Source organism: Dendropsophus ebraccatus, chromosome 10, assembly GCF_027789765.1.
Source record: "Dendropsophus ebraccatus isolate aDenEbr1 chromosome 10, aDenEbr1.pat, whole genome shotgun sequence".
Taxonomy (NCBI): Eukaryota; Metazoa; Chordata; class Amphibia; order Anura; family Hylidae; genus Dendropsophus; species Dendropsophus ebraccatus.
Window position 1 is genome coordinate 68,673,654 of NC_091463.1, and position 139,175 is coordinate 68,812,828.

Consider the following 139,175-nt stretch of genomic DNA (forward strand, 5'->3'; position numbering starts at 1 on the left):
TACATGGGGTACATGGAACATAACTACCTACCAGGGGCAAAATAGAGGGGACCTGTCTACTAAATGTATACACAAGCAGTCTGCTGCAGTCATAGCATACACACACACACACACACACACAGCCTGCTGCAGCCATAACACATACAGCCTGCTGCAACCATAGCACATACACACACAGCTTGCTGCAGCCATAGCACACAAACACACAAACACACACAGCCTGCTGCAGCCATACCACACACACAACCTGCTGAATCCATAGCAGACGCACACAGCCTGCTGCAGCCATAGCACACATACACACACACACACACACACACACACATAGCCTGCTGCAGCCATAACACAAACACAACCTGCTGCATCCATAGCAGATGCACACAGCCTGCTGCAGCCATAGCGCGCACGCACGCGCGCACACACACGCACACACACAGCCTGCTGCATCTATAGCAGACGCACATAGCCTTTTGCAGCCATAGCACACACACACGCACACAGCCTGCTGCAGTCATAGCATACACACACACACACGCACACACACAGCCTGCTGCATCCATAGCAGACGCACACAGCCTGCTGCAGCCATAGCACACACATACAGCCTTTTGCAGCCATAGCACACACACACACACAGCCTGCTGCAGCCATAACACATACAGCCTGCTGCAACCATAGCACACACACACACAGCTTGCTGCAGCCATAGCACACAAACACACACACACACAGCCTGCTGCAGCCATAGCACACACACAACCTGCTGAATCCATAGCAGACGCACACAGCCTGCTGCATCCATAGCACGCACACAGCTTGCTGCAGACATAGCATATACACACACACACACAGACATAGCCTGCTGCAGCCATAACACAAACACAGCCTGCTGCATCCATAGCAGACGCACACAGCCTGCTGCAGCCATAGTACGCGCACACACACACACAGCCTGCTGCATCTATAGCAGACGCACACAGCCTGCTGCATCCATAGCAGACGCACACAGCCTGCTTCAGCCATAGTACGCGCACACACACACACACAGCCTGCTGCATCTATAGCAGACGCACACAGCCTGCTGCAGCCATAGCACACACATACAGCCTGTGTCAGCCATAGCACACACACAGCCTGCTGCATCTATAGCAGACGCACACAGCCTGCTGCAGCCATAGCACACACATACAGCCTGCTGCAGTCATAGCACACACACAAACACACACAGCCTGCTGCAGCCATAACACTCACACACAACCTGCTGAATCCATAGCAGACGCACACAGCCTGCTGCATCCATAGCACACGCAGCTTGCTGCAGCCATAGCACACACACACACACACACACACACAGCCTGCTGCAGCCATAACACACACACACAGCCTGCTGCATCCATAGCAGATGCACACAGCCTGCTGCAGCCATAGCACACACACATACAGCCTGCTGCAGCCATAGCACACACAGCCTGCTGCATCCATAGCAGACGCACAGACACACACACACACGCACACACACATACAGCCTGCTGCAGCCATAGCATGCACACACAGCCTACTGCAGCCATAGCGCACACACACACACACACACACACACAGCCTGCTGCAGCCACAGCATGCACACACACACACACACACACACAGCCTACTGCAGCCATAGCACACACACACAGCCTGCTGCACTCGAAGCACACACAAGGGTTTTTTCCCTTTTCGATACAAAGGATTCCTACATGGGGTACATGGAACATAACTACCTACCAGGGGCAAAATAGAGGGGACCTGTCTACTAAATGTATACACAAGCAGTCTGCTGCAGTCATAGCATACACACACACACACACACACACACAGCCTGCTGCAGCCATAACACATACAGCCTGCTGCAACCATAGCACATACACACAGCTTGCTGCAGCCATAGCACACAAACACACACACACAGCCTGCTGCAGCCATACCACACACACAACCTGCTGAATCCATAGCAGATGCACACAGCCTGCTGCTCCCATAGCACACACAGCTTGCTGCAGCCATAGCATACACACACACACACACACACACACACATAGCCTGCTGCAGCCATAACACACACACACACACACACAGCCTGCTGCATCCATAGCAGACGCACACAGCCTGCTGTATCCATAGCAGACGCACACAGCCTGCTGCAGCCATAGCACACACATACAGCCCGCTGCAGCCATAGCACACACACAGTCTGCTGAAGCCATAGCACGCACACACAGCCTGCTGCCATCATAGCAAACACACATAGCCTGCTGCAGCCATAGCACACACACAGCCTGCTGCAGCCATAGCATACACACACACACAGCCTGCTGCAGCCATAGCACACACACGCACACACACACACACAGCCTACTGCAGCCATAGCACACACACGCACACACAGACACACACACAGCCTGCTGCAGCCGTAGCATACACACTCACAGCCTGCTGCAGCCATAGCATGTGTACAGACAGCCTACTGCAGCCATAGCACACACACGCAGCCTGTTGCAGTCGAAGCACACACAAGGGTTTTTTTCAATGCGGTAGGAAAAGGGGGGGGGGATTCCTACAGGGTGTGTAACATAGGGGAAGACTACCAGTAACATAACTACCCATCGGGGGCAAAATATAGGGGGTCTGTCTACTAAATGTATACATAGAGGCAGGGCTGTAGAAAAATGTACCAGCTAAACTACAACAAAAAAACCCCCCAAAAAATAGACATCCATATTCACCCAGCTTCTCCCACGCGTCTTCTCTTCTCTGCTTTGTAAGCAGCGCTCGAGTGGTCGAGTGTCATGGCCGCAGCGGCAGCCCGTGCTCCGGGCCGCCGCCGCAACCTCCCCATGCAGCCGCAGGGGTCCATGTGCAGGGACCCAGCGCTGCTACTAATTCGGCCCCGGGGGGCGCCTTACCTCGCCCCGCTCCTGTCACCCGCTGTGCCGGCCGGCGTGCGCCCCCCTCCTAGGGTGCGCGCGCCGGCTGTCTCAGATTTAAAGGGCCAGTCCGCCCCTAATTGGAGGTTTGCACCAATCACTCCTATAAATCCCAGCATGCCCTGTCCCTCGTGTTGGAGCCTCTACATGCTTCCCATAGCGTTTGGCTCAGCTCCCTGTTGTTCCTGTCCTCAGTTCCCCATAGTGCCCGCTCCACACCCCCTCCCCGCCCCCCCGGCGCACTCGTCGTGAAGTGCCGATATGCGAATATTTTATTCGCAAATCGCCCATTTGCGAATAAAATCATTCACATATCGGCACTTTACGCCGAAAATCATCAGTACGCCGGATGATGCATGTCCCCTATGTTTATGACTGATTTTTTTTTACCAGCACCATCACTTTCAGTGAGATTACATACTTGCAGAGAAATTTTCATCCCACTGCGAGTATGTAAAACGCAGCCCCCTTAACCCTCCGCAGCCTTTCACCAGGTTTTCTTTAATGTAGGCGGACATGGATGTACAGAGGGTACACCCTACCACGAAGAGGAGTCGCACCAGGAAGGAGATCTATAGGACTGTCGTAGGGGTGATGAGGTGGCAGCGTGGCAGCCTCTTTAGCAGAAAACACGTCTGCCAGGTCTTGGTATTCAGACGGAAGGCTAGGTAGCGGCATGAAGGAGTCAGGCTGGGAAGAATGGAGCCAGATCTGAGGTGTCTTCAGACAGCGGACAGGGCATTCCGGTCCCCACTGCAAGACCTCCCTGATCCTCCAGTCCAGGCTGGGGGCATGAAGCTGTAACCAAGAAAGATAGATAAGATAGATGAAGAAGAGCACAGCAAAACGTAAAAAAAACATCTTCTCGGAATACATCGCTCCCACCAGAAGGGTCACTGGTTAGGTCTGGAACCGGATGACATCACTAAGCGACTCGCCAGTGACCAAAGAGATAGTCAAAGATCTGGCAAGCGGTACCAGAGGTAGTTGCCACTCCTTCACCAGAGACTTCTTTTAAATATAATACCGCGAGAGCCATACAATATGTTTATAACTAAATTAAAAGTAAATTTGTGCAACAGTTTTAAAGTACAATGTGTGAACCCGGCTTAATTCACATCTTAGCATTATCAGTTTGTTCTCCAGATTTGCCAGATCTTCCATAAAGTTTGCATCCATACATTTATTTTCTCTTTTAGGCTTTTTTTTTGTTTTTTTTTTCCACTCAAAACAAGGGGTTTTTTTTAGAACACATAAACTGTGCAAATGATATTTTGCCATTTCATTTCCACTGTTGGATTATGTTGCAAAAAGACTGACCAAAGGACTGATGGAAGTACCGTGTGTGAACATAGCCTGTGTTCCGCCTATTTCATAGGATTCCAAACAACGGACGATGTTTTATAACAAGTGACCAAAATAATTTTTGTAATTATTTTTGATGTGCGCCAGCTATCTGGGGACAATGGGGGTTGTAGTCATGTAATACACCAACTGTCAGGGAGATGATGGGGGTTGTAGTTATGTAACTCTTCAGCTATCTGGGGTTGATGGGGATTGTAGTCATGTAACATTTCAGCTATCAGGGGGATGATGATGGGGATTGTAGTCATGTAACACTTCCGCTCTCGGGGATGATGGGCATTGTAGTCATGTAATACACTTCAGCTATTCGGGGGGGGGGGGGGGGGGTGATGGGGATTGTAGTCATGTAATACACTTCAGCTACCAGGGGTATCAGAGGAATGATGTGAGTTGCAGTCAGATAACACACAACAGCTATCAGGGGATGATAGGGGTTGTAGTCATGTAACACACACTTCAGCTATCGGAGATGATGGGGATTGTAGTCATGTAATACACTTCAGCTATCAGGGGGATTATGGGGATTGTAGTCATGTAATACACTTCAGCTATCAGGGGGGTGATGGGGATTTAAGGATTATAGTCATTTATTGCAACACCTCAGCTATCAAGGGGGTTGTAGTCATGTATCTGGGGTTGATGGGGGTTGTAGTCATGTAACACTTCAGCTATCAGGGGGATGATGGGGATTCTAGTCATGTAACACCTCAGCTATCAGGGTAGGATGGGGGTTGTAGTCAAGTAACACTTCAGCTATCAGGGGGATGATGGGGATTGTAGTCATGTTACACACACCAGCTATCAGTGGGGTTGATGGGGGTTGTAGTCATGTAACACACATCAGCTATCAGGGGGATGATGGGGATTGTAGTCATGTAACACACCAGCTATCAGGGGGATAATGGAAATTGTAGTCATGTAACACACACCAGCTATCAAGGGAATGATGGGGATTGTAGTCATGCAATACACTTCAGCTATCAGGGGGGTGATGGGGATTGTAGTCATGTAACACACACCAGCTATCAGGGGGATGATGGTGATTGTAGTCATGTAACACACACCAGCTATCAGGGGGATGATAGGGATTGAAGTCATGTAACACACACCAGCTATCAGGGGGATGATGGGGATTGTAGTCATGTTATACACTTCAGCTATCAAGGGGATGATGGGGTTGTAGTCATGTAACACACACTTCAGCTATTGGGATGATGGGGATTGTAGTTGCACTATTCCTACTTTCAGAGCATGGTGACCTGGATTTGGGTGGCAGGGTAATCTGCAGGTTACAGCCCCTCCCCCTCTTCCCAGTCAGAACCAGGCTGACGCCCTGTTCACCCCCCACTGATGTCTTCACCAGGAGTTTCCTGAGGGCCCCGGCCTGCAGCCCCTCCTCACAGTCCTGCCGCCCCCACCTCACGGTGCTGCCAGATCTAGTGGCCGCATCGCCTCCTGCCTCCCCCACCTCCAGCCTTCTTCTCTGTCCTCCTCACCCGGACGGCGCCGCTTTCCCTCTCCAGCTGCCATCCCTGTTCTGCCCTTTGGAAGGCCCTGAGCTATGCAATGCTATGGTATTGATTATTGCATTGCATAGATCAGTAAAATCAGTGCTCTGCTAGTAATGCCGCTGTCAGTTGTGACATAGTTGTTACATAGAAATCACAGATGCACCACCTCGTATGGGCGTGCAATAACCACGGTCCAATTACGTGTATATTATATTTCATTTCCCAGAATCACGTATAAAATTTAACTTTTATTAGATATGCATTAAAAGTAAAAAATGTATTAAAACAAGTGTTCTACACATACGCGTTTCACCCAGATATGTCCCTGGGATCTTCAGGAGACCTTCACAAAACACAATGGTTGCTGTTTAGAGATTGTATAGAATAGTTGTGTTTAAATAAATAGAAAAATCAGATGAATATAGAGTTGGGTAGGAGACAAGTGGGAATATGTAGTGTGTATACTCTGTGTGTGCGTCGGGTGTTAACCCCGGCCCGGCCTCCGATAAGCACTTGGAGCGACAGGTCAGGACAACCCTAAGACACAGACAAACCACACAATCAAGAGTACACTTTTATGGCTGCAGTCTTACACGTCAGAAACTGTATGTATGACCAATAGGGATAGCAATGTCCCTCAGAGACAGTCCTTGGGGGTTCAAGTTGGATACCAGTCTCCTATGATGTCACAAGCCACATGCAGATATGATAACATGCATAACCTCTACGATAATCTATGGCAACCATGCATATACTAGCTATGTCTGCCGAGTACTAGAGGAACATCCAATCCTTGAAGATGAAAAGTGTCTCATACAGCAGGTACAATCACAGAAACTGGCAAGTTCATGAATCATATATACTGACAGTGACAGCCAAGACAGCCATCATGATAAAAAGTCACAGTGCCCAGCACCCAGCACCAGAATCACCATCCTGGGCACGCTGAGGGTAGTGAGTAATCCCTGTGGGGATGAGTGCACCATATTTGCACTGTGACTTTTTATCATGATGGCTGTCTTGTCATCTTTCTCATGCGATTATCTGCTCTGCTACATTACTGGCTTGCCTCTGCTGTCTCATGTGGGTATCGTCACTGCTACATCACTGGCTCGGCACTGCTGTGTCATGCAGTTATCAGCTCTGCTATATCACTGGCGCAGCTCTGCTGTGTCATGCGTGTATCGGCTTTGCTACATGACTGGCTCAGCTCTGCTATGTCATGCGGGTATCAGCTCTGCTACATCACTAGCTCAGCTCTACTGTGTCATGCTGGTATCGGCTCTGCTGTGTCATGCGGGTATCGGCTCTGCTACATCACTGGCTCGGCTCTGCTGTGCCATGCGCGTATCAGTCCTGCTACATCACTGGCTCAGCTCTGCTGTGTCATGCTGTTATTGGCTCTGCTACATCACCGGTTCTGCTGTGCCAAGCGGGTATCGGCTCTGCTACATCACTGGCTCGGCTCTACTGTGTCATTCTGGTATCAGATCTGCTACATCACTGGCTAAGCTCTACTGTGTCATGCGGGTATCGGCTCTGCTACATCACTAGCTCGGCTCTGCTGCGTCATGCCGGTATCTGCTCTGCTAGATCACTGGCTCAGCTCTGCTGCGTCATGTGGGTATCGGCTCTGCTAGAGCACTGGCTCAGCTCTACTGTGTCATGCGGGTATTGGCTCTGCTAGATCACTGGCTCAGCTCTGCTGCGTCATGCAGGTATCGTCTCTGCTGCATCACTAACTCAGCTCTGCTGTTTCATACAGGTATTGGCTCTCCTAGATCACTGGCTTAGCTCTGCTGTGTCATTCGGATATCAGCTTTGCTATATCACTGGCTCAGCTCTGCTGTGTCATGCGGTTATCGGCTCTGCTACATCACTGGCTCAGCTCTGCTGTGTCATGCTGGTATCGGCTCTGCTACATCACTGCTTCTGCTGTGTCATGCAGGTATCGGCTCTGCTACATCACTGGCTCAGCTTTGCTGTGTCATGCGGTTATCGGCTCTGCTAGATCACTAGCTCATGTCTGCTGTGTCATGCGGATATCGGCTCTGCTAAATCACTGGCTCAGCTGTGTCATGCGGGTATTAGCTCTGCTACATTACTAGCTCCGCTCTGCTGTGCCATGCGGGTATCGGCTCTAATACATTGGCTCTGTTGTGTCATTCGGGTATCGGGTCTGCTAGATCACTGGCTCAGGAACCATGGGCAGGAACAACGGAGAGGTGGGACCACACACTAAGGGAAGAATACAGAGGTTATCAGGACAGGTGCTTTTTTTATAGGGCAGGTGATTGGTGCCTTCAACCAATTAGAGACGCACTGGCCCTTTAAACCTATGAGAGCCGACATGCTCGCGCCCTAGGAAGCGGGGACACTCCCGCCATCCAGGACAGCGGGGAGCAGGACCGTGGAGCATTAAGGCGCCCCCAGGAGCCAAAGCAGCAGACGCCGGCCCCCTGCACAAGGGCTCCGGCGTATGCAGAAGAGGGAGAGCGAGAGGGAGAGCGGGTGTGGTGGCAGCCTGGAAGGAGAAATGTACAGATGATGCTCTCTGGGCACCATGTCTTTACATGGTAACATCTGCCAGTCTGCAGCCGCCAGACTTAAGTAAACTGTTAATACCAACCATATTATCTTTGCAAAAAATCTATAGAATTTTTGAATGCTTTTATACATTTATAACTCACTGTATATATTAACTAAAAGACTAAAGTAAATAGCTTAAAGTAATTAACCCCTTCCTGCCTTTTGACACAGAGTACATCATAAAGCCAGGAAGGCAGTATAGAGCAGCCTCAGGACCTAAGACCACTCCATACACAGTAGGTGCCAGTTGTAGTGGACTTCTATCTGTGGCTGGGATCAGAAATAACTTTGATCTTAACCATTTAACTCCCTAGATGCCGCAGTCAGAAGCGACCGAAGTATCTAGATGGTTACTCAGATGGTGGCCCTCTGTTCTATGATGGATGGGACATTTTGATTTGATTTCTTGATTTTGATGTCTTATTGATTTCTTAGGAGACCACTCCTAAAAAAATTTTGGAGTGTTACAGGACACATAATCCTGCTGAAAGAAAATGGGAATGAAGACAGAGGGTTCCCCGGATCTTCATGCTATGTACAATAGTATTAAACAGAAACTTATCATTGTCTATGAAGATCCAAAATTATTAAAACTTAACTTTTAATTTATATTTGTAAAAATGTGCGATATTGTGATATTAAAATCGTGTATGGTGTAAATATAGCGCTCTTTATTAAAGATCCAAGATGTAGTAACCCTGTTAAGTAATTTTAACCTTGAGTAACTTTCTCAGGTGTGTCGGTATAATATCTATAGATTGTATGTCCCCTTGATAAAGCCACAATCTAGTGGTGAAACGTTGGGGTGGTGGTGGGTTGCATGTGATTTTTAGTCTAAGTGTTATGGTGTAATAGCGCAAATAATTACAACAATAGTGGCGTATTGATAGGCTACATACCCGGCATCGGCGGCCGCGTTGCCGGCAGTAGCTGCTATCGCCAATACTATTGTAGTAACCTTTTGATTCAATAAGCTATTGGACATCCAATCTACTTTAGACGAACTGATGAAATATTATCAGGTCGTGTACTGATTGTATCTATATGCTGGTACACTCAGCTGGCTAGCTGGGACCAGTAGTTCTCAGTACAAGCGTCTAGGCTTTTATACATCAGTCCTTTCTGACGCTGATCCCGGCTCGGCAATCTATTTAGATGGTCTGCTTCAGACCATTATAATAGAGCAATGATCTAATGGATCATTGCTCTATTATATACACAGCATTGATCTCAATGGGAGATCAGTGCTGTGTATATAGAAGTCCCCCAGGGGGCTTCTAAGTACTGTTACTAAAAATAAAATAGTGTTTTTATTAATAAAAAAATCCCCTCCCCTAATAAAAATTTGAATCACCCCCCTTTTCCCATTTTATAAATAAAAATAAATAAACAAACATGTTTGGTGTCGCCGTGTGCGTAATTGCCCGAACTATTAATTTCTCCCATTTCTGATCTTGTACGGTAAACGGCGTAAGCGCAAAAAAAACACAAAGTGCAAAATTGCGCATTTTTGGTTGCATCAAATCCAGTAAAATTGTAATAAAAAGCGATCAAAAAGTCGCATATGCACAATCAAGGTACCGATAGAAAGAACACATTATGGCACAAAAAATGACACCTCACACAGCCCCATAGACCAAAGGATAAAAGCGCTATAAGCCTGGGAACATCTATTTGTTAACAATGGTTTGAATTTTTTTAAGCCATCAAATAATATAAAAGTTATACATGTTACATATCATTTGAGGAACATATATAACATGTCAGTTTTTCCATAGGACACACAGTGTAAAAACGGTTTCGCAGCATATTTTATGGAAAAATTCAGCCTGTCATTGCAAAGTACAATTAGTGACTTGTGGCTCATGTGGGTCTGTAGGTGTAAAAATGCAAGTGCTATGGCCTTTTAAGCACAAGGAGGAAAAAACAAAAACGCAAAAACGAAAATTAGCCCGGTCCTTAAGGGGTTAATAGAAGATACAGGCAAAGTGCAGATGCCATTCACCCAGAGTGTCCTATACAAAAAATACTTGACTATAGGTGGGCAAGAAAACAGCAGCCACACCTACTCTGGGACACTTCATGTACATGTCAAAATAACATCTTCATGAATACCAGAACTATAAACAGTTTGTGGGAGCATCCGTAATTTGCGGACGTTACGGAAGTATCATCCGTAACATCTGTAAAATACGGATTCGTAATTCTGATGTTATAGGTGTAACTTCTCCTGGCAGGCATTTTAACAACCGACTTCCCACTTATATGGATCTGCAGAAAATATGGATGCATTATGATGTATTTTTTGCGGATTATGGACATAATATACGGTTCTGAAAAATTCAGGAACATTTGAACGTGGCCTTACTTATCTCTTTCCTAGGAAATCCAACACATATGCACCCAGACATCTACATGATGTAAAAGAAAGTGTGATTGATCATAGAAGGTCACATTCCCACTGTAGGCACCTTTGGTACTTTTGGACGCCTTTTCAAATATGAGAGAGGATTGAAAAATAACACAAGGATGCACAAACATGATTATATTTTATTGAAAACAACACAGCCCAAAACACCCAAAATATGGTGTCATCATGATCCCCGACCACCCCCATAAGAGTTAAGGTCCAAACCCCATGACGCTTTATAGGGATAGATTATCTGACTACCATTTAGGAAGAGAAAAGATGAAGATCATAAGCAATTACAACAGTTAGTGAATAGTACTAATAACATGAATTAAGGAACACATGTAAAGGATGTAATGTGGCATCTAATCACCTAAATGGTCACTGTTGTTTATAAACTTCCTTCCATTTTAAAGTGATTTTTACTGACTGAATCAATAGCAAAAATGCTGGTGTCTCCCATCCTAGCAAACAGCCATCCACTGCTTGTTGGTAGGGGAATTCTGTCTCTAGCAGCAGAGAGAGTGTGACTATTATATAAAAACACAGGAAGTGAAGTGCGGGACTTAAGGTGGCCATATGCCTCAAATAACTGTCGACAAAACAACACTGCTTTGTAGGAAGCGGTTAGCTGCTGCCAGACTGCGCTGGCTTCGGCTTATCTGTCTGAGAACAAAGGGGTCGGACAGTGATTATTCATAACACCCAAGCCCTATCTCCACTGTTATCATCTGTCAGTGGAGTCCTGGGACAGCCCCATATGTCTTAGGGCCATGTTCACACAACGTATGTTTAGCATAAATCACAGCTGTTGTTGCAAGTAACTGCCGTTACTGATGATCTTCAAGTCACAGAACGGCCGGTGTTATATGCAATGTGAACATGGCTTAGGGCTGTAAAACACAGCTTGATGAGCAGTGTAAGCGAGCGCCAATCTGCTAGATCGGCCATCACTTACTGAGCCTATTAGATGGCTCGACGATCGCGTAGCAGCCTTTGCTATTACTTAGAAAATAATAAAATGTATACTTACCCAGGCTCCCTTGGTGTCCTAGTGCATTTTCTCTGTGTTTCCTGCTCCCTGCAGCTGCCTTTGACACTTCTGGCCCGACTCTTTAGTGACAAGCCGCTCAGCAAATCACTTAACAAGACGGGACAGCCCTACAGCCAGTAATTGGCTGAGAGGCCTCAGTACAGATACAGGGGGCAGAAGTGTCAGTGGTGGCTGCGGGGAGCAGAGAAAGCGGAGTAAAGGCTGCAGGACATCAGGGGAATCTGGACACGAAAGTGTGGTGATTAATATCCCCTGCAGGCTCAACATTATGAACAGAGGTCACTCACCCAGCCCCTCTAGCATTCCTGATTCCTAAGGTGATGATTATCTAGTGTCCAGACGTGAGACCAGGAATTAAGTGGGTCATAAACACCAGGACCCAAAAAACTTGTTTACAGAAACAATCCACATCCTAGTCTGTGACAAATCAGAGACCCAGAGAGGTTAGGTAAGGGACACCGGAGGTCACCTATAGACCATTCTGGCATCTGACCCCTCCAGGAATATGCAATTCACACATTTTCTAGAGGTATGCTTCTGCAGAGGTACACAGGACACTGATACAAACCTACAGTATCAAAAGTGGCCTTATCGTCCCATGGGAACAGGAAGCTTTTGGGTAACTCCCACTGTATTGCGCCGACTGTCGCCATGTTTGGTATGTACGCGTGCGGAAGGTGATGACAGAGGGAATGGTATAACTGAGATGTTGCTAGGATAAACACCGGCAGAAATATTGTAATATGAACCCAGGGTTGTAAAAGGCCATTACCATATTCCCTGGCCTCCTCTGACATCAGGGAAAGGAGGGTGGGGAGAGGGTCTCTCACAGTCCTTTTAAGACAGAAATGGCTGATAGGAAATTGTCATTCTTTGGGGATCCCTTGTTGGATGGACTGACCTATATTCTGCTTCCCCAGGCAACTGGACTAAAGCGTTGCATAACGTATTAAGTTCTGTTTTTGCTCCCTTTTATTTTAAGAACTGTATTTCACTGTATATATTTATATATGTCTGTGTATTTTATCATGTATTTCTTTCTATGTCTATTTGTGTTCTAATGATCCTATGACCCTAGGAAGAGTGTTACCAAGGGTGAGTTGTTAATCTGTTAAGGCTATAGCATATAGTCTGTTGTAATTGTGTTAGGTGGGTTTAAGGTGAGGTGTCACGTCAGCCTTATATAATGTGTGGTGGCAGCGACAAGATTTGAGGAGGTTCTGGTTGGGCAGCTGACAGAGGGGGGTCCAGCGTGACCCTGTAGGCCATCCAGAACCTAAGTCACAGGGATCGTGACAGTAAGTATAAACTTTATTAAAATGCGACATGGAGAGAAGGGAACTACTGCACATCACACCTATGGCTGACACCAATGCCACTCGGCTAATTTTAAAAACAAACACCAGGATGTCGGTATATAATTTGATCAAACCATACTGCCCCATGTACCACGTGCCGATCTCTTGGATCACATGGGTACCTACACTAACTCCACACTGTGTCGGTCAGCGACTGCCAACCCCGCAGGCCATGGAATGGCCCTGCAACCCCAATGTCACAGGACCAAACCCAAAATGCCCCACCAATTCCCAACTGGCACCACCGGCGGAGAAGGCTGCCCCAAAACAACACAAGTATGAATATGGTATTACACTCACCACCACTGCTGCAGACAGAATGGGAAAAACATGGAGGTACTGACATGTGAGCACAGGTATATCCTGCTAATTTGGGTCACATGGGTCTTATAAAGGGGAGTGCAGCCGCTCAGAAAAGGGAGAAAAACATAAAATGCGACATGGAGAGAAGGGAGCTACTGCACATCACACCTATGGCTGACACCAATGCCACTCGGCTAATTTTAACTACCAGGATGTCGGTATATAATTTGATCAAACCATACTGCCCCTTGTACCACGTGCAGGTCTCCTGGTTCACACGGGTATGGTTTGATCACAGTATGGTTTGATCAAATTATATACCAACCGTTTTTAAAATCAGCCGAGCGGCATTAGTATCAGCCATAGGTGTAATGTGCAGTAGCTCCCTTCTCTCCATGTTGCATACACTTTATTAGTTTCCTAACAGTGTCAATAGCCATCGCCATGCATCGATATTACATGTAGGCATGTGCAGTCGGCGGCCAATGATTTTAAGATTTGCTAAGAGGTAACAATCTGCTGATCATTGTCTTTATTACACAAAGCAATAATCTGCCGAATCAGACAATTTTCACCCCATGCAATAGGGCCCTTACACTGATGGCTGGACCTGCCACTTGCTGACAGAAGTATAAAGTATACAGGAACCTTTATATGCACGAGAGAGCTTGTATTGAGCTAGATGGTAGTCTCCAGGGTGTCCAGCCCTGTCCAATAGGTAAATCAAAGGCTTCCCTTACCACCCATGTAGTTCTAGGTAACAGTCCCTTGTAAAAGTGAAAGTCAAGGGTTCATTGTTCAACTTCAGCCAACAGAGGAATAGATAAACATGTTCTGCTATTAACACAGTTAATGCAACGTCTTAGGGTATGTGCACACTACAGAATCGCGATGGAAAACCCGTCACGGATTCCACAGCTTGCACCCGCTTGCGGACTCTGGCAGCCATGCACATTTCCACCTGTGCCATAGACTCCATTCTGTGCACAGGCGGATTCTGCCATCCATCCAAAGAATGAACAGGAGGGGATGAGTAGATCTATCTACTATGTCCTGGTCAGTGGCGGATTAAATGTACCCTGGGCCCTGGGCTGTCCACCCAACCTGGCCCCCCCCCAGTCAATCTGCCCACATTATGATCCGCTATTGCCCCCCCCCCCCACGCTGTCCCCAAAAAACACTGCCTGCCTCCCCTCCCTGCTGACCCCAATAAACATAGTGTTTGGTCCCTTGCTGCTACCCCCAGTAAGCATTGCCCACCCCACTTCCGCTCCCCCCAATAAACATATTGCCAACTCACCCTGATGTTGCGCCCCCCCCCCCCCAAGGTCACAGCAGCACAGAGGATGTCAGGAGAGGAGGGGGCTGATCTTATAGGGGAGGTCAAAGCAGCACAGAGGAGTTCAGGAGAGGAGGGTGCTGATCTTATAGGGGAGGTCACAGCAGCACAGAGGATGTCAGGAGAGGAGGGTGCTGATCTTATAGGAAAGGTCACAGCAGCACAGCAGCACAGAGGATGTCAGGAGAGGAGGGTGCTGATCTATAGGGGAGTTCCCAGCAGCACAGAGGATGTCAGGAGAGGAGGCTGCTGGTCTTATAGGGGAGGTCACAACAGCACAGAGGGTGTCAGGAGAGGAGGGTGCTGATCTATAGGGGAGGTCACAGCAGCACAGAGGATTTCAGGAGAGGAGGGTGCTGGTCTATAGGGGAGGTCACAGCACCACAGAGGATGTCAGGAGAGGAGGGGGCTGATCTTATAGGAGAGGTCACAGCAGCACAGAGGATGTCAGGAGAGGAGGGGGCTGATCTTATAGGGGAGGACACAGCAGCACAGAGGATGTCAGGAGAGGAGGGTGCTAATCCTATAGGAGATGGTCCCCCTTTCCCCCCCTTATAGATGACCCCCCTCTTTCCCCTTTATAGATGGTCCCCCTCTTTCCCCCTTATAGATGGTCCCACTCTTTCCCCCTTATAGATGGCCCCCCTCTTTCCCCCTTTATAGATGGTCCCTCTTTTTCCCTTCATAGATGGTCCCCCTCTCTCCCCCCTTATAGATGGTCCCCCTCTCTCCCCCTTTATAAATAGTCCCCCTCTTTTTCCCTCTATAGATGGTCCCCCTCTTTTCCCCTTTATAGATGGTCCCCCTCTTTCCCCCCTTATAGATGGTCCCCCTCTTTCTTCCCGTTATAGATGGTCCCCCTCTTTCCCTCTCTATAGATGGTCCCCCTCTTTCCCCCCTTTATAGATTGTCCCCCTCTTTCCCTCTCTATAGATGGTCCCCCTCTTTCCCCCCTTATAGATGGTCCCCCTCTTTCCCCCCTTTATAGATGGTCCCCCTCTTTCCCTCTCTATAGATGGTCCCCCTCTTTCCCCCCTTTATAGATGGTCCCCCTCTCTTTCCCCCCTTTATAGATGGTCCCCCTCTTTCCCTCTCTATAGATGGTCCCCCTCTTTCCCCCCTTATAGATGGTCCCCCTCTTTCCCCCCTTTATAGATGGTCCCCCTCTTTCCCCCCTTTATAGATGGTCCACCTCTTTCCCCCCCTTTATAGATGGTCCCCCTCTTTCCCCCCTTTATAGATGGTCCCCCTCTTTCCCCCCTTTATAGATGGTCCCCCTCTTTCCCCCCTTTATAGATGGTCCCCCTCTTTCCCCCCTTTATAGATGGTCCCCCTCTTTCCCCCTTTATAGATGGTCCCCCTCTTTCCCCCCTTTATAGATGGTCCCCCTCTTTTTCCCTTTATAGATGGTCCTCCTCTTTTTCCCTTTATAGATGGTCCCCCTCTCTATAGATGGTCCCCCTCTTTTCCCCTTTATAGATGGTCCCCCTCTTTTTTCCCCTTTATAGATGGTCCCCCTCTGCTCCCCCCCCTTATAGATGGCCCCCCTCTGCTCCCCCCCCTTATAGATGGTCCCCCTCTGCCCCCCCTTATAGATGGCCCCCCTCTGCTCCCCCCCTTATAGATGGTCCCCCTCTGCTCCCCCCCTTATAGATGGCCCCCCCTCTGCTCCCCCCCTATAGATGGTCCCCCTCTGCCCCCCCTTATAGATGGCCCCCCTCTGCTCCCCCCCCTTATAGATGGCCCCCCTCTGCTCCCCCCCCTTATAGATGGTCCCCCTCTGCTCCCCCCCTTATAGATGGTCCCCCTCTGCTTTCCCCCCCTTATAGATGGTCCCCCTCTGCTCCCCCCCCTTATAGATGGCCCCCCTCTGCTCCCCCCCTTATAGATGGTCCCCCTCTGCTTCCCCCCCTTATAGATGGTCCCCCTCTGCTCCCCCCCCTTATAGATGGTCCCCCTCTGCTCCCCCCCCTTATAGATGGCCCCCCTCTGCTCCCCCCCCCTTATAGATGGTCCCCCTCTGCTCCCCCCCCCTTATAGATGGTCCCCCTCTGCTTTCCCCCCTTATAGATGGTCCCCCTCTGCTCCCCCCCCCTTATAGATGGTCCCCCTCTGCTTCCCCCCCCCCCCTTATAGATGGTCCCCCTCTGCTCCCCCCCTTGCACAGCAGTCAGTAAATAAAAAAACAAAACACAACTCACCTGCCATCCATCTCGTCCTCTCCCCGGCAGCGCGCACATCACACAGCTCACTGTGCCGCCTGGGCCCTGACTTCCGGTACAGGGCGTCTCTAACGTGCGCTCTTAATACCGGAAGTCAGGGCTTAGGTGGCACAGTGAGCTGTGTGATGCGCGCTCTGCCGGGGAGAGGACAAGACATCCCCGGCAGCCGCACATCAGCCGGAGGCAGCCGGGGACTCCTGTGACCGCAAGCGAAATAATGCTTGCGGTCACAAGAGTGCAGTGGCGGGCCGGGCCGCAGCGGCGTGGGCGGATTATAAAGTGGGCGGCGCGGCATGGGCCCCCCCGGAGCCTCGGGCCCCGGGCGGCCGCCCAAACCGCCCACATTATAATCCGCCACTGGTCCTGGTCATCATCTTTACCTGATTCATCCTCCTACTGCTAACGCTATGTAATGCTTTTTATACTTGGGCTCCTAAGAGCCTCTGCAGGAATTCTCAGCTAGTCTATATGACTGACAGAATACATAGACAAGAGTGACCATCATCACTGTACTGTATAAGCTGCAATGCTGGATGCAGTCACACATTATGGAGGTACCACAAAGAGGAGGAGGTGGGGGTATCAGGTGCTGTCCTCCTCCCTACAAGTAATCTAGTGGGTATATTGCTGACAAACTGCTGAGAGGCAGGCATACCCCCTGGAGTGGAGCAGAACCCCACACTTACCCATTTCATATTAATTTGGAGAACTGTTTACTCCCTGCTTATTATATGCACAAGATTATACACACTTCAATGGTTTTCTCTGCATTGCAGATGTAGCTGAAAGTCATTCTGTAGAATTACAAAAGGTTCGGTGTGGCCCAGGCTAAAGGCTATGTCCCCACCTTTCTAATTTACATTCAACACGTATGATGGGACATCTCCCTGCTGTATGCATCTGTGAGCCTTGTATATAAATGAACTGCACGTAGACTTCCATTTAAAAGAAAAGAGAAACCACTATATGGCCAAGTTCACACTATGTAAGACACTGGCCGTTCTGTGACTCAGCCGTGTCACAGAATGGCCGGTGCCAGTGAAGTTTATCCCGTCCGGTACTGCAGCACCGGCCAGATAAACTTCAATTCTATTGAGTTGGGATGCGAGCGCATCCGTGGGCGCCCGCATCCCAATTCACCAATACCGGAGCTGCACTCTCCATTGTGTGAGCTGTCAGTGTTGTGCGGCCGCTATTCAATGAAAAGCGGCTTCACAAAACTGACATGTCATTTTTTCGTGCGGCCACTAGGGATCCTTGCCGATTTGCAAGAATGGCCATGAATAATACAAAACTTACGTTGTGTGAACATAGCCTTTGTTTGTAGCATGCCATGTTACTTACCTGTTGAGAAGTGTAGTCCAATTGGGGCAGAAGTGTTTCTGACACATAAGCCAAACGTAAAATAAGAACACTATGTGAGCATAGCCTTATTTTTACTAAGGATTACAAATCTCCAAAATGAAAACATACAGCATTCCATGTACAGTAGTTCTTTTCTTTTGTGATACCTAAACACAAACCTATATCTATAAATCATTGTCTGACTCTCCCACTATTCATATATACAGTTAGTTGCACACACTGATACATTAGAGTCCAATGTAATATACACAATAGCATTTAAGAAATGGGATCATATTTTTTTCTTTATGACATGTAAAAGGTTTGTGCAAACAATAGATAAACTTTACATTAAAGAATCCTCTAGTTATGTACAGTCGTATAAGGATTTGTTATTCATTGCTGCCTCTGAAGAGTGTATGCTAGCTTTAATAAAACATTACAATCTTAAAAGGGATATTCTGGGAGTACATTTCTTAGCTAGCAGTTAATTAAAAAAAAATCCTTATACTCACCCCCTTTTTTTTTACAGAGACCCAATCTCGCTGTGCAGCTGTTCCAGGTATTTAGTCAGCATGTGGAATTGCTTGCTCCTCCGATCAGTGGATTAAAGGGGTTATCCAGCGCTACAAAAACATGGCCACTTTTCCCCCTACTGTTGTCTCCAGTTCAGGTTTGCAATTAAGCTCCATTTACTTCAATGGAACTGAGTTTTCAAAACCCCACCCAAACTGGAGACAACAGTAGGGGGAAAGTGGCCATGTTTTTGTAGCGCTGGATAACCCCTTTAAGCAGGTACCCCCTGTGGCTACTTGTTGTTGAGTGGGTGATTCCATGTGCCAACACTGAACCTAAAAGCACTGTGCAGTGGGCCTGGGGCTCCCTGAGAGGGCAGAGGTGGGGGAGGAAGGAGGATGAGTATAGGGTTTCTTCTATTTCATACAAATCTGAAAACAGTTATTTAATAATTTACTCTATAAAATACTTCCTAAGGGTGCATTCACACATACAGGATCCGCAGCAGATCCACAGCAGATTTGATGGTGCAGATTTAATGCTGTGTTCAGTTATTTAGATCAAATCTGCTATGGATCTGCAGCATAAAATCCTCTGCGATACGGTGTGTGTGCAGGTCCGTCTTACCCATTGGGCATGGTAGGCGGCTGCCCGGGGGCCCTTGTGTCCTGGGGGAGCCCTGCCCACTGTGACATATTCCCTATCCCCGATCCCCAAGCAAGCTCCCTTGTAGGTATTGTGCCTGTGCTGCCGTCAGCCGCTCCCCCCTCCCCACCGGCCGACGTGACATCTTCCTTGTCCCTGGCCTGTGCACGGCACAAGCTCCCCCTTGCAGGTGCTGTGCAGTGTCGGTGCTCTGAGTCCTGCCGTCAGCTGCGATTAACCCCCCCCTCCCCCACTGAGTAACTGAGTAACTGAGGAGGACGACGTCAGGTCTCAGCCCATGAGGATGGCCGGCGGAGTACTGTGCAGTGAACAGGGAAACGTGGTGAATATATTACATGCCCCAGATACAATATATTAGACATGTTGCTGTCCCTCTGCATATAAGCCCTAATGTCTCCCTGTATACTGTATAATACAATATACAGGGAAACAACATGGCTTATATATAGAAAAGGGCAAAACAACATACCTCATATAGACAGAGGGGCAACAACATGACTATTATATTATATATGAACCATGTTGTTTCCCTGTATACTGTATACAGGGAAACTACACGGTTCTCATATATAATAGTCATGTTGTTGCCCCTCTGTTTATATGAGACATGTTGTTTTGCCCTTCTCTATATATAAGCCGTGTTGTTTCCCTGTATATTGTATTATACTGTATACAGGGAAACAACATGGTTCTCATATATGTTAGTCATGTTGTTGCCCCTCTGTATATATGAGACATGTTGTTTTGCCCTTCTCTATAAATAAGCCATGTTGTTTCCCTGTATACTGTATAATACAGTATACACAGACTCCCTGTATTATACAGTATTCACGGAGACAACATGGCGTATATGCAGAGGGACAGCAACATGTCTCATATATAGAGAGTGGCACCAATATATATTAATTAGCCTTTTACCCATCACCTGTATACCTGTGTACTGGCTAGGGGCGGGGTTGCAAAGATGGGTTTTTTTTTATGATGACGGCCAGATATATACGTAGTGTGAACATAGCCTTAAAGTGTAACTGTCATTTTTTTTTTTTTACAGAAATCAGTAGTATAAGCGATTTTAAGAAACTCTATATCAGGGTTTATTAGGCAAAAAAAGCCTCTTTCTGTACTCAAAAAGCAATCTGCCAGCCTTCCCCCTTACTTCTTATCTGTGTCTTATCACGCAAATCCATCTTCATTATAGAGAAGCAAGTAAAGACAGGTTCTGCTGTGTCCATTATATCCTATGGAGGGGGAGGGGCCGAGGGAGATGAGTAAGCAGGAAGAAGAAACATAAAGGTCAACTGTTTGGAGACTGTCTGGGCACCTAAAACGCTGGATTCAGAGGTCAGAAAGGTCAGTGCTTATCAAGAAACTTGCTGACAGAAGATTGCAGGGTGTTGTGCTGTGCAGGACTGCTCCGTGCTCACTCACTCCTCTCAGCCCCTCTCAGAGCATTATGGACACACTAATCCTGCTTCTTTTGAAGTGAGGGGAGCTAAGAAAACAGCTTTTTCAGTACAGAAGGAAACGCTTTTGCTAAATAAAACCTATTACAGAGTTTCTTAAAATCGCTTGTACTATAGATATTTATTGTTTTAAGAAAAATTACATTGAAATGACGGCTACATTTAATATATTTGATTTATTTAATACTTTTATGACTTTACAGAAACCACAGGATCTATCACCATGACTAATAAATGGCAGTTCTTCTTTAGATCAGTTACACGCATATGAAATACGGGTATATTTTTACCAACGTATTTTGACGGCAAGTTTGGCACAGACATCAGGTCTGATGACATAAATGAAAACAACATCAATTACTATGATATTTTCATTTTAAATCAATAAACCCATAGATTGAGCAACACTTGCGGTTACAACATGGATACAAAGATCCGGCCTTACTATAAGTGTCTGAAATGGCTTTATGCAGATTTACATTCCTAACCCCTATATTGCTGCACAACTAGGTAGATATCAAGAATCTTGGAAAAACTTGACTACAACTTATACGGAAGCAGATGTCATTATCCTGTTATCCAATTTAGTCAATTACTTCTATTTAAAAACCTTAAGACTTCCAGTACTTATCAGCAGCTGTATGTCCTGAAGGAAGTGGTGTTTTCTTTCCAGTCTGGCTCAATGTTCTCTGCTGCCACCTCTGTCCATGACAGGAACTATCCAGAGTAGTTGCAAATCCCCATAGAAAACCTCTCCTGTTCTGGACAGGTGGCAGCAGAGAGCACTGTGTCAGACTGGAAAGAATGCACCACTTCCTGCAGGGCATACAGCAGCTAATAAGTACTGTAATACTTCAGATTTGTAAATAGAAGTAATTTGCAAATCTATATAACCTTTTGACACCAATTGATTTAAAAACTATTTTTTTTTACAGTCTTGTTCAGACGGCCATAATGCAACCACAGATCCATGCCCCAATGCCGGTCTGATGACTGAAAGATCCCCACGATGACGGTAACTCTCCCTAACAGTGCTAGAAATGTGTCACTCATAATGTTTTAAAGACTGTCGCTGTCTCTCTTCATTTCATAAGCTCCCAGTAAACCAATGCTAATCTCCGACATGGGGATGTTGCCCTTGATGGCAGTAATTGCTGTGTTAGTGCTGTGGGTCGGGCTTGGTTGGGATGGCGGCGGATGTGTCTTGCAGCAATACACCTGTTTTTTAAAATGCTGCCTAAAACTTCTGCTCAGCCAATATAGGGCAAATGGATTGACACAGGAATTGCTAAAAGCGAGAATTCGGGCAAAAATAGTAGCAGAAAGATGGAGCATGGAGGAATTCACTGCTGAGTGGTAGGTGAAGGATCGGTACAGGTAAAGGATATGGTTTGGCAGCCAGCAAAAGGCAAAGAGACCAACCAATACCAACACTGTTTTAGCGACTCTTTTACGGGATTCAATCTGCAAAACAAAACAAGAAAGATGAGTTATTCTAAATGCATTCTATGCAGTCACTATCTCTAGAGACCAGCAATCTAATAAATGGAGTGGGTGGGCAGATGCAATTGACACCATTTACATAAGTCTTCCCTGGGGTGCACTTAGGAGGTTTCCTCAGTACCAGGAAATCTCAAATTCAGCTCTTCAGGATTAGACATTGAGTTAAATGATACAATTATAGCACATGTCAGTAGGCAGAATGTGCACCTTAGTTGCTTACATACAGTTCAGTCCACCAAACTGCCCACCCATACCCTTGACCACCACTATATTAAATGTCTATAGAAGATACTAAAGCACTGTATTAGGCTATCTTCTGCATTTCCGTAGACAATGAACAAAGTAGTGGTCGGGTACGCACACGGCCACTCCATTCAGCCAGGAGCTCTGAAAGTCCTGTTTCAAAATTTGAGGGGGTCCTAGCAGTCAGAATTCCAACACTCAGACGCCACCTACACCTTGGATAGAGGATACATTACAAAATGATTATGGTTGCAAAGGTTTAGCTGTTAGGGTCTTGGCACCCAGACCACCACCAGTTCAAACTTCTAACATGTCACGCTAACATTTCAAATAAATTTGAAAATTCCATTATAAATAGCGTTTCCAATGATGAAACCTATTTTCAGCTGTTCTTTAAATAATAATAAATACGTTTTTTTTTACTACCTTTCTATAGTCTTTCATGCTTTGTTTCTGCTCTATTTTTAGTAACCCAACTTCAGTCTGGTGTGCATCATGACTTCTTCCTGGCTGGAGTGTACAGCAAGAACAGGAAGGTTGTTACAGTATGTACACCAGACAGGAAGTTGGACAATTTGCAACACAAACAGAAAGAAAGTATAAAGGACTACAAAAAGGTAGAAAAATAACAACTTATTTAGGTTGAGTTGTATTCTTAAAGAGTCACTGTCATTATAAAAAACTTTTTAAATGTCACCAGATATTGAAAAGGTATTGATTGTAGCAGGTGTCACTGCTGAGAAATGCTGCAATATGGAGAAACAGCCTGAGACAGAGTGTGCCAGAGAGTGCGTCAGTGCCCTCCACTCCCTGGCCAGATAAAGATTTTGACACTTTTACTTCATGAGAGTCAGCAGTGAGACCTGCTGGGATCTGTAACTTTTAACATGTCGGATGACAGGTCAAAAGTTTTATTTTTATAATGACAGTAGCTCTTTAACCTCGGTTACACTCAAAATTTTCCTCACTACATTGCGAGAAAGAACGTGTGGACTCACAAGAGGTCCCACAAGTGTGGACCCAAAGATTGTACATTTACCACCTACCATGTTGGAAAAGCACTTTTATTGGTCACGTGACTTCAGCTCAAAATTTTATTGTCATATAACATACAAATGGGAAGTAACATATAGGCCCTGATCCTCTAGCCCTAAGTTTCTGATGACTAACCAAAATGGTGTCTCTGTAACTCCTTCAACTTAAAGGGGTACTCCGTGCCAGGGGTTATTTTGGTGGATCACCGGGGAGGGGGTGGAAATTGAAGCCAAAGGTCACTTACCTCCCCCGTTCCAGCGCCGATGCCCGGATCGCGGTTGCTTCCTGGTCAGAGCTGCCGCATGAGAAGTGACGTCTGCCAATCAGCGGCCGTAGCGGAGTCCCGCCTCGGGACTCTAGAGCCCAGCCTCGGCTGCTGAATGGCAGAGCTGCCTTGAGACGTCACGTCTCATGCGGCAGCTCTGACCAGGAAGCGGCCGCAAGATGGGAGTACCAGGCGGCGTGATCCAGGCACCGGCGCTGGAACGGGGGCGGTAAGTGACCTCCATCTTCAATTTCCACCCCCTCCCCTGGCAATCCTCCAAAATACCCCCTGGCCCGGAGTACCCCTTTAAGGCTCTATTACACAACATGATTATCGGTCTTATTTGGCCGATAATCGTTTTGTGTATGACCGCATGTTGAAAGGCAACAATGTTGGCTGATCGTGGTTCTTTTGCTGAAAGATTCCAATCATAACAGCGACCGTCTGCTGCTCGTCGCTCCGTGTAACAGGATCATTCAGGCAGCCCCTCCCACTGCTCCCTGCTCGCTGTCTGTGCATGTAAAAGTAAAGACAGTGAGCTGGGAACGAGGGGAAAGTAAGCGATGAACTGACAGGTTGGCATTTGCTCTCCAAGAAAATCAAGCCGTGTAATAAAGCCTTTAGACTTAGATGACAACATGATTTACAAAGAGAAGGGATAATTTATTTCTGAGCAACAAAGGATAAGTGGGTGCAGTGTCCCAGAACCCTGCTTATTGTTACTGCTGTATGTGTACGTGTATGTGTAGGGCGCCACTGTGCTAGTCTCTATTATAGGTTAACCATATTCTGTGGAAGAAAGATGTAAATGTTGTGTTTTCCGCTGTATTCTATTTACTGTCAACAAACACAAAGGGTTAACCGTGTATGTGACTGTCTACACATTTCCTTCTCTACAACCTGCTTGAGGAGGTAATCTGTCAGCATCCTCCCTTACCTCTGGGTCTATCAGAGCCCAACCAAAAGTCTCCCTATCTGTCCTAACCAATCCACTTTCGAGTTATCTCAGGCCTCTCTTCATTAATGGGAGCCCTCTTCCTGTAGTATAAAAAGGTGGCCAGCGCCATGTGCTGGGGTTAGTCAGTTAGGGCCCTATTACACGGAGTGATAATTGTCCGAATCGGTCCAATTTGGATGATTATCACTCCATGTAATAGAGACAACGATCATTTTATCATTTTTGCCGAGTCCTATCAGCCAATGGTTGAAGGTCAACTTCTACCAGTGTTCCTCCTGGTGGGGAATATTCCTGGATGTGCCACTGCACATACTCATCACAGCTGTAAAAAAAAACTGTTTAGTAAAGTTTATTGTTTTGCAACTACTCCTAAACCCTCTGTGTTTGGGTACTATAACACGGAACGATAATCTGCTGAATCGGCCCTATCTGGCCGATTATTGTTCCGTGTAATAAAGACAACGATCAGCCGATGATCATTGTCATCCGTTGATCGTTGATTTAGGTTCTGACCTATAATCATTGGGCGACAACCGCGGATCGCTACGTGTAATAGCTGTGCACGGCCGATGCTGACGATATGCAAAGAGGAATACATACCTATCGAGGTTGCGGGGCTCCTCTTCTTCTGAGCTTCTCCCTGGGTCCCATGCGCTCCAGCTTCACAGCGGCCTGTCTCAGCTGACAGGCCGCTCAGCCAATCACTGGCCGCAGCGGATAGGTATACAGTTTAAACAAAGGCTGCAAGGACATTGGTAACGATGTCCATGCAGCCCTTGTTAAACGATTATCGGCCTGTGTAATAGGCCCAGTAAACAAAAGCCTATCTAGCAGATCGGAGCTTGTTTACAGGTATTATCGGGCCCCCATAGGCCCGTGTAATACCACCCTTTGAGTCTCGCCATCACACCAAAGGAAGGAGTACTAGGAACTCTTTACAGAGTGTGTTGGTACCTGAGGAGAGCTAGCTACTACTCAGGTCCTGTTACAAGTGCCGCAGCAGTACCGTAACAAATCTAGGTCACCACATGGGGGTGCTAAGCGCTTGGATTGATAGTTTCGATACAATATAAGATTTGATTTAGTCTTATTGTGTAAAATTAAAACTGTTTAAATGCTGCAAAAAAAATCACAGAAAAATCACAGTATATAGTCACCCAGGAATAGCTTTCAATCACTCTGTGCTGGTGGGGACTTTTAGGCTTTTGCTATGATTCTGTGTTAATTTAAACATCTTTTTACGTCCAGAATTACAAATTAAATTATAGAAAACTATAGATCGGTGATTTCAGCAGAGTGTCGGACTGGGGTATATGGGGCCCACCAGAGGAAACTATCCTGGGGCCTACCAATGAAGAACCAGTGAGAAACGACATGTCAGTCGGTGTTTGTGCAGGTTCTAAAGCTGGGGGCCCACCGGAGGATTCCCCGCTTCTCTGATGGGCCACTCCGACACTGGTTCAACATCTCCCCTTTTGCCCTATGTTACCCTCAGATAGGAGACCTTACTTGGTTCAACTGTGTGACATAATCATGGATCAGGTCCACATTTTAAATAAGCAGTGCTTTTATATATTACATTTATTGTTCTACATTAGATTTATTTTAATCCATGTGAATGCTGATGAAGACATTCTGCGCTCGCGTATGTTCATATTTTCTACCTCATCCATATCCATATGTTACCGAAGTACAGCGCACAGTCATAGCATATTTTAGGGAATTTGTTTATTAACAATGTATAGGCAGTAAAATAGGAACCTATTCTGTTGTCATGGATGGACCCACATTTTATCATATAGGAAATATTCCAAGAACAGATGAGATTTCTATGCTACATAATAATAATTTTGGAAGTAGATCTGAGATACAAAATAACAATTCCCCTATTAATGCAAGAAATCTCTGCAGACAACGTACAAACCTTCTAATTAGTCTGCAAGGAAGAGCGGCAGAAATTGTTAGACTCTTAATAATTCATTAGGCTGATGCAAACTAGGAATATTTGGTTCCATCCTAACAGACTTGGTGGGAAAGAACAATATTCGTCACTGAGATTTTTTTTTAGAAAATCAAAAGTTTTAGTACATTATTATGAGGGTTTCCACCTTTCCTGAGTTGGTGTTAACAGCATTAAAGAGGTACCCCGGCTAGGACAACTTTTTTATCAATGCCTGGGGAAGGGGTGGCTGGAAGTGTCAATTTACAATGAGACATTCCTTTTTTATTCTCTTAGGGCAGCTTCACACAGGACGGATCGCAGCGGAAATCTCGCTGCGAGTTTTGCAGCAAGATCCACTACGATCTAGGGTCCTGGCAGTTCCTTGTGAATACATACTCGCAGCGGATTTTTCAGACCGGATGGAAATCACCCGCCTCCCCCCTTAACAGCTTAACTGATTGCCGCTGTATAAATTACCTGTCTTCAATCTGACTTGCTGTACAGGGTTCCGGCTTCCTGCTCTCCCGCCCAGCCAATCAGTATCTGCGGCTAGGCAATGGACTGATTGGCTGGGCTGGAGACTGAGATTTTTTTTTTCAATTACTTTTGGTCTCACAAAAACTCTCATGTGGTTTTGTATATGAAGGCTTTTAGAAGGTGATAAGTTATAAACATGCCAAAAATCACAGACTGACTAGTCTAGATATAACTGAATAGTCTATTGATGATATATAAATGCATAGAGCTTTGTGTAAATAACACAATTCAAGTAACTGTTACCCCTAAAATGTGGATTTGCATACAGTTATTGGGGAAACTATGTCACAAAGCATAGACACATTTAGTACATGATTCAACAAAAGTTGGATAAATAAATAAGTAATAAATAAACAAGAAATGAATAAACAATAAATAAACAAGAAAGAAATTTATGTTTTCTTTCTTGCTCTTGGCAAGGACCTGGCATTGTTGGTGCCTATTGTCTGCAAAGAATGTGATTCTTCATTTCAGTCTGTGAATCCTCAAAGGGTTGGTCACCATTGCCCTCACTGGGTGTGATGGTGGTAGAGAACATCCAGCCCCCACTCTAAGCTTATTGGGTGCAAAACTAGCAGTACTAGATAATAAATGGGGGCGATGAAAAAAAAAAGAACCCAACTCTATGGAACAGCAGCTCCACATGGATGGTGACATCACAGGCTTTTAGAGAGGCAGCGGGTCCTCTTTAAGTTGGTTTAAGTTAACCCCTTAGTGAACGCTAATAGGGGTTTTTACGGCGGTCACTAATGGGCTTTATTCTGCTGCCATCAGCTTTTTACGGCAATGGCATAGAATAATGCAGCGGCGCCGGTATCGGGCATTGCCGGCGAGGGGAGATAAAAAAATATCCCCCCCAGATTAACCCTCTAGTGGCCGGTAACTAAGCCCGGGTGGCCATCCATCACATCCAAGATGGCCACCGCCATCACTGTGAGCAGATTATGTCTGTTCATAGTAATGGAGGAGAAAAAATAATCAAACCCCATTCTCTCCACCACTGGAAGTGGCGGAGAGCATGGGGCAGTGATCGGGGACCACACTTTGTGGTCCCGGTACAAGAAATCAGTGGTATATACTATATACCGCTGATTGCTTGTTCCCACTGCAGGACTGCATTTTTTATCCCGTCACCATAAATTATTAGTGATAGAGGATAAAAAGTGAAGTGTGCCCCCCGCCAGTCGCCCCTCCATTCCCCTAATCACCCCCCTACCCCTGGAGGATATCTATTTACCAGATCCAGGGAGGTCCTTCCTCAGTTGGCTTCTGAAGTGCACATGCGCTTCAGAAGCAGTAAACTCAGAAAATTTTAAGTCACAGGGACCAATTTGCACCCTGTCACTAAACTATGATTACTGTGATACAACATATCAAAGTGATCATAGTAATATAGTAAAAAACACACTTTCATTATAGTAATAATTGCAGTTTACACCCAGATTACCCATGACCCCCCCAGATTACACTTAACCCGCAGATTGCCCATAACCACCGCACGTTTCGCGTAACCACCCCACATTGCCGTCAACCGCCGAACGTTACCCGTAACCACCCCACATTGCCCGTAATCACTGCACGTTGCCTGTAACCACTGCACGTTGCACGAAACCACCTCAAATTGCCAGTAACCCCCTCCAGATTGTCCGTAATCGCCCCATATTGCCTGTTATCACTCCAGATTGCCGTAACTACCCCAAATTACACATACCCACCCCCAGATTGTCAGTAACCACTCCAGGTTGTTAGTAACCACCCCACATTGCCGTCAACCGCCGAACGTTACCCGTAACCACCCCACATTGCCCGTAATCACTGCACGTTGCCTGTAACCACTGCACGTTGCACGAAACCACCTCAAATTGCCAGTAACCCCCTCCAGATTGTCCGTAATCGCCCCATATTGCCTGTTATCACTCCAGATTGCCGTAACTACCCCAAATTACACATACCCACCCCCAGATTGTCAGTAACCACTCCAGGTTGTTAGTAACCACCCCAGATTGTCCGTAACTACTCCAGATTGTCTGTAACCACCCCAAATTGTCTGTAATTACCCTTCGATTGTCTGTAGCAATCCCAGATTGTCCATAGCCACCCCAGATTGTCCGTAACCACCCCAGATTGTCCGTAACCACCTCAGGTTGCCCGGAAGCGCCGTAAGTTGCCTGTAACCACCACAGGTTGCCCAAAACCACCCCAGATTACCCGTAACCACCCCAGATTACTCATAAGCACTCCAGTTTACGCGTAACCACCCTTAGATAGCCTGTAACCACCGTAGGTTGCCCCTAACCACCCCAGATAGCCCCTAACCACCCCAGGTTGCCCATAACCACCTCCAAATTGCCTGTAAACACCCCTAGATTGCCCCTAACCACCTCCAGATTATCTGTAATGTCAATTTTTTTTTTCTAGCAACTGCGCTTAACAGTTAATAGCTGCGGTTTTGCTCCAGCAAAATGACGCTCCTTCTCTTCTGAGCCCTGCTGTGTGCCCATACAGTGGTTTATGCCCACATATGGGGTACCGTTCTACTCAGGAGAACCTGCATTACAGATTTTGAAAATGAGAAACTTTGATCTAAATGGATATATTATTGGGAAATTTAAATTTCCCATATTTTTATGGCTTGAAGGTGAATACTTTCCTTAAGCCCCTGTAGGGTCAAAATGCTCATTATACCCCATGATTAATTCATTAAGGTCTGTAGTTTTCAAACTACTTATGGGAGTTTCTAGTATACAAGCCTCCTATATACATTTAAAAAATAAAGTGGTCCCTTCAGTTTTGGAAGTTTCATGAAAATTTGATAATTTGCTGATAAATGTCTAAGCCCTGTAACACCCTAAAAAAATGTTTACTAAACTATGCCAGAATAAAGAAGACATATTGTTCATGTGACTTAGTAACTAATGACGCTAGCATACATTAGAGCATCACTGAGTGTATGCCAGGGAGAAGGCAAGAATCTATGCCTTCTCCCTGGCGTACAGCAGAGGCGCATCATTTTGGTGGAGCGCTCTGCAGCGGAATCTCGCCTACCTCAGTGTCACACAGTGTCTCTATGGAATGGCTTGCACGCCTCCGCTCCCACAGCTCTCCACGCAAAGAATTGACATTTCCACTCAAAGAATTGATCAATTCTTTGAGCGGGGAGCCACAGAAGCAGAGGTGCACAAGCCATTCCATAGAGACACTGTGTGACACTGAGGTAGGCGGGATTCCGCTGCAGAGTGCTCCACCACGGAATTCCGCTGATTTTGCTCAGTGTGAACATACCCTAACAAGGTGAATCATGAGATACAGAGCTATTGTTTTCCTGCCAATTAAAGGATATTTCTAGACGCTTTCTTTTGAGGTTTTTCAATTTAGTTTTAATTCTTTTGTGTTCTAGAATGTTGAATACATATAGCCAAAATAATATTATGATGCTGATAATAGAATCTATCAATGATGCGCCTCTGCTGTACGCCAGGGAGAAGGCATAGATTCTTGCCTTCTCCCTGGCATACGCCAGCCATAATCGCCGCTCTTCTGATTGCACGTCAAGGTGGAGAGAAGATGTGGCCACCTCCTGCACCTGATTTATCATGATTTACTCCCACACACAGGCGTAAATCTAGATACATATCTATACCTGCTCCCAAGCAGGTGTAGATTGCTTCTGCAATGACTGCGCAGGGCCAGCTGGCTTTACTAAGAGATGTGCGCCTCTTAGTAAATCTGTCCGGATAAAAAGGAAACAGGGCTTTATTTAAGACTGGCGTATGAATATGCTAGTCTTAGCAAATGTCCACCATGTATATATATTAACCTCAATTAGGCTATGTTCACACTACGTATATTTCAGTCAGTATATTTCAGTCAGTATTGCAACCAAAACCAGGAGTGGATTAAAAACACAGAAAGGCTCTGTTCACACAATGTTGAAATTGAGTGGATGGCCGCCATATAACAGTAAATAACGGCCATTATTTCAATATAACAGCCGTTGTTCTAAAATAACAGCAAATATTTGCCATTAAATGGCGGCCATCCACTCAATTTCAACATTGTGTGAACAGATCCTTTCTGTGTTTTTAATCCACTCCTGGTTTTGGTTGCAATATACTGACTGAAATATACATATACTGACTGAAATATACATATACTGACTGAAATATACGTAGTGTGAACCCAGCCTTACAGTGTATGTGAATCCCTAAACCCTCTACCACTACACACACATTTGTTCCAAAGAGCAGCCCTATGAAAATCAGTTTTTTGGACAAGCGTGCTGAACAACATTTGCCATATGCATCCAGAAGGAATGAAGCCAAGTCCAGCCGTCTGAGAGAACACTGTCACTTTGTGATATAGCATGCTCACAGAAGGAGAATGCATTTATAGAGGACAGTATTTCTGCCAACTGGCTGCACATTTGCTTCTTCAGATTTTTGGGACAAAAAGCAGTTTCCTTAACAAAATCTATAATGGAATTATTGGGGAATTTTGACTTTTCTATTTTAGTCAGTTGGGAAACCCCACATTATATCTGTAGAATGTGAATGCTGCAAATTCGGCATCATACAGCAGGTTAAAGGGGTTATCCAGCGAAAATCTTTTTCTTTCAAATCAACTGATATCAGAAAGTTTTATAGATTTGTAATTTACTTCTATTAAAAGATCTCAAGTCTTCCAGTACTTATCAGCTGCTTTTTGTCCTGCAGGAAGTAGCGTATTCTTTCCAGTGTGACACAGTGTTTATGTCATGCAGGAATTGTTGTTTTATTTTCAGTCTGACTCAGTGCTCTCTGCTGACATCTCTGGCTGAGGCAGAAACTCTGTCTCGATTTTCTATGAATCCCCATAGAAAACCTCTCCTGCTCTGGACAGTTCCAGTCTCGGCCAGAGATGTCAGCAAAGAGCACTGTGTCAGACTGAAAATAAAACATTTCCTGCATGACATACAGCAGCTAATAAGTATGGAAAGACTTGAGATTTTTTAATAAAAGTAAATTACAAATCTATATAACTTTCTGATATCAGTTGATTTGAAAGAAAAAGATTTTCGCTGGACAACCCCTTCACGTTCTGCCCGAATTCTACATCGACATTTAATGCAGCATGTGGTTGAGATTTCTTAAAATCTTAACCACTTTGATGGTACTGTAATATGCTGTGGATTTGCTTCATGTGAATCTTATAGTTAATCATCAGTTTGCACAGTAAGGCCCGTTCACACTGAGCAAGTACGTCGGAATTCCGCGGCAGAGCTCTCCGCCGCAGAATCCCGCCATGCTCGGTGTGCTGCTTTGAGTGAATGAGAGGGCCCACTGCTGCCGCTCTCCGCTCAAAGAAGTGACATGTCATTTCTTTGAGCAGAGAGGTGAGAAAGCGGACGTGTGTGGCCTCTCATTTGCTCAAAGCAGCACACTGAGCACGACGGGATTCTGCATCATAGAGCTCCGCTGCGGAATTCCGACGTTCCTACTCAGTGTGAACGGGGCCTTTGCTTGAAAAAAAACATGTCCATTAAGTTAAAGCATGGGAGGGATTAACTAAAGGAGGGGATTATCCAAGGGAGGGGATCAACCAAGGGAGAGGATAATCCATGGTAGAGGATAAACCAAGGAAAGGGATTATCCGATGGAAGGGATCAATCAAGGGAGAGGATAATCCAATGTAGAGGATAAACCAAGGAAAGGGATTATCCGATGGAAGGGATCAATCAAGGGAGGGGATTATCCTAGGGAGGGGATCAACTATGAGAGGAGATTATCCAAGGTAGGGGATAAACCAAGGGAGGGAATCAACCAAGAGAGGGGATTATCCAAGGTAGAAGATTAACCAAGGGAGGAGATTATCCAAAGGAAAGAATTAACCAAGGGTGGGAATTAGGCAAGGGAGGGGATCAAGTAAAGAAATAACCAAAGGAAGAGATCAACCAAAGGATGGGATTAATCAAGGGAAGGGATGAACCAAGTGGGGGCCTTATTAAAGTAGGTGATCAACTAAGGGAGAGGGTTAATCAAGGGAAGGGAGTTTCTTTATTTCTTTTCACTTTTTAAAAAATGGGCATGGCAATAATATGAAAATGGCAGTATCTCGGTATTTAAAGGGGTTATCCAGCGCTACAAAAACATGGCCACTTTCCCCCTACTGTTGTCTCCAGATTGGGTGGGGTTTTGAAACTCAGTTCCATTAAAGTAAATGGAGCTTAATTGCAAACCACAGCTGAACTGGAGACAACAGTAGGGGGAAAAGTGGCCATGTTTTTGTAGATTTTGTGGATAACCCCTTTAACTACTTAAAACACATGACAGTCTCTTACAGGAACATTAGTGGTCAGGACTGGAGATAACTCAGATCCTGGCCATTTAACCACTTTCTACCAAAGCAGCTAAGCAATTAGACAAGATGGGCTCCTCTGTCACCCCCCACCAATAATGTTGATTTAGGGCAGTGCTTCTCAATTCCAGTCCCCAGGCCTCACCAACAGGCCATGTTTTGAGGATTTCCCATACAAAGAACACCTGTGATAATACCTAATGCACTGAGGATAATGATATCACCTGTGCAATACTAAGGAAATCCTCAAAACATGACCTGTTGGTGAGGCCTGAGGACTGGAATTGAGAAGCACTGATTTAGGGTATGGTTTGATTGTCAGGGCAGCTGGGGAAATAGTGAAAGGGTGTAATAAGAGGGCAGTAATTTGACAATAACCAGCAATATACTGTAATACAAAGAATAGATATAGCTCATATCCCCTAAAAGGATTAAGTTAGTAAAACAAAGTGAAATAAAAATTTTTTTAAATATTCAAGGTAAACGGTGCAAATGTGCAAAGCCAGAACTGCTGTTTTTTTTCCCCTCAAACATGAAAATGTGACTTCCACTAAATATGTTGTGAATAAGAACTATAGCAGAATATGATACAAAGGTTATTGTTTTGTGTTCTTTTATATCAAGCAAGTTGTAGGTCAGTCAATAATTAAATTGTATACAACTATAAAGCGTATTTGTGTATATATATAATTTACAAATCTGTATAACTTCCTGACACCAGTTGATATGAAAAAAAAAAAATCACCAAAGTTCCCCTTTAAGATAGCATATTAAAAAGATGTCTTCCCTCTGGTCATGGTCACCCACCTGTTTGCGGGCATGCGTGTGCTCTTCAGCCGGCATATTGAAGGTGCTTTTGTAGAGCGTTTTTGCAATAAGAAAATAATATGCAGAAATGATTGACAGCGGCACAATGTAAAACACCAGGAAACACATGAGAGAATGAGCCTCCTGTAAGATTTTCTCCGAGACTGGGTAAGGAGCGCAGGCTGTAAAAGACATGTTTTTGTCAGGGGTGCTGAATTCATAGAGATCTGAAAACACCGCTTCTGGGGCTGCAAGCAACATGGCAACTATCCAGACACAAACAGCTTTTCCACAGGTCTTTAAAACGGCATCAGAGGTTTGCAGCTCCAGGGGCTTCACAATGGCTCTATATCTGCACAATAGAACAAGATATGGGATTTGTTACTGCTTAAGCATCCAGCAAGTATATGTGATATTATGAGTATTCCTAAGAATTTGTGAGAGTCCATGCCAGTCATATTAATGTGCTTAAACTCTATCGGGACCAATGGGTGATATCTATACGTCAGAATCCCCAACACATTTCTATCGAACATCACAGCGCTATTGAAGTCAATGGCAGGGTCAGATTCATGCTGCGCACTGAGATTTTGAGTTCCATAAATATTTAACTAAGCATTACCCAGCAAAACTGTATTCCCCTCTAAGCAGAGCACATTGGTAGCTGGGATTTTTAACCCTATGTAGTTTTATTACAAACCCAATTCTGTGTAGTATATTAGTATGACTTACTGCTATTCTTAAATATCATTACAGGTTACTAGGCTGTGATAGTCTCTTGAGTTAATAGCTAAACATTTAAAGAGATCTCACAAAATGCCCCATTCTCTATGACCTATTAGGCCATGTGGACATCATGGGAGTAGAGGTCTCCAAGGGAGCCCATTGATGTTGATGGCCCTCAGGTCATACTACATTGCACCTGTATTGTGAGACATGACACCTATCGAAAGTTCCTCTGCATCTTCTTATGTGGAATATAAGTATTATATTATATATAAGTATCATATTATAAAGTATTGTTTTACTCAAGGCTTGGAAAAGTCCAAAGACTCGGAGACACAGAATAGGAAGAAATAAGACAGTAACACTTTCTTACCTGTCAGCACTGAGCACAGTCAAGGTAAATACGGAGACACCTACAGAAGTGAGCTGAATGAAGGATATCAGCTTGCAGCCAATTCTCCCGAATAGCCATGTGTCCACCATATAGCGAGAGGCATCCACCGGGACGCACGTCAGGAGAAGAAGCAAATCTCCAAAAGCAAGACTGGTGATGAAAATGTTGGGTACAGTCTGCATGGACTTAATCTTAAAAAATACTTTAATAAGTATTGTGTTCCCTAGGAGACCAATGGAAATGATAAGAGCATATGTTATGGAAATCGTGGCAAGTACTTCCAAACCAGGGGAGACATCATCAGTATCTTCTCCATCCAAAGTGCCACTTCCATTCCGGGATCTCACCGGGGCCATGCTGTTTGTGGCAGATGACAATGTCTGGTTAAGTGATGGAAAATTTCCAGGCATGTTTTTTTCCAAGATTATATAAGGTTTCTTCCAGATTTCCTCCCGTACAATGTGGAAATGATGAGCTGCATAACTGGTGACACTATCGCAGACTTGCTATGTACACGCTCCCACTGACTCAAGACTTGTCTTCCCAACAGCCATCAGTCGGACTGGTTACAATAGCACTGAGCAGTGTGGGAGGTGCTGGAAATTAATACTGAATTTTCATACCGGAATCCTGCAAAGTGGCTTCTGCTCGTGTTGTCTCTTTTCCTACAAGTGTTCGCTATTGAAGATGTCAGATGATAAATACATTCCTACTGGTACGGCTTCACCTACTATACTGTGAAATGTAAATTGGAGCTCCTGGCTTAAAACAACCGTACTAAACAGGCAACGTGCTGTCATTTTTATGCATTATTGATAGGATTTTGTGCGCTTAATTTAAATTTAGGCTTTCATGCTTGGCGAAGTATGAAGGTTAATGAAGAGATAAAAGCAAAGGAGAGATGACACCAGTATACAGGTTCTTTCCACTAAGTTCACTTATTTACTAGGAAGTCCATAAGTTGTGATATATAGTGTTCTCTGGAGCCTCTTCTCATCTGCACAGCTAAAGGGGATGTCCCCTTGTTTCACAGTCACATGTCTGCAATTCCCATCTGTGGGTTAAAGCCTCATTTAACTCATTTAGAAATCATAATTAGAAATGAGAGAATCTCACATCTAAACGAAGCCGCTCATCAAGCCGCCAGCTTTTCAGTGCTGCTCTGCTCCCCATCGTACCACCTTCGGTGCAGGGGGAAAGCTGGATCCAATCCTGGGAAACTGGGAGAAGTTTCCCAGGATTGGATCCAGCTTTTCCCAGCATCCTGGGAGGAGTGTGCGGGAGTGGAGCAGCGCTGTAAGGCCGGCGGCTTGATGAGCAGAGTTCCGAACAAAGCGTTTGGCTTTGTTTAGATGAGACATTCACTCATCTCTAATCATAATACATAGCTTCTTGTTCTGTTGGTGTTAGGCTAGGTTCACACACGCATTTTACCCTCCTCCTTCTCCTCTTCCTCCTCAATTCCATTTATCTTTACCGTTTTGCCAACAGAGAAACATAAATTAGCAGACCAATCTAACTCCCCATTTATTTCAATTGGTTCTTATTGTGCTCCATTTGCACTAGTTGTACTCCATTTTTATTAAAGGGGTAATTCACCCCCCAAAAAAATTCTTTCAAATCAACTGGTACGAGAAAGTGCCGGAGATTTTTATTTTACTTCTATAAAAAATCTGAAGTCTTCCGGTAGTTATCAGCTGCTGTATGTCTTACAGGAAGTGGTGTATTCTTTACAGTCTGGAGAGCAGAAGAGGTTTTTTGTGGGGCTTTGCAGTTCCTGATATGGACAGAGGTGGCAGCAGAGAGCACTTTCACCACGTCCTGCAGGACATATAGCAACCGATAACTACTGGAAGTAAATTACAAATCTCTGGCACCAGGTGATTTGAAAGAAACATTTTTTTTTTGTAAATAACCCCTTTAAATCCAGCAGTGTTGGCATTTTAATAACCAGGCATAAACATAGCGCATACACAAATTTTTTGTCCGTTCAAAAAAATGTATCACAAACAGAAGGAACACATCCGTGTTTTTTTTTTACATTATAGTAAACAATGGTGACGAATCTAAATGTAAGGTATTTCTATTCATGTCTGTTTGCATGTTGTCCGTGACCATCAGTTATTTTCACTGAGCGTGTGCAGAAGAGCCGAGAAACCAATAAACCAAGAATATAAACTGATATGTACAGGGGCGTAGCTAGGATTCATGGGGCCCCATAGCAAAAAACTGTATGGGGCCCCCCTTCCCTGTGCACAACACAAAGTGCTGTATATACAGGCCCGTATCTGCCATGAGGCGAGGTGAAGTGTTCGCCTCAGGTGGCAGATAACACAGCCCTTGAGGGGGGCGGCATCAGCGTCCTGTGTCCTTATCATTACAACTAGTTATGGCTCAGTGCTCAGACGTGTTTCCTGTCAGTTGCCTCATGAGAAGCGCTGCGGAGGCACTGGAAGCCTCGCACTCACAGGTATTCACATCACATAAGACATATATATAGTGTCTCCTGCTGTTAACCCTTTCAATAATGCAGAGTTATTATACTCTGCATCACTTACACACTGTAGAAAAGAAAAAGTTAACAGCAGCGGGGAGGCTATATTATGTCATCTCTGCACTGCCGACCTCCGAGGTGACCTCAGCATAGTGCAAGAGCAGGAGAAGAGGCATAAAAGTAATGGTCTGCTCTGCTGTTAACTCTTTCTGTATTGCAGAATGTAAGTGATGCACAGTAATACTCTACACTCTGCAGTACTGAAAGAGTTAACAGAGCAGGTCAGCAGTTGTAGATTGTAGTTTGTTTTGAAGCTCCCAGGGGGCCCATAGTGGCTCAAACAGCTAAAAAATCTAGTCACCGCACGGCGCACACTGTTATCTATAGTGCCTTCTGCTTAACCCCTTATGTACTGCAGTGTGTAAGTGACCCAGTGTTTTCTTACATGTTGCAACACAAAAAAGAGCTCTGGAGAACAGAGGTCAGGGGTTATCAATGCAGTGATGCAGAGCTCCACTTGTCTTCTGCTTATTAAGCCTTTTTCATGTTACAGCATGTAAGAGAACATTGAGTCACTTACACACTGCAGTATATAAGGGGTTAAGCAAAAGGACACAGTACTCTTATCTTCCCTGTGCATCCCCGGGCCCCCTTCTGCAGGGGCCCCATAGCAGTTTCCTGCCCTGCCTCTATGGTAGCGACGCCACTGGATATGCAAATGGATGCTAAATAATAATTTTGCAATCAGTTTGCAGTCCGTTTGTGCTTATTTATTAATTTCATGAATGGAGACATACACAGATGTGAACCCAATCTTACCCATCCAATGGGGGTATCCAGTTTAGAAATCCCATTTTTATACACTTGGGGGGACATTTATTAAATGCACCGGACTTAAAAATGTCCCCGCAGCTCCGGCACTACGGAGATTTATGTGAAGGCCGGACTGCCTCTACATAAGTCCTGTGCGCGCCGGTGCGCACGGCAGGAAACCTACGCCAGCTGAGAGCTGGAGTAAGTTTCCTGACTATATTTCCACCCAAAAAATGCTGAATAGCGCGGACTCTGAGTTTTATTTCTATTAAAAAAAAAAATCTCCAGTCTTCCAGTACTTATCAGCTGCTGTATTTCCTGCATATCTATATCTATGTCTATGACATAAAGCAACTGAGAAGTACTAGAAGACTGGAGATTTTTTTTATAGATGTAAATTACAAATCTCTGGTACTTTCTGACACCAGTTGATTTGAAAGTAAAAAGCCCCTCTATGATACAGCTCCATTGATTCTAATGGAGCAGTGTCATAGAGGGGTGGAGGTTTCCTCCCACTGGAAGTGGGTCAGCCCGCCTTCAGTGCTTCAGCCCAGGCCTGATGATACAGCCCCTTTAATATGTTTTTATGGATTGAAGTCACGTCATTTTTTTTGTTTTCCTGTGTAGAAAAATGTATGTTTTTTTCTGTATAGAAAACTACAGTATGATGATTCCTCGCAGTTTTCATGTGAATTACACATGAATAAAGACTCCATGTGAGCATACCCTAATCCATCTACATCTGTCCCTCTCTCATTGTATGACATGATGCTGAGATAAAGCCAGTAAAGTCATGTAAAAGCCACTATAAGAATGTATTTCACATCCTCCCCAGACTCTGATAACATTTAAGCACAAAGCAAATTACACATATTCATACTAAGTGACAAGAATAACAATGTAACATTTGGAACACGCATAATACACTGCAATAGAAGGAGGAACAATATATGTCTCTTAATAGCTTGAAATGTCACATTACAAATGCATAAAAATCTTTTTTTTCTTTATTCAAAAGTTTTATTAACATATATCAGGGATACAGAAAAAACGGAAGGGAAATGGGGGCAGCATTCCATCATCAGTAATACAGAGGTACGCGAGTACAGGGTATTTTGGCAACAATAGCAAATCTCTAACCTATATGAGGTGGATTATAAATGACTGACAATAGTATTACAGCAACATGGTAAAGGCATCTTCTTACAGCTTAGGTAAAGCACAAATACCACTAAAATAGGGAGAGGAGTAGGGAAAGAACAGATAAAGGGGAGAAAGGGGATGCCAAGGTGATCCTCAAAGAAAAGAAGATGACGTTAAATATCCACAAGCAAAGGGCTCACTAATGTACAACTAGATGTTAAAGTGTCACTGTCATTTCACAAAACATAGAGACATGTCAAACGTTTTGATCTGTCTGGGTCTGAGTGTTCTCTATGTCTCTATGACATGTCAAAAGTTTTTGTAAAACGACAGTGACACTTTAAAAGTGCAATATTCTGGTGTCTGCAGGAACTCGGACCACAGGCTCCACGGTTTTGCCACTAGAACAAATATACTATTAGGCTATGTTCACACTACGTATGAGACCGGCCGTTCCGTGACCCCGGCCGGGTCACGGAACGGCCGGTCTCTGGCCGGATCATCTGATGTTTCCGGCCGCGGAGCTCTGATGCGGGCGCATCAGCGTGTTCCCGCATCAGAGCTTACCATAGCACACAGTGAAGCAAGCGGACGGAGCTGCTCGCTTCACTGTGTGAACTGACAGGTCTTTCTGTGGCCAGAATTCACTGAATTCCGGACGCAGAAAACTGACCTGTCAGTTTTGTTCCGGCGCCATATGGGCTCCCGGCCGGATGTGTGTACGATGTGTGTACGATGTGTGTACGCTCCAGCCGGGATCCCATTGCACATAAGCAATTGCTCCACAACGCAAAACTACGGCCATAGGACGTAGTTTTACGTTGTGTGAACATAGCCCTAAATTCAGCCCTTAGTTCCTCCATTCTGCTTAAAACTAGTCATTCCCTACACCAGTCTGTCATAGTGGGATTTTGCACCCCGCACCCTGTCTGCTCCCACATCCCTGCACTCTGTCTGCCCCAACATCCCTGATCCCTGCACCCTGTCTGCGCCCACATCCCTGCACCCTGTCTGCCCCCACATCCATGCACCCTGTCTGCGCCCACATCCCTGCACCCTGTCTGCCCCCACATCCTTGCACCCTGTCTGCCCCCACATCCCTGCACCCTGTCTGCCCCCACATCCCTGCACCCTGTCTGCCCCCACATCCTTGCACCCTGTCTGCCCCCACATCCTTGCACCCTGTCTGCCTCCACATCCCTGCTCCCTGTCTGCCCCCACATCCCTGCTCCCTGCACCCTGTCTGCGCCCACATCCCTGCACCCTGTCTGCCCCCACATCCCTGCACCCTGTCTGCCCCAACATCCCTGATCCCTGCACCCTGTCTGCCCCCACATCCCTGAACCCTGTCTGCCCCCACATCAATGCACCCTGTCTGCCCCAACATCCCTGATCTCTGCACCCTGTCTGCCCCAACATCCCTGCTCCCTGCACCCTGTCTGCCCCCACATCCCTGCACCCTGTCTGCCCCAACATCCCTGTGGCTATAGTGGCTTTAAGATCAGCTAGACAAAGCTTGTCTGATAGGAGGGATTTGTTCAGTTTCCACATAAAAGTCCAGGGAGCATCTACTGGAAACAAAACAGTGCAATGTAGCGGAGCATGGTCTGAGCGGACAACACTACCTATGGACAAGGCAGTAAATTATGGCTAGTAAAAATTTAGTCTATACGACTGTACAAATTATGGACATGAGAGTAAAATGAACAGTCCCTTTCATTCAAACGAAGCAGTCTCCACGCATCACACAACTGGATGGTATGCAAAGACTGGCAGATTTTATTTATTTTATTGTATAGATAAGAGGAGTGCCCAGAGGAGGTGGCAATCTGTGGATTTAGAGGCACATTCAAGGCACCACATAGGAGAATTCCTCCCTGGGCAATTTGTGAACAATTGACCCATTATGGAACAACACACAAACAGATACCTTGCCTCCGGGTCTTCCTCTGTCACCAACACTGTACAGGGCAAGGACTTGTGGATAAAAATAGCAACTCCCTTTGTTTTTCCTAGAGAGTTACTACTATGGTATCAGGTAGGGAAATATCTATTTTTTAAGCCCGAAACCTTAGATTTCGGAAAATGAGTTTTCTGCACACACAATATTTTGGAGCCCATTTTGTGCATAGTGTACACGGTCTGTGATCTCTTTTCAGGAATGTTGAAATCAGTATGCGCAAAATGATTTTACTTAAATGCAAAGGAAAAGAAAGAAGGAGGACCACATTGACAAAGGTGTTAGAGAAAAACAAACAGGCTAGCCAGGCAAGAAAAATAGCTATCCCTAAGTGTAGGTAGCACATAAATTACATTGCTGAGTTCCCTATACGAGAATGCCCTGTGCTCTTCTCCTGCCATTGATTTTCATGGGCTTATGTATGGACATTTATAGCATAGACATAATCACAGTCCATAAATACATAAGAGATTTGGTCAGGTAAGTACATTGTCCCCTATGCTCTTTCTTGGTGACAAAGAAATACGTTCTGTAACTGGTGGATTATCTCTATCACACCAAGAACAATAGAGTAATTTACCTGCCATTTCATTGTGTTCCAGTACTAGACACATGAGAGGAAATATGAATCGTATTTTTCCCAATATATTTTATTGCAGGTATATTGTAAGCATCAGACAATGGATAAAATGTTAATGCTTTTTAATTAAAAGTATTGTCTGAACATATTATTCTAAGAAATGCAAATCAGTGTAGAAGCAGACGTATCTTGGCAATGCTTAGATCCATATGTTTTGTTTCCGGCATTCACTCCTTCATTAAAGAGTTATCCAGCTATGACAACCCCCTTTCTGGAACACATCAGTCCGTTTAAGACCAGCTGAGGCACAGACGCATTTTGTCAGATTAACTCTTCAGAGTGGTGACAAGGTTATCTTACTGCTCTAACTGCTATTATTAGGCTTTCATACATAGTGCACAGCTATTTTTCATTTTCTCCGTTTTAAGGGGTGGTATTAGAGCTGGACTGTTTGCCTATAGTACACACACACACACACACACACACACACAAACACTGCTTTTCTCTTTTTTGGCCAATCACAACATAACACCTATTCCTTACTACTACAGTATACCATAGTGCTGGTGAATTGGACTAAACAGGATAGCACTGCACCACTGTTCTGGGGGGATGATTTAACGTTTACTACTATAGATTGTATGTGAAGGGAACAGGGATTACTGATGCACTGGCTTTGCAAGAACTATTGAACAGAGATAAAAAAAAAAGGTGCACAGAAAAGAAGGGGTTACACTAAGCACTAAATTGCTGTTGCTGGTGATGACAAATAGGAGGGGAAAATTACTTATACTGTAGTAGTAGGAGCACAAAATACAAGGGTCAGATACAAAAAATGTATGGACAGTCATAGATGAGAGGGAAGCCTTAATTTACCTTTCAGGGACAAATTGGATCTGGATGCACACAGATTGTAGGTACACAGCCCAGGCTTGCTCCCTCTTTCTCTCTTCTGCACATAGATGTAGCTAAGCCTGCCCCATACTTTATCTTTCTGGAGACTAACTGAGCTATACAAGAGGCCACGAACAGCAGAAATAATATTAGGAATCACATAGACTACAGAATGGAGGAAAGGAGTTTCAAATGACAGTGACCATAAAAGAGTTATGCAACACATATGAATACTCAACCAGAGCTAAGCATCAATCCATTATCCTCACATGCCATTTTAGACATATTAAAATGGACCTGTAGGCAACCCCCCAAAATGAGATTTACTATCAATAAATAGCTTTGGTTGTCCTGATTACACATTATTTTTGTGCAGTTTCTTGTTATACTTCTTATTTCAGAGGTACACGAGTTTATAATTTGGCTCACAATCTAGTTAATAGTCAGATGGGTGTTACCTTAATTTTAATAATGGGAGTGACTATCAGGTGATGGGCAAGATTATACATTTAGGAGGTGTGAATGTTTTGCAGGGATGCTTATGTCTAATACACACCTTGAGTAGATAATCATTCCCATGACAAGATATTTACTCCTGTAATTAAAATTAAGTTCAAGTCCATCTGACTATTTACTGACTTCAATGTGCAAACAAGTCTGCAAAGCCTCAGTTACGAGTCTCAAAACATGGGACTAGTCAGATATCTCTCCAGAGAAATACCTAGCAAAGGGATGGCTCCTGTATGGAGCCCACCAAAACCACCATATTAAGTGTCCCCTTTCAGTCAATATCCAACTCAATTATGAGTCTAATGATATGGCCAGGAAAATACCAAGGCCCGGTATGAATCTACAGACAGTTGTTTCAGGGTGTTGTCCCTCATCAGTGTGGAGCAGGATTCTGGCTAGGTGTGAGCAATGCCTAGTAGACCAATAAGGCAAACAGATCACTAATCTCAGGTAGTCCTGCCAAAGAAGACACTGTCAGCTGCTGGTTAAAGCACTCAGTACAGTAAAATCCTAGGTGCATTGCCCCCTGGGAATATTGGTCTATTAGGCATTGCTTCCACCTAGCCAGAATCCTGCTCCACACTGATGAGGGGCAACACCCCGAAAGAGCTGTCTGTGGATAGATACCTGGCCTTGGTATTTCCCTGGTTATATTATTAGACTCAGAATGATGTCACATATTGACTGAAAGGAGCTACTTAATATGGTGGTTTTGGTGGTCTCCTGACAGGAGCCATCCCTTTGCTAGGCCTTTCCCTGGAGGGATATTTGGCTAGTCCTGTATTTTAACACTCGTAACTGAGGTTTTTTGCATATTGATATTTCCTGTGGTCAATGCACCTAGGAAGTCACTGTATTGTGCACTTTAATCAGCAGCCAACAGCTTCTTCTTTGGCTGGTCTCCCTGAGATCAGTGATATGTTTGCCGTATTTACTGACTTGTCAGTTAAATTATGAATCCACATATCTTGGGAACAGGAGGGCAAATCAAGAAACCTTGTAATAAGTGACCAGAAACTATTTAATGGTAGTAATGTTCAAATTTTTTTTGAATTGGTTAGAGGTCCTTATTAATTAAGGTACTGTAAACTGAACATTCCTTCGTGGACAACCTTAAAGCGGCTCCAGCACAGTGTGGCGGGCAGTCAAACTGGCGTGGCCTAGAGCATTAGTGCCCCAGGCCTGCGGCGCCTCTCTCCCCACCTCCGTCCAGCCAAGGGGAATGCTGAAAGTGAAGGGAGGTGGGGAGAATGATGCCGCAGGCAAGCCAGGTCATGCCAGTTTGACCCATCACCTCGCTTAACTGATAAAAGTAATTTTTCTTCTAAATACTGACACCAAGAGACAGGCCAACCTCCAAACCGGGCATGGTGCCGGCGGTTTGGGGGGAGGCAAGTTAAAGGGGTACTCCTGGGAGGGGGTTGAAATAGAAGTCGGCGATGACTTACCTCCCCGGTTCCAACAGCGGCTCCCAAATCGCGCCTCCCCATACCCCTGTCCTGCGGTCGCTTCCTGGTTATAGCTGCAGCTTGAGACCCAACGTCTCAAGGCAGCTCTGTCATTCAGCGGTCTTAGCGGAGTCCCACCTCGGCCGCTGAATGGCTGAGTTGCCTTGAGACACCACATCTCATGCCGCAGCTCTAACAAGGAAGCGGCTGCGGGACGGGGGTATGGGGCGGCGCGATCCGGGAGCCGCCGCTGGAACCGGGGAGGCAAGTCACCGCCGGCTTCTATTTCAACCCCCTCCCCGGCCGTACACAGATTATACTGCAGGGCCAGAGTACCCCTTTAATAGTACGTAGTCGCTTTAAAGGAGATGTCCAGTTTAGAAAACTCATTTCAAATACCATAGCAGCAATAGCTTTTTTCTATGTTACTCATGCCTGCCATATTGACCAACTTGCCATGTCAGAGTCCAGTCTATTTTTTCAGAAATTGATTTAAACATTTCACTCAGAACATTAGAACAGAAACATATTACACCCCTATTTGTTCAGAAAATGGCTCCAATTGATAATGACATTTGGAACGTAGTTGTGTTGTTATCCTAGTTTAATCATCCCCCTTGATCAGATGTCCTCAGAAGAATTGGCACAATGACAGCAGCTTCGGGTATAGCAACAAGCAAATGTTACTTTTACTGATGCAAGATTAGAAATTGGATCTATTGCCATGACAACATAACTTGAGAAGACTTCTGTCACAAAATCTATTATGGAATTTACTTGTAGCTTTTAAGACATTATGCCAAATAAGAGAAAATCTGGCAAAGTTCTTACAGACCTAGAATTTGTGCCAAACATTTTGCTGCCAGTTAGATCTGTAAGGCTCTGAAGTGTAAATACTAAGGGCTCGTCGGCATCCAAAAGACGCAGCATGATGGTACTTTACAGCCTGACATTTCCTGAATAAATTAGATTTTCAATATTTTATAAAGTATATAAAGCAACCAAACTCATCTTAAAGGAAAAGTCATGGCAATACAGAATATCAGGGGAATTGGTAGTATTGAGATGTTATCTAGTATCCATTTGGAACTATGTGTCAGTGCCTTTGGAATTAAACTCAATATTTCATAAATATCTGATAGGTGGGGGTTCTATTTGTCAGGGCTCAGCTTCCAATGCCAATCCTTGACTTCTGCAGCCTTTGTATCACCAACTGTTTTGGTGGGCTCTTCCCTTTAAAAAGGCTTCCTGGTTCAGATCATCCAGTTTGTGATAGCCTTTAAAGAACTTCATGTATAATCCAGAGTAGGGGAGGGCAGATACAGAGAGTATCTCTCCCTTTGGAGGACCCTGAATGTCCATGCATTATATATTTTTCCTATTACAGTAAAATTCTAAAATATTGCAGTGCAGAAGTAAGTCCAAGTATTATTTTCTATAAGCCTTGTGTAGCAGGGTTTGTACAGTCTAGAAGCAAAACCGGCAATAGATGTTATTTAGTAAAACGACTCCTTCACTATAATTGGTTTTATATATAAATTAAGGTATACTTTAATGTGGACCTGTCAACCAGTTTTTAGGGTATAAAGGGCACGGCTGTATCGGGCCTTTAACCCTGAATCTATACACATATCTCTTTAGTTAATTGACCCCTTCAGCACTGAAATATCAGAGTTTATAAAGATATGCAATTTAGGCATTAAAGTCTGCTGGGCGTTTAATTGACTCCACAAATGTGATGCTCCAGAAACACAATCTGCTCAAAGGAAGGTCAGTTTTGTAGCTTCTGTAACGAGCTAGACTGTTTTCAGATGTGTGAACATGATTGCACAAGGGTTTTCTAATCATCAATTAGCCTTCTGAGCCAATGAGCAAACACATTGTACCATTAGAACACTGGAGTGATAGTTGCTGGAAATGGGCCTCTATACACATATGTAGATATTGCAGAAAAAACAGACATTTGCAGCTAGAATAGTCATTTACCACATTAGCAATGTATAGAGTGTATTTGTTTAAAGTTAGGACTAGTTTAAAGTTATCTACATTGAAAAGTACTGTGCTTTTCCTTCAAAAATAAGGACATTTCAATGTGACCCCAAACTTTTGAACGGTAGTGTATGTAAGGGTTAGGGGTCAAAATCCTTATACTCTACATATATGTTGGCAAATTCGCTTTAATTTCCCCTGTGGTGGCACTGCACAGATCAAAGCTGATTGCTGGGAGTCCCATCACCATGATGTCTTGATATCTGCTATCTACTCCGGTCAATCCATTTATCTGTCTGAAATTATTTACTACAATGTATAATATACACATTACATAATTATTTAGCTATCTTTCCTTATAAAGAAGATCAGAAAATGTGACCACAGATTATATTTTTTTTTCCCCAAAGGGGATGTGCCATCAGAAAATGAATGAATGTATAAAACAAGTTTTTACACTGAATGTAATGAAAATAAATTGTTTTTAATTTTTTATATCATTGCCCACAATAAAATAAAACCTTGTAATCTTTCAATTTCCACTCTGGCCACTAAGCCTTATAACTAGGAGGACACTTCCTGTTAAGTAGAAATCACTTTTTATCAGTCATCTCAGAATTACAGTGAAACATAAAAGTTCTATTATAAAGCTGGAGGCAGATGCCACAGGATATATTGTTTACTAGGTGCGATAGTCCTAGCTTAACTCCTCCCCCTCCATGCACATTGACTTTTGCACAGGTCATAGAGTCATCTGCATTCTAAAGTTCCATATGGTTTATGTGACTGATGTAAATAAATTTATAAAAGCTGATAACAGCATCTCAGGCGAGATGGCTAACTTCATAGCTATGTACAGAATAGAATAAAAAAAAATGGAAAAAACAGGATATGTGGTTTTAATTAGTATTTGTAAAAAATATATATAGAGGTGATACATTGTCTTTAAAGCTGTAGAAAAAAAATTCAGTCAAGGAACATTAATTTTCTCCTGTTGTTGGGGTACTCAGTAGCGTGATGTAAAGGTGCTGTGGGAGCTGAGCTCATGAATATTCCTCCTCCTACACAAAGAAAGCAAAAGATCCCATTATTCAGGATGTTTATCGCACTTGTGGCAGTATAAGAACTAAAAAAATACACTTCTATAAAGCAAATCAGGATCGCCAAACTAGTTACTTAAAGTGTCACTGTCGTGAAATTTTTTTTGTAGCAATCAATAGTCCAGGCGATTTTAAGAAACTTTATCATTGGGTTTATCAGCCGAAAAATGCATTTTTATCATGAAAAAGCAGTTTGAAGCTCTCCCCCCTGTCTTGATTGTTCTCCTATGGAGAGAGCTAAAACAGGGCAACAAAGAGTTAATCTAAAAATACCTCACCCTGTATCTCCTCTGACCATCAGCACTGACCTCTCTGAGCTCGGATTACAGCTGTGACCCAGCTCTGTGCCTGTAATCCTCTGTTATCTGCTTTCTGCTGTCGGCTAACTCCCTCCTCCCTCCTCCCTCTCTCCTCTCTATAGGAACGGACAGAGTGTGACTCATGCAACAAGTCACAATTTTCAGATTTTTTGCAGTGGATGGAAAAGAGGAGAGGAGGGGGGGACCTGGGAAAGGGCTTTTTAAATGCAGATAATGGCATATTTGGCTAATAAACCCAATTACAAAGTTTCTTTAAATCGCCTGGACTATTGGTTTCTGCAAAAAAAAAAAACTCGACAGTGACTCTTTAAACAGGACCTGTCATTACAATGACTGGAAAGCAGAAGACTCACCTATCTGCTTCTGTCTCTTGGTTTCCAGCAATGCTTAAAGCAACCCTGTACCTACAGTCTGCCCAATCCCCCCCCCCCCCCCCCCATCCCTTTCCTAACGCTTGTCCCATCAGATAGATGCTTTTAATTCGAGATCTATCCTGGGGTCCATTCAGCAAGTGTACAGTTATTGTCCTAAGAAACAGCTGTTAAACTTGAAGCCCTGTGTCAAATTAGCGTGGCCTAGAGTGTCTGTGCCCTAGACCTTTACCACCTCTCCTCCCTTCCCTCTTCATCATTAGGAATTTCTCCTATTCATCACCTGTCTGAGCATTGCACATGTGCTGGATCGTTAGGTACATGTGCAGCGTTCAGACAAGTGATGATTAGGAGAAATCCTGCCAGTGGCATTCCTAATGGTGAAGAGGGCGGGGAGGAGGGACGGTAAAGGTCTAGGGCACAGACACTCTAGGCCACGCCAATTTGACACAGAGCTGACACTATTCTGCAAAAGCATAAGAAATCTGTATAAATTTTCCTGATGTGTAAAGAGCCTAATAGTTAGGTAGACCTATATACTACACACATTTTATTTCTAATACGCCAGTCGCATCTGTGGAGCTTCTCATGGGTGAATTCAACACAGATGCTAATATTGTCACCAACTCACCATTTCCATAGCTGTTCCCATAATATGCATCTCTAGAAAGGCTCGATAGACTGGACGTATTAGTAGATGCCGTATTGTTAGACCTTGTTGACTGGTAGGAATCAGATGGTAAGTGTATACGTCCGCTGTACTTGGCATCCGCATTGCTCAGTCTGCTCCAATCTAAAATGGAAAAGTAAAATGAGAAAGTAAGTAACTTTGCTAAAAGCTTTCCTTTTTTATTTCTGTAAAGGCCAAATAGCTCTATTCCATAAAATCAGAAAAACGCATTTCTATTCTAATAACGGGTTACCTAGGTTTACCAGAAACATCGTATTCCATTAGAATAGCCTCACAAAATGGGATCTTTTTTGTTAGCCTATGGTCACAATGATGTTTTTTCCTTTTCGTTTAGTATTTTTTAAAATGATGTCCGTCATTTCGCGTTTTTGACGTCCATCATTACAATGACTGCTGTTGGTACATTATTCTAGTTTAGGTGAACTAATTGGCCTTTGGATGTGTCTTTAATTGAAAAGTCCCTTGAATTTAATAGTAAAGATGGTGAAAGGACGGTGAAAAAAGAAAAACTGAGTGTGAACAACTAAAAATAACATCCGTTGTTTGCAAAAGACATCCAAAAATAATTCCCGCAAACAACGTCCGTCATTTTATACACTGTGTGTATTGGATGTTGGTTATTCCATTGACTTCAATGCAATCCATTGAGGTCAATTAAAATGCGGTAATAACGGATGTAATTAAAAAATGAAAAGGCGGGCACCTTTTCTCTTTTTTTTTTACTTAGTGTAAACATAGCAGTATAGTGTACACATACTCTACAAAGCAATCTTAAAGGGATAGATCATCATTCTACCACTGAGTGCCCCAACCAATCCCTAATGCATAGAGTGTGCAGGGCTAGGACACCCGACAGATCAAGAAAGATCAGACTATCATAGTAGGTGCTTCAAGTATTTAGGCTTTACTTTTTAATGTTTATTTTTTAGAGATTGCACCTGTTAGAATATATGGATAATACAGAACAGAAATTTACAATCTATAGGGCCACAATGTCAGACTGTGTTACTTAAGGGGCCACAATAACACTTCAGTTTATAGACCAGTAGGATAGTTTGTGCAAAGACTACCACTACTCCAGATGGCACACCACAACTTGTGCCTCAGAGGCAAGGATATGTTAACATGGCATGCCAATATATGGCTATGTGCACACAGCATCCTTTTTTAGAAAATAACAGAAGCTAATTGCAATGGAATCAGCGTCCGTTCTTTTCTGCAGGGGCGGCATTGCATTTAATTAAATTAGAAATTTAGAAATGAAAATAAAGAACATGCCCATTATTTCCGGACGCTGTCCGACAAACAGTGTCTGGAAACGATAGCTATTCACACAATGTAAAGTACAGCCAATGGCCGTACTTTACATTGGAGTCAATGGTTAATTGATTTTCGGGCACACAATTGTAAAAAAATAATGTTCCTGCAGCCGATATACTGTAGCAGTATCGGCTGCAGGAACGCCGCCCAGCGGCTGGCAGTTTAATGCTGTCCATTGCTGTGCAATGGACAGTGTTATGCATTGTGTGGACATATCCTATCTTTGCACGAATTAGCAGGTGCCCTATTCATTTCAATGGCCCAGGGATAGTCAACTAGTAGTGACCATTTTCTGGTTATTTTTTAAGTTTTGGTTAAGTGTGGTTTAATAGCCATAATCTGTAAAGGGTAGAGCTGAGCGAACCGGGTTTGGGTTCGAGTCTATCAGAACCGGAACATTCGGTATTTGATTAGCGGTGGCTTCTGAACTTGGATAAAGCTCTAACAGTGTCTGGAAAACATGGATACAGCCAATGACCATATCCATGTTTTCCACGTAGCCTTAGGGCTTTATCCAAGTTCAGCAGACACCGCTAATCAAATGCCGAAAGTTCGGGTTCGGATCGACTCGAGCATGTTCCAGGTTCGCTCATCTCTAGTAAAGGGTTCTGTTAAGAGAATCTATAGAGAATAATATGCAGCTAATGACTTCTGTGTCCAACATAACAGATGGAAGATAAAGTTGAGCTGGCAATGTACCACCACACTACATCACTGGAGAGCCAGAAAAATAGTGACATATTTTCCGTATAGTAATTATACCAAGTTTCATGCAGTTTGCTGTGTTTGCAGTGTATCTGTCCTTTGCCAGGCTGATTTGTCATCACCAGTAACATTAAATGATTATATCCTTGTCCCACTGAGAGAGCGCCCTATCGCCAACTCCTTCCGACTGACGCCACACACACCGCCATCACAAGTCCCTGAAGTCCCTATACATATATTCTTAGCTCAGACCATCCTATTTCATAGTATTTTATGCTATCAAGTGCTATAGTTTATTGGATTTGAGAAGAAGGTATAACTGGCATCATAGCAGTGAGTATGCACACAGTGATGTTTCATTAAAGGGGTAGTGCGGCGGTAAACAATTATTCACAGAATAACACACATTACAAAGTTATACAACTTTGTAATGTATGTTATGCCTGTGAATGGCCCCCTTCCCCGTGTCCCACCACCCCCACCCATGTACCCGGAAGTGTGGTGCGCTATACATACCTGTCACGTGCCGACTCGTCTTCGATCTTCAGTTTGCGATGTCGTCTTCGGACGGCCCGGCCGAATACCTCCGAGTCCTGAGTGCCGGTCGCCCTCTGCCGCATCATCGGCTGCTCAGCCGCGATTGGCTGAGCATAACTGTGGTGACGCTGAAGAGGGCGGCCGGCACTCAGGACGCTCAGAGGGATTCAGCCGGGCCATGCGAAGACGACATCGCAGACTGAAGATCGAAGACGAGTCGGCACGTGACAGGTATGTATAGCGCACCACACTTCCAAGTACACGGGTGGGGGTGGTGGGACACGGGGAAGGGGGCCATTCACAGACATAACATACATTACAAAGTTGTATAACTTTGTAATGTGTGTTATTCTGTGAATAATTGTTTACCGCCGCACTACCCCTTTAACCCCTTAACGACATTGGGCGTAAATTTACGCCCTCGCGCCCTGGTACTTAACGCATCAGGGCGTAAATTTACGCCCGATGTTTCCCCGATCGCTGTGTGTTCGCACACAGCGATCGGGGAAGATGGCCTACTATAAATCATAGCAGGCCATCTTAGCTTCTTGGCACGGGGGGTGGTTAACACTCCCCGTGCTTACGATCGCCGCTATTGGCTGATCAATTCAGATCAGCCAATAGCGGCGATCGGAACCTTTCCGGATCATCGGTGACCCGATGACCCAGAAAAAATGGCGGTCGGTGCTGTCCGAGGACGGCACCGACCGCCATTACTGTAAATAGTAATGGTGGTCACAGTGCCACCGGCCCGATCACTGTGAACGGCGATCGGGCCGTGGCACGGCGATCAGAGTCCACAAAAATAGTAAATACCTGCTCTGGACCCCTCAGCTAGGTAGCTGAGGGGTCCAGAGCAGGTATTTGTACATTACTCACCTGTCCCAGGGTCCTGATCGGCGTCTTACGGGTTCGCGGCGTCCTCCGTCTTTCCATCAGGTCTTCGGCTATTTCTGGCGGTCCCCATCGGCTTTTTTCGGCTCCAGCCTCGTCTTTTTCCGGATTTTGCGCTCTGCTGCCCCCTAGCGGCTGATATGTGTAATACACTTATCAGCAGCTACAGGGATGTTCAGAATGTAGAAAAAGTTTTTGGTTTTTTTCCCAAATTTTTTTTTTTCTATTTTCCGCACCCTATCACCGCTGAGTGTTGATCAGCATCGCACGAAAGTGCGCTGCTAATCAGCAACTCCTCCTTTTTGGTGTACAGTGTTTTTTTTCTATATTCTACTGCCACGGTCTGCTGATAAGTGCCGCACATAAGTGCGGCATTTATCAGCAACTCCTTTGTTGGCGTAGGTTTTTTTTTTTATACTTACTGTAAAAAAACACGTAAAAACACTACATTACACCACACTACATTGAATAAAGTTTGACACTACACCACTACATACCCCATATACCAATCCCCATATAAAGATAGCCCCCAGGGTGTTTTCGGCGTCAGAGGGATACGTTATTATTGCCTCCGACACCGAAACAGCCAGTGAGGATGAATAGGGGGGATCCTTCTTTCCTCCATTCATCCTCATCATCATCATCCAGTGACGTGTCTGGGGGTAGCGTAGCGTACGCTCCCCGCCAGACACGTCTTTTCCGCCAGTACCGTCCCAATAAGAGATGGCGGTATGGCATGAAATTCTACAAACTCTGTGAGAGTACCTCAGGGTACACTTACAGATTTAGGCTGGGTTCACACTATGTATATTTGAGGCTGTATTTGTGAGGCTGTATAGCAACCAAAACCAGGAGTGGATTGAAAACACAGAAAGGATCTGTTCACATAATGTTGTAATTGAGTGGATGGCCGCCATTTAATGGCAAATATTTGCTGTTATTTTAAAACAACGGCTGTGGTATTGAAATAATGGCCGTTATTTACTGTTATATGGCGGCCATCCACTCAATTTCAACATTGTGTGAACAGATCCTTTCTGTGTTTTCAATCCACTCCTGGTTTTGGTTGCTATGAGGACCTGACATGAGGACCAAATACAGCCTCAAATATACATAGTGTGAACCCAGCCTTAGGGTACGTGCACACTGCGGAATGGCGAAGGATAACCCTTTGTGCATTCCGCAGCTGGCACCCGCCGGCAGACTAATGCGGGCGCGTGTCTCCACCCGTGTCATAGACTCCAATCTATGCATGGGCGGATTCCATCGTCCATCCAAAGAATGAACACATTGGACGGAGAGCGGAATCCGCTTGTGCATAGAATGGAGTCTATGACACAGATGGAGACGTGCGCCTGCATCAGTCCGCCGGTGGGTGCCAGCTGCGGAATGCACAAAGGGTAATCCTTCGCCATTCCGCAGTGTGCACGTACCCTTAGAGTGTATGTAGGAAGGGACACCCGAATCCAGCCCCCTGATGCCCCCAGATGCCCCCTCCCCCCCATCCTCGGAACAAGTGGTAAGATCGTTAGGGAACTGATCTTCCCACTGCTGGATAAAGGTTACCACCCGTACGGGGATAACTTTTATACCAGAGCCCCCCTCTTCCGGTCCCTCGCTGCCTGAGCTACTGTAGCTTGCAGCACGATCCGAACATATCAGAAGCAGTAATAGCGCCCTAATATTTAGCAGCCATTGAGCGGACCCAGCGCTTCTGGATATGAAGGACCCTGTATCGCACCAGGACAACATTTTCCAGGTGACGTCCCCCACACTGGAGAACAGGAGACCCCAGAAGAAGTGCAGAGTGTGGCGTAACAGGGAGATCAGGAAGGACACCATTTTCCAGTGTGCCACCTGTCCTGATCACCCCGGCCTCTGCATACAGGATCGCTTCAAGGCGCACCACACGTCATCGGAGTTCTACATTATCTAATTATTGTCCCTTATTCCTATTTCAGGGGTCACGTTGATCCAGGGATTATTCTGATCGCCATTATGGAGTCGGGAAGGAATTTTTCCCCTGTGATGAGGCTACTGTCGTCTGCCTTACGAGGGTTTTTTGCCTTCCTCTGGATCAACACAGATTGAGTTTGATGGACACCTGTCATTTTCAACCTTATAAACCAATAATTGGCCTAATACCCCCAAATAAATTAGAATGGTCCCTTTTCCCCAGCTAAATAGGTATGGCCGCCATTCCCATTAGAGACTTGCCATGATGCAATTACAAAGCCTCTGTGCGGCCAGGACAGTAGAAACCCCCCACAAGCGACCCCATTCTGGAAATTTCCCCCCTATAAGGAATCTAACAAGGGGGGCAGCGGGGATATGGCCCCCTGGTGACGGCCACATTTGGGACGTGAAAATGAAAAAAATTGTATTTTTTATTTTCTCGGCACATGTTCTACGTAAGTGCCCGTCACCAGTGGGGTCCATATGCTCACTGCACCCCTTGTTAGATTCCTTATGGGGTGTAGTTTCCAGAATGGGGTCACTTGTCAGGGGTTTCTACTGTCCTGGCAGCACAGGAGCTTTGTAATTGCGACATGGCCTCCATCCTCCATTCCAGCCTCTAAATGGCGCTCTGTCCCTTTGGTGGCTTGCCCTGTGCCCATATGGCACATTATGCCCACATGTGGAGTATTTTCGTACTTAGGGGAAACTACCCTACACGTTTTGTGTTCATTTTCTTTTTTAACCCCTTGTGGAAATGGAAAAAATCAAGGCTAGACAAACATTTAGTGTAATTTTTGTAAAATTTTTACTCTAAATCATTAATCTTGTCATGATTTTTTCATTTTCACAAGGGGCTAAAAGATAAAAAAAACACTTAATGTGTAGCGCAATTTCCCCTGAGTACGGAAATACCCCACATGTGGACATAAAGCGCCATGCGGGTGCAGGGTAAGCCTCCGAAGGGAAGGAGCGCCATTTGGTTTTTGAAGGCTGGATTTGGATGGAATGGATTTCGAGGGGCCATGTTGCATTCAAAAGGCCCCTGTGTTTCCAAGACAGTTGAAACCCACGATAAGTGACCCCATTATGGAAACTACACCCCTCAAGGAATGTAACAAGGGGTGTAGTAAGCATATGGACCCCACTGGTGATGGGCACAAATGTGGAAAAATGTGGCGTGAAAATGAAATATTACATTTTTTACACTATAATGTTGGTTTAGCCTTGAATTTATCATTTTCACAAGGGGTTAAAAGAGGGGAAAACTAATTGTGTAGAGCAATTCCCCCTGAGTCCGTAAATACCCCACATGTGGACATAAAGCGCCATGTGGGCGCAGGGCAAGTCTCCGAAGGGAAGGAGCGCCATTTGGATTTTGGAGGTTGGATTTGGCTAGAATGGATGATGAACGCCATGTCGCATTTACAGAGCCCTCGTGCTGCCAAAACACTGGAAACCCCCACAAGTGACCCCATTCTGGAAACTGCACCCCTCAAGGAATCTAACAAGGGGGGCAGTGAGGATATTGACCCCTTGATGACGGGCACATTTGTGCCATATGCTCACTGATCCCCTTGTTAGATTCCTTGAGGGGTGTAGTTTCCAGAATGGGGTCACTTGTGGGGGTTTCCAGTGTCTTGGCAGCACGAGGGGTCTGTAAATGCGACATGGCCCTTGAAATCCTTTCCAGTGAAATTCAGCTTCCAAAAGCCAATTGGCGCTTCTTCCCTTTGGAGGCTCGTCCTGCGCCCCCTTGGCACTTTATGTCCACATGTGGGGTATTTCCGTACTCGGGAGAAACTGCGCTACACATTTTGTGTCTTTTTTTTCCTCTTATCCCTTTAAGAAAATGAAAAATTGAAGGCTAGAACGTTTTAGTGTAAAAAATAAATTTTTCTTTTTTCACGCCATATTGTTCGGAAAATCTGTGAAGCACCTGTGGGGTCCAGATGCTCACCGCACCCCTTGTTACATTCCTTGAGGGGTGCAGTTTTCTAAATGGTGTCCCTTTAGGGGTGTTTTTTAGGTTTTGGCACCCCAGAGCCTCTGCCAAGCTGAAGTGGTACAGTCAGAAATGACCAAATATAACGGAGGCGTTGAAATTCACTAGGTGCTCCTTTATATCTGAGGCTTGTGGTTGCATCAAATAGCGCAATAGGGCCACATATGGGGTATTTCTATAAACTGCAGAAACGAAGCAATCAATATTGGGGTGCATTTCTCTGGTAATAGGTTTAAAATTATGAAAAATATTGGATTACAATAAAATCTCTGCACAGAAATTTAAAATTTTCAAATTTCTTACACACTTAGCTTTTATTTCTGTGACTCCCCTAAAGGGTTAAAAAACTTTCTGGATATGCTTTTTCAGAGTGTGGGGGGTGCAGTTTCTGAAATGGGGTGCTTTGTGAGGCTTTCTAACATACAGGCCCCTCAAATACACTTTAAGGCCAGGTTCAGACTATGTAACTGTGCGGCTGTATTTGCGGCTGTAATTGTGCGGCGGTATTATTGGTGGTTCATGCGTACGCTGGAAAGTATAGGATATACGGCTGCACAGTGCACACTATGTCTGAATCTACGGCCCGATCGTAAACGGACCCGTAAAAAATGAACAAGACCATTGTTTGCGGCTGGAAACATGGCCGTGGATTGACAGGCGGTCCGGAGTACTTCAAAAATAGCCGGCAATGATGCCGAATGCCGATGCCTCTAATAGTTAATATATTAAATTAATAAAACACATTTTCTTTGTAAGAAAGTCCCTTTCATTGGTCAATAATTTAATTCTAACGAATCCATCATTTTGCAATTAAATATACTGTTAAAATAAATATATATATAAATAAATGTATATTTATATAAATATTTATTTTTTGACAGTATATTTAATTGCACAATGATGGATTCGTTAGAATTAAATTATTGAACAACGAAACTGAATTTATTTCATCGAAAATGTGTTTTATTAATTAAATATTAATTAGTACAGGAAGCTCCATAAGCCGTTAATTCATATTCCCGGCAATAGAGCATTCTGTACTAATCATCACTTTACTTTAATGAAAACATCAAATGTTTCTTCTAATTATGTTATCACAATAGCATTATTAGAAGAAACATTTAGAATTATATGTGCGCTCAGCTGATTGGCTGATTGGCTGAGCGCACATATAATTAGCGGGTCCGCAGCACAGTGACTTCATTGTGCTGCGGACCAGCGAAGAGACAACATTGGGGTGAGTATAGAGCTCTCCCCACCCCCTCCCCAGCACTGCACCCCTCCCAGCAAGGAAGGGGGGGTCAGTTAACCCCTTCCTTGCTGGGATGGGTGCAGTCTGACATCAGTCTGGCCCCCAAGGGGTTAAGGGGGATGCAATACATCCTCCCTTAACCCCTTGGGGGCCAGACTGTAAGCAGCGATCTGTAAAGATGCTGCATACTGTAAGGGCTCGTTCCCACTGAGCAAAAGCAGCTGAATTTCTGCGCTGAATCAGCGCTGAAATTTCAGCCGTTAAAATAGGTGCAGAGCTAATTTCCATTGTGTTGAATGGAAATTCTGCTCTGCAGTTCACACAGTGGAATTTCCGCACTGAACTAATCCGCTTTCCGCCAGAAGAATGAACATGTTCATTCTTCCGCTAGCGGAAGCCTATACAAATCAATGGGGCTCTGATTTTCTGTTTCAGCGAGGAATACTCGCGGAATCAGCGCGGAATACAAGCGTAATACAAGCGGAAATTACTCGCTGAATCAGCGCGGAAATGGGGAAAAGGGGGGGAGGAGGATTCTAGTATATGTTCTGGTATAGTCTAGTTTACTCACCAAATACTCGCTGAATTTCAGCGCTGAATGCATGCGGATTCAGCGCGGATTCCTCGAGTATTCCGCGCTGAATTTGTCAAGAGCTGATTACGAGCTGAACACTTTCCTAGCAGAATACGCAGGGATTCTGCTTACATTCTGCTTATATTCTGCTCGGAATTCAGCGTCAGTTGATTTCAGGCGGAAATATTTCCTTGCGTAATCCGCTCCTTTTGCTCTGTGTGAACGTAGCCTAAGGTGCACAACACCGCTCACAATGATGGGTGTTGTGCTCCTGTTTGTGTGTTTTTTGTGTGTTTCTCCCTTTTTGTTTTTCAGATATCGGTATCCTGTGGATTACGTCGGATTCCGTGGACTACGTCGATGACCAGCGTTTTTTTATTTTTATTTTTAATAAAATGGTCAATGAGGAGTGTGGGGGTGTTTTTATTTGAATAAAAAATTTTTTTTACTTGTGTCTTGTCTTTATTTATTTACTTTATAGACTTAGTAGTGGAAGCCGTCTAATAGACGGAATCCATTACTAAGTTGGGGCCTAGTGTTAGCCGGTATAAAATGGCTAACACTAACCCCCTATTATTACCCCAGTACCCAATGCCACCAGGGGTACTGGAAAGAGCCGGGTGCCAGTGGTCCCAGAGCATCAAAATTGGCGCTCCTGGACCGGGCGGCAGCAGGCTGTTAAGATTTAGGCTGGGGAGGGCCTAAACCAATGGCTCTTCCTACCCTGGTGTTACCAGGCTGCTGTCGTTTGGTTTTTAACCCGGCTGGTTATAAAAATAGGGGGGACCCTATGCGGGTTTTTTTAATTATTTATTAATTTAAAAAAAAAACGCATAGGGTCCCCCCTATTTTTATAACCAGCCGGGTTAAAAACCAAACGACAGCAGCCTGGTAACACCAGGGTGGGAAGAGCCATTGGTTTAGGCCCTCCCCAGCCTAAATCTTACCAGCCTGCTGCCACCCGGTCCAGGAGCGCCAATTTTGACGCTCCGGGACCACTGGCACCCGGCTCTTCCCAGTACCCCTGGTGGCATTGGGTACTGGGGTAATAATAGGGGGTTAGTGTTAGCCATTTTATACCGGCTAACACTAGGCCCCAACTTAGTAATGGATTCCGTCTATTAGACGGCTTCCACTACTAAGTCTATAAAGTAAAGAAATAAAGACAAGACACAAGTAAAAAAATTTTTTTATTCAAATAAAAACACCCCCACACCCCTCATTGACCATTTTATTAAAAAAAAACAAAACAAAAAAAAAAAACGCTGGTCATCGACGTAGTCCACGGAATCCGACGTAATCCCCAGGATACCGATATCTGAAAAACAAAAGGGGAGAAACACACAAAAAACACACAAACAGGAGCACAACACCCATCATTATGAGCGGTGTTGTGCACCTTACAGTATGCAGCATCTTTACAGATCTCTGCTTACAGTCTGGCCCCCAAGGGGTTAAGGGAGGATGTATTGCATGGCCTTGGGGGCCAGACTGATGTCAGACTGCACCCATCCCAGCAAGGAAGGGGTTAACTGACCCCCCCTTCCTTGCTGGGAGGGGTGCAGTGCTGGGGAGGGGGTGGGGAGAGCTCTATACTCACCCCAATGTTGTCTCTTCGCTGGTCCGCAGCACAATGAAGTCACTGTGCTGCGGACCCGCTAATTATATGTGCGCTCAGCCAATCAGCCAATCAGCTGAGCGCACATATAATTCTAAATGTTTCTTCTAATAATGCTATTGTGATAACATAATTAGAAGAAACATTTGATGTTTTCATTAAAGTAAAGTGATGATTAGTACAGAATGCTCTATTGCCGGCAATATGAATTAACGGCTTATGGAGCTTCCTGTACTAATTAATATTTAATTAATAAAACACATTTTCGATAAAATAAATTCAGTTTCGTTGTTCAATAATTTAATTCTATTGAATCCATCATTGTGCAATTAAATATACTGTCAAAAAATAAATATATATATAAATATACATTTATTTATATATATATTTATTTTAACAGTATATTTAATTGCAAAATGATGGATTAGTTTAAATTTAACTATTGAACAACGAAAGGCACTTTATTACAACGAAAATGTGTTTTATTATTTTAATAGATTAACCATGAGAGACATCGGCATTAGTGCAGAGGATCGCAAACCCCGGTAATAGCGATTCATGTAAACTGTGTTCCCTGCTTTCCCAGATGCATCCAGAGGTGTTTGCATCAATTTCTTAAGATTTTATTTGTTATTTTTAGTTGAACCAGATTTCCAAGTAAATGACCGTATGTTTTGAGCGGCATGTCTATTTTTTCCCACGGCCGTAGTTTCACCTGCACATTTACAGCCGCATAAAAAATACAGCCGCACAGTTACATAGTGTGAACCTAGCCCCCACCTGAACAGGTCCCTAAAAATATCTGATTTTGAAATTTTACAGAAAATTTGGAAATTTGCTGCTAATGTTTTAAGCATCCTATTGTCTAAAAAAAATGAAAGATCGTTTAATAAATGCCGCCAACATAAAGTAGACATGTTGCTAATGCTATTTAATATATAATTTATGTGGTATAACCACTTTCTGTATAAGCAAAAAAGTTTCAAATTTGGAAAAATGCATTTTTTCACATTTTTTCCATTATTTGGGGTTTTTTCATAAAGATTTGTTATGAGTATCGACTCCAATTTTCCAGAAATGTAAAGTACAATATGTCACGAGAAAACAATCTCAGAATCAGCCGGATAGGTAAAAGCATCCCGAAGTTATTAATGAATAAATTGACACAGGTCATATTCATAAAATTTGTCTCTGTCATTAAGCCCATTTCAGGCTCTGTCCTTAAGGGGTTAGATGGCCATGGCACACAGTAGTGTTAGATCAGTGAGAATGCAATGAACACACTAAGGACTCATTACATGGCATGACTCACAGTAATGTTAGATCAGTGATAATGCACACAGTAAGGCTCATTACATGGCCATGGCACACAGTTGTGTTAGAGCTGTGAGAATGCACACACGCACAGTGATGTTTCATTAAATGGCCATAGCACACAGTAGTGTCAGAGCAGTGGGAATGCACAAAGTGATGTCATAGCACAGGGGTAATTCAATTAGTGCACACAGTTATGTCACACTACAGGAGTAATACTCCCAGTGATGTCAAAGAATAAAATTATGCACATAATGATTCCTCAGCACAGAAATAATGCACACAGTACTGTCACAGAACAGGAATAATGCACATAGTGATGTCACAGCACAGGGATAATGCACACAGTGATGTCACAACACAGGGATAATGCACACAGTGATGTCACAGCACAGGAATAATGCACACAGTGATGTCACAGCACAGGAATAATGCACACAGTGATGTCACAGAACAGGAATAATGCACACAGTGATGTCACAGCACAGGAATAATACACAGTGATGTCACAACACAGGGATAATACACACAGTGATGTCACAGCACAGGAATAATGCACAAAGTGATGTCACTGAACAGGAATAATGCACACAGTATGTCACAGCATAGGAATAATGCACACAGTGATGTCACAGCACAGGGAGAATGCACACAGTGATGTCACTGCAGATCAATCATGCACACAGTGTAGCCATAGTGCAGGGATAATGCACCTGACATCACTGTACAGGGGGGAATTACAGTACAAGAATATGAATTCAGATTTCTATTTTCACCTTCAATTCTCCAGTCTTCACCATCTGTGGAGGTAGGGGCCCCCATTACTAACTGGGCCCTATAGCAGCTCTTATGCATGCTACTATAGTAGATATTTCTATGTTTCAAATCATGGTCTAGGAACCCACTGTTATTACTAGCTAATTTCTACTATGTTCAGAAGTTCAGAAATATGGAGCTTCACCTTAATGGTTATTAGAGATGAGCGAACCGGGTTCGGATTCGAGTCGATCCACACGTTCGGTATTTGATTAGCTGGGGCTGCTGAACTTGGATAAAGCTCTAAGGTTGTCTGGAAAACATGGATACAGCCAATGACTATATCCATGTTTTCCACATAGCCTTAGGGCTATATCCAACTTCAGCAGCCACCGCTAATCAAATGCCGAACGTTCGGGTTTGGATGGACTCGAGCATGCTCCAGGTTCGCTCATCTCTAATGGGTATGTATTTAGAAAAGTAAAAAAAAGTCTATCAAAGGGTATTTTTATTTTAGTGTTCAAATAACCTGAACCCTTGAATCAATAAATCCAGGATATTACAGCACAAAGTAATCTCACCTGAATAATTGTCAAGCCGACATCTCCCACAGCACAGATACATCTTCCAGTGCCGTCTTACATTCTCTTTAATTAGACAATGGAACACAAAAATAAAAAATCCTAATGTGAGAGAAGAGCAGAAAAAAATGAGTATGCATAGAATTCCAACCTCATTATTTTTATATGTAAAGTGCACCTGTCGCTACAAAGGTGATCTCATTATAGCAGTGTCTACATGATGACACTAAAGTGTTAATCTGGCATGCAGCTAGAACACCTACACTACAGCTCCTGGAGTATGAATGTGCTCTAAGCTTCTCTATAGCTACAGTAGATGGCAGGGTGTCTCTATCTGGTGAAGGTGGGACACCAGTACAGCTGATCAATGGCTGAGCGTGACTGCTACTTCCCATCTATGATCCTGGACGCAGTTGTACAACAAACAGGGGAGTGGCATAGTACGGGCAGCAATATGGGAGTCAGGGAGGTAAGTATATATTTTTTTGCATTTACCCCCTCCCTGGGCATAATACTTCAAAGGTTACTCCAGAGGAAAAGAAAATGTTTTCAAATCAACTGCTGTCAGAAACTTATACAGATTTGTTAATTACTACTATTTAGAAATCTCCAGTCTTCCAGTACTTATCAGCTGCTGTATGTCCTACAGGAAGTGGTGTATTTTTTCCAGTCTAACAAAGTGTTCTCTGGTGCCAATTCTGTCTGTAACATCAACTGTTCAGAGCAGGAGCAAATCCCTATAGAAAACTTCTCCTGCTCTGAACAGTTCCTGTCATCACAGACAGAGGTGGCAGCAGAGAGCACCGTGTCAGATTGGAAAGAATACATCACTTCCTGCAGGACATACAGCAACTGATAAGTGATGGAAGACTTGAGTAATTTACAATTTTCTATAACTTTACAACACCAGTCGATATGAATAAATATATATATGTTTTTCACCAGAATACCCCTTTAAAGGGGTCCTGGTCGGACAACAACTTTAAAGTGACACTGTCACCCCCTTTGTGCACCATGACTTCTCTACACTTATTTTATATCATACGTCATGGTGCTTGTTCCAGTTAAAAGTGATCTTTTATCATCAGTGGATTATGCCACCTGGGCGGAGCTTCTCGACCAAAGCGCCACTTAGCCCTGCCCATAATGGTGTCTTAGAACCCCACCCTCTGTGATGTCATAGCTGTCTAGGCCCTGCCCCTCAACGGCCATTGGAACGGGCTGGCCTAAATGTCTAGGCCCCACCCCCTCTAGGTCGGCCCATACCAATGGCCGTCAGGAGGCGGAGCCTATGATGCCACATGGGCGGAGCATACTGTGGTAATATGGGTGGGGCTTAGTGGTGCTGCGCCCGAGAAGCCCCGCCCAGGTAACACAATCCGCAGATGATAAAAGATCACTTTTTACTGTAACAAGCACCATGATGTATGATATAAAATAAGGTATGAAAACTGCTAAATTTATTATTACTCCTGTGTAGAGAAGTCAGAATACCAAAAGGGGGTGACAGTGTCACTTTAAATTCCCAATACTCAGGATGCCAATCAAGCATGGGTGGCTGGGAGGAGGGTAAAGGCAGTGTAACTACATATCATTGTACATAAATACGGCACTAAGCAGCATGTCACCACAGTTTTCAGGCCTCATATTGTCCTCACCAAGTCCACAATGTGTCAACCTAGCCTCACTATACAACTATAAAATTATAACTATAATTTATAGCTCAGTAACTCATACTTCTTCATAATGACTTTATAATTTATAGATACACAATAAACATGGGGCCTTTAGATTTCTATATTAGTACCTGCTTACCTTGTAATGTATTAAAAACAGCAAATAGATATAAAAAGGCAATTCGCACAGGTCCCCAAGCAAAGAAGGCGAAACCCCAGGTTAATCCGAGTAAGAAGGCCAGGCTGAGAGTGTTCTTTATGTCATGCAGGAAAAGGGCCTTCCAGTCCTTTATCCTTGAGGACTTCAGGGACTGGATTTGCAGAAGTACAACGATGAACATGGAAATGTTGATAAGAAAAACTGCTCCAAAGTAAGACACCACTGCCACATAGAATACAATGTCATTCTGGATCCAGCAGCTGGTAAAGAGAAGTGAGATTATTAGAATAAAGCTTCACATATAGTCCGACTTGCTGTTAAATAGAGTAAAGGATAAGGCCAATATAACCTACTCCTATGGAAACGTAAAGGGATTATAAACATTAAGGCATCATTTGCTTCCTAACAATTTCCTTTTGTTAGTAGGGCATCAGATCCTCAGATATTACATCCTGTGGCAAGTAAGCAATTCTTCTGCAGCGCCTCCATAGGAAAAAGTATTACACAGGTCTATTTGAAATCAAAGGGGTTGTCCAGAAAAAATCTTGTTCTTTCAAATCAACTGGTCTCGGAAAGTAATATAGATTTTTTTTTTTAAATTTACTTATATTTAAAAATCTCAAGTTCTCCCATACTTATCAGCTGCTGTATGCCCTGCAGAAACTGGTGTTTTCTTTTCAGTCCGACACAGTGCTCTCTGCTGCCACCTCTGTCCGAAACAGAGCACTATCATATCTCCATAGAAAACTTCTTCTGCTCTGGACAGTTCCTTTCTCAGACAGAGGTGGCAGCAGAGAGCAGTGTGTCAGACTGAAAGTAAACACCACTTCCTACAGGGCATACAGCAGTTAATAAGTACTGGAAGGCTTGAAATTTTACAATAGAAGTAAATAACAAATCTATATAACTTTCTGAAACCAGTTGGTTTGAAAGAAAAATATTTTTGCTGGATAACCCCTTTAGGCTATGTTCACACTGCGTATGAGACCGGCCGTTCCGTGACTCCGGCCGGGTCACGGAACGGCCGGTCTCAGCCCGGATCATCACGGCTGGTACTTAAGTACCGGCCGGATGATCTTTCCTCCGTGGAGCTCTGATGCTTAACCACACCTGAACTGGAGACAACAGAGGGGGAAAAGTGGCCATGTTTTTGTAGCGCTGGATAACCCCTTTAATTAATCTCCCCTATTATATCTATTTTTCTAGCATGGAAACAATAAAAAATAGCAATAATTATAATGGTGCCATAAGCCAGTATACAGTGTACGGCAACAATATTAAAGGTTTCAAATTTACCCATAAAGTAACAGAAACATCTTACCATACAGTGCACAAAATTTATTAAAACTTATTCGCCAAATTTTACTAACTGAAATGTTATACAGAGTAAAGTGGTTCATTACTCACAACAAAGTGCCGCTGTCTCCAGAGACCTCATTCTGCTTGTAATCAGATTCGCTTCCATAAAAATTAACATTAACACAAAGTACGGCAACAACTACAACGAGAGGGATTCCTGTATCAGAAACATAATAATAGTCAATTATTCAGTCATGTAAACAGAAAATACTTTGTTATTTCTCTGGGGCTTCATGGCAGAAGATCTGTATCCTTCAGGTTTTCTTTTTATTGGATGACATGAGATGGCAGTAAATCGCTTGAAGTAAAGAATCAGAATCAACATATGCTGTGCTAGTACAAAGCCCGTCCCAGGATGGAGACAGTAATAGAAAATGCATCCTCTTAAAGTGGTACTCCAGAGAAAAAAAAATTTTATTAACTGGTGTTAGAATGTTAAATAGATTTGTAAATTAACTCTATTCCAAAAACTCAAGCCTTCCAGTACTTGTCAGCTGCTGTATGTCCTGCAGCAAGTGGTGTATTCTTTCCAGTCTGACATGTTGCTCTCTGCTGCCACCTCTGTCCGTGACAGGAACTGTCCAGAGCAGGGAAGGTTTTCTATGGGAATTTGCTAATGCTCTGGACAGTTCCTGTCACAGACAGAGGTGGCAGCAGAGAGCACTGTGTCATGGACTGGAATGAATACGTCACTTCCTGTAGTGTATACAGTAGCTGATGGTTTGGCACCATCCATATTATGCTGTATATTCCTTTACAGCACTCCTGTGGGGGCTTACTGTGAGTGTAGCGGAGGCCACTCTAGACTACACTGGTAACACTACATACTGGTTTAGACAATAGGGGAAAAAAATATTTCACACTAATTAATGTTCCCCGTTGGTTTAAAGCAGTGTTTCTCAACTCCAGTCCTCAAGACCCACCGACAGGTCATGTCCCATACAACCAACAGCTGTGGCAGTTACTGGTGCACTGACCATAATTATATCACCTGTGAAATACTCAAAACATGACCTGTTGGTGGGTCTATTCAGAGGTCAGAGAGGTCAGTGCTGACTTAAGAGAAGATAGCTCAGTGATGTAGCTGTAAATTAACTCTTTGTTGTCCTATTTTGGTGCCTCATCCCCCTCCACCACTCCCCTCTCCATAGAGAACAATCAAGACGGGGAGAGGTTCAAACTGCTTTATCATGATAAAAATGCATTTTTTGGCTAATAAACCCATTACAAAGTTTCTTAAAATTGCCTGAACTATTGATTTCTGCAAAAAAAAAAAAAAAAAGAATGGTCAGTAATCTTATTTTTTAATGATAAAGACATTCTCATGCTGTGATTTCCCCATACTGCTCTATAATGCACCATTTGTAATTTATTTTCGACACATTCACATGTAGCGAGTCTATCGGGTTGTACACAGCAGGTTTGCTGCAGGAAATCTGCTGTAAATTGTGCTACACATTAACTTCAATGTGTCCATTGATGCATGGGAGCGATTTTATGTGACTGCAGCAGTTTGAGTCACAACACAACCAGGTTCACTTGTATGAAGGATGGAGTTGGGCGACCAGGCAGCATGTCTGGAAATCTGCATGTAGCCCTAGACTATTCATGGACTTTGGAACTGCAAGTAAATGGCTCTTAGCTGCAGTACCAAACACAGCCCATTCGTAAATTTCTATTTAATCTGTGACTTATTTGAAACTTAAATGTAAACTAATATCTAACCTACTGATATCTTCCTAATGTGCACAGGGCACTGAGGATGAAGGTAAGTGTCTTCTTTCCAGGCTATCAAGGGTTTAATCCTTATACTAATTAGGTGTTTTGTTACACAGGGGCAGGGCTACCGATCCACTCCGGCTGCCCAACCCTTCCTAAAGAATATTAGTGGAGCGTGTCGGCAGGGGGGCAGATCTGTGCACTGGGGGCAGTAGTCCCACCTCCTGTGCACCAGAACTACTAATTAGCATGGTAGTTAAAGTGTCACTGTTGTTATAACTTTCAAAATCTAAATTAACAGTAGATGTGATATATAGAAAGTTTGCCATATACATTCATTATTTTTTTTGTTGTTATCATGCTGTAAAACAAAGCTGTACTCACCAGAAATCCAGGTCCAGTCTCCTGAAGGCAGATTTTCTGACTTGTGCTGGTTGAAAAAAAGAGACTAAACCCAGAATTCCGGCCAGTACAGAGAGTCACGGCTAAATGTGTCTGTCAATCACATGACTGCCTTCTCTCTGTGAGCGCACAGATAACCTGGGATATACAGGACTTCCTGTTTTCTGACTGTTTCCTGTTTTTTGAGGAAAAAAACTGTCAGAAAACAGGAAGTGCCGTGTTTTCAATGATAACTAAAAAAATAAAATAATGAATGTAAATTGCAGACTTGCTTTATATCAAATCTACTGTTGATTTAGATTTTGAAAGTTATAACAACAGTGACACTTCAAACTAATATCAAAGAAACAGCCTCAGAGGATGGAGGTAAGACACGCACCTTCATTCTCAGTGCCCTGTGCACTATAGGGAGATATCAGCAGGTAAGATGCTTCTAACCTATTAATAGTTTCCCTATAAATATATGATTTTTTTCTCCAATATATTGGGTTTGTGATGCCGATATTCATGTCATACATCAACAAAACTGGAAGATAAAAGCAACACATTCAGCAAATATTTCAGTATTACAGAGTGAAGGAAATGACTGGAGCCAATACTCACCCCAGCCAGCGATACATAACTTTAATATGTATTTATGGATGTATGAGTTAAAGACTTTGACAAATGCAAAATACATATGGACAGCTTCCAGGGCCATCCATGTGAACGATGTCAGCAGGAAGTAATGCAGGAGAGCTGCAATCGAGATACACAAGCCTTGACTTCTCAACGATGACAACCAGTTGTTGACCAAAAATAGCAGATTAAGCATCAAGAGCGAAAATGAAAGATTCATCAATATTTTTGAAGGGTAATCTCTTCTCAGCTGTCTGAAAGGACAAGAAAGGCAGCAGTGTGAAGGCTTAGTATACAATGGGAAAATACATGCTGTGTCTGCTTTTTAAAAGGGTTGTCAAGGATTAGAAAATACACAGCTACTTTCTAAAAACAGCACCACCCCTATCCTCAGGTTGTGTGTGGTATTACAATTCAGCTCCATTCCATTCACTTCAATGGAACTGAGCTGCAAAACCCATAACCAAACTGAGGACAGGAGAGGTGTTGTTTCTGGAAGAAGACAGCTATGTTTTTCTAACAAACCATGTAGAAGTATTTGTTAGTCTAATACATGCTAGCATCAGACCAGACATTACACTTAGGGAAGCTATCTGTGTCAGTAGTGCTGCACCCACCTTGTAGCACAGCAAGCTCGAAAAACTGTCATTCACTGATTGCTCTGCTACAGGCACTACTAACACAGCCAGCTTCTATATACATATGTATATATTATGTATTGTAAAACTTCAGTGTTAGGCTACGTTCACACAACGTATATTTTCATAAAATTCTGGCCATTGTACATTCACATGGGATACGGTCTGGCCGGAATCCCTAATGGCACCGCAAACCACTGACATGTCAGTTTCCTGCGGACGCTATTCAGTGGATAGCGGCCGCAGAAATCCCTGCCAGTGCACACTATAGAGCAAGCGGCTCCAGCTGCTCGCTCCATAATGTGCTGTGAGGAGTCCTGATGCAGGCCCGCACGGATGCACAAGTGTCAGAACCCTGCAGCTTAAAAGATCATCCGGCCGGTACTGCAGTACTGGCTGGGATGATCTTTTCAGAGACCGGCCGTTCCGTACCGGCCGGGTCACGGAACGGCAGGTCTCTTACGCAGTATGAACATAGCCTTAGTCTGAACTCATGAGGAGACTTAAAGTGACTCTGTACCCACAATCTGACCCCCCCCCCCCCCACAAACCACTTGTACCTTCAGATAGCTGCTTTTAATACAAGATCTGTCCTGGGGTCCGTTTGGCAAGGGATGCAGTTATTGTCCTAAATAACAACTTTTAAACTTGCAGCCCCGTGCCCAACGGCCGGGGTTTAGAGTATCTGTGCCCTAACTTTGCACCACCCCTCCGTCCCTCCTCCCCACCCTCTTCATCATTAGGAATGCCACTGGAACATTTTCTCCTGTCTGAACATTGCACAGGTGCCTTAACGATCCAGCCCATGTTCAGTATTCACACAGCTGAGGAATAGGAGACAATCTGCCTGGTGCATTCCTAATGATGAGGAGGGCGGGGAGGAGGGACAGAGAGGGTGTGCCAGCTTAATGCATACACAATCTAGGCCACGACCGTTGGGCACGGGACTGCCAGTTTAAGGGTAGCTTCACACACACCGTATCGCAGCGTATTTTCTGCTGTGATACGCAGCAGATAAGCAGCAGATTAGATCTAAATAACTGAACACAGCATCAAATCTGCACCATCAAATCTGCTGCAGATCTGCTGCTTATACAGTGTGTGTGTTTGTACCCTAAAAGTTGTTTTTAGGACAATAACTGCATCACCTGCCAAACGGACCCCAGGATAGATCTTGGATTAAAAGCAGCTATCCGAAGGTACAAGTGGTTTGGGGGGGGGGGTCAGATTGTGGGTACAGAGTCGCTTTAATTCCTGGAAACTAATTAGTCTAATAATTTATTTTATTAGCCTCATATACCGCACATTTCCATGTCACAAACTTACCGGAACATCCCATATGTTACAAGAGATATCCCAAGAAATAGAGCGGCAATGCCGCATCCCACATAAGTCAGGAGGCTTAGTATGTGCTCATCTAGAGGGTTGATTGTAGTCCTAGCAATATCCTGACAAAAAGGAAAATACCAGGTTAATTTGTCCTCATAAGAATATGCATGAGAAGTTCTTCATTCCTCAAGTTTGACCTTAAACCAAGTTCATATTTTACATGTTGCAATGTTCATATCATCCAAGCACATGATTGTCCACTAAGACATTATATTAGATCTTGCATTGTTTATGAGGTTGAAAAAAAAGATTAGAGTTCATCAAGTTCACTGTATAACCCTACTTTGTTGATCCAGAGGAAGGAGGAAAATCTTTTTGAGGCACATGCTAATGGCAGCATACCAGGAATAAATTTCCTTCCAACACCAAATATGAGAACTAGAATAAATCCTTGAATCAACGTCCTATCACCAGATATCTAGTAACCATAACCTGTAACCTCTGAACTTGTGTAATGTGTCAGCCATTACAACATCATGTGGCAGCGAGTTCTATAAGTCTCGCAGCTTTTATAAGAATCCCTATGTGTAATAATGGTGAAACCTTCTTTCAGCTTGTCAAAAGAGGATGGCATCTTTTTTCTAAACTAAATATCCCCAAGCTTGATACCCAACCAAAAACAAACCAATTTATATCTATTTTGGCCTAGTCCCAGCATCCTCTTTCATGTTTCAGATTGTTATGATTACATTCTATTCATACCATGCAGCATTGTATATTAATCATATTCTATAGCACTTCAATTAGCCAATCTTTTGAATGTCCTTGATTATGGTCCATTGCACATGGCCACATTAAAGCTCCCCTTAGAGATGGCACCATGTCCTGCTATATAGGTTTAGTACATTAGGCTTTGAGACCACAGCAATGCATGTTTGATGCATAAATATTTTGTATTGCTCATTAAATGGGCTGTCCAGTGAAAATCTTTTTCTTTCAAATCAACTGCATTAAGAAAGTTTAATAGATTTGTAATTTACTTTTATTTCAAAATCTCAAGTCTTTCCATACTTATGAGCTGCTGTATGTCCTGCAGGAAGGGGTGTATTCTATCCAGTCTGACACAGTGCTCTCTGCTGCCACCTCTGTCCGTGTCAGGAACTGTCCAGAGCAGTAGCTAATCCCCATAGAAAATCTCTCCTACTCTGGACAGTTCCTGTCTCAACCAGAGATGTCAGCGGAGAGCACTGTGTCAGACTGAAAAGAAAACACCACTTCCTGCAGGACATACAGCAGCTGATAAGCACGGGAAGACTTGAGATTTTTACATAGAAGTTAATTAAAAATCTATATAACTTTCTAAAACCAGTCGATTTGAAAGAAAAAGATTTTCACTGGATAACCCCATTAATGAGTGTATTGCACACAGTAATTCAGTAATTTGATGCTATGTATTTCCATAAATATGTACCAGTATATGCCTTAATAAAATAAAATTTTATATATATATATATATATATATATATATATATGAAATTATAAATGGATACGGCATGAATTGGCATGATTATTAAGCAGGAAACAATAAGTGATAGCTGAGGAGACATCACTATTATGTATAAGACATACAGTAGCTACAAGACTGATATTTTCAAGCAATAATAATGGAAAGTAATTATGACAGGAATGAATGATGAATAGAATAATGATAAATATATTGTTCAATTACCAGTCAATTTTCACATTTATAGCTTCCTTTCACAACATTTATTGGATGTCATTGTGATTCTATGTGATATGTCTATTACTTTATTGCTTTCTATTTATTCTGAATCTATATAATTGTGTTTTCCCAACTAGAAGTCTTGTTCATTATTGTCTTCTACCCATCATTCATCCATACTATGCCTCTGTCTGCGCTTGCACTCGGTAGGTTATTGTCTTTCTTTTCTACACCGTTCCATTCTTCCCTGTTGTACATCATTATTTTGTACTGCATGAAGTGGAACAGATTTAATGTTATGGCTTATAATGTATCTACAATATATATGTGTATCCAGGTGTATGCATAGAAAAGACAGGACTCGTAAGCAAAAGTCAGAATTGAATGTGCCCAAATGAAAAAAAAACCAAGACTGTTGTCAGTAACGTTGTAAGTTACTGTATTAAGAACCAAAGGGAGAGCCATAAAGACGTGGGTAGAGTAGAGCTAACGCGGACCAGGTCAGCCAAACAGAAAAGAACCTCCTTGTATGAAGCACAGGTGGTATGCAGGGGCGTACCTAGAAATATTATGTAAACTTTTTGGATCATTACTAGTAAACTTGCCATAGCCATAGGCTGTATCCTTGTTTTCCTGGCAGCCCTAGGGCGGCGTACAACTTCTGCAGCCGCTGGGAGTAAAATGCAGAGCGTTTGGGTTCAGAGAATGCTGACAAACCTGAACAGTCTGCTCAACAGTAATTATTAGAGATTAGCGCAGCAGATTCATAGGAAGTGAAACCATCAGTTTTTGATTTCCACTTGCGTGGAGAAGGTGGATACATGCCAAGGACCACCTTGAAAACATGGGTACAGTCTATGGTGTATGGCTGTATCCATGTTTTCAAGGCGGAGCAGGCAGACAGTGGGTTTCAAAAGCCGATGGTTTGGCTTCATACAAAGCTTAACGAAACCCGCTGCGCTTATCTCTACTAATTATACCTAACATTGTAATATTATCATAAGACAGACCCATAGAAGGCTCTACAATACAACACAGTACTTACTAGGAGAACTCCAAAGTGAGTAAGATGGTTACAGGAACATGAAGTGTATTCCTTGTTTGTAAAAGTCACTGAACAACCAGATGTGTTCCAACCACCCAAATTATCTGTGCCGCGAAACAGAACACAAGATTTAGGATTTTTATGAACATAAACCAATCGCTTACAAAAAATGGTATAACTTGAACACAAAAACAAACAAGAAACAATGTGTGCAGAACTGAATATCTATTGGTTTGTAGAACTGGTGGCGTAATAGGCCAACCTGGTGCATACTGTAAATCTGACATCATATGCACGTCATATTAGTGTAACGATACAATGTGTTTCCCTATCCCATATATAACAACTAATAATTAAGTCAAAATACATTGATCAGTGCTCATAGCCATAACCACTGTAGCTCATAGAGAGGCATTTGTGAGTGTTAGAGGGTCATCGATGGCTAGTGTTTTTTCTAAATCTACTATGGGTATCCCCCAATGCAGAAATAGAGCAAGTAGCATATTTGTCAGATAAACTTAGTAAAATAGTATCACTTACTGTTTTTAGAAAAGTCCCAAAAAGCACACTTCACCGGATAATCATCCTAAGAGAAAAGAGAAATTATAACTTGGAGCAGAAATGTTGCGTGTATCATAAACATAAACTTTCTTTAGGGCATGTTCACACTTAAGGCCCTATTACACTAAGCGATTATCATCTGTCATAAAAGACAACAATCAGCCGACATGCATGATGTCGGCTGATTGCTGTCTTTCAACATGTTGAAACGGGAACAATAAGGATAGCAGCGATATGGAGCAATAGGAGTGGCGGCAGCAGACCACTGCTATGCTCTATAGGCTGCCTGGACGATCTAGAAATCACCTGGGCGGCCCCTCCACAGCTCCCCGCGCCCCCACCCGCTTTCACCCGCTCACTACCGAAGCATGTAATAGCGCTGGCAGCGAGCGGGGAACGAGGAGCAAGTGAGCGCTGACCTGACAGGTTGGCGCTCATTTGCTCCTCTTAATCGCCCAGTGTAATATGGGCTTTACTTGACTCTGGATTTGACTTTATTTTTAATCGTTAAATCCCCAGCTTCAAATCTACAATGTTGTCGACTAATTATAATGGGCCAGGTCTAGGCACTGTATTTCTATGGGATTTATAGGCTTTCTCTAAGGTATAAACATCTTTTCTCAGGAGAATGTGTTGTAGGTGTAAAGAAGCTTCCCCTCACCATCCACTGTTCTTGACATGTCATAATTGGTCCTTGTTTACCTGTCCTCTATCACATAATTTTAATTTTCATGGAGACAAGTAAAGAGAAGACAATTAATGAAACTTACCACATTTACATTAAAGTGCTGCAGTGTTATATCTATCGGCTCCCTCAGATTCTCAACGTCTGTGCCCTCAAAACTGGCACTTATGATGTACGTGTTTAGTTCCAGATGTCTGGATTCATAGTCCTATAAAAGACGATGGTTAAATTATTCTATGATAATGGTCTATCTTTATTATTACCTTGCACACTTAAATATTCTGTTATAATTATAGATTCTAGCACAACAGCAAATAGTATATTTAAGTAGCCTCATGTGACTTTCTGTATCGCACAGCTTAAAGGGGGTTTTTAGGGGTGTGGTTAAATAATAAAAAAAATCCCATACTTACCTTGCTCCCTTTCCCATTAACACAGCTGTGTTGTCACCCCAAACAGTTAACTGTGTCAGGGTTGGCACAGTGGTGGCCACTGACTGGCTAAGAAGAAAGGTCTTTGAGCTGAGACAGACACAGGAAAGTGCTTTGCAGCAGAAACCAGTTGGGAAGCAAGTAAGGTAAGTATAGGATTTTTTTTTCTATTTAAAGGAACATTCAGTGTTTAATCACTTGTACCCTATCCATAGGATATGCGATAAGTGTCAGATAATGGTGATAACAACCACTGGGATCCCTCCATAATCTCTGGTACCTGAGAGTTATTTCAAATTGAGCATATGTGCACCGCTACTCCATTCATTGTCTATAGAGCTGCTGAAGTAACACTATTAGAAGCCTCTTCCCAGCCCATCAGAACCCACATGATTAGAGATGAGTGAACCTGGAGCATGCTCGAGTCCATCCGAACCCGAACTTTATGCATTTGATTAGCGGTGGCTGCTGAAGTTGGATAAAGCCCTAAGGCTATGTGGAAAACATGGATATAGTCATTGGCTGTATCCATGTTTTCCAGACAACCTTAGAGCTTTATCCAAGTTTAGCAGCCCCCGCTAATCAAATGCTGAACGTTCGGGTTCGGATGGACTCGAACCCGAACCCGAACCCGGTTCGCTCATCTCTACACATGATACTAATGAGGTGCAAGAACCCAGAAAGAGCTGTCTACTGATGTGTCCTCTCCTCTTATGATGATTTTTCAAGGCTCTTTAATGGGTTAAACGTCGACAGCTTTCTATCTTTTATTAGGGTGCTAATTTGCATACTTTTTTCCATGGCGCATTACCTTGCATTTAAAATTCCTTACACCAGCTGGCAGTCTATGAAAAGGGAAAGACTACAACCTAGGAATTTCAGAATTTAAATTACCCCTCTCCTGGTATATGTCCGGTGGGGTCCTATTCCCTCTTTCCTGCTTTCCAGGCACTCATATTCCCCATGGTGCTGCCAGCTCTGGTCTCCACTCCAGTGCTAATTCACACACCAGAAGTAACTTTCCCTATGTAAGTCTATGAGATACTCAAAGACTTTGGTTGGCAATGTTCTTGCACAGTATTTTGGTCAGTATTGCTTCAGCCAAAACCAGGACTGGGTTAAAATCACAGAACCTGTACAATTCTTTCCATTGTAATTTTTTTCGGGTTGTTCCATTCGTGATTTTGGCTACAAATACTGCCCAAAACACAGACAAACTGACCAAAATACCATGTGTAAACATAGCCATACACTGCCATGTTGATTTCATCAGATTTTCACACCGATTCCAATGTTGAATTCACATTATAATCTGAAGCTCTACGTGACTTGAGTTTAAGAATTTTGAAAAGCTTTGTAAAATGTCGCATTATATTGCAAGTTTTGTTTTTTTTTTTTATCCCAGAACATTACAAAGTGATTTCACAGAGCACATTTTTAAATTCATTTGTTTTTTTTTTCTTGCCTTGAATGGTAATAAACTTCCAATAAAGTTGAATTGGACTTTGGTTGATGATATTCCAGCTTGGTCTTGGATTGATTTGGGTAAATGTATGAAGGCTACAGCCTTGTCAGGACGAGACTGCTGTAATGCTATCTGCAAAGGAAAACAAAAAAATTTTTTAAAATGTATTTCGGCAGACATGTAGATTCCCCACCAAATCCCTATATAGATGAAAATAGAGATCAAAAGACTGAGTGGGAATATGGCCTAAAAGGGGTTGCTGATCTTCAAGGAGACAACACATTTAAAGTGAATCTGTCACCCCCTGACCGCTTAGCAAGCTAGTGGCACTGCTTGACAGATATCAGTTATTCATAACATACCTTTGTTGACTGGTTTTATTTTCTAAAAAAAAATCTTTATTTTTCATGTGAATAGTGTTAAAAAGGCGGAGCCTATATTTCCCTGGGTCCCAGCACTGATACACCTTGTTATTCTGTATGCACAGTGGATGTTGCTAATTAAGCATGGGTCTGGCATACAGCACAGGGAATAGTAGGGGTACTAGGGCCCAGAAAATAATAGGCTCCACCTCTTTGACACCATTAACAGCTCAAATCAATTATTTTTTTATGAAGATAAAAACAAAGATACAGGCAACGGAGCGGGCAGACAGCGGGAATATAAAGCCGAGAGTTCAGGTTCATACGAACCTGAACCTCGGGCGGTTCGCTAATCTCTACTATTTACCCAGGATCAGAGGCTGGATCTAGCAGCTGATCCCAGCAACAAGCTTAGCTGAGCAGATCTAGCAGTGAAGTAACCCCCGCATTGCTGGAAGTTTGACAGGCAAGGTGGGTGTGGCTGGCAAATAAAGACACAATTCAGACAGACACAGTAGCAAAAAACACAGACAGAATTTCTGTGACTTCTGAAAGTCACATTCTAAACAGAGAGAATGATAAAGTTAATGCCATCATGTACACAACACACCATACCTCCACATTCCCTTTCAAATATTCCGTAACAGTGAAGTAAATTTCTTTAAATTCCTTTGATACTAGTAATGCCATGGAATTAGTTGTCACATTTGCTGTTTCACTGGTAAAATTCATCTTGAATCCAACTTCTTCCATAAGGTTAAGTATCCTTGATTACAAAAAAATATATATAAATTCTTGGTAAATTTTTATATAAATTTTTTCATAATTATATTTACCCAGTCATTTTAACTACATACACAATGATTCTCAAGATGATGAGTAGATAAGTAGTGTTCCACAGGATCCAAAACAAAATTGTTGGTTAAGTATTTTATATGGTTAGGGTTTAGGCCCACATACTTTCTACACTATAGTAAACCTCTAGAGGGAAGCTGGAATGTAAGCTCAGCCTTCTCTTCGTGGTGGAAGGTAATATGGACTTTATATCAGGTACTTTGCTCATCTTTAAAGCGACTCTATAACCACAATCTGAACCCCCCAAAACTGCTTGTACCTTCGGATAGCTGCTTTTAATCCAAGATCTGTCCTGGAGTCCGTTCGGCAGGTGATGCAGTTATTGTCCTAAAAAACAACTTTTAAAGTTGCTGTCTTGTGTCAAATTGGCGTGGCCTAGAGTGTGTATGCCCTAGGCTTGCACTGCCTCTCCATCCCTCCTCCCCACCCTCTTCACCATAAGGAATGCTCCCAGGCAGGATTTTAGTGTGTGAACACTGCACATGTGCTGGATTGTGGCAGTATTCAGGCAGGTGATGATTTGGAAAAATCCTGCCCAGGGGCATTCCTAATGGTGAAGAGGGCGGGGAGGAGGGGCAGAGAGGCGGTGCAAGCCTAGGGCATACACACTCTAGGCCACGCAATTTGACACAGAGCTGCAAGTTTAAAAATTGTTTTTTAGGACAATAACTGCATCACCTGCTAGTCGTATGATGATTGTGAAAGTCGCCAAGGCTGAATACTCACTTGTTAGTAAATAGGCGCACTGACGTGTCAGCTTTTTCCAGAACAAAGTTTATCACATCCACATGAACCTTTGCAGTTTCAAGATCAACTTCACCCAGTGCAATTATTTCGGAAACTTTGTTTAGAATGATTCTTATATCATTCTCTGGCAAAGAAGCGGCTTGCTTTGTCATGTTTAAAATTTGCATTGACAAATAGTTAGCGTTTTCTATAGAAAGAGAAGAAGAAAAGTAAGCAGTAAGTGGGAGAAGTTACATCATGTTTGCTTTATATATCTAGACCGTAGGTGTCAAACTCACAGCCCTCCAGTTGTTGCAAAACTACAGTTCCCATCAGGGGCGGATTAACTTTACCATAGGCCCCGGGCTGTTTACCAAGCCTGGGCCCCCCACCCCACTGTAACTATGGCAGCACTAGCCTGGCGTTCATAGTACAGGAGAGATAATGTCACAACGCCCTGATTTGTGCAAAATTGATGTAGAAAAGCAGAAATTTTGTTTGCAAATCATGACATAACTGTAACCATGAGATAATAAAGGGTCCTATTCCACGGGCCGAGCAAGGCTCGATCAACGTTGTAAAAGAGCGCTCGTCTACTGGGCCTATTCCACGGCCCGACAATCGTTAGCGAGGGCTGCAGGGACATCGTTACCGATGTCCTTGCAGCCCTTGTTTCATACCTCCTTCTCTCTGTCCCGCGACGCAGCAGCTTCAGAGCGTCCTGTCTGAACTGACAGACCGCTCAGCCAATCACTGGCCGCGGCGGTACCAGCCAGTGATTGGCTGAGCGGTCTGTCAGCTAAGACAGGACGCTCCGAAGCTGCTGCGGCGCGGGACCGGTAGAAGGAGAAGACCTGCGCCTGCACAGGTAATGTATGATGTTTTAAAATCGTCGGTTGCCCGCCGCGCCTGCTATTCCACGTAGCGATGCGCGGATGGCGACCGGTTATTTTAGGTTTGAACCTAATTGAACGATCAGCCGATGACACAATCATCGGTTGATCGTTCTCTTTATTCCACGGAGCGATAATCGGCCGAATCGGGCCGAATAGGTCCCTTAGTCTGTTTGGGTGGCCATGGGCCCCCTGGAGCTCTGGGCCCCGGGCGACCGTCCGAAACGGACCTGTTTTAATTCACTACTGGTTCTCATAAGGCCTGAGCAGCTAAAGACAGGCATGATGGGAATTCTAGCTTTGCAACAGCTGGATGGCCGTAAGTTTAACACCCATGATCTAGACCAGTGCTTCTCAATTCTAGTCCTCATGCTTTGATAATTTCCTTAGTATTTTCAGGTGACATAGTTATACTCAGTGCATCAGGTATTATAACAGGTGTTCTTTGTGTGGGATATCCTTAAAGGTGTAGTTCACCCAAAATTGTTTTGTTTTTTGTTTTTTGAAATCAATTGGTGCAAGAAAGTGCCAGAGATTCGTAATTTACTTCTATTAAAAAATCTCCAGTCTTCCAGTACATATTAGCTGCTGTATGTCCTGCAGGAAGCGGTGTTTTCTTTGCAGTCTGACACAGTGCTCTCTGCTGCCACTTCTGTCCATGACAGGAACTGTTCAGAGCATTAGGACCTGTCACTTGTAACTAAAAATTGATCTGATATTGTAAGTATGAGATACATGACTACAACACAACTTGGATCAGAATCCAGACAGCCTCAACTAGGGATCATTGAAACCACAAAGTTTTTGCGCACGGGGGTACTTTTCGCACATATGGCTGTCTGACAGATTAAAATCCCAGCCTTTGACTGGAGGCGTAGTGTCCCTATTACCTGCCATGGCCCTACCAAAAGGGGGCATGTCAAGCAATATCCCTTACTTATTGTCTGTTACTAGGCCTACGTTATGTGAGGGGAGTTATACATACCCGGTGTTACTGTGAAGTTTTCGAGATCTTCAAATGAACTAGGAACACATCTGCTATAGTTTGGCTCTCCCCATTCTGTTTGTAATGTGGTGACATTAATATAGCTAAAACATATAAACAGTAATAAATTAACAAGAAGGTAAACTTATCTATCCATAATTAACAAGCATTTCCTTATTGTAGTACATACTGTATGACTCTCTTCTATTGCACATACAATCATTGATTCTGCTTTGTGTAAATCCTTGCTGACACACACCTCTCCCCAGTTTATGATTAATACTATTAGTCTTACCATTCTCGTGTAGCCATATTATTCCGTTTTGTATGGCAATGTAGACTGGCTTTCTCCGTTGCGCTTGTCTCTGGCCAGTCATATGTAAAGTCATTGTACTTTGTGGAATCACGCCTACAATATTCTGCAGCTGAAGGTAAAAAAGAACTTAGATAGTGATATAAACATTATAACATAATTAAACATACAGTCTGTGCATAGAAAAATCACAGTTCTTTTGAATCCTTATGTGCCTTTCCTTTACGGGGTCTTCTCATTTGTCGTATTCAGCTCAGCATCGCTATGGGGGAGTGAGGATGGGACGGGAAGCAGTGATGCTGCGCTGAATCAGCTCGGCATCCCTGTCTCTCCCACTGAGATCACAGACAGCTCCAGGGACAATCCATAAGTCCTGGAGCCATCTATGATCTGAGAGGGAGACAAAGGGGCACATTTATTAAATATGCCCCCCTGGCATACGCCACAGAAAAGGTGCAAATTTTTTGGTGGCATTCACCAGGGGTAATCCTCACCTGCTCACCTGATGGGTAGGCAGGGGGGCTCAGCAAGTTATGAGGGTTTATGCCTGGAAACAGGTGCTAACCAGGCAGAAATCTATCCCTTACGTCTTCTTTGATGCAGTTGTAGATTTCTGTGCAAGTACTGCAACCGGCGAAGGTCCCTCCACCATGCACCTCTTAGAAAATCTTACCGGGTAAATGGGAGAGGGTGTTTATTTAGGGCTGTCCATAAGTCACCAGCTCCTAAGGTCCTGGCCACCAAGGTTGTCAGCAGCCTGGCCACCACTCAGAGCGGAGAGCAGTGCTCGGTAACCTAGGCAACAAGCTGTCAACTATAGGGAGAGAGAACCTTCACTGCTGCAAAAGCAATTTTGCTAATGAATAGAATTTCCAAAATTGCTTACATTTGCATTATCTGTTAAAAGGAAATTTAGTTGATGAGAAAGCCTCTGTAAAAGCCCTGCTGTTTGTGAACGTTCAAAAGAAGTTATCATTAATTTCCAGATTTTAGATGGATATGTGCTAAAGCTCTGTGATCACTAGACTTAAATGGTCTCTGTCCTTCCAAACAACTTCCTTCCTTTAGCCTATTTGATTCCTAACATAATCTCAGCAGCTCACTGCCTGTTTTCAGATCCAATATGTCTCTAGTAATAGAAAGACCAGGATGGAACACAGAAAGAGGGGGTGGGGCTCACCAAGTACTATGTGCAGGAGAGGGAAAGAGAGGGCGGCAAGTCCGTACTGCTGGATGTACACAGTTTTTCCTTCTGAATGCCCCCTCCTTTCAATTTGTCATCATTATCATGATCATCAACAGTAGTAGTTCAGTGCTTAGTGTAACCCTTTCTTGCTGTGCAGTTGCTGTTTTTTTTTTCCATTTGTGCTCACACAGGACCTTGCAAAGTCCTCCACATGCTATCTATCGTACTGTACTGTAAATCATTCCCTTGCGCTATTCAGTCTAGTTTACTTTCACTAGCGAAGGTAAGTAGCTGCTGTGCTGCGATAGGCCAGACGAGTAAGGGAAAGGAAGTGCCTGTGAGTGCACTACTTGTAAGCAGCCCAGCTATGAAATGAAAATGAATGAGTAATAGAAAGGGCTGTACACCATATAGAGGGCTGCCAGGGTACACCATATTGAGGGCTGTCAGGGCTCAACAACAAAACCGTATAACATGCAGATTAAAAAAAATTCTAAGACTACAGGTATGCTTTACCCAACTAGAAAGTTTCCTCTACAGGAAGGCAGACATCTTGCAATCCTACCTGGATTACATACAAGATATTATAGCTTGCATTATTTATCTCTATCCATTTATCTGTCTGCCTTTCAGTATGGGCTTAAGCAATGCAAGTACAGAATATAAGAGTGTCTTAGTACAGTAGGGCTAGCTGCTGCATATTAAACACAGACTAATTGTCATAGGACTCTCCAGGTAGAGTATACAAACATTCCCTGATTCTTGCTCACATAACAGTAGTCTATATTATGCATTCTGGATGAAATCTAAGAAACCATTGCTTTGGGTGGGGGAGCATTATCCTGTAAAAGATGCCAGTTAGTAGCCCTGCCAGGCAACATATGTGACTGCAGGATTTCCTGAACATATTACTGAGCTGTTAGTGTTCCTTGTATCACTACTAGGGGAGACCGACTGTCCCAATCATTGTTGTCTCTCAAACAGAACCTGGACTTGTCAAAAAAGATAACATGGTTCAAGTCTGTAACATTCTAGGTTTTTTTCATTCATGACACCACTGCAAACAAAGGCAACAGGGGCTGACACCAAATTTCCTTTTGCTTAATGCCGGGAATTGTCTGGGCATAGGTGGAGGTGTGTAATTAAGGTGCCACCTGTGTCTGGATGGTAGAAAAGGAGCTGCTCGTACATGGCGGATCAAACAATCCACTCTACTGGTCCATGCCATCTGTAGCCTACATGTAATAATAAGAAACTCCAGACAGATCAAACAGTTCTCTTTGCCAATAACTTCTTTGTTAAATAGTGGGTAATGAATAGGCTTGATCAAACAGCGGAAAAAGCTAGGTTCGATCGAACTCGAACCTAGTCGGACCTTCCGAATTTGATTGCTGAAGCCTTCCCGGTCCGTGCGGAAGGAGAAGACATCCCGGGGACCGCCTGGAAACTCCGGGATACAGCCTATTACCTAGGCTGAATCCCGGAATTCCAGGTGGTCCCCAGGATGTCTCCTCCTTTTGCACGGACCGGGAAGGCTTCAGCAATCAAATGCGGAAGGTCCCGCTAGGTTTGAGTTCCATCAAACCTAGCTTTTTCCGCTGTTCGATCAAGCCTAGTAATGAATTACAACAAAAAGTAAAACAATAACATCACCGCAGTGCCAACAATGATAGGAGTCCGGTCTTAACGCCAGAGTAGCGGCGCTCATCAGCTCCTCTTGTCCATTGGAGACCCACTCTCAGTGGACTGGACTAGGACGTGTTACGTCGCAATGTTTCAGGGATCGCCCTGAGAGTGAGAGTCTCCAATGGACAAGGGGAGCTGATGAGCAGCACTGCTCTGGCATAAAGACCGGACTCCTATCATTGTTGGCACTGTGGTGATGTTATTGTTTTACTATGTGTTGTAATTCATTACTACTATTTAACAAAGAATTTATTGGCAAAGAGAACTGTTTGGTCTGGAATTTTTTATTATTACATGTGGATTATACAGCCGAGGTGGGTGACCGGGTTTCATCTGGACTTATATCACACAGTGTGAATTGTGGCACAAACATTGTTGCTTTCCATCTGTAGCCTATTTACCATGTGTGTCCGCACATAATCACTGCTTCCAACAATTCCTAACAGCTTGGACAGAATGGTCTAAATAGCGGGCAACTTGTCAACATGACCATCCTGCTTCTCTCATTCAACTGGGCACTTGAAGTGCATCATAGAGGCATGAATAGCAGTTAAAAATCTTCCACCAACAGGTACACTATCCAAAATTAGCCTCTGAGAGCAGCATGCAGCAGGGTATTCACTCCTATGGCCTCTTTTGGCTAAACCCATTGTTTGCCCACACCACAGCTGTAATTGCTTAAAGGGGTTGTCCGGCGCTAAAAAATTATTCACAGAATAACACACATTACAAAGTTATACAACTTTGTAATGTATGTTATGTCTGTGAATGGCCCCCTTCCCCGTGTCCCACCACCCTCACCCGTGTACCCGGAAGTGTGGTGCGCTATACATACCTGTCACGTGCCGACCACGGTCTCCGATCCTCAGCAGTGACGTCTTCTTCGGGCGGCCGGCGGATCTTCCCGAGTGCCGGCCGCCCTCTGCAGCGTCATCCGAAGCTCAGCCGCGATTGGCTGAGCATAACTGTGCTCAGCCAATCGCGGCTGAGCGGCTGATGACGGGGAAGGGGGCCATTCACTGGGACACGGGGAAGGGGGCCATTCACAGACATAACACACATTACAAAGTTGTATAACTTTGTAATGTGTGTTATTCTGTGAATAATTTTTTAGCGCCGGACAACCCCTTTAAGTATCTGCCTGAAACATAACTTTAGGACCAGTTTAGAAGCAATCCAACATTTCTATCTGGATACATAATTTTTTGTTAACAAGTGTATACATTGTTGTCTGTAACTGTTGTGCGTGTAGTGCATCATAAGTGAGCGGGGAGCAAAGTGTTGGTCTTATTAGTGAGGGCATTATCACTGAATTCTACACTTATTGGGGTGCCATACTATGCAGAGATGAGTTGCAGTTAGAAATTACCACAGCGCTCTTAGTAAGATGGAGAAGAAAAGAGAAAGACAACGACTCCAATCAAAGAAGACATCATCTGTGAGTCACTGGATATAACTGTAATTACTTATAGGGTTTGTACAGCTCTTATACAATATGAGTATGTACCATTGTATGGCCACTGTATTGGAGGAATATTAGGTTAGGTTAATGATTATATTGTTCCTCGCAGTAGAGACAGTGCGAGGAACAAGGTCGCTATTTCAAAACAATAGCCGTTGTTTTAACATTACAGCTGTTATTTGGGTGCGAAATGGCGGCCGTCCAAAAAAAAGGGCCATCAAACGGCCAAAAAAAGAAGTTGAGGTAAGAAGATAGTCTCTACAAGTCCTGCTGCATAAACTAAATTAAGGCTGTGTTCACACTACGTAAAATAACAGCTGTTGTCCGTGCTGCAAAACTACGACCATTGTTTTGATGTTCCCTATAATGACTGCAATGCAATGTAACTACGGCTGTTGAATTCACACTACGTATCAGATAACGGCCATTGTTTATGCAGCCCCGTGAAAAATTAACATATCAATTATTTCCGGACGGTAATACTGCAACAACGGCCATGGACTTCAATGTGGCCGCGAACGTAAAACTTATATCTGTCGAATTAAACTTGATTTTAATGTAAAAAAATTTCTCGGGCTGGGCGCAGTATTTAAAGTAAATGACCTGTTTCATCCCGTTTATAAACATGCTAGGAATCAAAATTAAACAACAGCCGTAGTTTCACAAATAGCTCGTACGATCGTAATTCTACAGCCGCAGTTTTGGTCGCAAAAATCCGGCCGGTGAAAACAACGGCCGTTATTTTACGTAGTGTGAACATAGCCTACAGCTTTAGGCACTTGGGGTAGGGGGCTTTAGGCACTTGGGGCCGGTAGAATTCCAGGATAGCGTGTAATAATTGAAATATCTGAGACCAGAAGGGTTTTATCAGATCACATTCCCACCATATATATATATATATATATATATACCATCCCGCTTACACCCCAAACATTTATCTGAGGTTTCTGGGTATGATAAGGGAAAACGTTGAGGGGTCACACACCATCTGTAAAGGAGTTTTTCGAGATGTCTCTAGGTGATTGATACAGTGAGATGTACGTGGGCTGAGCTTAAAAATAGTATTCCATTGAGAATCCCTGATCTGTTCTCCTAGATCTTTTTCCCATCTCTCTATAAAGAAGGGCTAATGTATCTATGGGAACGGGTTTCAGAATAAAGTAATATCCAGGGGGAGAATACTGATGAGAAGGTGTCTACACCTGTGTTTTACAAGTTGTTTTAGAGAGAATATAATATGTGACTTATTCTTCAGAAACTCATAAAGTACTTTACAGCTACTGTATATATAAAATCCATTAAGATCCTCTTCCTAAAGGCCCTATTACACGAAGCGATTATCGGCCATATTTAGCAATGAGCGGGGAACGAGAAGGACCTGATAAGTTGGTGACACTTGCTCCCTCCCGCTCATCGTCTCGTGTAATAGAGTCTTAACTTGATGGGGGGGGTTACCTTACAACAGTAAACACTTCAATTACTCCATAAGAACATTGTATAAAATAAAGACCATTACCTATTACACCTGTGTTCACACTCTGTACAACAAGGCCATTCAGTTTTGCGTCTGTAAATCCCTCCACCAGAAGACTTTGCAGTTCATCAGATAGTACTTCCGTGTTTTGTGAAGAATTTGCACGGACAATGGATTTGGCTATATACCCTGAAGGACTGAAAAAAGGGATTGCATGTATACCACAAATGTTTTATCAAATGAAACATGATAGATACTAGAGTGACATATGATAGTTATACTAACTTGGATTCAACATCCACATCCTCATCGGTCCCCCTTTTCTGGCAGCAAAATCAAGAAAGAAAATCAATTAAAAAAAAAAAAATGGGGGGGGGATTTGTTTAAAATTAAAAGTTATAAAAAGAGGGGAAATAGTTTTTTAAGCAAGTGAGGGAGGAAGATAGAACAGCCATGATCCAAAATCAAGACTGTTACAGTGAAGGGGCAAATAGATCACTTGCATCCACCAGGAGAATCAATCTAAGCCAGATGCAGGAGGTACACATAGTATCTGAGAATACCGAGCTGTGGGTATTCACTTATGCTTTATAAGTAACAGGATTACGTGACTTTATCCCTTATAAGCATGGCATATAAGAGGAAAAACTTTGTCCAATGAAACAGGCTATGATTTTCTTCTAAATTATATAGTAACCAATCGGTAACTTTTCTGCATAGCTGTGTATGAAACTGGAAGCACAAAGAGGAGGTTGTACTTAGTTGTAATATACCATGTTCATAATACTTGGCACATGTTATTAGGAAGAAAAGTCAGAGTTCTTCCATGTCATCCTCCAAAGTTAAACAATTGGTCATTTTCATATGACACAAGTCCAATTTTAGCACTCTGGAATTAAGGGTGTTTTATAAATAAATAATAATAATAATGTTAAACTTATTTTTAAGAATTTTGTTGTCTTTTTCTAAATTTCAATTTGACTTTTTATATTTTAAAATATATTTATATATATTATATAATATATTTTTAAAATAATCTTGAAATTTTGCATGCTGACCACTAGGCCTAAAGTTAGGCTGAGACTTCCTGTTCTGTCTGTGGTGATAAGTAGTAGGCACCCATTTACATCACTAGATAGAAAAGACAATAAATAAAGCTCACAGCTCAGCCTCCCCCTCTCTGTTGAATGATCTCTTTAAGGCTGTGTTCACACTACGTATATTTCAGTCAGTATTGTGGCCCTCATATTGTAACCAAAACCAGGAGTGGATTAAAAACACAGAAAGGGTCTGTTCACACAATGTTGAAATTGAGTGGATGGCCGCCATATAACAGTAAATAACTGCCATTATTTCAATATAACAGCCGTTGTTTTAAAATAACAGCAAATATTTGCCAATATTTTAAATGGCGGCCATCCACTCAATTTCAACATTGTGTGAACAGATCCTTTCTGTGTTTTTAATCCACTCCTTGTTTTGGTTGCAATATGAGGACCACAATACTGACTGAAATATAGGTAGTGTGAACCCAGCCTAATAAGGTGTCATCTAACCTGCTGATATGTCCCTATAGGGCACAGGGCACTGAGATAAAGATAAGTTTCTTACCTTCCTCCTCAGCGCCATTTTCAGGATATGAGCAGTTTATTTAATATGTTAATGAGGCGTTTTGATGCAGGGGTGCAGGAGTAACAAGGATTTATTAGAAGGGGTGGGCCAGCCAGGGTGGTGTGGTGTGCTAAGGCCAGTAATCTTGCCACCAGTGCCCCGAAACATCTAATAAATATATTAAATAAATGTCCCCATAATTTATTAATTAACATTCATTATCGTAATAACATAATTTTCCTTCAGTATAAATTTGTTCAGTGTTTTAATGTGGCCATATCACTTTTATATCTCACTGGACATATTGGGATTTTCAAACCACAGCTCTGGCTGTTTGCTTTTTATATTTGTTAGATTGCCTTAACAATTCATCCTGGTGGGTGCGTTGTAATAGAAATGAAACTTTGAGCCTTTTACCTTTTTATTGTTATTTTGTGTAGAGACATTCCCAGGATCACTACTGCAGCAAATATTAAAATTATAGAATGAGTTACAATATTGATTATAATGAATCATCAGAAGTATATCTGGGATTTGGAAACACAGGATTACTCGAAAATGAAATGTTGTATAGACAGAATCATTAGACAATAATAATCATTAGTTTACAGTATTAGGCCAGTTTCTCACTATGTAAAAAACAACGGACAAATTTCATAACAACGGCTGTTATATGTGAAATAACAGCTGTGGTTTGCACAACAATGGAAGTTGTTATGAAATACGGTCATTGATTTTACATAGTGTGAACCTAGCCCTAAATTGTTTGTTCCTAAGTGCCATATCACATACAGATTGGTATAAGAAAGAGAATAGCGTCACAAGATACATTGATGGTATCCAGAATTCTACATAAAACGTCTACTAAAAATACATTTACAAATTCTAACACAGAATGCTCACAAACCTATGCTCAATGCACCCCCCCCCCCCCCCCCCCCCCCCCCCCTTGTTTGTAATACATGAAACGTGTCTGGAACACCATTTAACACTATATATACTATGTCTATCAGTATCTAAGTTGCTGTTATGTCCCTATTGCGCCCAGGGCCCTGAGGATGAAGGTAAGTTTCTTAATACTTGATCCTCAGTGCTATTTTTGCCAACTTTGTAGTTTTATTTTATATGTTAATTAGTTGGTTTGGTGCACTGTGGGGGGGACTACCACCTTCAGTACACCAACCTGCCTTAGTCGGCCTGCCCTTCTAATGAACATTCATCCGGGGCTCTGCAGTGACGTTACTCCATCCACTTATCACTGCAGAGCAATAGATAACTAATCATTGGGCACTAGATTGGTGCATTGAGATCGGTTGTCCCGCCCCCAGTGCACCAAACTGTCTCATTTCCATATCTAATAAACTGAAATGTTCCTGAAAGCAAAGCTTAGGATCAAAGTAAGAAAATTACCTTCCTGCTCAGCACTCCGTGCCCTAAAGGGACATGTAATTAGGTTAGATACGTCTAACCTGCAGATAGTTTCCCTTTAAAGGGGTAGTCCACCCAAAAAAAATTTCTTTCAAATCAACTGGTGCCATAAAGTGCCAGAGATTTGTAATTCACTTCTATTAAAAAATCTTAAGTCTTCCAGTACTTATCAGCTGCTGTGTGTCCAGCAGGAAGTGGTGTTTTCTTTCCAGTCTGACACAGTGCTCTCTGCTGCCACCTCTGTCCATGTCAGGAACTGTCCAGAGCAGGAGCAAATCCCCATAGAAAACCTCTCCTGCTCTCTAGACTGGAAATAATACAACTTCCTGTTGGGCATACAGCAGCTGATAAGTACTGGAAGGCTTGAGATTTTTTAATAGAAGTAAATTACAAATCTCTGGCACTTCATGGCAGCAGTTGATTTGAAAGAAAAAATTTTTGGTGGACTACCCCTTTAAATCATCATAAAACATTTAGTATATACGTTACATAACTTATTTTGTACTGATCCTGATTTAGAGTCTTTATTGTTCACATGGAGCTCCATCTGGTGAATTTGCATTTGAAAGTGATTTTTTTTTTTTAAACCAGGTAGTGTGAGTAATCTGATATAGGAAAAACTGTTCCATTGTATTATAGCAGCTCAGCTGTTAGGGATGAGTATAGGGGACACGTTTCTGAAACTTTGAAATGTGAATGCTGCTCTGGACAGGCTGTAACTCAGGTTTAGTAAGTCAAGTATTTAAAAGATACAGATTTTTTTTATTATATTCATGCATAAATTATAACATTATGTTGAAAGGTAAGCGTACAGGTAAGCTAGGGCTCCATAGTGACATTGTATCGCCTGGTAGTATCCTGCCTCAGTGTATCCCTCTGGGGGAACCTGCATAACTATATCATCAATTCTTGCATGTTACCTGTATCTTTCTTTACATACTGGTCTCATGCAAGTCTCAGCAATGATGTTATTTTACTATGAGCCCTGGCCTTAAAATTATATAGTTTAGAAATGACAGAAAATTTTACTCTTTTTTAAATGTAGATTTAAAATGGTAATGTTTCTTCATGAGGAAACAGTCTCTACACATCTTTATGATGCTTTCCGCAAGAAAAAACCTTACCCCTATTGGTCCCTCAACAGTAAGCCTCTCTTCAGCTGTAAATAACCCCTAATGGGTAACCTCTCCTAGAGAGTTCTCTGCCCTGCCCAAAATCCGCACTGATGTTTTAAAGGAGAACTTACACAAATCTACCCTGCTGATAGCTCCCTATTGCACAGGGGTGCTGAGGATGAAGGCGAGTCTCCTACCTTCATCCTTAAGAGCTGTTTCCATGCTGTTTGCAGTGTAATCCTGTGCCTGGTAGGCCATTGGGTGCACTGGGGGCAAGCCTACCACCTCTCAGAACACCGATTTGGCCCGTCCTGGGCCAACTAGCTCCACTTATAATCATTAGAAGGGGAAGGTCAGCTAGGAGCAGATGGACACTCTGGGGGTGGTATCCCCACCCCTAGTGCTTCAAACGGCCTAACCAATCCTAGCATTACACTACAAATAGCATGGAAATGGCATAGAGGATGAAGGTAAGAGACTTACCTTCATCCTCAGCTCCCTGTGTGCAATAAGGAGCTATAAGTAGGTTACATTCGTCTCACCTGCTGATACTTTCCCTTTAAGGCTTTTAATCAAACACTGACTTGAAGGGAAAGCCACCTCCCCCAAGGGGCATAAGAGAGCCGCTTAGAATAGTTTTATACCTACCTCCTTGCAGATACAATAAACTGGACTGCAACAAATTCTGTGTTGTTAAGAATCTGGTTCATCTGAGAAACATAAAAAACACACATGGGGATTATAGTGTCAAAGTTTATGATTCTACCTAGGAAGTTATGTTAGGGCTAAATTAGGGCTTTGGTCCTGGCATATGCCATCTTTACTACAGTGGCTTCTTCCTTGTGTGCTGACTTCTTGCATATGAAAAGGACATTTTAGTATATCTCAAGGACTGCTGGTTGGCTGCTAATATATACCTTGTTACAAACAGAGAAGGGTAGCATCCAGGACTGTGACAGGGCCAACATTTAATTGACCCTCTGAATGGTTTGGTTACTGAGTACTGGGTACTGAGGGTTGCATAGTTATGGGCACACTTGGTGGTAGACTGTCATGAATGCACTAGGAGGGGATGTTACTTGCACAATTATCGGGGAACATTGTCATAGATAGGGATGTATTTCTGATGAAAGCCATCTACTTGTGTTTTCTCTTCTTGTATTTTCTTACCATATTTTGTATAATGGAAGAAGCCATATCTTGATCCATCTCATCTGTGCTTTGGATGGTGATTATTTCAACAATGTAGAAAGTTACTAAAAAGGAATGATATGGAAAGAGGGAAATTAGAAATGTCTGTTACATAGTTCAAGAAGTACCTTGAGTATTAATGGTTATCATTAGAGATGAGCAAACTTTTCAAAAGTTCGTTCCGACCGGACTTCCGGATTTTTTCGGAAAGTTCGGTTTGACCGAATTTCGGATGTCTTCGGGTAGTGTATTTGGTTGAATTTAGGGCTCTACATGTCAGTAACATCGTTATCTTTTCAATATCTCAAAGTCATTTTTTTTTTTAGATTTCAATATTCACCATTACTGGGTCTATGCAGGAAATTCACCATTACAGGGTCTATGCAGGAAATTCACCATTACAGGGTCTATGCAGGAAAAAGGTCACAATTGCAGTGAAGGAGCAGCAGTAGTCATTGGAGGCCAGTGGAGGTCCAGCAATAGTCATTTGAGGCCAGTACAGAAGCAGCAGTAGTCAACATGGAGGCCAGGCAGGAGCAGCAGTAGCCAACATGGAGGGCAGGCAGGATCAGCAGTAGCCAACATGGAGGCCAGGCAGGATCAGCAGTAGCCAACATGGAGGCCAGGCAGGAGCAACAGTAGCCAACATGAAGGCCAAGCAGGAGCAGCTGTAGCCAACATGGAGGCCAGGCAGGATCAGCAGTAGCCAACATGGAGGCCAGGCAGGAGCAACAGTAGTCAACATGTAGGGCAGGCCGGATCAGCAGTAGCCAACATGGAGGCCAGAAGGGTCCAAGTATAGAAATTGTCTATAGATAGATAGATAGATAGATAGATAGCACTTTTTTAAAGATATTATGCTATACACCTGCACCAGGTATTTTTGTCTCTCAGGATAAGATGGATGTGATATACACACTGAAGTGAGAAGTCAGAAGTATAGGACTTGTATATCTGTACAGCACGTTTTTGTTCCGTGCACCCTATGCTGTCCCATGCCTAATTTATCTATCTTTCGCCCTCCCTATATTTCTCTCTCAATCACTAGATGTTTCTCCTCTCCGCTTTCCTAATCTTTCCTATCCTTTGCTAAAATATCTTCTCAGTAGTCTGCAGTACACAACAGCAGCAGCAGCAGCGTTTTGATAATCACGAGCTGTTTGCACTGCAGCCAATAACAACCTCCTTCCTCTCTCTGTGCAGACTGCGTGGTGCGGTCATGTGTCCGCTCCTCTTAAAGCAATACCGACATCACACAGGGGATGGGCTAGTGCAAGATCCCTGGTGATTGGCTGTGTTCCAGGAATCATGGGAAAGCGCTTTTACCGCCCGGAACACGTCCTGCTTTCTAGAATGGCGGCTGCCAATTTAGAAAGCAAGGGGAAAAAAATAGGAGCGGATTTCCAAAAATCCGAATTCGATCGGGCTTGGATTTTTGGAAAAATCTGAACCGGATCCCATACCGGCTGAACCGGTTCGCTCATCTCTAGTTATCATCGCTGTATGGCATCTTTAGGTTTGGTATAATTTGGTGGCAGCATGTTGTACTTGTAGGTATTACTCTGTGAGGGTATGTGCACACTGAGCAATTCTCTCTGATTCTGCAAGAAACTAAAGAGGAAAGATTTCTGCTTGAAATTCCTCTCCTTTTCTACTCTAGTAGAATAGGAGCGTAATTCAAGCAGAATTTAAGTAGATTTTAAGCCCCATTGACTTCTATAGGATTCCTTTAGCGGAATCCACCCCAAAAATTGACATGTCAATTCTTTGGGCAGAACCCAAAATGCGGACGGATTTCCACATGGGAACTTCTGCCGTGTGCAGTAATGCACGGAAATACAATAGAAAACAATCGGAGCCAAGACTGCTAATTTATTACCGGCAGAATTTCCATGCGCATTTTGACGTGGAATTAGCTAGAAATTTCATTGCTCAGCGAGCACATACCCTGGTAGTGGAGAACGGCGGTGAGAAAAATGTGTCTGGTTTTTGTCTCAGACAAATAGTAACTAATCAGCGCTTATGTGAGAAATAAAAGATGAGCTGTGATTGGTTGGTTTGGCTTAGACAAATAAAATTTTCTTGTTTATGAAATATTCCAAATTGTCATTTTTTTTATTTAACCAAATCACACCAACCTCAGTTTATTATAAGCCGAAAAATAGACTAAAAATACATCCTAAAGCGAGTTAGTTATGGTTATCAGTTAAGAACTAGTGATCAGCCTACAGATGAGCTGATTGTGACGAATACAGGCATATAAATCAATGTTTGTTGGCATTTCCCCATGTACACAGGATGTGCTGCCAAGATAATAAGAGACTGGCCACATGAACAATCCAGTAACCGCTTGTGCAGCCGGTCATTCTCATCAATTTTGGCGGTGCAATTGGTCTTTCCCCCCATTTACTGGAGTGAATAGGAGGTGAGTAACAAATCATGGTTAGAAAGAAGTGACATGTCAATTCTTTCAGCGGAATGCGGAATCCGCCCGTGCATAGAATAGTGTCTATGGCACGGGCGGAGATGCGCGCTGCCGCGTGCGGGTACGAGCGACGTAATACGCCGCGGGTCATACGTGGGATTTCCGCAGTGTGCACGCACCCAAAGGCTATGTTCACACTACGGAACAGACCGGCCGTTCCGTGACCCCGGCCGGGTCACGGAACGGCCGGTCTGTGCCCGGATCATCGTTGCCGGTACTTAAGTACCGGCCGGATGATCCGTTCGGCCGCAGAGCCCTAATGCGGGCGCATGAGCGCGCGCCCGCATCAGAGCTTCCCATAGCCCACAGTGAAGCAAGCGGCCGGAGCCGCTTGCTTCACTGTGTGAACTGACAGGGCTTTCCGCGGCCGGAATTCACTGAATTCCGGCCACAGAAAACTGACCTGTCAGTTTTTTCTGGCGCCGCATGGGATCCCGGCCGGAGCGTATACAATGTGTGTACGCTCCGGCCGGGATCCCATTGAAAGTAAGTTTATGTTTCGCCACTCAAAACTACGGCCGTAGTTCTGCGGTGAGTTTTACGTAGTGTGAACAAGGGCACGTGGTTAAAGGGATGTATGTTTTCCCAATGAATTTACTAATGAAAGAGGATAATTTCTGGCACCATTTTGTGGCTCAATCTACACAAGAAAGGCAGAGAGATACATTACTGTGCATTTTGTATCTAGACAGGGATTTACCAGCCAACGTGTAGCAGCCAACAGTAAATAATACAAAAAAATGCAACTTGTACAATGCAGTCGGCATGTCAGATGCTCAGCAGATAATAGTAAATTCCCCCTTTTAAGTATGGAGCCAAGGCTTCTGACTTGCTTCCGCTCATCCTAACAGCGGAACAAGAAGTAGTTGAATATCCTGTGGGTAGGCTATTTATTAAATGTGACTGCACACCCTTTTAACTTTATTCTCTGGTTATAAATATGTGAGCACTGTCCTCACAAATTAGAAATTATCCTTCTAGAACTTACCTTTGTTTGCTTGCAATGGTTCCATACTGGATGAGGAAGAAATGTATGTGGTTTTTGAATGTGAAACTGGTGACTCTGTCACTTTACTTGGGGTAATATGTGTAGTAGTAGATAAAATATTCATGGGTGTGGTTATATTAGTAACAGCTGATGGCGTTGTAGACTTGGTTGTTGGAGATGTAGTCGCAGTCTGGAGGCTTGTTCCATTAGTAACAGCTGATGGTGTTGGAGACTTGGTTGTTGGAGATGTAGTCGCAGTCTGGAGGGTTGTTACATTAGTAACGGCTGATGGTGTTATGGACTTGGTTGTTGGAGACATAGTCCCAGTCTGGAGGGTTGTTACATTAGTAATAGCTGATGGTGTTATGGACTTGGTTGTTGGAGACGTAGTCCCAGTCTGGAGGGTTGTTACATTAGTAAGGGCTGATGGTGTTGTAGACTTGGTTGTTGGAGACGTAGTCACAGTCTGGAATGTTGTTTCGTTTATGAACTTAGACGTTATATCAGGTTGTGTGGAGATGTTTGGAGTTCTTGTACTTAAAACCTGAAGATCTGCAAATAACACATCATCATTGAAAATAATTTGGACATTTTAGGTAGAACAAATGATTTTACTATTATATAATTTAACAATCAAGAATGTTAGCTAATCTGATCATTTCTCCACTGACTTCAAGCTTATCAAGATAGATAGATAGATAGATAGATAGATAGATAGATAGATAGATAGATAGATCTAATGGTACAGTGTATGTTCACTATAATTAAACATACAGTATACTACCATACTTCAATAGCAACTCCTTAACATAGTGTAAAAAATCCAAATGAGCTTAAGCACCAGGAATATCGTTTTGGGGGTTTTTTTGGCACATTTTACGCCCATTCTCTGTTACAGGAACACCCCTGCATTGTAGCTTTCTATGAACTGTGGTCAGCACAGGTGTCAAGATGCCCTTAAATCGGTTGTATGGTTTGGAAATACTCATTTAGGCTATGTTCACATTGTGTATAACACCGGCCGTTCTGTGACCCGGCCGGGTCACAGAACGTCTTGTGTTACTGAAGATCATCTCGACAAGTACTACAGTACCGGCCGAATGATCTTAATTTATGGTAAAATCGGACCCATGTGCGCCCGCATCCCAATTCACCACTGCACACAATGGCTTCGGCCTACGGATGAAATCCCGGCCAGAGCGTATTCCAATCATTCAAATGCAACTTATGTTTAGCATAAATCACATCCGTTATTGCAAATTGCATCAAGATTTATGCTAAACATACAATTTGTGTACATGGCCTTAAAGAGTCTTTTCAGCCAAAAACTATTGGAGGCCTATACACAGGATAAGCCATTATTAGCTAATTGGTGGGATGCGGACACCCAGAACCCCTGTCACTGGCACTGGTGATGAACATTATCAGGGAGCCAGAAGCCCATTTAAGCTAATCTCCCATTTAAGTGGATATTTTTGGCTGGAAAAATCCCTTTAAATTATTAAATTAGTTGGCACATGATGCTTTTATTGGGTATGATGTAATGCTTTATTTCTCCTGTGGTGGCGCTGAAAGGAAGCTCATCACTTTAGCATCTACTGCTATAAGGAGTGCTCCAGTAGCATCAAAGCATCACCTATATTCTAAATAGGTAATAACTGATATACAGAAATTGGTCTCACCACTGGGTTCTGTAACCTGAGTGGTGGTCAAGCATGTAGGTATGTTGTTGCCTTATTCAAAGTTTAATGGAATGAAGGAGGTACAGCCTTAACCGACTTGACTGGTAACTTGACTTGTCGGCAACCTTAAAAGGCTGTGGAATGAGGGGGAACAGAGTAACCAAATGATGGGATACTACCTGGCGTACTCTTGCCATCCGTTGACTGTTGCTGTATAGTGGTGCTGTTGTTCCGAGATGTAATTGGCATAGCAGAAGTTGTTCCCAGGCCTGGTGGACTTTGATATGTTGAGGATATATTACCAGTTGTAGATACATTATTGCCAGTTGGTAAATTAATACTGGAATTAGTTAGTAGGTCATCACCGGATAAGGACTCTGTGGTAGAGGCCTTAGTAGAGAATGTAGGTTTCGTTGATGGGCTTGTCAGTAGAGTTTCGGGCAGCTGACTAGATGTCAAGCTGTCACTGGAGTTGCTGCTAGCTGTCCCTGTCAGAGTTACTGATGTAGAGAATATTCCAGGAGTAGATGTCACAGTAGTCAGACTTTCAGTAGTGGTAGGTAAGGTCTCAGTGGGTGTTGGTGCTGGTGTTGGTGCCCTGGTACTAGTAGTTGTGCCTAGATACAAAACACAATTTTGAACTAATATTGTCTTATATTTACACTACCAGTCATTGCATTGGATTACAATATGTCATAATGTTAGCATATATAGAAGGTAATGCAACATAATTACGAAAGTAACATACCCAAGATTGGCAGGTATGGGCATGGGAATAGTAAGTATTTGGGTATATTGGTAAACTATAGTTCTTTAAAGGGGTATTCTAATTTTAACATGTTAACATGCTGATCTGCAGGGAGACCGCCACTCATGTGCAGCCAGTGTTCCATCCATTCTATACAGTGCTGGGCTGTGTATAGGGGGTGCTCTGATGAGAATACCCCTTAAAAGGGGTTGTCCAGCAGTCGGCCTTTTTAATATATTGCTGTTGGTGCATATAAAACAATAAACATATTATCCTTACATCTCTGCACTCCCCCAATGTCCTCTTCTGGTGTCACCATGTCACCCACTGACTGCAGACCTTCTACTCATTCCAGGAGTGACAGTCTGCTCAGCCAATCACTGGGCAAGGGGCTGTCCCGTCTGTCCAGTAAATGATTGACTGAGCGGGATGTCACTCCCAAGACTAATTTGTTTCGGAGGTGTAGGCTGTGCAGTTAGGCTTTGCAGAAACCAGAGGAGGACACAAAGGGAGCATGGAGAGGTAAGGATAACATGTGTATTGTTATATATGCATCAGCAGCAATATTTTAAAAAGGTTGACCGCTGGACAACCCCTTTAAGGCCACTTTGCTATATAAGAAATAGGAAGAAGAAACTTTCAATAACATGTATGCCATGTATCTAAGCCCAATAGGCTGTACCTCCTGCAGGGCCAGATAGGTTGCCTGTCCGCTAATGTTGACAGACATAATACACTGCACTACAATAGTGACACAGTATATTAGAGCGGGAGTGTAATTATTAAAACGTAAAGTTTTTCAGGATATTATTTTATTATATTAGAAATAAAATCCCCATATACAAAATCATAGCACATTACGAAATCTAGCAACCATTTGAACACCACAGCCAAACTACTTACATATTTATAACTATATATACTTATGTATATAACTTCAAGTTCCAGGACAGCTATTGTTAATAAATCATAAAATGATGACTGCTAAATAGTGTAGACTATAGGGGCGCAGAGGCCGCAGTCATTCTCTGTTTCCTCACAACAAATTGCCCAATGAACCCTCTGTGAGATAAAAGAACAGCAATGCCATAAGTGGCCTGTGATAGGTGTTAGAACCCTGTTTTAAGTTTTGCATTGGAGCCCAGAATCCCCAGGCTGTGGCTACTCAGTATCCTAAACCTAACATGAAAAAGGAGCTATCGCAGCTATCAAGTCTTTAAACAATATGCAAAATGTAGATAATACTTACCAAGAACTGTGGTCGGAGTGGTTGTACTTGGTGTTGGTGTAACTGATACATTTGCTGATTTGGGGGGAAAAAAAGAAAAGAATTAGCAAAATGTGTATGTAAATTACATTAAACACATATGTCTATAGCATAAGACTCCTAAGTACTTTGCTGCTATCTGCCTGCTTTTCATTGGTTATATATCTTGTCCTAAACCTATGCATAAAGCCAAGGCTGAAATACAAAAGCAAAGATAAGAAAACACATATATTTTAGAGCTTGCAGTGTACTGCTGTATTTTTAGTGTTTACTTCCGTAATTTAGCCATGGTAGTGTGCACCTGTGTAGTTATAGTACTTCTTTTGGATGAGCTAACCAATTTTTTATTTTATTTCTTGTATTGCATTTGGTGGTGGTGGTGGTGGTGGGGAGATAGTGGCTGTCTCCATCTTGGTTGTGTATATAACTCGGCAACACAAAGGGCCATGGGCCCAATTAAACCAGAATATCCCCGAAAAACTAATAAAACGTAGCTTTTAATGTATTAAGAATAAAATAAAATATTGGTGATATGAAATTGTGAAATTAAAAACACTATCCCACAGTCCACATACACTATATATATTCACTAACAAGTGGTATACGTAATGCTCAAGTTAGCTGCAGACTAACTAAGCTCAATAGGACTGTGGTGATAGAATTTAAAATAAGAACACCGCCGTGTTCATGTAAAAAAAAAAAACACAAAGCAACGATTATTTCCAATGACTGCCTCTTTAGCGTATTGTTTTCTTAATTACATAATGTGATAATCTGCCGAATCGGCCTGATCGGGCTGATTATCGGTCCATATAATAAGGCCCTTAGTTTTACTCCAGGAGACGCATCTAGGCTACTTTCACAGTATGTAAAAACAACTATTATAGTAGTATTGTAATGTAAGATTATCCACATTATACATATACAGTATCTTAGTGCTTGTACTCTGTGGCTGTAGTTATTAGTTTGTTTGTTGTTGTTTTTTTTGTGTTTTTTTTTTGGGGGGGGGGGGTATAAAAGCAAACTGTACCTTTCCAGATGGTGTTTTCTAAAAGTATATCCACTGCGGATCCAGTGCTATTGATCCCTATGAGAGCACATACTCGCAGCAGGATTAACATCCCGTTGTTAATATGTGGATTAACCCCCGCCGGATGAATGGCACTGGATCCGCAGCAAATTCGCAGCGTGAAATCCACTGCGGATCCGGTACCCTGAAGGTACCCTAATGGTGGTTTTACACGGAACGATTTATCATTCGAATTTGCACGATAACGATCGAATTTGAACGATAATCGTACGTGTAAACGCAGCGAACGATCAAATGACAAGCGAGAAATCGTTCATTTTGATCTTTCAACAAGTTCTCAAATCGTCGTTGATCGTTTGCAAAAAAAAATCGCAGATCGTTCCATGTAAACAGTCTTTAAACGATTTCACCTATGTGTGAGATAGGCTTAAGCGATCGCAAAACATTGTTCATTCAAAATCGTTAATCGGGCGAATTATCGCTCCGTGTAAAACCAGCATTAGGCAGGATTTCTCCTATTCATCACTTGTCTGAACACTGCACAGGTGCTGGATCATTAAGGCACCTGTGCAGTGTTTAGACAAGTGATGAATAGGAGAAATCCTGCCTGGGGGTGTTCAGGTCCATTTATGTATTCATTACCATCTCTTGTGCATACAAATGTCTATGTTCACTTTACAGCTGTTATGTTACTCACCACAGCGAAGCTCAACATCCTCTTTCGGTCTTGCAAAATTCCAAATAATTTCTGTCCAGCTGATTAAATTCCCATTACTACAGTCAATCATCTCTTCTGGAGACATTGTATAGTTCCACATCTGGAAGTTGTATATGCATCCATTAAGAATAGAAGAGAAAATTATAACAATCTGACCCCCCTTAATAGTATGTGAGGCACCCAGAGCAAGGCTGCCATTGCCCTTTAGCATTCGGCCTTCTGTAAAGGAATAATAGATAGGTTGCCCATTCACATAGACCTCCAGCTGCGTTGTTTGTCTGCTCCATCTCAAGCATATAATATACCAAACATTCTGTTTTAAAGGTGTCTTAACTTCATAAACTTCTCCCAAAAGGAATACTTCAAGCATATCGGCATGTCTCCTAAAACCAAGCTCAGGGTCTCCTCCATCTTGACCACAGTAAGACCAAACAGTGGAAGGGACATCATTTTTAAAATATACATCCAGACAGGCTGTAAATTCTGATAGAGCTGGGATGTTGGTATAAGTCACTTTTCCAACTGATGTATCTGTAAAAATATCAGCTTTTTGTTTCCAAAATGAACTTGTATCTAAAAAAACAAACAGAGAAAGATGTGAGTCATTGTTAAACTAAGCGTCATGGGCATATAATATTACTTCCATAGCATTGAGCCCACTATATGCAGTATCCTGGTACCATCTCTGCTGCTGCTGATGGAAAGAGTTGTTGTGGGCAGTAAATTTGTTACAGCCGGTCTAATCCATTATAAATGCTAATTGAGTCAAAACATGGGGTATATTGCTTGTCATATGCATACACAGTGTGTCGTTTAAAGGGGTTATCCTGGGTAAAACCATTAATAGCCTATCCACAGCATAGGTTATCAATAGTTTATCGGGGGAGTTCTGAACATTCATGTGTATGAGAAGGACTATGAGAGGAAAGAAGACATAACTGATGACTGAACGATTGTAAAAGGTATATGGCCACCATTACACATCTGGCCAAGGCCAATTTTAGTATAAGGTGTATCGGCATCTTTAGTTAAGCCTAGCTATGGCAGTGCAAAAGTAAATCGAGCTTAGCTAGTCAGGTTCTAGTTCATTTCTTTCCACTAAACCTAGAACACTAGTTTAATCTGCAGCTATCTTTAGTAGAGAGAGCGCCGTCCAGCATCATGCCCGCTTCCACCATTTGTGTGTCTTGCCTTGGTGGTATGTATTACAGAGGGCACCAGAATCACAAGTATGCTGCTCCAAAATTAATCACTTAATCGCTAGAGAAGTGAATTTAGTCACATCCACCTCTGGAGACTTTAAAGCGACTCTGTACCAACAATCTGCCCCCACCCCAAACCACTTGTACTGTCAGATAGCTGCTTTTAATCCAAGATCGGTCATGGGGTGCATTCAGCAGGTGATGCAGTTATTGTCTTAAAAAAACACTTTTAAACTTGCAGCCCTGTTTCAAACTGGTGTTGTTTAGAGTGTATGTGCTCTAGGCCTGCACCGCCTCTTTGTCCCCCCTAATCATTAGGAACACACCTGGGCAGGATTTCTCCTAATCATCACCTGTCTGAACACTGCACATGTGGTGGATCATTAAGACCCATATGTAGTGTTCAGACAAGTGATGATTAGAACGAATCCTGCCCGGGGCATTCCTTATGATGAAGAGGGCGGGAAGTAGGGACAGAGGGGCGTCACTGGCCTAGGGCATAGACACTCTAGGCCATGCCAATTTGACACAGGGCTGAAAATTTGAAAGTATTTTCTTAGGACAATAACTGCATTACCTACCGAAAGGACCCCAGGACAGATCTTGGATTAAAAGCAGCTATCCGACGATACAAGTGATTTGGGGCAGCAGATTGTGGGTACAGAATCACTTTAATCTATATTTCTTGAAAATAAAATGCTATGATTTAGCAAAACTGCCAAGGAGCAGAAAAAAACGCCAAAGTGCGCAAAAAAAATTGACTTTTCATTATACACAGGATAACTTTAATTTGCTAAAACTAGAATTTTTCTTAAAGTGCAAACATAAGGTACAGTACATATACATCTTGGTACATGTTGGCTTTTGGCAGCATTTTCCTGGCATATAACATCTTTTTATTTAAGCTAAAACTCCATTTGCGTGTTCCAAAGCTGCTAATCTCTGGGTATTACTGAGTTTGTCTGTGGATTACCCTGAGGGTTATCGCCTCATTGTTGATGAAGCTTATGTTATACTTGTTAGACCATAAGTAGATTACAGAATCCAGTTCATCACCAGCCAGCAGCCTTTTAATTTGGTATCTGATGCAATCCTTTAGGAATTAAACAGGAAGATATAAGGAATATACAGTATAAGAAATGAATAATATTGTGGGGGATTGCCAGTTAAATTTTTGTTAAAACTTGCAACGTTCTATGTTTATCATTTGGACTATCCGTTTTTCTTGTTGCACTTAATTGATTTTTTCTATTGACAAAACAATCAAAGCTCAGCGTTCATTTCTTATGCTGCGTTTACACGGAACGATTATCGTGCGAATTTGCACGATAACGATCGAATTTGAACAATAATTGTACATGTAAGCGCAGCAAACGATCAAGTGACGAGCAAGAAATCGTTCATTTTGATCTTTGAACATGTTCTTAAATCGTCGTTCGCAAAAAATTCGCAGATCATTCTGTGTAAACAGTCATTCACCTATTTTACCTACGTGTGAGATAGGATAGGGCGATCGCAAAACGAATTTTCCGTATGATATATCGTTCCGTCTAAATGCTGATCGTTATAAAAGAAAAATCATTACTTCGAAGTCGTTAATCGTACGATCAGGTGAATTATCGTTCCGTGTAAACGTAGCATTAGAATGGACTATGAGTGGTTGCTATCTGTCTGAGACAAAAAATATGTGTCTCAGATTGCTACAATGGGAAAAGTTTATCAATAGTTCATGCAATATTATGTTGGCTAAATGGTATGGTGTCTCTGTCTTAAAATTGACGGTTTTTAATAGTTTTTTCTTTGTCAGTTTCTTGTATCAACATATTTACTAACGTCGTCCACCAAAATAATCTCCAAAAACTGTCACATCCGTCATTTTGTGCTTTAAAATCAAAACATGGGTGTGTTCTTTTTACCCCTTAATGACCTAGGACGTACTCGTACGTCCTAGGTCGGGTAGGGGAGTTACAAGGTGGGCACGCCATGACCCCGCTTTAAACCACGTGGACCGCGGCTATTAGTGGGCATGGTCCAATCACCAAGCCCACAAATTAGCCATTTAAATGCAGCTGTCAAAGCAGACAGGTGCATTTAAATGGTTTGTGTCCCCCATCCATGGTGGTCTAGTGGCGGAAAATCCCTGCTTGTTGCTGGGCTGGGGCTCTGTGCCATAACGGTGCTGATCCCGACTCGACAATCTATTGCTCTGGGCTCCATAAGCCCAGAGCAATGCATTACTAATCTCATGCATCTATGCAATAAATATGTACTGCATAGATCTCTATGAGAGATCAGTGTAGATGAATTAGAAGTCCCCCAGGGGACTTAATGAAAAAATTTAGTTTCTTCATTAATAAGAAGCCCCCTCCCCTAATAAAAGTTTAAATCACCCCCCTTTTCCCATGTTATGAATAAAAATAAATAAACATGTTTGGTATCGCCGTCTGCGTAATCATCTAAACTAATAAATTATCACATTCCTGATATTGCACGGTAAACGACGTAAACGCGAGAAATGCCAAAGTGCAAAATTGTTGATTTTTGGACACATGAAATGCAAAAAATTGTAATAAAAAGTGATAAAAAAATCCCATATATGCAATTAAGGTACAGATAAAAAGTCAGAAAAATCTTCATTTATAAATATATATACAGCAGGTTTTTATTGTGTGTATGCTGGGGGGAGTATGTAGAGTAAGCACCTGCGCCTGGAGGTTACTGCTGCACTTTTTGGTTTTTGGGTTGTTAAAAACCTAACAATCTTAGTAAATCAGGGCCAATGGCTCATACTTTTACGACAAACAGCGTACATACACCATAAACCGCTATATGACCATAAAATGGGAAGACAGAGGAAAGTGCAAATAGAAGTAGCCTGCAGGTGACATAGCTCACAATTCAGGTGTAATGTCACACTACATGACATTAAAAGACCTTCTGCAAATATCAACACAAAGCATATAGCACAAACAACATATGTGCAATTACAGTCTCCTGGCTAGCTACCCTGCCCCTCTGTACAAACATACATATCACTGCTCTGAGTAATGATAAGACTTAACCATTTAAAGGGGTCCCCTGGAGAGGTGCACATGAAGTTGTTTGTGAAACAAGTAAATCAAAATAAACTGCAATACCATTTAATGACAATAGATAGGAGTAGTGCTGTAACTTTTTTTCACGTCACAAATATATATTTTTTTCCATTGCATTATATAGTAATTGTATAGTGAGTATAAAACAATGCATGCAAGTACATAAAAAGCCCTCATACAGTTATGTTCATGAAGAAAGAAAACTCTTTAAAGAGGATAAAAAATGAAAAAGAAAACTAAAAAACTAAAAACTGGTCAAACTACCGTGCAACAACTAGCCTTCTCTATGTTGTTTTTTTTTTTATTTCCCCTATGGTCATCTCATGTTATTAATGTGTCACATATTATCTGTGCTGTCACTATCTATGATGTCATGTTTGTTCCTCATAGATTAGCAGTGGTGTAACTGTAGAGGGTGTCATGGTAGCAGTCATAACCGGGCCCTGAGGAAGCCCAATGGGTATATAGACATTGTGCTTCACTACATTATCTATCAATCGATCAATCTGTCTGTCAATCTATCCCATATATCATCCATAATTATCTATCTATCTATCTATCTATCTATCTATCTATCTATCTATCTATCATATATCTCCTATCTATCTATCTCTCTATCTATCTATTATCTATCTATCTATCTATCTATCTATCTATCATCTATCTCCTATCTATCTTCTATCTATCTATCTCCTATCTATCTATCTATCTATCTATCTATCTATCTATCTATTATCTATCTATCTATCTATCTATCTATCATCTATCTCCTATCTATCTTCTATCTATCTATCTCCTATCTATCTATCTATCTATCTATCTATCTATCTATCTATCTATCTATCTATCTATCATCTATCTCCAATCTATCTATTTCCTATCTATCTATCTATCTATCTATCTATCTATCTATCTATCTATCTATCATCTATCTCCTATCTATTTTCTATCTATCTATCTATCTATCTCCTATCTATCTATCTATCTATCTATCTATCTATCTATCTATCTATCTATCTATCTCCTATCTATCTATCATCTATCTATCTATCTATCTATCTATCTATCTATCTATCTATCTATCTAATCTATCATCCATAATTCCATATCTATGTAATATCTGTCTTTTACTTATTTATCCCTACATATGTTTGTATTACCCAAATATATGTAGTTAGATAGTAAATCTTACCTGTTGACTTTGTTAGACCACTAGTTAAAATCACCAGGAACAAAAGATGTAAAAAGTATTGTCTTGTTTCTGGATCCTTCATTTTGACTCCATTGACATCTAAAATAGAAGAAACGATATTGGTTCATAATACTTTATGTGCCTTGTCCTCTCATTATCTTGTTTGACTCTCCTATCAATGCAGGATATTAAAACAAATGAACATACATACAATATGCAGCAGACACAAGGTAAACAACAGCTCTGGATGAAACCTGTTCTAGTTATATCTGACATTGCTCATTTTTCACATAATATATACTATAGAGACAGGCAGGTCTTCTCAGCCAGGTGGGGACATAACTGTTATTTGGTGCATTAGTACATATAAGACTGAAAGGGAGAAAACACATATGTTTAAATCAGCTGGTATCGGAAAGTTATACCGATTTGTAAATGACTTCTATTTGAAAATCTCAAGTCTTCCAGTACTTTTCAGCTACTGTATGTTCTACAGGAAATGTGGTATATTCTTTCCAGTCTGATATGGTGCTCTCTGCTGCCACCTCTGTCCATGACAGGAACTGTCCAGATCAGTAGCAACACCAGTATCCCCATAGAAAACCTTTCCTTCTCTGAACAGTTCCTGACATGGACAGAGGTGGCAGCAGAGAGCCCCGTGTCAGATTGGAAAGAATACTCCACTTCCTGCAGGACATGCAGCAGCTGATAAGTACTGGAAGACTGGAGTGATCCATTCTGTCCTATGAGTGAAACTGGATCTTACATACTAAGCTTAGAGCACTAAACAGTGTCTACACATCAGACGGAACTTGCACAACAAGTACGAGCCAGACATCCAGTTACAGATATCCACTGACTTCACATCAATGCTCTCGAAGGCTATCATGGTGCTGGGCAAAATAAAGAAGGAGGACGGAGGTCTATTCTCATTAGAGATGAGCCTTCATTTGTCTTGGACACAATAAAATCTGGAGATTGGCTTGGACACAATGGGGGACATTTATGAAACGTCCGCCCTAGGCGTACGCCAGGGAGAAGGTGCAGATTTGCCCCTTCTCCCTGGCGTACACCCCGTCGTATGCCCTGCTCGCCCGATGAGCGGGCTGGGGGAGCTTGTGGGGGCGTGATAAGCCTCATCTATCATGATGTACGCCTGCTCGCAGGCGTAAATCATGGTCCCAATCTACACCTGCTGGAAGCAGGTGTAGATTTAGTACGCCTGGCGTAGGTTCGTGCGCCCGGCCGACCGGATTCACTAAGAGGCGTGCGCCGGGGAAAGGGGGCGGGGCCTAATATAAGACCAGCTTACTTGTACACTGGTCTTCATAAATCCCCCCCAATGTGCGCAGTACCACAAGGGAACCTCACATGGTTCTACTCCCAGAATTATTTTGTGTGGTGGCTAAATGTACAGTAGCCGGACCCTCTAGTCTTCTTTTCGGTTACACTTACAGTTTGGCAGCAAATGCAAATGGAACTGCCAGCATCAGACCCTGGTAATTTACACGTCCAAGTGCATTCAGTGTGGCAGCCACTAATCACTGATAACCTGCTAAGGGCTGGAATTGTGTCTATTTCTGTGCATGGCACTTTTCTCTAACATGGCTATTAATCCAGCAATTTCCATCATTCTAGATCTTTTCCTTCTTGGCGCTGCAGTTCAGTGTTGAGGAGTGCATCTCAGAAATGGAATTGTAGCAATAAAATAAAAATAGCACCATAGGCTTCAAAATGATATTTTATAATATTTTGTTATAAGCCCAGTGATTTTTAAAATGTGTCAGCTGGCGGGGGGGGGGGGACTTGATATACAATCACTACTCACCTCACCCCGTGCCCCCGAAGTGCTGCATCACAGGCTTTAGGACCCCCGCCGGAAGACATTTCCCCCAAGTTTTGATGTCGTCATGACTCCGGGTAAAATAACCTACCCAGGTGATCAATTGCCCCATTGGCCAATCAGTGACTGCATCTATGTGCCACCCCAGTCACTGACTGGCTAATCGGACAGTCCATCAACCAAGTTGTGACGCTTCAGCCCAAGGAGATCCCGGAGCAGGGCACGGGTCCTGGAGCGGTAAGCCAGCACAGCAGAGGCACAGGGAGAGATAAGTCGTGATTGGTTATTATGTCCCCTGCCTCTGCCCGCTGATACATTTTTAAAATCACCTTTAAATCTACCCCAGCTAAGAGCGGACGTGTAAACTGTTAAAAAGTTGCAAAATTTTGCATAAAATGTAGTAAATAGAGATGAGTGAACCGGGTTCGGGTTCAAGTCGATCCGAACCCGAACGTTCGGCATTTGATTAGCAGTGGCTGCTGAACTTGGATAAAGCTCTAAGGTTGTCTGGAAAACATGGATACAGCCAATGACTATATCCATGTTTTCCTCATAGCCTTAGGGCTTTATCCATGTTCAGCAGCCACCGCTAATCAAATGCCGATCGTTCGGGTTCGGCTGGACTCGAGCATGCTCCAGGTTCGCTCATCTCTAGTAGTAAACATTGCCGGCTTTTCACATGAAACTGAGGAGCTAATCTGTCTCCTTAGGGCTTCCTAAAAAGACAGATTACCCCCTCAGTTCCATGTAACAGATAATTATTAATCCATAATATTTCCACTTCATAATTATCAATTATATTTAACCACACCTTCTCACTTCCTTAGAAGAGTTCACATTCTGAATAATAATATAATGAATGTACAGCACCAATAAAAATGCAAAACAAAGTAACGTGATACACAAGAAAATAGAGTAACAAAATACTTCTTCAAGCATGGCTGATAGTAGCTAAGAATACAAATCCAGGTTAAAGGGGTTATCCAGTGCTATAAAAACATGGCCACTTTTGCCCCACTCTTGTCTCCAGATTGGGTGTGGTTTAAAATTCAGTTTCATTGAAGTAAATGAAGCTTAATTGCAAACCACACCTGACCTGGAGACAAGAGTGGGGTAAAAGTGGCCATGTTTTTGTAGCGCTGGATAACCCATTCAAGGTTGTGAGGACCTCTACTTCCCTGCTGGAGTATTTACATATGTCATCTTTCCTTTCATTTCTGAAATAAAGGGCCCCTCTTGTCTGTGGGCTGTGCCATTACAGTCCACGCTCGTAAGATGTGCTACAGAACTCCCACCATGATTCATTATGATGCTGGGAGCCTTGAAACTTAGCCTTTAAATCTTTGCATTACTGTACTGATACACCGTTTGTGCACTGACCATAACCACAGAACGTATGGATACCCTCCTTAATCTAAACTGCAATATCAGTCGCAAACAAGAGTGGCGCTGTTTCTGCAAAATACAATTATTATTTAAGCTTAATGAATCATATTGCTTAATTATTAGTTTAATAATTGGTGAACAGTTTTCTAATTCTTAATTCTGTTTCTTAAAGGGGTATTCCTCATTGTAAATTTACAATGGAAAACTGCAGCAAGCCGGGGATTAAGGCACATAACTGAGCACTTCTCCCAGCTCTATCCAACCCTCTGACCCCAACCAATCAAAACTTTCAACATGTCCCATTCAATATGAAAATATATAAGAAATGCTACAGCAAATACCCAACATGCAACATTCATTATTAAAAGCATTTGTAACAATGGGAAACCTACCTATAAGCCTTCAAGAAAGCCTTCTTTGAGGAATGTATGTACAACATGTTTCCATATTCTATTCCTGAGATCCATCTAGATGAGCTTCAGCTTCTCGATAGAGGAGTAGACAGTATATAGCCTCAGTCTATGCTCATTGCTTCCTGACATACAGATGTCATCGCATGTCTACTATAGTGACTTGGTCAGTGCCCAGCACTGTTATTCTCATATGTCAGCCTTCTTCCGACTGGCTAAGTGGCTTTTTCGCTGTCCTCTATTTACAAGCGGCAGATGTGTCATTATTTATTCTTGAGGAAGCTAAATATAGTTGGGGCTCAATGTATATTCATTGGCCGCCACTGTTTAACCTTCCATTGTGTTCTGTGCATTGATCTATATCTTCCGATCATCTGTGGTTAATAACTGTGGCGAGAGCTGGATTACTGCTTTTAGCCAGATCAGCTGCTTGTTGATGGTGGTTATTAGCTTATAGATTGGTATAAGACATCTTAGCCCGGCTTTATGCGAATCTGGGAAATCCTATGAATTCAAGCTCACATTTCATTAAGAAAAAATAGTTATGTGTCTTATAGAAGTATCAGCTTGTGGATATATATTGTGTATTGCATGAAGAAAGGGGCATAGAGGGTGCAGAGGCTGCAGATGCACCTGGCCATAGTGTTTATTTTCTGTACATTGACATCATTGTTTGTTTTATGTTATATGTGTGCTGTGTGCATAGTGTTATAGCTGTAGCTCTGTTTGTGTTACGCACCTGATGGGACATTGCTGCATTAACTATCCCTGCACTGTGACAATGTTGTCATTTATACTGTGACATCTCTTTATATTCTTATTCTGTGCATTATTTTTATACTGTGACGTCACTGTGAACACCACCCCTTTCCTAAGACTTAAGGGAGAACTCCGGCAAAAATGTTTTTCTTTTAAATCAACTGGTGTCAGAAAGTTATATACATTTGTAATTTACTTCTATTTAAAAAGCTTAAGTCTTCCATTACTTATCAGTTGCCGTATGTCCTGCAGGAAGTGGTGTATTCTTTCCAGTCTGACACAGTGCTCTCTGCTGCCACCTCTGTCCATGTCAGGAACTGTTCAGAGCAGTAGCAAATCCCCATAGAAAACCTCTCCTGCTCTGGACAAATGTGGCAGCAGAGAGCACTGTGTCAGACTGGAAAGAATACACACCACTTCCTTCAGGACATACAGCAGCTGATAAATACTGTAAGACATGACATTTTAAAAAAAGAAGTTAAATTACAAATCTAAGTGCATAATGTATGGTGACATCAATGTCTGACGTGCATTATAAGCTGGGTTCACACTACGTATATTTCAGTCAGTATTGTGGTCCTCATATTGCAACCAAAACCAGGAGTGGATTGAAAACACAGAAAGGCTCTGTTCACACAATGTTGAAATTTAGTTGATGGCCGCCATATAACGGCCAATATTTGCTGTTGTATTGAAATAATGGCAGTTATTTACCGTTATATGACGGCCATCCACTCAATTTCAACATTGTGTGGACAGATTCTTTCTGTGTTTTTAATCCACTCCTGGTTTTGGTTGCAATATGAGGATCACAATACTGACTGAAATATACGTAGTGTGAACCCAGCCTTAATGTATATTGGTGCGTTGTGGCTATAAGTACTTTGTGCATTATCTATGCAATGTAACATTACTTTGACCACTATCTCTGTGCTGTTATATCCCTTTGGTCAATAGCTATGTAGAGTTGGAAGCCCCTTTTACAGATATAGCTTTGAAGTCTAGAAAAATGTTTGCACATGGGTTTTTCGAGAAAACAAAAATAAAATAGTCACATTAAAGTGTCTCTATAATACAACATATGGACTTGCAGATGGAAAATGTGTGGCATTTTTGTAGGAAAATATGTAGCAGCATACACACGAAATTGTCCCTACACATTTTGGTTTGGTTTTGTTGAGGACTCGCCCCTGTGTATTTTGCCCCTGCTTATTTTGTGCAGTGCAGCGGCGTAACTACCACCATAGCAGCTGCTAGGGGGCCTGTCACATCAGGGGGCCCATCCCTACAATACACTGGGCCTCCTTAGCTGTCATCATACTACCATACTACCAAGGGGGATGCCTACCATGGGGAGTACTATGTACTTCAATGCAAGTTTTTTGCACAAGCGATTGTAAGAAACTCTGTAATAGGTTTTATTAGGCAAAAATTTCTTTCTATGCATTATCAGGAAAAGTTGTCTTCATTACAGAGAAGCAAAGTGAAGACGTGTTTGCTGACTCCATTATAATCTATGGAGGGGGGAGGGCCTGAGAGGCATGAGTGAGCAGAAAGAGGAGACAAACAGCTCTGCAGTTTGGAGACTCCCTGTGTACATAAAATTTTGGATTCGCAGGTCATAAAGGTCAGTGCTGGTCTAGGAACTTGGTGAGATAAGATTGCAGAATGATGCGCTGTGCAGGGGTGCCTTTTCTCCTCTCCGTGCTCACTCATCCCCATCGGCCCCTCCCCCCTTCATAGACCATAATGGACACAGAAAATCTGCTTCTGAAGTCAGAGGGGAGGCTGTAAAACTGCTTTTTAGGTACAGAAGGAAACTCTTTTGCTTAAAAAAACTTATTAGGGCCAGTACACATGGAGTAATAGTTCAGTAATAGTAATAATTCACGGCAGAACTCTCCGCACCTCTCCGCTCAAAGAACTGACACAAGAAAGAGAAAACGCAACCAAGCTCAAAAGAGACTAATAGCAAGCAACGGAATCTGGGCTAGTGAACTGTATAGGATGTCAGGATGTCACACTCAGAAAGTAACAGGAGAAACAAGGAAAGATGTCAATTACAGAAGCAAAATGCAACTTAACTGTCTAAAGGCCGAAGGAAACTCATCAGAAGAGATGGTGTGGTGGAGATTCAATTACCACAGCAGAGAGGATTAGAGCTGTGTTAAGGCAAGTGTACAGTTACCAAAAAAAACCGCACAAAATAATGGCCAAACATGAATCCTCCGCCACAGCATGGACAGAAGATGGTGCAGAAGCCTGAATTGCATGTGCAATCTTCTATCATGATATGTGACACTTCCATATGGTGCCAGGAAACTGGGGCTGTCTTCACACATAGCTTGGACACTTAATGTGGAATCAGGAGCCGCTCTAAGGCCAAGTTTCCACTTACAATGCAATCTGAACACTGTGGATACCACCCGCCAGTTCTCCCCCAACCCACGTGATGTTACCTTTAATCCCAGAAACATTGCACCACTATTGGGGGAGACAAGGGGAGGGCATGGTTCCCACGGCATTTCCATCATATAATGTGGAAACAAAGTCTAAAGTGATTTGAAGCCACATATGTCTGCTCAGCCACCCTGTGGCCTCCCTGACTATCTCTTTTACAGTCAATCATTTACAAATAACCAACCAGTATCTCATATACTCTTTTTTCTCTATAATAGTACTATTTATTATTAGTAATATATTTTGATATATAGGGAGTCTTTTCTTTCCCATTACATTATCTTGCCTACATCTTAATAATTTGTCATACATAAATCATCCAAGCAAGTTGCACCAACTGTTAGAATAAGTCACAAGCGGCTTGTAGGTGCCGTACCATTGTAAGCCTGTCAGCCTACACTTCGGAAACTTGCTTAACAAAATAAAATTCATCATTATACTCTAGCTAACCCTGAACAGATGCTATAATGATTAGTAATATCACATGGTGGATACATCCCACGCTTTCTTTTTATAACAGTTAGTTGGGTATCAGCTGATCTTTTAACTATTGGTGGTGCAGACGAAACAGAAAAGACCCTCCTGTGATCCCCTATAAGCCACTTTTAGTTACTGTACTGAACCAGTGTTAGTCTATGGGGCTATTTACACGGGTCTATAAAATATGCATGAAAAAATGCTGATTGTTCTATTTTCACCCATGGAAAATAGAATATGGATGCATTTGTATTTGTTGCCTGTTACATCTATATTACTAGCATTTTTATCTATGGTCATTATGGTCATGTTCATATAGGCCATACATAGGGGACAGGGACAGGAGATGTGGTTAGGCCCATTGGCGGCCCATTCTTTTTCTGTGTTGTCCTAAGAGATCAGTGGTATAGTATGCAGTCTATAGAAATTGTGTATAACACAGTCTTTGGAAACAGTATGCATACTATTGTCTAGTGGTTACCCATGTGGTCACTGGTATGGAAATAATAGGAGCCGTGTCTACTTGGTGCCAGGAAGGCCAGAATGACTAAACCATCTTCTGCCTAAACAATCTGTCTCTGACACCTGGCTGTTTTAAAGGGGTTATCCAGGCTTTGATGGCTGCTTTCTTTCAGAAACAGACGGGCATTTGTCTTTGGTTTGGGTTCGGCTTTTGCAAGTGAATGGAACTTAATTGCAAACCAAACCTGAACTGAAGACAAGAGTCGTGTTGTTTCTGGAAGAAAGTGGCCATGATTTTATGATATTGGATAACCCCATTAAGGCTTATGAAGGTCTGAAAGGGACTTAAAGGGTTTTTCTAAAATAGATGTCTATGATTTATTCTATACCTATACAATACATTTCTGAGTAAGGTCTCATGGCTCAGATCCCCACTAATCAGGAGGACTGTGCCTCAGTACCTGGCATCGCCTGCTTATTGAATAGAGGTAAAGCAGGAGGCAGTTGGCTTCATAGGTCACTAAAATGAGTTTTCCAGGTAAAATTGATTGATTGCCGATCCTAAAGGCAAGAAACCTTTCATTATATTCCATGAGGACATATAAGTAACCGCTGTTTCCGTAAACCTCTATAAACTATAATATCCCTCGTCTCTAATCTGCTTGGGGCAGAAGCTCTTATCTCTAAACTAATGATGACTTTAGCACTTTTGGATACCCTAAAGGAGTATACCATTTATGGACTAACATTATTTCAGCTCATATAATAGTTCTACAACTATTAGCAGTGCATGGTAGTAGATATCCTATTACACCCTAAGGCAAAAAAAGCCATGGAGACCTAATACTGGCCACAGTATGCTACAATATGTATGTAGGTAAAATGTACTTGCATACCTGGATGGCTGTGTCCTCACTATTAGTGTTGAGCAGACTTGCCGAACTGTTTGGGTTTGGCAACATTCTCCAACCCCGAGGTTCCTTACTGTATGTCTAACAGATACATCTGAGCGATCTACAAACTACAAGCTCCCCCCCCCCCTACAAATAGTACAGTACGAATAGTAAACCCAGAAGGATATTGAGCAAAATACTATGTGTGAAGCCAGCCGTATGCAGTGTTCATATACGTTTTGGAGCAGAAGTAAATAAAAAACGCATTAAAAAAAAGAGATCAATTGGCTTTTGGTTTATTTTTGAAACAAAAAGTTGTCCATTCTCTGAACATAATAGAGATATTAAAAAGAGCAAGGAATTGAACCACAAAGTAAATAATTCATTTTCAGAATTCTTTTGAATTTCCCTAAATTTGGCCATGGTTTTTACTTGGCTTTAACATAAATTAAACCATTTAGACACATTTTTCCATCACCAACACAGGATCTACTATTAGTTGTGTGGGATCTATTATACTGCCATAGTTACACTACATCTATATTATATATAGCTTTTTTATTTTATTAGTAGAACATGTATGCTGTATCCTGCCATTTCAGGGTGGGGAGAGGGTGACTAACGTTCTTTAATGGCTTTACTATAAAAATAAAAGAAAGTTCAGAAAAACGCCCTTCCTTCCACAGTCACTTCTCTATCTCATACACGTGTTAGCTTTTTTCCGATAGAACACTAGCCATCCCTGTTCCCCAGTAATATCAGTTTCTTTCTACTATAACATAGGCACTGAAGATGGGTGTCATAGAAAGTCTATGGAGTCCACCTTTGGTGAGAGTGTGACAGTGGGGAGAATCAGCTCTGTGCCTAGGACTACTCCCCATTGTTTCTAACAATTGATGGGGAGTAGCACCCAGACCCCCACCAATGAAAATTTTTGACATGTCTCTATGATATGTTAAAAGTTTTCTGAAACAAAACTCTCAGACTCTAAAAGCATTAAAATACCTCTCAGATGCCTACTTTTACAATGCGTATTAAACTTAGACCAAGGTATATATACTTTACCCAATGAAAAGTGGTGTTGTAAACTGAACATTAGTTAAGGAAATATCTGAGAAGTATCCTGATTGACTTCTGGTTTTCATGAGCACCACTCTTAAGGGTCTATTGTTTCCTCAAACATCTTTGTTCTGCCTGCATCTCTATGGGACCTAATCCATGGGACGATTATCGCTCGGATTATCGTAAACGATAAACAATCCCAAACGACTGCTTTGTGAGCTTCTTGAGATCGTTCGCATAATTCTATGGAGCAATGGTCTTTAATTCTAGTCGTTCTTGCAGTCGTCTTTACCTCGTTCAAGTAGGTGGGGGCGAATCATTTTTTCGGGCGTATTCTTTCGTTTTTATATTCGTACGCAATTAATGAATATTATACAAGTACATATTAATAATATACAATTTATATCTCATATATTTAAGCTATTTAGTGGTGTCCGTCAATCCACAACTATCTTTATTAATGAATACAAAATAATTGAATAATTAATAGAAAAATAAATAGAAAATGTAAAACAAAGTTTTCAATGGAAGTATGGTCCCTGTCACTCAATGGGTTTAGCCGATAGGATTGGCACTATTAAGCTGTTGAACGCACTCACTAACGACCAAGGAACGACCAAACAATTTTTTATTACACAGAACAACTTGCAAACGATGTACGAACGAGCAACAATAAAAATAGGTCCAGGTCTCATTAAGCGTTCAACAATTTCTCATTCATCATTTAATCGTTAACTGCTATTCAACCGAACAATTATCGCTTAGTTTTGAACAATTTAACGATAATCCGAACGATAATCGTCCTGTGGAATAGGGCCCTTTAGCATATGACTGGCAAAAAAGAGCCATTCAGAAGGACTAGTGTCTGTGGGGTGTTACACTCACTGCACATGAATGATTCCACTCATGTACTCTAAAGTAACGTAACTAATATAACTGGTAGATATTGGGAAATCTGAAACAGTACTAAAGTATAAGGCTCTGTTCCCATTTGTATTGCAAGCTGTGTGGCCAGTTCGGAAAAAGGGCGATTCATATATCAAAATGATGGCTACCATTATAGAACCATATGTGTTTTGAATGTCAGTAGGGTCTATCATTGTGTCATTGCACCGAAATCTCGAGCGCTCGAGATCCCGGTGCAGTGACAGGCCGGGTCGGGTAGGAGACAGGGCTGAGAGACTGGAGGCATGCCTGAATGAGAAGAGGAGGCGCGCGTCACAGGGAAGAGGAGGAGATATCTTTAAATTGCTCATGCCGGGCCGACCCCCAGTGCACAATTGCCCTCATTAGCATATAAGATTACAGGCAGCTATAAATAATATAACAGGAACCGTGTGGCAGATTAAAAAAAGCTCCACACAAGCTGATGGATATAAAAAATAGAATGTGAAGCACACCAGCTGACTGACTGCAGGATGGTATGTAAATCTTGAACTGGAGAGAATGGAACGGCTGCACATCCCATCTATGGCTGATACTAATGCCGCTAGGCCTATATTAAAAATCAACACCAGAGTGTCTGTATATGAATTGATCAAACCATAATAGCCCCGTGTACCACCGCGCCGGTCCTCTGGTCCACACGGGTCCCTACGCTAACTCCACACCGTGTCAGTCAGCGACCGCCAACCCCGCAAAGCGTGCACATGCAGGGAAGGGAGGCCATGGAACGGCCCTGCAACCCCAATGTCACAGGACCAGACCCAAAAAGCCCCACCAAAACCCAGCCAGCACCACCGGCGGGGAAGGCTGCCCCCAAACGACACCAGTATGGATATGGTATTACACTTACCATTGCTGCTCTCACAGAATGGGGAAGACATAAGGTCCAGACATGTGAGCACAGGCATATCCGGGGCATATCATTTGCGGGTTTGGTGGTCACTGACCGACACGGTGTGGAGTTAGCGTAGGGACCCGTGTGGACCAGAGGACCTGCGCGGTGGTACACGGGGCAATATGGCTTGATCAATTCATATACAGACACTCTGGTGTTGATTTTTAATATAGGCCTAGCGGCATTGGTATCAGCCATAGATGGCATGTGCAGCCGTTCCATTCTCTCTAGTTCGTATTTCACAGTTCTCCCTCTCTGAACAGCTAGCACTCCTTTATAAGATCCACATGACCAAAATTAGCAGGATATGCCTGTGCTCACATGTCTGGACCCTATGTCTTCCCCATTCTGTGAGAGCAGCAATGGTAAGTGTAATACCATATCCATACTTGTGTCGTTTGGGGGCAGCCTTCCCCGCCGGTGGTGCTGGCCGGGTTTTGGTGGGGCTTTTTGGGTCTGGTCCTGTGACATTGGGGTTGCAGGGCCATTCCATGGCCTCCCTTCCCTGCACGTGCACGCTTTGCGGGGTTGGCGGTCGCTGACCGACACGGTGTGGAGTTAGCGTAGGGACCCGTGTGGACCAGAGGACCTGCGCGGTGGTACACGGGGCAATATGGCTTGATCAATTCATATACAGACACTCTGGTGTTGATTTTTAATATAGGCCTAGCAGCATTGGTATCAGCCATAGATGGGATGTGCAGCCGTTCCATTCTCTCCAGTTCGTGGTATGTAAATCTTATTAACAGCCATGTGTTGGTACATTCACTTTAAAGAGGACCTTTAGCCATCCCCTAAAAATTAGATGTTACAAAGTTTTTGGCAAAGAATTTCACATGTTACGCTGCTTAGGTTAAGATCCACAGTAAATCTGCAATTATTTCAAAGTTAGTTGTAAAATTTGCATAGGTTTTTTTTTACACTTACATGAGAATAAATTGTCCTGTAAATTGTCAATGATTTTATGCCCAGAATACATAAAATTCACAATTCACAACAGATTCATGATCTAATCTAACCCCCCCAAGCTTGTCTCCTATGGGAGGCTATCATTGATTTCCTATAGTATAAGTACAGTAGATACATAAAGTGTCTTTCTTAGATATACTAGACGTCATTTCTATTAACCAGGACATACAAACTAGTTCCATAGGTTGGGATGCTGACACCTCGGGGAGGGCACATAGTGAGAAGTACAAAGACGGACACACAATACGATTCTATTACTTATGTAAATAACAATTATTGTTAAATTGAGAAGAGAAGACTTTAGAAAATATATACTACTTGGCTGAATAAGTCTGCGTATGTATTACCTGTGTTGGTCTTTACGTCCCATAGATGTCGACACCAGAAAAGTAATAATGACGCCTGTAGACTTTACTCCAGTCCGGCTCTGTAAGAATGCAGGAAGATGAACACTACGTGGACTATGATCTTTTTGACATGATTGCTGAGTGTAGATTTATAGCCCGCGACAACTGATAAAAGAAGCATTGTATGTTGTGAGTGGGTGGGAGTTGGACAAATTAGGTTTCCAAAGGAGGCCATACACACACAGATGACAGTCCAGTGACAGAGGAAGAAGTCTCCAAGCTCCTCTCCTCCTCTCGTCCTACTACCTGCCCTAGTGACCCTATTCCCTCCCACCTCTTCCAGTCCCTCTCTCCTGCTGTCACTACTCACCTCACCAAAATATTCAACCTCTCCCTCTCCTCTGGTATCTTTCCCTCTTCATTCAAACACTCTGTAATCACCCCGCTACTGAAAAAACCTTCTTTAGATCCATCCTGTGCAGCCAACTATCGACCTGTCTCCAATCTCCCCTTCATCTCTAAGCTCCTGGAACGTCTTGTCTACTCTCGCCTTACTCGCTATCTCTCTGATAACTCTCTTCTTGACCCTCTACAGTCCGGCTTCCGACCCCTTCACTCCACCGAAACTGCTCTCACCAAGGTGTCAAACGATCTGCTGAAGGCCAAGTCACAAGGAAACTATTCCTTGCTGATTCTCCTGGATCTCTCAGCAGCGTTTGACACTGTGGACCACCAGCTTCTCCTCTCCATGCTCAGCTCTCTTGGTCTTAAGGACTCTGTTCTCTCTTGGTTCTCTTCCTACCTCTCTGACCGCTCCTTCAGTGTATCCTTCTCGGGCTCTACTTCTTCTCCCTTACCTCTCTCTGTTGGGGTTCCCCAGGGATCAGTCCTGGGTCCCCTCCTCTTCTCCCTCTATACAGCCCCCATCGGACAGACCATCAGCAGGTTTGGGTTCCAATACCATCTTTATGCTGATGATACCCAGTTATACACCTCCTCCCACGACATCTCCCCTGCCTTCCTGCAAAATACAAGTGACTGCCTATCTGCTCTCTCTAACACTATGACCTCTCTGTTCCTCAAACTTAATCTCTCTAAAACTGAACTTCTTGTATTTCCTCCCTCTAACAAACCTAAACCCGACATTTCCCTCTCAATCTGTGGTACTAGCATAACTCCTGTGCATCAGGCTCGATGTCTGGGGGTCATGCTAGACTCCGATCTATCCTTTACTCCCTATATCCAAGCTCTTACACGCTCCTGTCATCTACATCTCAAAAACATCTCCAGAATCCGTCCATTTCTCACCACTGACACTGCTCAGACTCTGACTGTCGCCTTGATCCATTCCCGTCTTGACTACTGTAACTCCCTACTAATCGGTCTTCCTTTCTCTAAGCTTTCCCCTCTCCAGTCTATCCTGAACGCAGCAGCCAGGCTCATCTTCCTCTCCAGCTGCTATACCGACGTCTCCTTTCTGTGCCAGTCACTGCACTGGTTACCCATTAAATATAGAACACAGTTCAAACTCCTCACCCTCACCCATAAAGCTCTCCACAACTCTGCCCCTCCATACATCTCCTCCCTCATCTCCACCTACCATCCTTCCCGTGCTCTGCGCTCTGCAAATGACCTCACACTAGCCTCTTCTTTAATCAGAACTTCTCATTCCCGCCTCCAAGACTTCTCTCGTGCTGCACCAGTTCTCTGGAACTCTTTACCCAAAGACCTCAGACTTATTTCCAACATCCCCAGTTTTAAGCGTGCCCTAGAGACCCATCTCTTCAGGTGTGCTTATAACATTTTGTAATCTCGTCTCCCTTTGCTATCCCTTCTCCATCCTCTCTATAACTTCTTCGGTGCTAGTTACACTGTCCTTGTCATCTGAGCTTAGAAAATGGCTTGTGACTGGCTTGCCCAGCCGCCTATAGGCACTTAGAGATTCCATGTACAATGACTGGAACATTGACAAATAAAGCACTTGTTGCCTCTCGTGTTACTCCCAGTCATCCTAGCCTGTACGCTCTTGAGAGCAGGTCTCTAATTTGTTGTTGTAATTTATTCATTGTATAATTTAATATATAACCTGTAATGTATTTATATATATTTAAATAAGCACTGCGGAATCTGTTGGCGCTATACAAATAAATAAATATTATTATTATTATAGATGTGGCTGCAATCAGATGAACGTTACAATAACAGAACTTTTATCTTCCAATGCGATAATCCCTACTTGTTAGAGGGTTGTAACACCTATTTACAAAAAATTGCCACACTACTACAAATTATCAACACAGCAAGGGGTGGTCGGCACTACAGCCTGGAGCTAAACCTTGAACGGCAACCAGATGGTAATTGGGGGAGTGTTCGGTGGTGCTAGTTATTAATACAGTCTCTGTGGCACACAATGGGTAATGAAGAAATGAAAACTGCACTCACCGACACTTGTGACAGCTTCTTTTTATTTCTTAAGTGCGGACATCATAGAGCAGACGCCAGCTGGGTGCGCACCCAGCTGGCTTCTGCTCTATGATGTCCGCACTTAAGAAATAAAAAGAAGCTGTCACAAGTGTCGGTGAGTGCAGTTTTCATTTCTTCATTACCCATTGTGTACTACTACAAATTATATTAAACTAGTAATCTTTATTAGGTTAAAAAATATATTTAGGGCACAAACACACACACCGTATACACAGCAGATATGCAACAAATAAACAGCAGATCTGCAGCAGATTTGATGGTGCAGATTTGATGCTGTGTTCAGTTATTTAGATCTAATCTGCTGCGTATTTGTTGCGTATTTGCTGCATATTGCAGCAGTAAATACGCTGCGTATACGGTGTGTGTGTGTGTTTATACCCTACTGATATGTAAAGAATATAAATAAGAATAAATACAACCACAGTCAACCATATTTTTGTGCACAGTAAAACATTTAAAAAAATGGATCTGTTTTGATCCGTGTTTTTTTTTTAATAATAAAGTAAGTCAATGAAAATGTATCCTGTCAGATGGCATACAACTGCATCCATTTTTACCATGCAATTTTGCATTAATTTTTTCATTAAATGTATATGTTAAACGGACAGTAAAAACGTGGTGTGAACCTAGCCTAAATTGCAACATGCAACATGCAATGGTAGTGCATGTGCTTTATGGACAAAGCGTCTCAGAGGAGGTCTTGCAATGTAGCATTATTTTGATTTGTCTTTTCTAAACTGTGCCATGCAAAGATCAGCAGGGGAGTCACCACTATCTGGTTGACTACCACCAGCATGCGGTGGGACTTGTCAGCAAAGCATCCAAATAGCTGGGATAAAAGCCGTACTCCTCAATAGAGCAATTGCACCTTGCACCTGCCCCCCTCGCCCACAATTTTTGAGTGTAACAACAGGCTTTACCCACCACAATTTTTGAGAGGGTCACAACAGGCTCTTACTTACATATTTTTAGAGACGGTCACACCAGGCTTTCGCCCACAAAATTTTTAAAAGAGGCACAACAAGGCTCTTGTCCATAATTTTTTATGGGGTCACAACAGGCTCTTACCCACAATTATAAAGGTGGGTCAAACAGGCTCTCACCCACAATTTTTACCAGGGTTACCACCAGGCTATTGCCCACTATTTTTACAGGGGTCACCACCAGGCTCTCTCCACCAAATCTCCACCAAGTCGCCACTCTTACACAGACCTCTTACAGCTTCTGCATGACGCTCTTCTTTATGTGTAACGAAGGGTTATAGGATTCACTCTTTCCTTTCATTTTTGGCCAGCCCTCGCACTTGGCCCCTTGGCTTTATGAGTCTATGAGTCCACCCTTCAAAAGTAAACAGGATGGGTCTGACCATGTCACACACACAACGACAGTTACTGGCCGGTGTGGTTTGAGTTCCCCCTTGTCTACTGCATCTATGGTTGTCAGAGATAAAAGAAACTAAGGTGAGAGGATTTTTTTTCCCTCTTTTTTTCTTTTCCTTTTCGGTTTCTCTACAAGTAAATGTACAGGAAAGTGTGTTTCTTTACTTTTTTCCTCACTTTAAATTGTACTTGGGCTGGGTGGGCAATATTGTCAGTCTGTAAAGGTGGTGTAATTCAGGGACATGGGAGTCTTTAATACATCCATGCATGTTATCCTTGCTATGTTCACACAACGTTTTTCCAGCTCCGTTTCAAATGACGTCCGTTATTTTGAGTCTAAAATAAAGGACATCATTTGGCTGTCTGACCTTCCCGTAGTGCAATGACTGGTGTTTGTACATTATTCTAGTTTGGGATTACTAATTGCCCTTTGGGTGCGGCCTAATTGAAAAGTCTATTGAATTTAATAGTGAAAACGGAGAAAGAACGGTGACAAAAGAAAAGCTGTGTGTGAACAACTAATAAAAAACGTCCGATGTCTGCAAAAGACATCCGAAAATAATCATCATGTTCATAATTTTGATGTCTGCAGTAAAAATGTCCGTTATTCAATGCATTGTGTGGATTGAATGTCCGTCTTCCCATTGACTTCAATGCACTGCCATTGCAGTCAGTTAAATTGCGGCAAAAACGGGCATTATTTTAAATATCAAAATCAGACGCCTTTTCTCTATTTTTAACGTTGTGTGAACATAGCCTTACTGTGCTAGTTCCATTTCTGTGGTGTTTCCATTACTATATGAGGTTTTTAGGTGCCCAAGACACCCTTACCTCTGCCGAATAGGGGGCCCCTGAAAAAATGCTTCATGTCTCCCATTGAGTTTAATGGTGTTCATCACTCAAATGGAGCATTTGGAAATATATGCCTCAAATATTTAAGTTGAGTATTCGACTAAGGGTACGTTCACATTTACCGGATCCGCAGCTGATTTTCCGCTGCGGATCCGCAGCAGGTCCGCAGCAGATTTCATTTAAATAACTGAACACAGCATCAAATCTGCACCATCAAATCTGCTGCGGATCTGCTGCGGATCCTGTAGGTGTGAACGCACCCTTAAACATTTTAGTACTTGCTCATCTCTACTATTTACCACATGAAAAAAAAATTTGAGTAAATAGAGTAACTCTCCTGGGACAAATACAGAAATTTTTTTTATATGCTTTCAGTTTTAGTTATTATGTAAAGATTGAATTAAACAGAATTCAGTGAAAGGAGAGCAGTAGCGGAGAAAGGGCTATTTTTGTGTAGTTTGTTAGCTTAGAGTTTCTTTAAGCAGTTATATAGAAAATCTGGAGTGTGAACTTCATTGATCACTTTGAAGGTTTTGAACAGATGTCCTGTGGGGTACAGTCACTTAACCAGCTGATCTAGAGGTTTTTAAGGCCGTCTTACTTGTCAGATTTAATTAGCAAACTGTTCACTGTATTCTCCACTAAACTGAGAAGTTAAATGTCACCAATTACATAATGTATAATTAAATTTAGCACTGTATTAAACAATCACAGAATAGATTTAATAAGAACTTCTGGTTTGGAGGCGTGCGCCTCTTAGTAAATCAGTTTCTGGAAACTGGGGGCGGGGTTTTATTTAAGACTGGTATACTCAAACACCAATCTTGATAAATGTCCCCCCCTAAGAGTTCAAGTGTTAAAAGGAACCCATCACCATGAAAATCCTACCTAAGCTATCGGCATCATGTTAAAGGGGTTATCCAGCGCTACAAAAACATGGCCACCTTTCCCCTACTGTTGTCTCCAGTTTGGGTGGGGTTTTGAAACTCAGTTCCATTGAAGTAAATGGAGCTTAATTGCAAACCACACCTGAACTGGAGACAACAGTAGGGGGAAAAGTGCCCATGATTTTGTAGCACTGGATAACCCCTTTAAAGAGCAGAAGGAGCTGAGCGGATTAATATATAGCCTTATGGGAAAATATTTAGTATGAGAAATTTATTGATTGAAATGTTTCCATGCTAAAGAGTCAAGTCCATTGAGTTACACCGTCCACTGGACTACTTAGCACAGAACAAGCAGGGATATCAATTAATAAGTTACAAGTTATACTGAATCTTTTCCCATAAAGATATATAGGATGTTCCAAAAGTAGGTGGACAGTATGGGTAATAGGTAGAGATAAGCGAACCAGCCGGATTTCTGGTTCGTATGAATAAGCATTGGCTGTATCCCAGTTTTCCAGGCGTTCCTTAAGATGTATCCACCCGCTGCATGGAGGGAGAAGGCAGCGGGAGTCAGCCGCTGAGATTTCTGATTCATACGAACCTGAAATCCGGCAGGTTCGCTCATCTCTAGTAATAGGCTGGGTTCACACTATGTATATTTGAGGCTGTATTTGTGAGGCTGTATAGCAACCAAACCAGGAGTGGATTGAAAACACAGAAAGGCTATGTTCACATAATGTTGTAATTGAGTGGATGGCCGTCATTTAATGGCAAATTTTTGCTGTTATTTTAAAACAACGGCTGTTATATTGAAATAATGGCAGTTATTTACCGTTATATGACGGCCATCCACTCAATTTCAACATTGTGTGAACAGAGCCTTTCTGTGTTTTCAATCCACTCCTGGTTTTGGTTGCTATGAGGACCTGACTTGAGGACCAAATACTGCCTGAAGTATACAGTGTGTGAACCCAGCCATAGGGTGTAAATAGGTAAATGGGTAAACATGGTGTAAAGTGAAACTGGCTCAGTTGTCCCTAGCAACAAATCAGATTCCACCTTTCATTTTCCAAAGATTCTGTGAGAAATGAAAGGTGGAATCTGATTGGTTGCTAGGGGCAACTGAGCCAGTTTCACTTTACACCATGTTTGGTAAATCTCCCCCTTTATAACCCTATTACACATACTGTCCACCTACTTTTGGACCACCCTGTCTATCAATCTGCTCAGTTCTGCCTGGTCTAGAACACGATGACGATAAATTAAATAGCTCAAGAAGGAGGACACTTGTTATATGAACTGGACCATACGCAGGTGGTGCTTCTTCCTGAAAACACACATGTGGCAATAAACAATGTAGAAGAGGTAATGAAAGGCACTCACCACTGCTTAAGATTCAGACCATCCAGTTTTATTGCAAACAGGGGAGACAGGAATGGGTGACTGCAGTTTGGCGGCTTGTGCCTCTTTAACAAACCCTCCTTTAAAGCAGCACAAGCTGCAAAACTGCGGTCACCCATTCCTGTCTCCCCCGCTATCCATGCGTTTTGCAATAAAACTGGATGGTCTGAATCTTAAGCAGTGGTGAGTGCCTTTCATTACCTTTTCTATGTTATAAATCAAATAGCATTCTCTTGGAGACAGGTTCCTTTTAAAGGGATTATCCAAAGAGCAGAAAAGGTCCTACCTCTGCACTCCCTGTTTCTGGCTGTCTCAGAGTATAACTTCCAAGACAGGGGAGTGGGAGCATGTCTCAGACATTGCGTGCAAGCGTGTCCAATGGCTGTCCAATGTTGCCATTACATTGAGCAGCTATGAAACATTGCCCACAACATTCCCCCCTCCTCGTCTTGGAAGTTCTCATTAGTGACAACCAGGGAGGAAGTGCAGTGCCAGAGAGCAAAACGGATAGGAAGGTAGGACCTTTTTTGCTCTTTGCATAACCCCTTTAAGCGATGTTCCTGAGCAGCAGTGTGCATGTGACCATTACCTATTGTCAGTGGTTGATTTATTAAGGCCGGGTTCACACTACGTCTTTGCAATCTGTTTTTTTTTCATCCGATTTTGCAAAAAACGGATAGAAATATGAATGCATTTGTGTGTATCCGTTTTGATAGGTTTTTCCATTGACTTCCACTATAAAAGAAAATGGATCAAAATGCATCCGTTTTTTTAACGTACACATAAAAATAAGGTGAGGTTTATTTTTGTGTATCAGGTTGAGTTCTTACCACACCAAAACCATTATTTTTGTGTATGTTAAAAAAAAACAGATGCGTTTTGATCCTTTTTTTTAATGGAAGTCAATGGAAAGATTGATCAAAACGGATGCACACAATTGCATCCATTTTTCCAACAGTTTTTTGCAAAAAATGGATGGAAAAAAAACATTGCAAAAGCGTAGTGTGAACCCAGGTAAAGTTCATTGTAATCCTGCCAGAGATGATGATGACTAATACTTGAGTGTCAGTCTATTGTGAGAATTAGTGGCCAGTCTTAGACCACATTTAAACATCCGTAGTGCAGCCTGCAGCCGCAGACCCCACTATGAATGTGCATCAGTAGTGGTCCGTGCGGACAGAAGTACGAACGTGTGACAGTGACACAGAAAGTGACATAGAAAAAAGAATAACAAAAGTCTAAACAGTAGGTCATTTTCTGACGACGCATTCTATTTAATTGCATTTAGTGGCAACTCCAAAGATCACCCAAGTAAAATACATTTTACGTTTCTCTAAAGAAGTTTATTTCCTGAGATGTTTTTTTTCTATTTTTCTTCAAAGTGGAGTTGCTCTGCAATTTCAGATCATTAAACTGTCACTGTCTGGTTTATAGCAGGGTCCTCTCATGACGTGCCTTGTATAATACTCATGTGTTCTTATGTGGCAGAGAAGCCATTGGGCCTACATAAATGTTCAAAATCTAAATCAACAGTAGATGTGATATAAAGCAAGTTTGCAATTTACATTCTTTCTTTTTTTTTTCTTTTTTTTAATTATGATGAAAAACACGGCACTTCCTGTCCCCAAAGAGCCTAAACACAGGAAGTCCCATGTTTCCCTGGTCACCTTGACGAAAACATTGAGCTGTGACTCTCTGTACTGGCCGGGACCTCATGTGTTTAGTCTCTTTTTTTCAACCAGCAGAAGTTTCATTTTACACCATGTTTGATAAATCTCCCCCATTGACTTTCTATGACCCATTATAAATGGTGATTCTTGTGTTACCTACCTCTAGCAGTAGTCACTATACAGAGAGATGGAGGAGAGAGTGGTGACTATCACCTATTATCAATGGGATACCTTATGTTACCTACCTCTAGCAGTAGTCACTATACAGGGAGATGGAGGAGGGGAGCGGTGACTATCACCTATTATCAATGGGATACCTTATGTTACCTACCTCTAGCAGTAGTCACTATACAGGGAGATGGAGGAGGGGAACGGTGACTATCACCTATTATCAATGGGATACCTTATGTAAACCTACCTCTAGCAGTAGTCACTATACAGGGAGATGGAGGAGGGGAGCGGTGACTATCACCTATTATCAATGGGATACCTTATGTTACTACCTCTAGCAGTAGTCACTATACAGGGAGATGGAGGAGGGGAGTGGTGACTATCACCTATTATGGCTGTTTCTATAGGCGGGTGGGCCTGGCGACCGCACGGGGCGCCGACAGCTTGGGGGCGCTGGTGGCATTCCCTGGACCTCACTTTGCTGCGTGCGCCCCGTGGTCCCCCAGCTGCCCGCTCCATCACCTGCCCAGACCGGCCTCCCGACTGGCCGAACGCCCGCCCCTCAACTGTACCGATGCGTGGCCGCCCGACCAGCAGAACGCCCGCAGCCCCGCCCCACCCTCCCCCCCCCCGGACCGGGCGCTTGGCAGCCTCCTCGCCTGTTCTGACGACCGGCCACCCGACCAGCCGAACGCCCGCAGCTCCCCCGGACGGCGCTCCAACTGAGCTCCGATCACCTGTCAGGTCGCCGCTGGCACCCCCTCACACATCTTCTCGCAGGCGCAGTGGCTGGAGGGAGAAGATGTGTACGGCTGCGGCGGCCTGCTCCTCGCAGGCTGGAAGAGGAGAGAGGGACTCTCTAGATGTTTTAAGGTGAGTATAATGGGGTTTTTTGTGTGTGTGTGTGTGTGTGTGTGTTAGGCAATGGGGGGCTCGGAGCACTGTGGGGGATTGTTATTATGGGGGCAGCACAGGGGGTGATTATTACTATGGGGCAGAGCATGGGGGGGTTGGAATTTTTACTATGGGGACAGCAGAGGGGGGTTTATTACTATGGGGGCAGACCACAGGTGGATTATTAATATTTGGGGGGGGGGGGATATTGATATGGGGGGGAGCACAGGGGGGGTTATTACTATGGGGGGGGCAGACCACCGGTGGATTATTAATATGGCGACAGCAGAGGGGGGATTATTAACATGGGGGCAGCACAGGGGGGATTATTAATATGGGGGCAGCACAGGGGGGATTATTACTATATGGGGCAGCACAGAGGGGATTATTTATATGGGGATAGAGCACAGGGGGGATTATTAATATGGGGATAGAGCACAGGGGGGATTACTGATATGGGGGCAGCACAGGGGGGATTATTGATATGGGGCAGCACATGGGGGATTATTGATATGGGGTCAGCATAGGGGGGATTATTGGTATGGGGACAGCATAGGGGGATTATTGGTATGGGGACAGCATGGGGGGATTTTTAATATGGGGCAGAGCACAGGGGGGATCATTACTATGTGGGTAGCACAGTGGTACAGCTAGAGGCATTATTACTATATGGGGGCACAGCAGTGCCCCCATATAATAATAGGGGCAACCCACATACCTACTGACTTTAATGCACATGACACAAAAAAGTGGAAGTTGTAAAAGTGCGGAGCCTAAGATGTTTGTCTGGCAGGTTCAGAAGAGACGAATTGTAGTTGCAAGAAATCATCATGGTGGTCCGGGCCAGAAGGAGAGGAAAAGGAAAGTGACGCCTCAGAAGACAACGTCACCTGTGAGTCACTGAATGACTTTTTTCTACCCCAGCTGAAAAGGGTTGAATAACAATTCTACATGCCATAATACCCACACTGCTTCTCCCTAGTACCCCCCCCCCCCCCCCCAACATCACTTGATGGGGGGGGGGGGGGCTTTTAGCAAGGTTCGCCCTGTAGTTCAAATTAGCTAGAAACGGCCCTGCCTATTATCAATGGGATATCTTATGTTACCTACCTCTAGCAGTGGTCACTATACAGGGAGGGGGAGGAGGGGAGCGGTGACTATCACCTATTATCAATGGTGAATCTTGTGTTGTCTGCCTGGAGCAATAAACGTATGGAAACACCTTTTTGTAGTAATCCGGCCTGAGATGATGATGACTAATAAGTGTCAGCCTGTGAATCAGTGGCCAGTCTAACTATTGAACATGACGTGTAAAAAGATAGTTAACAAAAAACTTAAAACGATAGGTCGATTCCTGACAACACGAGTAATTGCATTTAGTGGCAGCTCATAAGATCGGCCAAGAAAAATACAAAGCGTTTGACGTTTTTCTCAAGAATCTTATTTGCCGAGCTGTTTTTTTCTATCACCCACATCTATTTTTCTTCAGAGTGAATGTGCTTGGCAATTTCAGATCATTAAACTGTCACTGTCGCTGTACAATTAGGTGTTTTGAGACCTTCTTTGATGTATCCATAGTAATTTCATCTCCTTAAAACAACTCCTAGTAGTTGAACATCAAAATTAAAGGTGTACTAACTAACATATTGAATATTCTATTGTATAGTCTCCAGAATGCATTTCTTATTCTTAAAAAAAAAAGTGTTCTTAACAAAACTTAGAATCTGCAAGGTTTCATTATACCTATACATTACATCAAACACTTAGCTCATCATATTTTATTTGATTTTGGCTTTTGGTTTTTGGTTATTCAGGTTCACACATTTTTGTGCATGCTGCATCTTAGGCCTTATTCACATGTTCAGTGATTTTCAAGGTCTGTGGATGAAGTCTGCTATCCACCTTTGTGATCCGTGAAAAAGCATTCATTTTGCATCCGTGTCCGTGTTTTTCATGAATGTTTAATTGGAAAAACTGGATTTTTTATTCCACTGCTACAATGTAAAGCCATTCCCATTCAACCCAGCACTGCCTGGCTAATACGTTACCTGCCTGTGCTCCTGCTTGTTTCTCTTGCTTCCGGCTCCCTGGTGTCCCACTCAGCCAATCAGTCTGCTGCCCCGCCGCATCCACTGATTGGCTGAGCAGGGTTAAAGGGGTTGTTCACCAAAAAAAAAATTCTTTACGGTGCCAGAAAGTACCAGATATTTGTAATTTACTTCTATTAAAAAATCTCAAGTCTTCCAGTACTTATCAGCTGCTTTATGTCCTACAGGAAGTGGTATTCTTTCCAGTCTGGAGAGCAGGAGAGATTTTCTATGGGGATTTGCTAAGGCTGCAGCAGAGGTGGCAGCAGAGAGCACTGTGTCAGTTTGGAGAGAACATACCACTTCCTGCAGGACATACAGCAGTTGATAAATACTGGACGACTTTAGATTTTTTTTAAATAAATAAATTCCAAATCTTTGGCACTTTCTGGCACCAGTTGATTCTAATGAAAAAAAATCTGGTGAACTTTCCCTTAAGTGGGAAGGGGCTTTACATACTCGCAGCGCTATGCAAATAAAATCATTACTACTATTATTATTATTATTATTATTATAGAAAGAAAAAAACTGTATGAGTATGTAAAGTATGTAAAGCCATAGAAAATGTATCGGGAATCACAGCAGATTTAGCTGTGGAGCTTGCACTGTGAAATCCGCTGCAATCCGGTTAATGTGAAGCTACAGTACCTTAAAGTGTCACTGTTGTTTTGTTTTTGTTTTGTTTTTTTGCAGAAATCAATAGTCCAGGTGTTTTTAAGAAACTTTGTCATTGGGTTTATTAGGCAAATATGCCATTATCTGCCTTCAAAAAGACTTTGCCCAGCCCCCCCCCCCTCCCTCCTCTCTCTTACCCACTGCTCATTATCAGGAAATCTCAACTCTTTTACATGAGTGGAGCCCTGTCTGTTCTATGGAGAGGGGAGGGGGAGGAGGAACATTTGTCGGCAGCAGAGAACAAAGGATTACACAGCAGGGAGCCCTGAAAGACCCTATTCAGAGGTCAAAGAGTGCTGACTTCAGAGGAGATAGCCCTGTGATGTAGCTGTAAATTAACTCTTTGTTGTCCTGTTTTGGTGCCTCATCTCCCTCCACCCCTCCCCTCTCCATAAGAGAACCATGAAGACAGGGGGGGAGCTTCATTTTTCAGCTAATAAACCCAATTACAAAGTTTCTTAAAATCGCCTGTACTAAAAAAACTAAAAAATTAAACGACAGTGACACTTGAAAACTAAAACATGGACTATTTCATTCTACTTCCTATATTGGAGTTCCTAGAACATGTTGTTATAGAGCGTCTCTCCAAGGCTTACTGAAAGTGAGAATAATTGAGAGGACAAGTGATGTTTGCTTTAAGTGCACTCATGAACTGCTTTATTGCCCAAGTCATGTAAGAAGGATGCATCAATATCCTGGTGTTTCACTTACTCATTTCCGCTTTATCCGTACAGCGCTGCCTGTTTATATGTAGTGATTTGCTTACACATTTTACACTCCTACATTTTCTCCAGTTCATTATAAAGCAATTGACTTATTTCCATTCAGTTAATAATGTGCATGTGCAGTGAGCTGAAGAGAATCAGTCATTTCTTCCTCAGAATAACAGAGCCATTTGCCCTCAGTTCTTTTACCATGGAAATGTTGCTATTAAAAGAGGGTTTATGCCGCTAAAATGATAATTTTGTCACACTATCTCCAGCAAATGTGGGTTGTGCTGCATGAAACCTGTCATGAATCTGTCAAGCAATTCAAGATTTTTTAAAGGGGCACTGTGCTGAAAATCTTTTTCTTTCAAATCAACTGGTTTCAGAAACTTATATAGATTAGTAATTTACTTCTATCAAAAAATTGCCAGTCTTCCAGTACTTATAAGCTGCTGTATGTCCTGCAGGAAGTGGTATTTTCTTTCAAGTCTGACACAGTGCTCTCTGCTGCCACCTCTGTCCATGTCAGGAACTGTCCAGAGCAGCAGCTAATTCCCATAGAAAACCTCTACTGCTCAGGACATTTCCTTTCACGGACAAGGTAAGGCTAGGTTCACACTTGTGTCGGTGCTTAGTTTGCAGTGCTCTATCGCAAAATTAATTTACTTTGCAGGATCTAAGTGGACAAAAAAATCCTGCAAGAAGTAATTTTTTGTCAGCTCAAGTCCTGCAGAATAAATGGACACCAGGAGCGTGGGATCTGCATTCATGGTAGCTGCTCACAACACGTCTCATGGTGCGGCACTGTGGGTCTCTCTTGTGGCTGGAGTCAGCTGTCTCTTTGTTCTTTGGAAACAACGGCCGGATATAATTGACAGATCAATTATTTCCACGGCCATTGTTGAACATGCTGTGTGGCAAACAACGGCCGTTGTTTGCATTGATTTGAATGCAACCCATTTTTTATGACAAAAAGGGCTGTTCTTGCCATTAAAAAATGAATGGCGTGAATATAGCGTAATACTGGTTATAAGCTGGATACACGCTTCAATCTTGTATGAGAACTTTCTCTTTATGTATGCTTATACATTATCTGATGGTCCAGTACATAAGACTAAACATCACACATATATTCAGGTTACCTGACTTTAAATAAAGAAAATTATTGTCAGCAACACATTTCAGTCCACAGAGTTCTTTAAGTGTTTATGAGACATATTGTCGTACTGATGCACATATCACAGTGTCCTATAGATCCTTGCTTTATTACTTGTACTGTAATCATTTAGGGTCTGCGGAGCCTGTATGGAGCTGGTACCATTTTATGGACAATGTATGGAGGGTTATGTTGGTCTGTATATAGTGGATTTGAATTAGTAACAGTATAGTGGTATTAGTCCTTATGTGGAGGTAATGCTAGTAGTTATGTTATCTGACAAATTCCGATTCACAGTGAATCGGGTATTAAATTTGCTTGGTAGCAATTCGCAAATTCGCCAGATTCACTAAGCATGGCGGCCGCACGTTTTAGCTTACAGAATTGTCTTTTGGCAAGAGCAAGGGATTATCCATAATGCAAAATCCATTATCCAATCAGATGCAAACCCCACTGTGATGTTAGAACCCCCCCCCCCCTCTATATAAGATGACTGGCTTCCTGGAGGCGGCCAGTCGGCTCTGTATAGTGGAGAGCAGGTTGCAGCAGGCAGAGAGGGAGAGAAATACAGAGAGATGGGGACAGAGAGGAGAGGAGGGAGGATTTTGGGTGGTTTTCTGTGGGAGCAGTGAAGCTATTGTCCTGTATACCAAGTCACTGGGTGCTGGGTGTGCATTATAGGAAGTATAGCACACTGTCCATCTCAATAGTTTGTTGGGTACTCATTTACCAATGTCCACTGCTGTCCTGGGAGAACATTACTATTGCGCCGCTGATCCACCAACGTCCACTACTGTCCATGGCGGAAATTGAATGATTGACAGGCTGATTGACATTTTCCAATTTTGACACTGTCACAGCAACAGCTGTTGTAAAAATCGCTACTCTGTAATAATCCCACTATTGTAGCTACTATAGTTTGCCTGTTTTCATAAAAATTTGTTTGTATGCAATCAAAGAATATTCGCGAACTTCGCGAAAGGAATTTCCGTGTGATTTGCTCATCTGTAGTGATAATAATATTTGTCCCTTGCAGGACAGGACTGGAACTAACCCTGCCACATAAAGCATCCCCTCTGTACATCCAGATGGTTAGCCCCCCCCCCTTCCCCTGTTATATAGACCCCCCCAGGTAATTGTATCCCCCATGTAGGTAATCCCCCTGTATTAACCCTGCCTGCGGGAAATCCTCCAATCCCCCTGTAGCAAATACCACCAGTTAGTACTCCCCCAGGCAATCCTCTGTAGGCAATGACAACCTGCCAACATAGGCAGTCCCCATGTAGGTATTTCTTCTTTCAAGCTCTGTGAGGTCACGGGTGACGTCACTCCATATGCTGGAGCTCTGGGGGGGCGAGCAGCCTCTTGTGGCGGAGGAGAGAGATTAGCACAGTGGGGCCAATGGCTCTTCGCTGTGTCAGTGCTTCGCATTTAAAGGGGTAGTACTGCGGTAAAGAATTATTCACAGAATAACACACATTACAAAGTTATACAACTTTGTAATGTATGTTATGTCTGTGAATGGCCCCCGTCCCCGTGCCCCCCCCCCCCCCCCCACCCGTGTACCCGGAAGTGTGGTGCGCTATACATACCTGTCACGTGCCGACCACGCTCTCCGATCCTCAGCAGTGACGTCTTCTTCGGGCGGCCGGCGGATCTTCCCGAGTGTCGGCCACCCTCAGCAGCGTCATCCGAAGCTCAGCCGCGATTGGCTGAGCATAACTGTGCTCAGCCAATCGCAGCTGAGTAGCTGATGACGTGGGTATCTGAAACCCAGAAAATTTATCAAAACCCTGCAAAATCTCTGCTACATACGGCAATGATTTTTCCGGATGCGCCAAAGTGTGGTGCATTATACATACTTGTCATGTGCCGACTCGTCTCCGATCTTCAGTCACTGAAGTCATCTTCGAATCCCTCCGACCGTCCTGAGTGCCGGCCCCCCTCTGCCGCGTCATCGGCTGCTCAGCCGCGATTGGCTCAGCACAGTTATGCTCAGCCAATCGCGGCTGAGCAGCCGATGACGGAAGTGTAAAACCGGATAAATTTTCTTTATTATATATTAGGGAGCTGAGAGACAGCTGTCCCCATGTATATGGTCAACTTTAGGGTTTAGAGAAAAGCAATCAATATTTAAAGGGGTTATCCAGCGCTACAAAAACATGGCCACTTTTCCCCCTACTGTTGTCTCCAGTTCAGGTGCAGTTTGCAATTAAGCTCCATTTACTTCAATGGAACTGAGTTTCAAAACCCCACCCAATCTGGAGACAACAGTAGGGGGAAAGTGGCCATGTTTTTGTAGCGCTGGAAAACCCCTTTAATTAAGGGATTATCCAACATTAGAAAAACATGACCACTTCCAGAGATAATACGACTCTTGTCCAGGTGGGATTTGCAATAAGTCTCAATTCACTTCAATGGAACGGAGTTGCAAAACTTGCACCCAAACTAGAGACAAGAGGTGCTGTCTCTAGAAGAAAGCAGCCATGTTTTTCTAAAGCTAGATAACACTTTAACATTGTAACAGTGCAAATGTTTTATGAACCTATAAACTAGTCTGTTCAGAGAACTTGTTTTACTGATTTGTTGTACAGCCTGTCCAGTGTTATCTGTATATTACAGCCCTGGAATGTACTTTAGTACTTAATAGATGTCATATAGAATGTATAGTATATATACTGTATATCAAGCCATGTTAACCTCAGACGCTCAAAGCTATAAACACATATCACAGACAATAAACATCAAACTCATCACCTACATACACAGGTTACACAAACTTTCTATCAATGCAGGAAGGGAACAGATTTATGGCCGCTGTTAGCAGGCTGAACCCAAGCAACAAGGCGGAGTCATCAATCAACTTGGCAACTGTTTACAGTTTTCTCAGAATATTCTGAAGAGATAACGAAAAAAACAGGTTGGAACTGCTATAGATTCTTCTTTACACATAAAGTGAAACTGGCTCAGTTGCCCCTAGCAACCAATCAGATTCCATTTTTTATGCCGCACAGACTCTTTGGAAAATGAAAGGTGGAATCTGATTGGTTGCTAGGGACAACTGAGCCGGTTTCACTTTACACCATGTTTGATAAATCTTCCCCAATATGCTGCATTTATGCAAGTTAAAGGGGTATTCTGGAGAAAATATTTTTTCCTTATACATTGCTTTAATAAAGCTATATTACCTTGTAATATTATTTACACTTTCACTGTCAGCAGTTAGCATAGTCCCCTTTGATCTCTTCACATAGGTGGTGTTAAAGTAGTGCTGTGTATTACTTTACTCTTTTTCCCATTTCATGGGATAACACCTTTAATGTCATGCACTGACACATGTCAATAAAGCAAGTCTATGTTTCCTTAAGGAATATGGTCGGGTATTTATGCTTAAAAAAAAACAGAAGTAGGAACTGATAACACGAAAAATCATAATGGACAGATTTGCACCATTTTTTTTGTTTGTTTGTTTGTTTGTTTTTGACCCACTACAAGTTTGGGCTACAAATAAAATAATAAAAATACTATTGTGGTGAGAGATCAGAAGAAAGAAATCCTTGATTTGCCTTTGTGGATCATCTTCATCAGGCAGACCGGCACATTCTGATGCTAAGCACTGCTCCCTCTTCTTGTGTTTTATCTTGGGTCTCTGTGTTAGGGTAAGCGCACACTGAGTAATTCTCGCTGAATTCCACGCTAAATTTCCATGGAATACAACTCATTTATAGCGCTAGCGGAATTCCCACGGAATTCTGTGTAAAAAAATTAATTCAATAGTTTTCTATGGAATTCCGTCAGCGCAATCTGCCCAAAGAATGAACCTGTTTTATTCTTCGGGCAGAACACGGTGTCCACGCGGAATACGGACGGAATTCCAGATGGAAATTTCCACTATGTGCAGGGACAGACGGAATTCCCATTTTGCTCTATAGAAAGGAGCAATGTTGCATTTAAACGGGCGGAATTCCACACAGATTCCGCATGCATTTTGCTGCGGAATTTCGCGAAAATTGCTCAGTGTGCACATACCCTCACTGAAAACACAAAAAGGTAAGGTGGAGATTTATCGAACTGGTGTAAAGTAGAATTGTCTTATTTGTCTCTAGGAACCAATCAGATTCCACCTTTCATTGCTCAAAGAATCTGTGAGGAATGAAAGGTGGAATCTGATTGGTTGCTAGGGGCAACTAAGACAATTTTACTTTACACCAGTTTGATAAATCTCCCCCTAAGTGATTTACAAATTTTTGGGAAATGACATTGACTATAAAATGGATGGACTATTTAATGGATATATTTTGTCAAGATTCCTAGGTATTCATTTAAAAACTCACAAAGGATAGCTGCCATAGTCCTGCTATAAATAGAATGTGTGATGCCTAGTGTGAACAGAGCCTAATTAGAATAGCCACAACTTTGTGTTCACTTTATGTATGTATCACATAATTCTACCAGTAGGTGGCAGCTTTGTACCATTTATTGCAAGAACAGAACGTGCTGCTTTAGCCATGAGACCTGTCATCACTCCAGTGACAGAAAAGCACATGAAAGTCATGGTGACATTGTACTTCTCTTTTTCTCTTTGACAGAAATGTCCAAGCTCTAGGAACCCAACTGCTAGTAATATATTATAAATATTAATATTATTATTTATATTACTACTTCTACTACTATTATTATTATTATTATTAACACCAGCAACTAACACTAACATGTAATGCAGCACTGTAG

General features: G+C 42.9%; 2 protein-coding genes across 3 annotated transcripts; both read right to left on the minus strand.

The window, feature by feature from the left end:
• Window positions 1-22,159: 22,159 nt before the first annotated feature.
• On the minus strand, window positions 22,160-36,253 carry BRS3 (bombesin receptor subtype 3). Its single transcript, XM_069943050.1, has 3 exons — window positions 35,823-36,253; window positions 34,724-35,075; window positions 22,160-22,564 (listed from the first exon to the last, which is right to left on the minus strand). The coding sequence occupies exons 1-3, from the start codon at window positions 36,251-36,253 to the stop codon at window positions 22,160-22,162; spliced, it is 1,188 nt and encodes a 395-aa protein (XP_069799151.1).
• An 11,886-nt stretch (window positions 36,254-48,139) lies between these two features.
• Window positions 48,140-120,179, minus strand: ADGRG4 (adhesion G protein-coupled receptor G4). 2 transcript variants are annotated; one of them, XM_069943119.1, is made up of 26 exons: window positions 120,082-120,179; window positions 107,174-107,272; window positions 101,664-102,257; window positions 99,919-99,972; window positions 98,101-98,538; window positions 96,240-96,791; window positions 92,746-92,831; window positions 92,224-92,285; window positions 89,450-89,492; window positions 87,707-87,744; window positions 87,464-87,618; window positions 81,596-81,725; window positions 81,301-81,404; window positions 79,423-79,630; window positions 78,457-78,607; window positions 77,480-77,611; window positions 75,669-75,791; window positions 74,878-74,923; window positions 74,338-74,441; window positions 71,567-71,688; window positions 69,588-69,856; window positions 66,912-67,020; window positions 65,484-65,764; window positions 63,669-63,770; window positions 50,097-50,258; window positions 48,140-48,735 (listed from the first exon to the last, which is right to left on the minus strand). In XM_069943119.1, the coding sequence occupies exons 2-26, from the start codon at window positions 107,253-107,255 to the stop codon at window positions 48,641-48,643; spliced, it is 4,242 nt and encodes a 1,413-aa protein (XP_069799220.1). In that variant the 5' UTR covers window positions 107,256-107,272; window positions 120,082-120,179; the 3' UTR covers window positions 48,140-48,640. The 2 variants fall into 2 exon arrangements, with proteins under 2 accessions (XP_069799220.1, XP_069799221.1); XM_069943120.1 differs by lacking the exons at window positions 87,707-87,744; window positions 89,450-89,492.
• Window positions 120,180-139,175: the final 18,996 nt, after the last annotated feature.

Coding starts and splice junctions, on each gene's coding strand:
- BRS3 (XM_069943050.1), bottom strand. CDS start 36,253: ATGCCTGGAAATTTTCCATCACTTAACCAGACATTGTCATCTGCCACA. Junction 35,076..35,822: donor ACTGTGCTCAGTGCTGACAG/GTAAGAAAGTGT, acceptor TCTATTGTGCAG/ATATAGAGCCATTGTGAAGC. Junction 22,565..34,723: donor ACACGCATGCCCGCAAACAG/GTGGGTGACCAT, acceptor TTTGTTTTGCAG/ATTGAATCCCGTAAAAGAGT.
- ADGRG4 (XM_069943119.1), bottom strand. CDS start 107,255: ATGAAGGATCCAGAAACAAGACAATACTTTTTACATCTTTTGTTCCTG. Junction 98,539..99,918: donor CACTCCGACCACAGTTCTTG/GTAAGTATTATC, acceptor TTTTGTATCTAG/GCACAACTACTAGTACCAGG. Junction 71,689..74,337: donor CTCACTTTGGAGTTCTCCTA/GTAAGTACTGTG, acceptor CCTTTTTGTCAG/GATATTGCTAGGACTACAAT.